Source organism: Labeo rohita, unplaced genomic scaffold (assembly GCF_022985175.1).
Source record: "Labeo rohita strain BAU-BD-2019 unplaced genomic scaffold, IGBB_LRoh.1.0 scaffold_242, whole genome shotgun sequence".
NCBI lineage: Eukaryota > Metazoa > Chordata > Actinopteri > Cypriniformes > Cyprinidae > Labeo > Labeo rohita.
Window position 1 is genome coordinate 1 of NW_026128682.1, and position 102,172 is coordinate 102,172.

At 34.8% G+C, this 102,172-nt stretch overlaps 5 protein-coding genes across 6 annotated transcripts; 1 reads left to right on the forward strand and 4 right to left on the reverse strand.

Annotated features, from left to right (window-relative positions):
- Positions 1–3,118: 3,118 nt before the first annotated feature.
- Positions 3,119–8,613, reverse strand: LOC127159666 (collagenase 3-like). Its single transcript, XM_051102454.1, has 10 exons — positions 8,503–8,613; positions 8,182–8,423; positions 7,944–8,092; positions 6,247–6,375; positions 5,994–6,155; positions 5,784–5,910; positions 5,557–5,690; positions 3,734–3,893; positions 3,552–3,655; positions 3,119–3,451 (listed from the first exon to the last, which is right to left on the reverse strand). Exons 1-10 carry the CDS (start codon positions 8,605–8,607, stop codon positions 3,351–3,353), a joined length of 1,413 nt encoding a protein of 470 aa, XP_050958411.1. The 5' UTR covers positions 8,608–8,613; the 3' UTR covers positions 3,119–3,350.
- Positions 8,614–11,701: 3,088 nt separating this feature from the next.
- On the reverse strand, positions 11,702–19,179 carry LOC127159667 (matrix metalloproteinase-18). The gene is made up of 10 exons (XM_051102455.1): positions 19,069–19,179; positions 15,363–15,598; positions 15,143–15,291; positions 14,603–14,731; positions 14,226–14,387; positions 13,663–13,780; positions 13,439–13,572; positions 13,208–13,367; positions 13,032–13,135; positions 11,702–11,820 (listed from the first exon to the last, which is right to left on the reverse strand). The coding sequence occupies exons 1-10, from the start codon at positions 19,177–19,179 to the stop codon at positions 11,702–11,704; spliced, it is 1,422 nt and encodes a 473-aa protein (XP_050958412.1).
- Positions 19,180–32,883: 13,704 nt separating this feature from the next.
- On the reverse strand, positions 32,884–42,462 carry acer3 (alkaline ceramidase 3). The gene is made up of 10 exons (XM_051102459.1): positions 42,187–42,462; positions 40,000–40,110; positions 39,817–39,869; positions 39,583–39,635; positions 38,213–38,294; positions 37,684–37,719; positions 36,941–36,999; positions 36,153–36,254; positions 34,990–35,094; positions 32,884–34,905 (listed from the first exon to the last, which is right to left on the reverse strand). The coding sequence occupies exons 1-10, from the start codon at positions 42,287–42,289 to the stop codon at positions 34,806–34,808; spliced, it is 804 nt and encodes a 267-aa protein (XP_050958416.1). The 5' UTR covers positions 42,290–42,462; the 3' UTR covers positions 32,884–34,805.
- Positions 42,463–46,979: 4,517 nt separating this feature from the next.
- serpinh1a (serpin peptidase inhibitor, clade H (heat shock protein 47), member 1a) lies at positions 46,980–51,921 on the reverse strand. Its single transcript, XM_051102460.1, has 5 exons — positions 51,787–51,921; positions 49,796–50,399; positions 49,620–49,718; positions 47,992–48,224; positions 46,980–47,907 (listed from the first exon to the last, which is right to left on the reverse strand). The coding sequence occupies exons 2-5, from the start codon at positions 50,370–50,372 to the stop codon at positions 47,605–47,607; spliced, it is 1,212 nt and encodes a 403-aa protein (XP_050958417.1). The 5' UTR covers positions 50,373–50,399; positions 51,787–51,921; the 3' UTR covers positions 46,980–47,604.
- A 7,432-nt stretch (positions 51,922–59,353) lies between these two features.
- Positions 59,354–100,367, forward strand: gdpd5a (glycerophosphodiester phosphodiesterase domain containing 5a). Of its 2 annotated transcripts, XM_051102457.1 has the most exons (17): positions 59,354–59,674; positions 73,378–73,542; positions 79,590–79,693; positions 79,957–80,050; positions 83,121–83,180; positions 83,266–83,364; positions 83,450–83,543; positions 85,737–85,882; positions 86,163–86,245; positions 87,757–87,907; positions 87,987–88,208; positions 89,338–89,418; positions 94,145–94,302; positions 94,693–94,840; positions 96,346–96,428; positions 97,011–97,123; positions 99,519–100,367. In XM_051102457.1, exons 2-17 carry the CDS (start codon positions 73,426–73,428, stop codon positions 99,632–99,634), a joined length of 1,869 nt encoding a protein of 622 aa, XP_050958414.1. In that variant the 5' UTR covers positions 59,354–59,674; positions 73,378–73,425; the 3' UTR covers positions 99,635–100,367. The 2 variants fall into 2 exon arrangements, with proteins under 2 accessions (XP_050958414.1, XP_050958415.1); XM_051102458.1 differs by lacking the exon at positions 89,338–89,418 and having other exon boundaries at positions 99,519–100,364.
- The last annotated feature ends 1,805 nt before the right edge of the window (positions 100,368–102,172 follow it).

Consider the following 102,172-nt stretch of genomic DNA (forward strand, 5'->3'; position numbering starts at 1 on the left):
GTATACTATTTGAACAGAACTGAACTGGATGATGACATCATTGAATTCAATGATGAACTGCCTTTAACTAAAAATTGAGTGTTTACTGTTGCCCTTTTGCATTATTGATGCACTATTTCCTATTTAATACTGTACAGCCGCTTTGTCACAATTCTCTATTGTTAAAAGTGGTATATAAATTAAGGTGACTTGACTTGACTTGTCATAATTCTATTTTTTTAAACAAAATTTAACCTTAAATGTAAACATTTGTTAGAAAAATGCATATCTTTATTCACATTTAAAATTGTACATGTTGCATTTGTTTAGCGTTAGGATTTCGGTTAGCGTTTGTTTGTACTTTTTGCTAAATCAAAGGGAAAGCCCCAGTTTAAAAAACAAAAGCTGTGCATGTTTGTGCAAAGAGTATGAGGTGTGCTTGAGGTGTTATGTAAGATCAGTACAGGTAATGCCAAGTGTTGTCACTTTTTATTGTCAGAGGAATGAGTAATTTGTAATGAATGCAACAATGACAGACTTTCAAGCTTTAAAAAATGCATAAGCACCATAAAACGATCATGAAAATGTTCCATATGATTTTTCAGTTCTTCGGAAGCCGTATGATAGTTTTATGTGAGAAACAGACAAACATTCACGCCAGTAATTCAACATCAAGTGGGACGCCCACTGTGTACAGAACTGCAGAAACGTGCCTCTAGAACATGGGGTGTCAGATGGATATAAGCCAGCTCAGTCATTTCCGCTCAACTGTCAAATTAAATGCACCTGATTGAGCTAATCAAGTCCTTCAGGCTTATTTGAATGAGGTATGGCACCTATGTGTATCAGAGCAGGGTTGGAACTAAACTCTGCAGGGCTTTGGCCTTCCAGGATCTGTTCCTAGAGGGCCGCAGCCCTGCACAGTTTAGTTTCAACCCTGCTCCAACACACAAACAATGCAGTTTTCAAATAAGCATGAAGGACTTGATTAGCTGGATTAGGTGTGTTTAATTAGGGTTGAATCTAAACTCTGCAGGGCTGGCCCTCTAGGACCTGAGTTTGACACCTGTGAAGTTACTTAAACAGGTTTTCACTGCTTCACTTTACACACATTTAAAAAAAAAAAGACAGATGATGGAATTAAAGAATGTGGGTTAGGCAGTGATTTAGATGAGTCAGGAGGACAGCAAAAATTAGATTCCGGATTTGGGTGACAGATATACAGAGAATGTTGCAGGAAATATCTTGAACTGTCCTTAACGTTAAACTGGCATCACCCTTAAAAAACAGATGATGCGTCCTTTGTTTTTGATGCCTTTTCCCATGCACAGGATTTATACTACATAAAATTATTGCCTACATTTATTATTTTACCCATACACATGATTATATCTATCACTATATATATTCATATACTATGTTTGTTTGGGTTTTTTATGTTGAAGTAAGTGGTTTTGTGTTAGGGTTAGGAGATATGGTTAGCTATATCTATTTTACATAATCCTCTTCATTGCTATGTGCTTTTTTGCATTGTAGCTGATTTGTAGATTTTGTATGTTCAGTTTATGTCTTATGGTGGCCATAATTTTGCCTGCATGACCATCATGACTATTCTTTAAAGGGGTCATCGGATGCTAAGTTCACTTTTTCATGTTGTTTGAACATTAATGTGTGTTGGCAGTCTATGTACAAATCTACCCTATAATGATAAAAATCCATGCAGTGGTTTTTAATTAATCTGTAAAAATAATATCCCCTTTTTTCAAATCGAGCCGTTCTCAGATGCCTGTCGGTGTGGCTTCACGATAGTTGATTGACATGAGTCTTACCTCAGATCAGCTGTAACAGTCCGACCTCCATTGTTTCAATGCAGGATGCAAGTTAGACAAGAATATCTCCGATATAAATGTGGCTAAATGCGGCTAAAGTAAACAGGCTTGTCACTCCACAGAGAGAAGAGAGGGGCGGGGCGAGCTCATTTGCATTTAAAGGAACAATCCCCTCAGAATGGTAGAGGGTAAAAAAGGGTGTTGTTTTACACAACCACTGAGAATTTTTAACCAAAGTATATTATAGACTATTCATTAAGACCCTAAAGAATCATATCAACTTGTGGAAAATGGGCATCCGATGACCCCTCTGAGACCATTTAGTCTTTTCTAATTGTGCCCATGGTTTTTGTGTGTTCACCAGTGTTGGGAGTAACGCATTACAAAAGTAATAATATTACAGTAGTATATTACTTTTTGCTGTAACGCAATAATGTAACCAGCACAAACCAGCAAAGGACCAGCTTAAACCAGCATCAAAACATACCTACCAGCATATGCTGTTTTTTTCACCAGTGAGTAACTCAAAAGTAGTGTAACGCATTACAATTCAGAGACAGTATTATTGTAATGTAACTAATTACTTTTAAAGACAGTAAATAGTAATATATAACGTATTACATCGCAGACTTGGCAACATTATGTCGTACAATAGCAGTAGCTAGTAGTTACAAAAGCCTCAAGTGTGGACGTTCTAATTTGAAGGTGTGGTGTGTATATTTTATATCATCTAGCGGTGAGGTTGCAAATTGCACGCAGAGAAGCTAATGTGGCGAACACAGGACAAGACATTGTAGCGCAAAAGAGTAATTTCTATGTAAGAGGACCTGCAGCATATGTAGATAGAAATTGCTCATTCTAAGCTAATAAAACATAACGGTTTATTTTGTAAGGTCTTTATACACCTCTGAAAACGTAGTTGTGTATATTATATTGCATTTCTGTCAATAGGTCCTCCTTAATATTACACACTGCACCTTTAAGTAAGAACTTAAGAATGGCTGGTGCAACCCTACCTAGGAAAAATTATTAGTTAGGCAAGACAATAACAGGATTTTCAGCTTGACCTCTTTGCCCAGATACTTTCTTTTTACTAACTGCAATTTGCTTAATTTCAGAAAAAAAGAAATCAGTGGAAATCGCTGATTTAAAGAACAAAATCAAAATGTCTTAGCTTAGTGATTGCATCCCTGTACTGTATCTAATTTCTAATTGGTTCACCAATGCTCTGTCTCAGTCTCTCCTATTTAACACTCCCACACTGGTGTCAAGCTGGTTAATGAACAGGCAAAAAAACAGATATTTTATTAAACTCATCAAATCTTTATTTTGAAATTGCATCAATCATCAGACATGTTTTATTTTGTCCTTTTGTTGCACATACAACTTTAAAGCATACTAAACTATCTATTTTTTGTACAATAAGTTAGAAAGTTAATAAGTTACTTAATTTACTTTAAAATACGGACGTTTTAGACTTTCCTTCAGGCAGGCAGTGTATTGCTGAGCTATAAAGAAAAACTCAACATTAGATGACTAACACTAACAGGGCAGGAAATAATTGTTGTTGAGAACACGGAGCATCTTCTTGTTGTGGGCGCCGAACTCAAACATCTTTGATCCGCTGAAGAGGTAGTTGAAACCTAAAAAATGATCATGAAAGACCATGTTAGATAAGTCACTCGATTAAAAGCATCTGCTAAATGACTCAAGGTTTACTGTTACATTTCGCAAAGCCCATACCTTTATACTGGAAGGCCGCGGTCACCTGTCCTGTCATGCCAGAGAAAACTTCTTCCACTGGTTTAGGATAGCCTTTCTCTACTTTGCGTTGTTCCTCATCATAGCTGTACAAAATAAATTCATGTTACTAGAAGATTCTTGAAAAAGATGACTCAGATGATCACACTAAGTGACTTACTGACCTATAAATCTGGTTGTCAACGAAAAACAGGATTTTGTAGCTGGTCTCATCGTAGAGGACTGCGTTGACTTTCTTCACTTTTTTTGGCAAACGGAACATGTTGAGACTCTTGGGATATCCCTGTGCCATATCATAGCCATAGAGAGCCCAGACCTTCTCACCTAAAGTATGACAACATTTTCAAGTTATATTTCATGTCTCACATGACCTTAAAAATAAACATTCTTTATTGGCATCAATGGTTTCATAAGGAATCTTTAACATCCATGACATCCATGCATGGAAGCCCTTTTCCTCCACTGAATAAAAAACTTTAAAAAGGTAACTGTGACTTTTTATCTCACAATTGTGACTTGTTTTCTTAGAATTGCAGGATACAAACTCGTACAAAATTGTGAGCTATAAACTAGCATTTCTGACTTTTTTTCTCAGAATTGTGATGTGAACTTGCAATTCTGAGAAATGAAGTCAGAAATGTGTGACAAACTTGCAATAGCGAGTTCTAAAGTCAGAATTGTGAGATAAACTTGAAATTCTAAAAAACAGAAGAAAAATAGAGTCTGTGTCTCGCAATTCTGATTTTTTAATACACAATTGGGAATTATTAAGTTGGAATTGTGAGATATAAACTTGCAATTGCAAGGAAAAATGTCAGAATTATGAGTTTATATCTCGCAATTCTGGCTTTATTTCTCACAATTGTGAATTTATATCATGCAATTCTGAAAGATAAAGTCAGAATTGCACAATATAAACTAACAATTCAGACTTTTTTCTCAGGAATGCCAGTTTATATCTTGCAATTGTTTTTTTTTTTTAGAATTGCAAGTTTATTTCAATTCTGACTTTATAATATGCAATTGGGAGTTATTAAGTCAGAACTGTGAGATATAAACTCGCAATTCTGACTTTTTTCTCAGAATTGTGATATAAACTCAGTTCTGAGAAATAAAGTCAGAATTGCGTGATATAAACGTGCAATTGCAAGTTATAAAGTTAGAACTGTGTGACATAAACTCAATTCTGAAAAGTAAAGTCATAACTGTGCGATATAAACTAACAATTCAGACTTTGTTTCTGAATTACGAGTTTATATCTTGCAATTCTGACTTTATAATATGCAATTGTGAGTTATGAAGTCAGAATTGCAAGATATAAAGTTGCAAATCGGACTTTTTTCTCAGAATTGCATGATATAAACTCGCAACTGCGAGTTCTAAAGTCAGAATTGTGAGACATAAACTCACAATTCTAAAAAATAAAGTCAGAATTGCACAATATAAACTAACAATTCAAACTTTTTCTCCGAATTGCGAGTTTATGTCTTGCAATTGTGACTTTTTAATACACAGTTGGGAGTTATTAAGTCAGAATTGTGAGATATAAACTTGCAATTGCAAAGAAAAATATCAGAATTATGAGTTTACATCCCGCAATTCTGACTGTATTTTTCACAGTTGTGAGTTTATATCATGCAATTCTAAGAAAAAAGTCACAATTGTGAGATAAAAAGTCGCAATAAACTTTTTTATTTGTTTTTCAGTGGCGGAAACGGCCTTCAGTAGATTTCAGCCACAGCTTCAGTGTCTGTTTATAGTGTAGGGGGCGAGAAACTTCGGATTCTAGAGAGCATCTGATTGGACAAAGTTTGATAAGCAGCTGAAGCGCAGAGTGATGTCATCAAAATCGTTGATCTATACTGGCAGAAGTAAAACTAAAAGGTTCTTTGAGGAACCTAAAATGGCTTTTCTATGGCATCGCTATGAAACCCCTTTTTGGAACCTTATTTTTAAGTTCTGTCATCTATATTTCCATGGTTTTTACCTTTGATAATGAAGACTTTGTCCTCCAACAGACTCTCGAATGCTGCATCGATATGTTCTGGAATCTCAGGCCAGAAGCTTGTGATGAGATGTTGTTCGACGGATGCACTCAGAGGATAACTGCGCCAGAAGAAGCTGCAAATAAAGCCAGACATCGTGGGTCAGATACAACCTGTCAGAGCTCAGGAGGTCATGTTGACATCAGAAAGTATTTCTGTCTCTGTTTACCTGCTCTTGAAGAACATGATCTCTCCACGGAGCATGGTGACAGCGTCCAGGACCAGATTGGGATCGCATGTGTTTGGGGTTACTGGTGGTGTGGGTTTTGGATTAAGGTCGATATCTTTGTTTGGGCCTGTTTATTAACAAAAGGTCAAATCATTAGAAACGTCACTTTCAGCATCTTTTCGATCCATCACTGATATGTAGCGTCTTTACCATAAAGAGACTGGATTCCGTCAACATCGTCTTTAGGGAGGACAAAGGTATCCATGTCTCTGTAAACATAGGTTGGATACATCAGGGCACCAGGATCCCGGGAATGTTCGAGTCCTAGAGAGTGTCCGAACTCATGGGCAGCCACCAGGAACAAATTGTAGCCTGGGGAATAAGCAGGAATGTGAATACGGTATATACAATATTTTGTGCATTGGTACAAACTGGAGAAATTTCAAAATTAAGGTGCCCTCACCTTGGGTAGATCTGTAGAAGAACCTCTCATCATCATCAAAATGGGCATCACCACCGATGCCTTCAAATGGAGGGAAAGCGTGAGCCAGAAATCCATTTGGTCCGTCAAAGGGGTAACCATCCCGATGATCTGGAAAGAAGGTGAGATTTGTTTTTTAAAGTATTATATTTAATAATGCTATTTATGTACATATATTTAATTCTTTTGTTTATTATATGCTTTATGTATTAATTCACAGTACCTTCATGGAACCTAGATATTTATTATTTACACATTTTATACAAAGTATTTTCATTAATTCATTAATTTCATTAATTTCAAGAATTTGCCCAAAAATCTATTTTATTTTTTGACAATAGCCACCTAACTGAACTTGGCAAATTTATAGTAGAAATTTCATATATAATTATATATATATATTTATAATTAATATGTATAAGTTATAATTAATAATTACATTTATAATTAATATATATATATATATATATATATATATATTATAGAATTAATCATAATATTTATAATTATATATATATAATAATCCAATAATTATAATTTTTATATATATATAATACAATTATTATATATTTATTATATATTATTATTTATAATAATATACATTTTTTTTAAATATATTTATAGATAGAAATATATTGCAATATTCATTTTTGTCTACTAATATTTTTCTAATAAACACACATACAAATATTTTATAAAAATAAGATATATCAAATTTTTTTTCATTATTACCACATTTACCACATGAAATAACTTATTAAAATATATATATTAATTTTCTTGTTTTAATACTAAAAATACATACAATGTATTTTAAAAATCTATCTAAAAATCCTGAAAAAGCAAAAAATCCTGTTTTCTTTATTTTTTGTATAAATTTCGAATTTTTAAAAAATAAACTTTTTATGCAAGATATTAAAACTGTTTTAAAATATATTTATAGATACAAATATATTGCAATGTTTTTTTTTTAATCTCTACTGCTAATTTTCTACTAAATACACATGAAAAAATGAAATAACAATAAAACACATATCCTTATATTCAGTGTTAAAAATATATGAAATATCTTTTGGAAAAATCTATATTGCAAAAATCCTGTTTCTATTACAATGTTGTATACATTTCGATTTAAAATATCAATATCAAACAACCAAATAATAAAAAAAACCTTCTATGCAAGATATTAAAACTATTTTAAATATATTTAAAGGTACAAAGACTGAATATTCTACGAATATTTTCTACTAAACAAACACAAAAACACAAAAAATAAAAATAAAAATATATAAATATATCGTCTTTTAAAAATATATATATCGTCTTTTAAAAATCTGTCTATATAGCAAAAATCCTTTTTCTCATTATCATTATTATTTTTGAATTTCAATTTAAAACTCTAATTTAAAATCTTTCTATGCTATTAAAACTTGACTTCACAGAGTTTGTCTTTATACACTGGCAGACCTTTTCACTTGTTTATAACTCGTTTATACATAAAAGAATTAAAAAATCTGCCCGTGCAGTGAGACAAAATACACACTAAAAACATTTTCTGAGCACAATTTCTTATGTACTGTAAAACAGTAATTTAACTTGCTTTCAGGATTTTTAGATATTTTACCTGGACAACAAGACAGAAATACTCGTCGTATTAAGGGTTAGTTGAAAAAACTGACCTCCAACGACAAAGGAGATCATGATGTCAGCTGTGCCGCTGTAGATACGGGTGAATTTCAGAGGAGTGACGTCTGCCCACACTTGCAGGGCCCTTTTGATGGAATCATCCACCTCTGCTACGGACATGTCAGGGGTGTAGTTCTCAATCCTGGCAAAAAAAAAAAAAAAATACAGCAAAATAAATATTACGAGTTCTTTTTAAATCAGTTTGGTCTTAAACAGTTTTGTCTGTCTTACCTGTAGGTCAGATCTTGTTTTTTCCACTTGTAGTCTCCTTGAAAAGTGGAGTACGCCGCAACGTCTGGAACCCCGCAGCGTGGCTTCTGCATCACCTCCAGCGTATTGTCATCCAGCTTTCCTGTTATCTTGAGTCCAAAGAACTGCTGCATCTCTTTCAGCCTCAGACTCATGGCACTGGAGCTTCTTTCAACATCAGAAGAAGTGTGCTTTGGCAGGCCATAGAGCTTAGTCAGGTAATTCTGAAAAAAATGATCAAAGTTAGTTTGCATTCTGTATCTAATAGAGTTTGGCAAACTGGTTTTAAAGCATGGAAATTACCTCTGCAATGCTCTCTCGGTCTGTATCAGAAGGTGGCGGTATTGGGCTGGTGTAACCAGAAACCACCAAAGCGATAAGAACGCACAGCTGGTAGAAGCTCTTCATGTTGCTTCTCTTTCAAGAAACTAATGCGGTCTGTGTTTTGCGCCCCTCTTATATACACCAAATACAGACAGATTGTGCAACACGAGATTGAGTCACATATTGCACCTTTCGCCACAGGAAACAAAATCAGGGAATCACATGCTACCAAATACATATGTTTTTTTGATAAATATATAATCTAGTTGTAATGAAATCTCCTTGTGTTATTTATATATCATATTTATATAATATTTACACTAGGAGTGGTCAACTCGCAACCAACCAAGAAATTTCTTATACATATATATATATATATATATATATATATATATATATATATATATATATATATGCATTTAGTAGCTGACAATAATACGTTATACTATACAGTACACTGTATAACATGTGAGAAGATGATACATGTATATAAAATAATAAACATTATATCATTATAAACATTATATAATTTCCTTTTTTCTTTTTTAAGTATCACAAAAATACAACATGCCAAAATTTTTATTTGTTGACAATAACCACCTAATTGAACATGGCAAATTCATAGTAGAAATTTTGTATATTTTATTTATAATTAATTTATAGGACATAATTAATGGTGTGTGTGTGTATATATATATATAAAATCACAATATTTATACTATATATTATATAATGAATATATATTTTAATATACAGTATTTTTAGATATATTTATATATACAAATATATTGCAATGAAATGTAATCCATATTTTTCCCTTATATCTCTACTGTTTTTCTAATAAACACACACTTAGTAGAAAATGAAATAATAAAATGTATAATTTTTTTCATTATAGTCACATTTCCTAATGTTTCAATATTACAAATATATGAAATACTAAAATTAATTTTCAAATTAAAATTTATATATATTTTTTTTATAATTTCAATTTAAAATATCAAAAAATCCAAATCAATTAAACATGTTAGAAAAGCTATGTAGAAAATTATAATACTTGGTAATCATACAGAATTGTTATATTTTTTATAATTCTGTTGTTTATTAAATGTTTTATGTATCATTTCACAAACCCCTTGCAGTACCTTCTTGAACCCTGGATATGCATTATTTCCATTTTTTATACACACTATCATCATTCATTTCAAGGATAGTGCAAATAGTAGAGTAGTAGAAATGTCATATATAACTACATATATTTATAATTAATATATAGGAATATAATTAATAATAAAATGTATAATATATGTTATATAATTAATCATAATATATATGATAAATATATATTATATAATTAATGTATATTTTAATATACAGTATGTCTATATATATATATATATATATATATATATGTTGCAAAGAAATGTAATCCAAATAATTTCCCTTTTATCTCTATTAATAGTTTTCTGCTAAACACACAAAAAAAAAAAATAACAATATATACAATTCTTATATATATATATATATATATATATAAATACACACACACACACACACACACAGAGAGACCCCTGGACCCTAGATATACATTATTTACATATTTCATTTGTTGAAAATAACCACCTAATTGAACTTGACAAATTCATTGTAGAAATGTCATATAATTATATACATTAACATTTAGGATATAATTAATGACTACATTTATAATTAATGTATATTTTAATATACAGTATTTTTTTAAATATTTATATATACAAATATATTAAAATGAAATGTAATACAAATAATTTGCCTTACACACAGACAAAAAAAAAAAAAAACTCTAAAACTCTTTTTTTTTTTTTTTTTTTATTATCGTCACATTTCCTGTCTGAAACATCTTTAAAAAAGTTTCTCATTATTTTTGCATAAATTTCAATTTTAATATATAAAAAAATATATTTTTCTAATTCTGTTGTTTATTAAACGTTTTATGTATCAATCCACAGACCCTCTGCAGTACTATCGTGGACCCTGGATATATATTATTTACATATTTTATACAAAGTATTATCATTAATTTCAAGAACTGTGCAAAAAAAAAAAATTAAAGGAAAACTTTATAACTTTAAAAAAATTTAAATGTATTTTTGCATGACACTGGACGTGAGGACTTTTACAACAACTTACTGTAACTCTTGCATAGTGACTCCAGTTGCAGTAACTGTGGTATTCGTGGTAAGACCACAGTAACCAGACAACGAGACTACTCATGGTTAGATTAATATTACTATTTTCTGTAAACTAAAATGAAAATTGTTTTCTGATATCATTTAGAAACAACAGCTGCCATATATGTTTTACATTATTTAGGATGACTAATTGTTCATAGTCCCAAAAAAACAAGATTTTTTTTCAACATTTATTACCCCGTTTACAGTACATGCATATTTAGTCCATTATTTTAGGCGTGTTTGCTACAAAATCCCACTATTTCTCATACATTATTTTGAGTAGGGGAAGCCCAATGCATTCAAAACATCCTCTTTGTCCTTTAGTGTTGTAATGAGATGCGTGACATGAACAGATGGGTTATGACAGCTCTGCCTTAGTCATTTGCGAAATGGACCAGAATAGACTGGTTTGAAGGTGTCTTTCAACACTGAATGTCTTCTGAGCTTTCTTTTGAAGATTTTTATTGGTGATCTAAGTAGCTTCTTCAGTTAATTACAGTGAAATCCAATAGTCCGTAAGAAGCAAAAATGTCCTGAACAGCCTAAAATGTAGCTTGCTTTTGTTTTATTACACAATGAATTTGCAAAAAGAGCACAATGATGAACTGCAAAAGGTAAAAAACATGATATTTTCACAGATTCATCATGTACTAAAACTAGAAGCTAAAATACTAAATTAGCTGCATAAACAAAACTGTTTTCAGGAAGTTATAGTTAGACACTTTGTCCCAAAAAGGCTACATTAGACCAAATGTGTACATACACGCTTTCATCATCACTCACTCAGTGAGGTCCACAGCTGTGTGGTTAATTTGCTGCTGAGGCAATTTATTTCAAAACCATTTAATGAGAACTTTACATAAATTGGAATTATGCAACAGGAAACCACCAAGCTATACACAGTGGATGCAACAAAATAATTTGCAATTTGGTTCCCATCACTACAGATGGTGTGGTGCTGATCAACTGCCTGTTATTTCTGGGCACTGAAGCCACATGTTTGCAGCCATTGTCTTAGTTACTTGTCTAATTCTGGGGTTGAATTCCAGTTGTTGAGGTCCTACGAAGAAATAAATATGTCCTAGACAACAATAAAGAAAATGAATTTAGTACAAAGTGTGAAAAATATGGCCTCAATTTGATTTAATGATGCAGTGTTTGATCATTTTTATATTCTCATGGTTTTCTCCTGGTAAAAAAAAAGATACAGAATCATTATTTACAGTTTTGGGTCAGATTTTTTAAAATTTTTAAATAATGGAATGTCTACTGTATATTGCAAAACAAAACCCTTTTTATTTTTAAATCAGGATTTTTGTATAATTTAAAAAAAAAAACAAGATCAAGGGAAAAAAGGGAAATGCTGGATAAAAGACAATATCTTTCACAATGTATTACTAGCAGATTTGGGTCACTGGAAAAAAAAAACAAATATAATAAATAATTATAACAAAAATATAGATAATAATTACATTTTATTTCTCGTAATAACGAGATGTTATGTCATTAAAAGACATCTTTACTCATAAAACGAGATATGTCGTATTTATATACTATTTAATCTAGAATTTATATACTTTTAATGTCAAACGCTCATCTCATCTTACTCTCCCTGGACTTTTTTTCCGGTTCATGACAGTTAGGGTATGTCGAAAAACTCCCATCTTATGTTCTCCCTCAACTTCAAAATCGTCCTATATCACTGTTTTACGTTTTTTTGTTAAGGGTGTTTGATCTTCTTTGCATGTTCACTTTGCAAAGACTGGGTCGGTACTTCTGCAGCGATGTAGGATGTTTTTGAAATGATTTTAGAAGTTGAGGGAGAAAATACGATTGGAGTTTTTTGACATGCCCTACCTGTCTTGAGTCAGAATACACAGAGTTCAGGCAGAGCAAGACAAGACGAGCATTTGAGATTAAAGAGTATTTAAATTGTATTATTTTTATGAAAATAACTGATCGTTTCGCTAGATAAGACCCTTCTTCCTCCGCTGGGATAGTTTACAACCGCATTTGGGATCGGGGAAGTTCAAACTCGGGGCACCATATCAGTCCATTATATGAAGAAAAATGTAAAGTGTTTTCCTTAAAAAACATAATTTCTTTACGACTGAAGAAAGAAAGACATGAACATCTTGGATGACAAGGGGGTGAGTACATTATCTGTAAATTGTTGTTCTCAGTTTTTTAAATGGATAATTACATCTACATATTAATTTTAATAAGCGAGCTTTAAAAAAGTGAGCAATTGATATTAAAAACTGAGGAAGTGTTTCCACAGGTAATACCAACCATCATGAACCACAGCAGCATCCACTGGAGAGTCAATCCCTGGCCATTCATGCGCGATCGGTTTGGGAAAACCTTCCATCATCCATCCTGCATCTTCATCAAACCTTCACACAGCAGAACACATCCTTCAGAGAAAGATGTTAACACTTGGCGAGATTTTATTCAGCTTCTCATACCTCCAGCATTCTCCACCAATGAAGAAATCTGTGAGACGCCTTTCCCGTAAATACAAAGCTGCATCGATGCTCCTAACAGTGGATGGGAATCCAAATTCTGAGATGTTTCTTGGATATCCATGCTTTACTTTGAGAGAGCTCACCTCCCAGTATTGAGACCCTGAGTGAGAAACATAACATTTAAACTATTACTTAAAGTCTGTTATTTTTATTGAGCTATGAAAGCCTCACCTTTGAAAACTAGCATGGTGTTTTTGTTTGTGTTCTCATAGGCAGCATCTATGTGAGCTGGGAGCTCAGGCCACAGACTTGTTATTAGTGTGATTCCTATTTGCTCAAAACTGGGATGTACCCGCCACATAAACCTGCAACAGGTGTATCAGTCAAGTTAGACACTGTAGTGCAACCATTAGTGAGCAGTAAAGTCAATGTACACACATGGAGCCAGACTATACCTGTCTTTAAAGAAAATGAGCTCCTGTTGCAAGCCAGTCACCGCGTCGAATGACAGCGTAGTATCACATTTATCTGGTGTTTTCGGAGGAAGTCTGTCTAGACTTATTGCCCTCTTACCTTTGTCAGAAAAACAAGACAGACAGTGCTGGTTCCCACATAATGCGTTTCAATTTACAGCGCTACATTTCCATTGTTTTTCTATATAAACACCTGCAAGACGGAAGCTAGCAATGTAAGGCATGTTATCCCTTTATTGAACGTATGAGGGAATAATCTCAAGCTCTCATAAACAGTAGTGTTCGTTCCTTTTGAATGAATCTTTTAAAGTGAACGAATCGTCGTAGTTCACTTCAATGCACTGATTCATGTTTCGTTAACTGAAGTCGCTCGGTTAGTGCAAGGTACACGTTCACAGAAAACGGCTTACTTTTGCATTAAATAAATAAGTTGGATAGTGTCACTAAATACATTTAATTTAGTAGCTTGTCTTTAATATTGAAACTAGAAAAATTAGAGATGTTCTTGCTCAACTGTGTGCAGAAAATTCATGGACATACCATACCATACATTTCCTGTATATCTTTGACGTCCTGGAAAGACAGTTGCAAAACGGTATGCAAGCCAAAATTATAGGCTGGGAACATGATGGCTCCAGGATCTGATGAATGTGGAAGGCCGAGAGCGTGTCCGAACTCATGCACCGCCACAGCGAGGACGTTACAGCCTTTAGGAGATGCACAGGTATCATCACCCAGCATGTGTTATGTCACTTCAGCACAGAAAACATTTTAAGTATGTGTTCATAGAGCAGAAACCCTTCATTGCAGAGTCTTTAAGGTATAGCTCACATGTGATTGTGTCAGTCATGTAAAAGAGCATTAAACTGTTACTGCTAACAGTAAACAAAAACATGTTGCCGATGTCTGTTTCCTTTTTTACCCTTGGCATTTGTTGTTGACCAGGCCTCCTCATCATCGAAATGCACATCTCCTCCAATGCCCGGTCCGGGGAAGAAGGCATGTGCCAGGATGCCTCCCTCACCATCAAACGGTGACCCATCTTCATGATCTACCATAAGCACCACACATTAGTGCTAACAAATAATGCAAGTAGTGTATACACACTTGACACAAACAAGGAAAACATTTATTTAAAAATTTTATTTTTAATTTTCTTAAATATTAGTATTAATATTACCATACCATATTAATGTTACACATATTCTTTAAAATGTCACTTATTATATCAGTCATTATTTATTTATCAGTCACCATTGTAACTAAATGACACAAATATTCTAAAATCTTAATACAAGTTTTACAGGCAATCCCATATTGATGATTCATTATGATTTTACAGTCGTACTATTACCTGTGCTAACTACTCTATTTTTAAATTACGGTTACACTCCCTGAAAACACACACCGTATGACTATTACTCAGTTCCATAATTTCAAAGGTCAGCTTTTCTTCCCACACCTTTACTATTGAAGGAAATGACGATGTCAGCATCACTCTTCCTCTGTCTGCGGAATTTCAAGGGCACTGCTTGAGCCCAAAGTTTCCACGCCTGTCTGAATGCTGTCCTGACCTGGGCAGCTGTCAACTTTGAGCTGAATCTGGATATTCTGAGCACAGAGATATGAGAATGTGAGCTGTTACACTGTGGATTGCCCTTGTGAGAGTATGTGAACCTCACCTGTATGTTAGAGTTCTGTTTGTCCATCGCATTGTCTTTCTAAACTTCTCAACATCAGAGAGACCACAGCGAGCACTTCTCATAGCTGCTATGGTCTGTGGATCGACATTTCCACTCTCTTCCAAGCCAAAGAAGTGTTGCATCTCCCTCAGTTTGGCCTGGAACAGGTTGGGCTCTGCTGCACGCCTCCGTCGGCCAGTTACAGGCTTATAGTTGTAGAATTTTTCCAGGTAAACCTGTTTCATCCAAACCCATTTCAGTGAACAGACACAAAACACTGTGACCATTTCATATCAAATCCAAGACAACAAATTCCAAGTGAACAAATGAATCATTCTCGTTCACATCGTGCACGTAACAATGGATGACAAAATTGTAGATCTGTTTTTTTGCCATTTATAGAAAAAATGCATATGATGCAGTCACTCGCTTGTCACCACCTACTGGTGTAATGCTGTAATATGCATAAAGAACTGAACAAATCAGTGAAAAAATTGAATTAACTTCAAAAGATATGAGTCACTCCCCACTACAAATGTAGAGTTGATTTTAATGAATCGTTTCAATTGGCGGCACATGAAAATATACCAATAATGACAATTCACTGATTCGCACTCTAGTCTGTAAGTCTGTAAGTGTAGAGGGTTTGCACTTACATCACAATTTGGTCAGTTACCCAGATGCACGGCCATATTGGTGATACTCAGATGTAAACAACAGCATGGATTGCTCGGTTAATGTACTAATGAGAAGTTGTTTTGCTAATTTATGCTGCCTAAACCACAGAAAAACTGTGTGAAACCTGCTAAATCATACAGAGAAGGACTTAGATGGCAGGAAGGGGTGCAGTATTTTGACAAACTAAAGTTAATAGGTGAAAAAGGTATTAGCCTAATATTTCACCTACCTGACCAGAAATGATAAGCACAAACACAAATGTTGTGAAAATTCTTGCCCTGGAAATCCTGGTTCAGTTTGGCCAACCACAAACGCCTTTTGTTCCTCAATTTTTTTTAACTCTACTCCTTGATTTGTTATGACTTTTGACAGTCTATAGTACTCTGAATGTTTTTCCTGGTCTGACCGATTAGTACAGCCCAAAATATGACAATAATTGACCATTTTCAGCAGCAATAATCAGCAAAATATGCAAGTTTCATTTGGAATATAAAATACTATGGTAATTCTTGATAAAAACAACATATTTGAACTAGTCTGACTATATTATGGTAAATTCACTATGGAAAAAACGGACTGGACTAGTCTGGTCATGATGTTTATGCGTACATCACTGTCAAAGGTTCATTGATTTGGCCAAGATACATTTGGCTCTCGTGGATTCCCGAAATTAAAGCTCAAATGATTTAAAGCTGTCTAAAAGATGTAATATCACTGATAATAGACACCAGTCTCTTGCCCTGAGGGCTGTTTACTATAATTGTTTTAGGAATTCCACCACATAGGAAAGGAAAACACCACATACACAGCTGTTGCTTTTATGTTATGCTGAGAAAACATAACCTTCAGCCAAACTAAATGTATAGACTCGAAACTAATTTTAAGACAAGCACAGAAAACATTGGTAGTCTGCTCATGCTAACCTGTACACTGTATTACAACATCAGTGTATTTTGAATCATGCTCTTTGTGCAATTACACACACTCATAAAAAGTCACCATCATCGCCAGCCCAATGCGTTTACGCAAATCACCACCTCAGAATTTTCACACACAGTGAAACAGCTGTTGTAGCTATTCACATATACATGAATAGTGGAAGTTCCCAGTGACTACACACTAGTGACTTCCCTAAGTGTGTGAGGATGCTGTGGTAAAGCATGTCACAAATAACTTGTTTTGAAACATTAGGTGACATCACATGCAGTTTCCTGCATATATGTAGGCTATTGTATACAGTGCCTTGCAAAAGTATTCATACCCCTTAATTTTTTTAATGTTTTACATTGCAGCCTTATGTTAAGCTGCCTAAAATGACTTTTTACCACATCAGTCTACACTCCATACACCATAATGATGAAGCAAAATAGAATTATTACAACTTCGTAAATTTATTAAAAATAAAACAATGAAATAAGTACATTGCATAAGTATTCATACCATTAACTCAGGACTTAGCTGAAGCACCTTTACAGCCTCAAGTCTTTTGGGGTATGATGCAACAAGCTTTGCATAAGGATTTGGCAATTATCTGCCATTCTTTTCCTCACCTGTTCACCTCTCAAGCTCTGTCAGCTTGGATGGGGGCAGACGCACATTTTCAGGTTTCTCTAGAAATGTTTGATTGGGTTCCACTCTTTTTGTGTGCTTAGGGTTATTGTCGTGTCAGAAGGTGAACCTTCTGTCTAGTCTGAGGTTCTGGAAGCTCTGGACTGGGTTTTTATTAAGGCTATCTCTATGTTTTGATGCACTGAGCTTTTCTTCTACTCTGACAAGTTCCTTGGTCCCTGCTGCTGAAAAACAACCCCACAGCATAAGGCTGCTACCACCACAATTTACTGTTGAAATAGAACTGTGCAAGTGATGAGCAGTGCCTGTTTTCCCTCAAATATGATGCTTGGAATTGAGGTTCATCAGACCAGAGAACCTTGTTTCTCACAATCTAAGAGTACTTTAGGTGCTTTGTTACACCTAAGGAGAGGACTGAGTTTGGCCACACCACCATAAAGACTGGATTGGTGGAATGTTGCAGTGATGTTTGTCCTTCTGTAGGTTTCTCCTAACTCCGCATATGATCATGGAGCTAAACTAGAGTGACCATCAGGTTCTTGGTCTCCAGTCAAACCAAATCCCTTCTCCAACTATGCTCAGTTTGGCCAGGAGGCCAACTCTAGGAAGAATCCTGGTTGTTTCAGACTTCTTCCAGTAAGGCTAACGAAGACTACAAGCTTCTGTAAACCATCAGTGCAGGAGAATTTTTTTATGAACTGTTTCCCAGATGTGTGGCTTGATGCAATCCTGTTTCTGAGCTCTAAAGGCAGTTTTTTTTTTTTTTACTTCAGGGCTTGGTTTTGGCTCTGACATGAATTTTCAGCTGTTAGAACTTTTATTGAGAGGTGTGTGCCTTTCCAAATCATACCCATTCAACTGAATTTGCCACAGGTTAACTTCACAAGCAATATGAGTGCTCCTCAGCTAAAATTCAACTGTCCCAGATGTAAATACTGTATCCAATACTTATGCAATGGATCCAAATTTGCAAATATGTTAAAAACCTGTTTTTTGGAGTGTATGGAGTGTATGGAGTGTGGACTGGTGTGGAAAAAAGTAATTTAAAGTAGTTTAACATAAGTCAGCAACATAAAGCCTGAAAAAAATGAAGGGGTATGAATACTTTCGCTAGGCACTGTGTATGTGTAGTACACACACACACACATACACACACACACATTTGTCTGACGAAAGCAACGCATATTAAATATATAACAACATTTGCAATTCCTGACTTCATATATGCATAAAAATGAAAGAAAACGTTAATAATCCAAAAGTGACAAGTCATTAAAATGGTTTTATCCAAAGCTATCTTGAAGGAGAGACCTGCAATCACCCAAAACACGCTAGTATCCGCATAAGAATGCTGGCAACCGCTCACAAGACTAGCATTGTTTTGGTGAGTTTTGCACACATGCATCATTCAGATTCTTGTATATTTGAAAATCTTGATCTATTGTCGGTTTATAATTACCTCTGCAAACTCTAGGTCGCCATCAGCGGAAACTCCTAGCAGCGGCAGCGGGCAGGCGTACAGAACAGCTGGCTGCAGCAATGTGAAGAGGCCCAGCCAGAGATTCCCCATGTCTGCTGTGAACTCAACTCTCTCACAGAAAAGGTTTATATATATCTGTCCTGACATCCACACATCAAACAGACTACCTGATTTAAATTCATGCTCAAGTCAAAACAAGTAGCACACTGTGGTTTTCCAACACTGATTATATATTACAGTACAGTAAAGTTTAAGCCAAAACGTGCATGTAAAGATTCGGCCCTGTGGTGTTGTGGGGTACAGGGGGATTTTTTTTTTTTTTTTTAAATAGCACACAGTGAGGGATCTCTCAACACACTCTCTGCAAGAACATGACTGTGTCATCGTAAAAACCTTACAGGCATTTGGCTTTTTCACTATAATTAGTGAACCTGTTTAATTAAGCACATTATCAGAATGAAATATGAAAACACTGAAGTTTATGATACCATAAATCAGTGCCGTAAAAGTATATTATGTCTGTAAATAGGGCAGGCGTGTAAGGTTCATGATAAATTGCATTTCCTTACTATACTTAATTATCATTTTGGAGAATTTGTACTTAACTGAATAGTTTATATTATGCTCAATTACATTTTTAGTCAAAAAAACATACTTTTACTCCTAACAGTTTTTAATAATGAGATCTGATTAAACAAAAAACAAGTTACCTTTTCACAGTTAAATACTTGCATTAAATTTGAAAATATTTTAGTCATTAAATCTATATTGAAAATCTATTTTTTAAAGAAGTTTCTTTTGCTCACCAGGCCTGCATTTATTTGATCCGAAGTACAGCAAAAACAGTAAAATCTTGAAATATGTTTACTATTTAAAATAATTGTTTTATATTTAAAATATAATTTATGATTGATTTCAAAGCTGAATGTTTAGCATCATTACTCCAGTCACATGATCCTTCAGAAATCATGTGTAATGATGCTGAAAATGTAGCTTTGATCACAGGAATAAATTACATTTTAAAATATATTAAAATAGAAAACAGCTATTTTAAATAGTAAAAATATTTCACAATATTACTGTTTTTGCTGTACTTTGAATCAAATAAATGCAGGCTTGGTGAGCAGAAAAAACTTCTTTTTTTAAAAAAAAAAACATTAAAAATCTTACTGTTCAAAAACTTTTGGCTGGTAGTATGTATTTAATCAGATCAATGGTCAAAAAACAAACAAAAAAACACACAGAAGTTGTACTTTTAAGCAAAATTGGCAGAAATACCTGTTAAAACATTTAAAAAATATTTGAAAAAACAGTTGAATCATATGAATAAGCATTCAAAACCCAACATATTGTTTTATAGATCTTTGATTAATTTCAGTCCTCATCTACTTCCCAGTGGTTTCTATACTTTTGACTGACAAGCCTGTCTCAGACTCTAGACACTCAACATGGTTTTCTATTATGATTCAACAGTGATTCCTGTTTAAAGGGGTCATCGGATGCTAAGTTCACTTTTCATGTTGTTTGAACATTAATGTGTGTTGGCAGTGTATGTACAAATCTACCCTATAATGATTAAAATCCATGCAGTGGTTTTTAATTAATCTGTAAAAATAATATTTCCTTTTTCAAATCGAGCCGTTCTCAGATGCCTGTCGTTGTGGCGTCACACCCACAGAGGCCGCTCCCATGATAGTTGAACGACATGAGTGTTTTACCTCAGATCAGCTGTAACAGCTTCACTTACAGCAGAAGTAAGTATAAGGGGTTTTTATTTACGAATCTTTGCAATCGCCTTTCATAATAATGTGCTAGTTAGCAAATTTAGCGGCTAAACACGGCTAAATGCGGCTAAAGTAAACAGGCTTGTCACTCCACAGAGAGAAGAGAGGGGCGGGGCGAGCAGAGCTCGTTTGCATTTAAAGCAGCCTCGACCAGAATGAGATGATTTTTGCATAGCTGATTTTGGCAAGGTAAAAAGGGTGTTGTTTTACACAACCATTGAGAATTTTTATCCAAAGTATATTATAGACTTTTCATTAAGACCCTAATGAATCATATCAACTTGTGGAAAATGGGCATCTGATGACCCCTTTAAATACATATCAATATAAATAACGCCACCTCAGTGCCCCTTCAAAGAAATATTTATAAAACCAAATAAAAAAACGCATTTACATTTGCTTAATTGCCAAATTTCCATTGTAAGTAGATATTTGAATGCATTTTTTGTTTGTATACTTTAGCCTGTGTGTATTCTGTGCTTTTGCAGTATAAAGTTGACGCTTGACGCTGTTGACTTTGGCCTGTAAATCTGATTTTGAAATAGGAAATTGGTTATTTAGATGACTCATGTTATATCTCACCAAATAATCTAGCTATCTCTGTCATAAAAACCTGGTGGTGCGGACGGAGTAATATAGCCAAGCCCGCAAAGTTCCGCATGTCACCATTGCATGCTTATTATCACGTACTCTCAGCTCTAATTAAGACATTTTACCATAATGTGCAGAATTCTGCAGTTTCCCCCCACACATCAGCACAGTCATGGCGAGCTGATGGTCATGGTTGTTTTTCAGAAGTGTTTCGGATGACTCAGGGATTCTAGAGAATAAATCAAACACAGATGCTCTCAGCCATCGCTGATTGTCTAATCTTAGCAAAACTATTTAAAACATTAGTTAATGAGGCCGTCATCACTTCCTTTGTCCACAGAATCTGGCACCACCTCTACATCTGCTATTGTCAGTATCATCAATATAGTTAATGACACATAAAGCTGGCGGTTCAGGATGTAGTCAGGGAATTTTTGTATTTACATCATGGCTTTTTCCCAACAGGGATTGTTCCAGTTAAAGTAAACACAAATGAGGGCAGATGAAGATGTATTGTATAGTGTGTGCATGTTTTTACATCTCAATTTAGAGTTTTTTACTCTGTTTATTAGAATTCACATATATAGGTTATTTTGAAATGTAATTATTTGTAATTATTTAGTTACACTTTAAGCAATGCTGTGACGTTTTTAACATGAAAGTGGAAAACTTTAATCCCATTGACGAGACTGGGAATAAGAATTCTTTTTTAATTATTTTAATTATGTTTTTATTATTTATGGTTGATAAGGCGTTCGGAGTGGTTTTCTAATATTTAACTTAGTAACTGAGTAATAATATCAAACATTCTCTATAGCCCATATTATTCACACTTTAAAGAAAAAAATGAACAAATAAATCCATCTTGTACTCTTACTCCTACTCTCTCAGCAGGTTTTTCACCACAGTTTGTGAAAACAACGTAAAACAATGACTCACTGAGGCTGTGACTGTGAGTGTTATTAATTTTGGTTATAGTAAAAAGCACTTGATGGCCAAAATGCAAACACAGCAGTTTCTCTTACATTCATCCTTTAATTTACCACATTTACAAATACAATCTTTGATAGAGTTAATAGTTCATTATATTTAATAGCGTTACGTCATTTAGTCGTCTGATTGAACAAGCTTTAAGACCATATAAGGTTATGATGAGTGTTCATTCAGCCTGAATGATTCATTGAGCCAATTAAACTCATATGGATCCAGTTTATCCTGTTCTGATGTGGATAATCGACAAATAACGTGACAAACAACACAATTTTAACTTGGCATTAATGGAGTTTTCACTACTTTTAATCACCTTTTAATCATTTTTTGCACTTAAACAGTTGGTGTGGCAAGTCACTACCAGTCAAAAGTTTTTGAACACTAAGATTTTTAATGTTTTTTTAAAGAAGTGTCTTTTGCTCACTAAGTCTGAATTTATTTGATCCAAAGTACAGCAAAAATAGTACAATTCTGAAATATTTTTACTATTTAAAATAACTGCTTTGTTTAAATGTATTTTAAAATATAATTTATTCCTGTGATTTCAAAGCTGAATTTTTAGCATCATTACTCCAGTCACATGATCCTTCAGAAACCATTCTAATATTCTGATTTGCTGTTAAAAAACATTATTATAATTATTATGTTAAAAAAAGCTAATTATATTTTTTTTCAGATTTCTTTGCTGAATAGAAAGTTCAGAAGAACAGCATTTATCTGAAATAGAAATCTTTTATAACATTATACATTTCTCAAGCATCACTTTTGATCATCCTTGCTAAATAAAACTATTCGTTTCTATAATTTCTAATTTTACAAAAACATTTTATTTCAGATAAATGCAGATCTTTGGATCTTTCTATTCATCAAATAATCTTTAAATTAGCTTTGATCACAGAAATAAATTACATGTTAAAATATATTTAAATAGAAAGCAGTTATTTTAAATAGTACAGATATTTCACAATATTACTGTTTTTGCTGTATTTTGAATCAAATAAACGCAGGCTTGACTGCAGAAGAAATAAATTTTATTGTATTTTATTGTGATGAACTTCCCAAAACTCTTTGTCACTGTTAAAGACGATTATTATGTATTATATACCTACACCAGTTATTTTGTGTTATAGCGTGTAGGGACTTTAATTATGGCGTTTTATTTAAATGGGACTCTTATCCGTGTTGCGCGCTATACCTTTGGGGAGTTACGTCAGCCTCAGACCGCGATTGGACGCAGGCGAGGCAACATGCTAAAAAGTTTTCTCCTCATCTCTGTTAAATCTGGTATGTTTAACTGTGTTTAGTTAACTAAGGTTTATTAAATTCTAACTGGTATGTGTTCTAAATGTGATTATGCATATGTACTTTTGTTTGTCGTGAGATGTGTTTTGTGCCTGACGCACATGGAGCTAATTAATCGTGGTTTGTGCACAGTGTGAAACGTGGAGAGAGGATAGCGTGATGAACGCAATATTCTAATTAAGTGTCCCATGTGTTACAGGTATGTTCTGTTCCTTATTTCAAACTGAGAAAAGTGTTTTAAATGTTAATATATGTGAACTTGAATATTGTTTTTTTTATTATTTTCTCATTCCCCTTATTCTAAAAAAACAATCTACTGCTTGCATTTGGATTATGCACCAATTTCATGTTTCTATCGTTTTTGTTGTGAACTTGTATGCTATTTTGGGGAATGTTTGTGTGAATATTAATTTCATAAATCATCTATTGATGATACATGTGAAAGGAACAATGCACACCAGTCAATTTATTTTAATTTCTTTATTTGTTTGTAATATATTGTACAATGTTAACATACTGTTATTGTCGTCAGCCTCAGACCGCGATTGGACGCAGGCGAGGCAACATGCTAAAAAGTTTTCTCCTCATCTCTGTTAAATCTGTGTGAAACGTGGAGAGAGGATAGCGTGATGAACGCAATATTCTAATTAAGTGTCCCATGTGTTACAGTGTCCCGTGTGTTACGGACCAATAAAACAGTGGTGATTTGAAGCCATTCCTGACGTCTCCGGAGTGATATTCTTATGTACAGATTGGGATCTGCTACATAAAACTGGTGCCGTGACCTTCTAGGATACAACCGATCAGCCGCAGCCGATCACCGGGGGTTGACCGCCTATGTGAGACTATTTCTGTGACTTCCCTGGATTCAGCAAGACGGTCGTAGTCGCCTGCCAGGTGTCAAGCCGAGGATCGCGTCCTGTCTTCAAGTGTCAGATATTGAACATTTTTCATTTCAGTTACATTCACTCTTTTCTACACTTTAAAGACATTTACATCACAAGACTTTTGAATTGGACATTGAATCAAATTACTGAGCTTATACGAGTGACCAATACGGACAGTGAAATGTACAGCATGTCTACACCAGTCTTAGGGAGAGGTAGAGGGTTAACTAGTACGGATGATGTTGTGAGACATAAAGAAACTGACCAATCTTGTAATGTTAATCTGCGCTATTCACAAGAGGGGGAAAACATTAATTCTGGTGCTGCTTTTACACCTGCTCCTATGAGTGATGATTCTCGGCTGCAGATAACAGAGCTCATTGAAGAGCTGGGTAGCCAAATTGGTGATAGCATTTTGGACAGGCTTTTAGCTGATCGTAGTCCCTCTCTAGAGCATCAGACTAACCCCTCAACAGTTAAAAGTGAGCTCGCTACCACTACTCTTGACTTATCCAGGTTGAACCTGATTGTACGATCCGACAGTAGAGAACCTCCCATTTTCCGAGGTGATGGTACAGATAAACACTCTGTTCATGAATGGATAGAATTAATGGAGGTATATTTACAAAAGTGTGACTGTCCGAAAGCGGAGCATTCCAGTGAGATTCTCAATCACCTTTTGGGTAGAGCTAAAAACATAGTCAAAGTAGGGCTAAAAAGTAACCCCTCACCAGACAAGGTTGTTACTCCTGAAGTAATTTACAAAATACTTCTACGCTATTTCAGTGAGAGTCCAGAGTCTTGTCTCCCATTAGCAGACTTCTATTCTACACTGCCTCATGCCAGAGAAAGCCCTGTTGACTACTGGGTCCGTCTCAATAACGCAGCTGAAATCGCTGATAAACACCTTCAGAAACAGGGTAGTCAAATGAAGAACATTTCTCAGGAAGTTGCAATGATGTTCATTCGGAACTGCCCTGATGATGGACTTTCTAATGTGTTCAGATACAAGCCTGTTACCAAGTGGTCATCAGCAGAGGTGCAAGAAGCTATTGATGAGCATCAAAGGGAGTCTAGAACAAAGAAACTGCACTCTCGCTCTCTTCCTGACCGCTCATTTCAGGTAGCGACTGCTGCTGTCAGCCACACAGAAACGACTACTGTGGAAAACACTGCGGTGAATGCAGCAGCGTACTTCCCCAATACACAGACCACGAAGCCTGAGACCACCACAGCACCCACACCCACAGCCTTGACTGACACGGGTACGTTAGAGCGGGTGCTCAGCATGCTGGAGAGGGTGCTTGAGCGCACTAATGTACAGGCTGCACCTGATAGATCTCAGTCGCCCTCTTGGTCTCGTCCATCCAGATGTCGTGTCTGTGGTGAGAGAACCCATTCTACACGGTCACATTGCATGTCTGAGAGAAGATGCCTAATTTGTTTAGAAGTTGGTCACCAGCGCAGGTCCTGTCCTAGGAGGAGTGCGGAGACTGGGAGCCACTCCCAGATTCAGGGAAACTGACACGCCCGCACTTGGGAGGGGATAGTGCGGGTGAAGAAAATCAGACCCTCCAAGATGATGCATCAAGCATATATGAGTCAATTTGCAGGTCAGTGACTAGTGATAATGTGGTTCTGTTTCAGAATGTGACCCAGCTGGCACGAGCAGACAGCCTTTTCTACACCGACGTTTTAGTCAATGATGCCGTTCCTCTAAGAGCCTTGTTAGACAGTGGCTCTATGGCTTGCACCATCAATGAAGTTGCAGAGTCCCGTCTACTTGATGCAGGGCTGTCTCTGGATCCATGCGAGATGCAGGCCAATGTTATGCTAGTTGGATGTGGTGGAGTTCAAGTTGCGCCGAAGTGTATGTACCAGCTGACGATGAGAGTGTACGAGTATGAAGTCCGTGTGCCTACGCTGGTTGTTACGGGACAACGAGATGAGTTAATACTGGGCACCAATGTTCTTAAATTTATCGTGAGTCAGTTTAAGCAGAACCCCACATACTGGCGTGTTGTAAATAGGCCTGAATCTACGGAAGAGACAGAAGTTGAGCAATTCCTTAACATACTTTCTGGCCTTAACAGATGGAGAGGTGATGAGATGCCTGATGTCATTGGAACCGCCAAACTGGTCCAGTCTGTCACATTGCTGCCTAAGCAGGAGCACCTCGTATGGGCCAAGCTGCCTCCTATGGTGCCTATTTCGGAAGGCAGCGCAGTGTTGATTGAGCCTACTAATTCGCCAACCCATAAGAAGGATATTATAGTAGGACGAGTGGTGGCTTCTATGACTGCTGACAGGTGGGTGCCAGTTCGAATGCTGAATCCATATGACAAGCCCATCACTTTGAAGAAAAATTCTAAGGTAGCCAATGTTTCTCCCTGTGTGGCAATGGAGGACTTGGAAATGGATGTGGAGCGACCTTTCGAGACTGTCAAAGCCCAGAGCCAAGCTGTGCATGATGGAATACTCGACCCTGATTTCCATAACACCTTGCTGAGGATGGGATTGAGTGACTTGGACATTGACTCTTGTGAAGTTTCATCTCAGTGGAAAAGCCAGCTATTGCGCTTGGTCCAGAAGTACGAGCATGTGTTCTCAAAGCACAAGCTAGACTGCGGGAGAGCAAAAGACTTTGTGCATCACATCCATCTGTCCGACAACCGACCTTTCCGTTTGCCTTATCGGCGTGTGCCGCCAGGGCACTACCAGAAGCTACGGCAGGTGTTATCAGAGATGGAAGAGCGGGACATCATTCGCAAATCCAGCAGCGAGTGGGCATCTCCCTTAGTCCTTGTGTGGAAGAAGAGTGGAGATCTCAGAGTATGTGTTGATTACCGATGGTTAAATTCACGCACCACAAAGGACGCACACCCTCTTCCTCACCAAGCCGATTGTCTCGCCGCTCTAGGAGGAAATGCATTGTTCAGCGCAATGGACCTCACGTCCGGCTTCTACAACATCCCCATGAGTGAGGAAGACAAAAAACTGACAGCTTTCACCACTCCTCTAGGGCTTTATGAATTCAATCGTCTTCCGCAGGGACTGTGCAACAGCCCAGCGAGTTTTATGCGGCTTATGATGGGTATATTTGGAGACCAAAACTTTCTCACCCTGCTATGTTATTTGGATGATCTCCTAGTGATGGCTCCCTGTGAGGAAAAGGCCTTGAAGAGGTTGGAGATGGTTTTTGAGAGATTGAGTGCTCACGGGCTGAAGTTAGCACCCAAAAAATGCTACTTCCTTAGACGGAGTGTAAAGTTTCTCGGCCATGTTGTGAATGAGCATGGCATTGCAACTGATCCCGACAAAATTGCAGCTATTACCGCCATCACTGAAAAGGACCTCATGATGGATGACGGAGTTTCACCTTCCCCAAGGAAGATCAAATCCTTTTTGGGTATGGTTATGTATTACCAACGGTTTATCCCCAATTGTTCTAGCATTGCCAAACCGCTCTTCACATTGACTGCTGCAACCAAAGGAAAAAAAGGTTACTCAAGAGGTGGTGCTGTTTTCAGGAAACTCAGCTCATCAGACTGGACTAAAGAATGTGCCCTGTCTTTTGAACAACTTAAGTCGGCCCTTTTGAGCTCTGTTGTGTTGGCGCACCCGGACTTCACCCAGCCATTTATCCTCTCTACAGATGCCTCACTGGACGGTATAGGGGCAGTCTTATCACAAGTGCCTGTAGGGGAATCCAAGGCGCGGCCAATCGCCTTTGCAAGTAAGGCGCTTACTCGAGCTCAGTCCAACTACCCTGCGCACCGTCTTGAATTTCTTGCATTAAAATGGTCTGTCTGTGACAAATTTAGCCATTGGCTAAAGGGACACCCTTTCACAGTCTGGACAGACAATAATCCATTGACTTATATTTTAACGAAACCGAAACTAGACGCATGCGAACAGAGGTGGGTGGCTAAGTTGGCCCCGTACACATTCGACATCCAGTATATACCTGGCACCAAGAATGTGGTTGCTGACGCACTGAGCCGTCAACCATTTGTCCCTGCTAACGTGAGTCATAGACTCGTGGCTGAGTCTTACGATCGCCTGCTGGGACAGTCTGAACTGATAAAAGAAGAAACGGTACAGGATTCGTTTAGGCTCAGTGCGAACAACCAGTATGCTGAGCACCCATTAGAGCAATGTTCCTTGTCTTCTGATCAAGTTTCCGCTGTCTTCGAAGCTCATACAAAGTGGGAAATGGGAGCAGAAGGTAGAGCACTTTCCTGGCTTGCTCAAGAAACCCGACAAATGATTCCTCCTGGTCAGAACCCCTTACCTGTTTACTCTCTGAAGGAGCTTCGTGAGACACAAGAAGGTGACAATGTGCTCTCAAGAGTTCTTCTCTATGTGAGTCGAGGCAGAAGGCCATCTCGGAGAGAAAGAGCCAAGGAACCTTACAAGGCCGTGAAACTGTTAAAGCAATGGGACAGATTGAAGCTGTTGGATGGCATACTATACCGTGTCCGCAAAGATCCAGTGACTAAGTTTACACGTTACCAGTTCATAGTTCCTGATTCTCTGGTCAGCGAAGTCTTGCGTGGCATCCATGACGAGGCAGGCCATCAAGGCCAAGGAAGAACATTGTCTTTGGCTAGACAGAGATTTTCATGGGTTGGACAAGAGAACGACACCCGAAACTACGTGAGATGCTGTCAACGCTGTGTGGTCAGCAAAACTCCTGAACCAGAAGGGAGAGCCCCTTTAGAAAGCATCCGTACTGTCTGTCCATTGGAACTGGTCTGTATAGACTTCTGGTCTGCCGAGGACTCTTCTGGCAAGAGTGTAGACGTTCTTGTGGTAACAGACCACTTTACGAAAATGGCAAATGCATTCCTATGCAAGAACCAATCAGCATCTCAAGTCGCTCGTCACTTATGGGATAAGTTCTTCTGTGTTTATGGATTTCCACAAAGAATCCATTCAGACCAAGGAGCAAACTTCGAGAGCAGGTTGATTAAGGAACTGTTGCAGATTGCTGGCATACAGAAGTCACGAACCACGGCATACCACCCAATGGGTAACGGCCAAGTCGAGAGGTTTAATCGCACCTTGGGTAATATGATCAGGGCATTACCCCCGAGAGCCAAACAGGACTGGCCGCAAATGCTGCAAACCCTGACGTTCGCTTACAACAGTACTGTCCACGAATCAACCGGCTTTGCTCCGTTTTTCCTTATGTTTGGACGTATTCCCAGATTGCCCGTCGATTTGATGTTTCAGAATGTGGATCGTGATAACAACTTTGCAGACTATGATCAGTATGTGAGGAAACTGAAGGACGATCTCACAGAAGCTATGTTAGTTGCTCAGGCCAACAACACCGCAAGTCAACAACGGCAAACTGACTATTATAACAAAGACATCAAAGGCCGAGACATTGAGGAAGGCGATTATGTGCTCCTCGCCAACAAAGGAGAGCGTGGACGACGCAAGTTGGCCGACAGGTGGGACTCAACATTGCATGTTGTGGTGTCTGCGGACACAAGATGTCATACCTACCGTGTCAAGAATACTCGGACCAATCAGGAGAAGGTGGTTCACAGGAACTTACTCTTACGAGCCAACTTCTTGCCCATTGAAGAGAGGGAAGAACCAATCTCCGATGAATCAAAATCAGATTATGAGACTGACGAGTCTGTGATTGATACTACTTTTAATGGATCAGAGGATGCTGGTAATGAAACTGATGGAACAGTTCATCCCCCAGCATGTCCATTAAGTTCATCAGGGGAAGACGGAACCAGAGATCCAAGTTCTATTTCAAGACTAGAGGATGTCCTTGATGGATCGGTTCTTGAAAGTGAGAATCTGGAAACCGTTCAGAGTTCTGAGCCTAACCTTTCCGATATAGAAGTGGAGGAAATTGAACGTGACATGACAGAGTCAATACCAGCTGACCAAGTCCCTGGAGAGACCATTCCATTGCCTTCTGATACCGCTCAACCAGTCAGAACAAGGGCTGGCAGATTGGTAAAACCAGTTAATAGACTTATTCAAATTATGACCCAGAAAACTCTACTGCGTAGCCCCTCACTTAGCCTTCTCAGGTCAAAAGCTCCTTAAGTCAGGGTTAAATATTCCCTGTTGGTGTTATTCATCTGGGGTATTGTTCAAGCAGTGATCATTTTAAGTATCTGTGAAGTAGTGTCTATGGCACTTTTTTTTTTTGCGGGCAGACACTAGAGAGTCTGGCCAACTTTCTTTTGTCGCTCTCCCAGTAAGTTGGGTAACACATATGTTGCATGAAGATACCGTGTTTTGATAGAGTGTGATCACATTCCCCAGTGGTGTCCATAAGTCACTAGTATTGGACTAGTTTTGTAAAGTTCAGCGGGGTGAATGTAGCAAGTTGGGAAGACAAATATAAATTTTATTGTATTTTATTGTGATGAACTTCCCAAAACTCTTTGTCACTGTTAAAGACGATTATTATGTATTATATACCTACACCAGTTATTTTGTGTTATAGCGTGTAGGGACTTTAATTATGGCGTTTTATTTAAATGGGACTCTTATCCGTGTTGCGCGCTATACCTTTGGGGAGTTACGTCAGCCTCAGACCGCGATTGGACGCAGGCGAGGCAACATGCTAAAAAGTTTTCTCCTCATCTCTGTTAAATCTGGTATGTTTAACTGTGTTTAGTTAACTAAGGTTTATTAAATTCTAACTGGTATGTGTTCTAAATGTGATTATGCATATGACTTTTTTTGTTTGTCGTGAGATGTGTTTTGTGCCTGACGCACATGGAGCTAATTAATCGTGGTTTGTGCACAGTGTGAAACGTGGAGAGAGGATAGCGTGATGAACGCAATATTCTAATTAAGTGTCCCATGTGTTACAGGTATGTTCTGTTCCTTATTTCAAACTGAGAAAAGTGTTTTAAATGTTAATATATGTGAACTTGAATATTGTTTTTTTTATTATTTTCTCATTCCCCTTATTCTAAAAAAACAATCTACTGCTTGCATTTGGATTATGCACCAATTTCATGTTTCTATCGTTTTTGTTGTGAACTTGTATGCTATTTTGGGGAATGTTTGTGTGAATATTAATTTCATAAATCATCTATTGATGATACATGTGAAAGGAACAATGCACACCAGTCAATTTATTTTAATTTCTTTATTTGTTTGTAATATATTGTACAATGTTAACATACTGTTATTGTCGTCAGCCTCAGACCGCGATTGGACGCAGGCGAGGCAACATGCTAAAAAGTTTTCTCCTCATCTCTGTTAAATCTGTGTGAAACGTGGAGAGAGGATAGCGTGATGAACGCAATATTCTAATTAAGTGTCCCATGTGTTACAGTGTCCCGTGTGTTACGGACCAATAAAACAGTGGTGATTTGAAGCCATTCCTGACGTCTCCGGAGTGATATTCTTATGTACAGATTGGGATCTAATATTTTGAACAGAATAAAGATGTGTACATTTTTCTTATTTTGCCTAAATATCACATTTTTTTCATTTAATACTGCCCTTTAGAAGCTACAGAAGATAGTTACATGTTTCCTAGAAGACATAATAAGTTAAATTTACCCTGATCTTCAAATTCAAAAAGTTTTCACCCCCTGGCTCTTAATGCATCGTTTTTCCTTCTGGAGCATCAGTGAGTGTTTGAACCTTCTGTAATAGTTGCATATGAGTCCCTCATTTGTTCTCATTGTGAAAAGATGGATCTCAAAATCATACAGTCATTGTTGGAAAGGGTTCAAATACACAAAATACTGAAAAACCAAAGAATTTGTGGGACCTGAAGATTTTTTCTGAAGAACAGCAGGCAGTTTAACTGTTCAGGACAAACAAGGGACTCATGAACAACTAGCACTAAACAGCTCTCGATCATTCAGTTTACAAGACATTATTAAGAATCAAGTGTATGTAAACTTTTGAATGGGTTCATTTTTTATAAATTCAACTATTATTTTCTTTCGTGGACTATATGTAAACATCTTATGTGAAATATCTTATTCAGGTCAGTACTAAATAAAAAACATAAAATGCATTTTGTATGATCCTTCTTATTAAGGTAAAATAATTTACATTTTGCAGATTCTGCAAGGTGTATGTAAACCTTTGACCTCAACTGTAAACACTGTCAACATGTCCGTACGTTGCAACATACCTTCAAAAACTGGAATGTTACGTGTGAATAAAAATGGGTTTTTTTACAACATGCAAGCACAAACAAGTTAAAATAAAGAGAAACAATGTTTAATGTTTTGGCAACATAGATTTTAATGAGACAAAAAAATTACAAAACACACACACACATAGCCTAACATACATAAATCATTACACGGCCTTTACAGGACAATGATGGGAAGGTTAGCTACAAAATGATTATAACTCATAATTTCAGTCATAAGCAAGATTACAAGTCCAAAAAAAAGTAGTGCCTAATATCTAAACAGAGGCACACAAATGCGGTGATAGTGGCAGTAATTTTGCTGTTTTTTCTTGGTTTGTACTCTTAGCGAAAATGACCTCTTATATTTGAATCATTAGATATGTGATGGAATATGTAATTCGTAGTTGTTTAATATAATGGACGTCAAGGCAACAAGGAATAAACTACAGTTTAATCTAAGGCACCCTCAGTGGTACAAACTCGACTGCAACCAACGTTTTATCTAGAGCACTGTGCCTCACGCCTCGCGGATTATGTAAGATTTCCTTTTTATCAACTGTGCTTCACATAAACATGATTGTATTATTGTTGAACCATTAACTTGGCACAATACATAAAACAAATGACGAACCAATATCAATAGCCTACACGTCTTCACACTTGTTTTTCTGACCGCAAACACGGACAGTGGCAGTTCAAGTAGTTAATATTAGAGAGGAGAATATAAGGATAGGCCTATCTAGCTTATGAGACATTCATTTACTAATGATAGTAAGGTTTTAATTGATTTTAATTAATTTACCCGCGACTGAGTAACAGCATATGAGTATCTTAGCTCAGATCAGTGTTAACCTAATTAGCATTCATAATAATTCCTTCATAAAATCATCATATTAACACTATATTTATAATTAGTTTATCTAAAATAAGAATAAATTAAATCAATTACATATTGGCGACATGAGGGGCTCTAAAATGTTTGAAGGGCAAAATCATGCATAACTATTTTTATACAACTGTTAGTTCCGGTCTGCACTTGAATCAGTTGTGTTTTGATTCATTAATTCACTGAATCATAAACTGAACGATTCATTCAAAAGCGCTGATTCATTATGGAATGAGACAAGTGAGTCACTTAATTTTGCAAAGCGATTCATGACTTTTGTTAATCTCTCCTACTGTAATTAATAATGTTATGTAATATGTGTAACATGGAAACGATTATGTAACATGCTACTGTATCTCTGAAACACACTGAGTACAATGACCATCATTACAGTAAAATTATTACAGTAATATCTCATCCTCATCTTTAAGATGAAGATCTTACTTTACTCCAAACTTATTAACACTCATTCATTTGATCTGCACTCTCAGAGAAAAAGGTACAAAAGCTGTCACTGGGGTGGAACCTCTTGAGAAAATACACATTTGTACTTAAAAAGTCCATACTGGTACCTTAAAAGTACATATTGGTACCTAAAGTGTACATATTAGTATCTATTAGTACCTTTTTTTCTGAGAGTGGGTTTAATTTGACCTTTATAATCTCTAAAAATGTAGAGACAAGTCACTTTTGCAGGCTAACTTACATCAAGTTCAAGTACAAAATATGAGATGCCAAACTGACTAGATATGTTCCTTCAAAGCTATATTAGTTTCCCTCATGAAGGCAACAAAGAAATACCAGCCTGAACCAAATTCTAGTTTTGGCTGCTTCTTTCTTGCTAATAAGACCCTCGGATTTAAAGGACAATTTTTATACGTAATATAGTGTGCAAAATCACAAAACCACAAACCGCTCACCTAACCTATAATAATGAAGCTTTCCTTCGTTTGGCAGCTTTCTCTGTAATGCACTTGGCAAACGGAGAGGGAAGAGGGAACAAGGGAACAGGGGAACCAAACTGACAGCCTCTGGTCACTTCCTGCTGCCGTTGAAGCTCATTGGCTGGACCTCTGTCTGTCTGAGGTCAGTGGTTGGTCCATCTTCCTCTTCTCAAGTGCCTTTCAACTCGCCTTCTGGGATTCAATGTGCAGCATCGGCCAAACGCCACATAAAAACTTCACTTTTGGTCTGTGCTTGAGGTAGGTCGACCGAATCTGAAGGCTATAGCAAAAATAGAAAATAAAAAATTGAGCATGTTTACATGCATCATCATTCCAAGCGACTTCATTTATCATATTTACGTACCTGAGAAGTATGTGTAAATATGACCCCAGGCCTGTTAGGATATGCCACCAGGCATGAAGCTGTGTAACCGCTCCGACCACAGGGGGCAGCTGCTGCCGTGTGGCTCTGAACAAACACAGTGACAAATTATGACCTTTTCAGTTTTTCAACTGCTCTTATTTTGGGGAATAAAATTGTATATATAAGCAGTAATATTGTGAAATATTTTTACTATTTAAAATAACTGCTTTCTATTTGAATTTATTTTAAAATGTAATTTATTCCAGTGATCAAAGCTAAATTTTCAGAATCATTACTCCAGTCTTCAGTGTCACATGAACCTTCAGAAATCATTCTAATATGCAGATTTGGGAATATTTATTATTATCATTATTATTATCAATATTTAAAACAGTTGATAACATTTTTTTCAGGATCCAAAGATCAGCATTTATCTGAGATAAAAAGCTTTTGCAACATTTTAAAATATACGATTTAAAAGCTTGGAGTCAGTATAGTTTTTATGGGACAGAAATTATAGAAATTAATACTTTAATTTAGCAAGGATGCTTTAAATTGATAATAAAGTAATAATAAAGTTATCTTAAAGTGATGATAAAGACATTTATAATGTTACAAAAGATTTCTATTTCAGATAAATGCTGTTCTTCTGAACTTTCTATTCATCAAAAAAAAAAACTGAAAAAAATCTACTTGCCTGCTTTCAACACAATAATAATAATAATAATAATAATAATAATAAATGTTTTTGAGCAGCAAACAAAAGAATATTAGAATGATTTTTGAAGGATCATGTGACTGGAGTAATGATGCTAAAAATGTAGCTTTGAAATCAGGAATAAATTACATTTTAAAATTATTCAAATAGAAATAGTTATTTAAAAAAATCATTTTAAAACAGTTATTTTAAATAGTAAAAATATTTTTACATTTTACTGTTTTTGCTGTACTTTGGATCAAATAAATGTAAAAATATCAGCATTTAACAACATTAAATGCTGATTTTTAAAAATATTAAGAAAAATAATATCTCAAATATTTGAATATTTAATTAAATGTCTTTTATTTTTGCTCTTTCCTGGAAACTAAAATGTTACTTCCACTGACAAAAAGTAAAATGATGGCAGATGCATAAATGTAACGTAATGTAAGTGTAGATCTACCGTAGAGAGTCACAAAAGATATTATCGATGTTCCATAATACGAATCCCAACAGGAAGACGCTTAATGATGTAAAGCAGAGGGCTTTGAGCCACGGGTACACCCTGCAAAGCACATACAAGATGTTAAAGCACTTATTTAGCTTCATAATATGCATTGACACAGATTAATACATTAATCGTAATATACACTAATACAGACAATGTATTAGCAAACTCACATTCAGATTCGGCTACATTCTGGTACAGAATGCTCACTTTCTCACAATCCAATTTATAGAGAGTAAAACTCCCAGTAAAAATCTCTTACTGTCAGATATGAGCTTGTTAATCAATATTATTTGCTTTTGTTAAAACCATCAGTCTGTGTTTTTATTTTTTAAATAATCATGTTTAACAGCAAATGTCCTGGAGAAATTACACATTACACATAATACTGCAAACAAATCGCCACCAATTATTTTCAGTGTTTAATGGGATTGAATTTCTTTTTCTCATTAAAGCTGTTAGGTATACAATCTTGTACTTTTTTTTTATCCAATTTTTGTAATTTGTGATTCACCTCATAGTTGGTTGGTTTGGTTCATAGCTAATAACTCTTTAACAAAGACTTTTTCTGAATTCCAATGGGAAAATGAATAGGAACAGTACTTTTGCAATCAGGGCTATTGTTGCAGTGTTCTCCCGAAGGATAAAATGAAGTGATGGAAATATGCCATGTTATAGAAAGTAAAACAAGCTTCAAATGCAGTGAATACAGATTTGGAAGTGATAAGGATTCATTCACTCACCATGTGACTATGAAAACAGAGCGGATCACCAAGAACGCCACTAGTACGGCGTACATGACCTGGGGGAAATTACAAAATGGTTGTTAACTGGTGTATTTAGCACCATCTGCTATATAAACAATATGATTGTTTGAATGGTGATTTTTTTTTCACTGAGCTTTACATGACAGTGTTCTGCTGGCTGTATTAAACAAAGAGATCACAGCAGTGTGTTTACAGACGCTTGTGTACCATTCAATACCCTGAGCCTGAATAGTCACACCCTACTGTCATGGCTTTATACAATAGAAATGCACAACAAATACTGACTGCAGAAGGTGTTTTGACACAACATTGCCATGCTCTCAAAAACACCTGACAACGGAGGATAAACCAAACGGGATTCTTATTCTTACTAGGTTTTTAAAGGGATAGTTGACCCAAAAATGATTACGTTACAAACTAATAATTCATCTTCGAAACACAAATTAGGATATTTCTGATGAAATCTGAGAGCTTTCTGACCCCGAATAAACAGCAATGCAAATACCACGTTTCTGGGCCTTGAATGTGGTGGTTGCATCACTGTCTATTCAGAGTCAGAAAGTTCTCGGATTTCATTAAAAATATCTTAATTTGTGTTCCGAAGATGAATGAAGATTACAGTTTTGGAACGACATGAGGGTGAATAATAAATGACAAAGTGTTCATTTTTGGGTGAACTGTCCCTTTAATGCAGCATGAAATGTTCAGTCAGGCCTCACCTGATGAAACACAGGCTCCTTCCATATTAGGTAAACCTACAAAAGGCAAATAAAATGCACTTCATGAGCATGGAGAAAAAATTGCTAAAAATACCAATAATATATATACAGTACATAAACAGTGGGTCTGAGACTGCATTAAAAATCTGGGATTTTATTCATTTAAAACATAGAATTAAGAAATGTTTAAGGTTTTTAAAAAATTAAAACAATTAAAGTTGAATATGAAACAGAAGGACAAAAGATTATTTAATAAGATAAGGTCACTGTTTTACCATTGTTATTATTATTTTGAGCAATTTTAATAAAAATACAATTTTTAAAACATGATGGACAATATTGATCATATAGACACAATATTAAGAAATTTTAAGTTTATATTTTAACAATATGATATTATATTATATTTCAGTTGAAATGAAAAGATTTGTACTAAATTAGAAAAATAAAAAAAAAATAGTAGAAATTTTCACCCAACTGCATATTTGTTTATTTTAGAAAATTTAGAACACCAAAGAAAAAAACTTACCACACTAACAATAATACTGAAGGTCAGCAGAAGCATAATTGACAAATAGTTAACAGCACGCTCTTGCTTGAAGCACTCATATCTGTAAAATGTGAGATATGCATTCAGATCAATAAAAAAAAAGAAAAACATTCATAGTAAATGAACTACAATCATGCTCTGACATTCAAAAGTTAGGGGTCAGTAAGCTTTTTCTTTCTTTTTTTAATAATATTAAAAAAAATTATATTTTAATCAACAAAGATCCATTAAAATTGACAATAAAATGACAATACAGACATTTATAATTTGTAAGATAATTTATAAGAATATATAATTTATAAGAATACAAAATAAACTAGTAATTGTAACTAACACATTTCAAAATATTATTATTTTCACTGTATTTATAATCAAATAAATGCAGCCTTGGTCAGTATAAAAGACTTGTTTCAAAAACATATTAAAACATTTTACAGACCCAAAAGAAATCCAAAATCTTAATGATAAAAAAGCATTTTCTATCAGATACAGTGTCTGATCCTCATTAAAGGATTACTCACCCCCATGTCATCCAAGATGTTCATGTCTTTCTTTATTCAGTCGCAATGAAATTAAGTTTTTTGAGGAAAACATTTCAGGATTTTTCTCCATATAGTGGACTTCAATGGGGCTCAATGGATTGAAGGTTAAAAATGCAGTTTCAATGCAGCTATAAAGGGCTCTAAACAATCCTAACAATTATCTTGCAAAACGATCCAGCATTTTCTAATAAAAAAAATTACAATTTATATACTTTTTAACCTCAGATGCTCATCTAGCTCTGCGATGTGCATGTGTACTCTGTATAATCCGGGTCAATACAGTAAGGGTAATCATCCTGCATCGCTGCAGAAGTACTGAACCAGTGTTTACAAAGTGAATGTGCAAAGAAGGTATAATGCCCTTTACAAAAAAAAGTAAAACAGCGATGTAGGGCGGTTTTGAAGTTGGAGGAGAAAATGAGATGGGAGTTTTTCGAAATACCCTAACTGTCTTGAACCGGAGTGCACAGAGTACGCATGTGCATCGCAGAGCTAAACACGACAAGCATTTGAGGTTAAACTGTGTATAAATATTTATTTAAGAAAACTGAATTGCATTTTTAACCTTTAATCTGTTGAGCCCCATTGAAGTCCACTATATGGAGAAAAATCCTGGAATGTTTTCCTCAAACTTAATTTCTTGGCGACTGAATAAAGAAAGACATGAATATCTTGGATGACACGGGGGTGAGTAAATTAACAGGAATTTTTTTATTCTGGAAGTGGTGAGCGCTTATGATGAGTGTTCAGAAGTCAAAGTTGAATGCAGAAGGTGTGACTTTGCAGGTGTATGGAATGTCAACTTACAGACAGTAGACAAAGACGCAGCAGCTGTAGATCATCGGCAGCTCATCCAGCAACTAAAAGCAAAAGACAATCCAGAGATTGACAGCATTTGTGTGTCACTTGTGAACTACTGCTATTGCTTTGGGCGTGTACCGTTAGAGAAGTAGCTTTGTGGTTATGAAAGTGAAAATAAGCTTTTTATGTGCTTGAGAACAAGAATCACACTTCGAAAGGCTGAAGAAAAGTCAAACTTACCTGCATTTCATACTGTAGTGTCATGTGGAAGCTCCATGAACCGATGCCTACGGCTGTACCGAAGAGAATCAACATACAAAACAATACATTTTATCTGTTTGTTTAGGAAATACAGTCTTGAATAACTGGGGGAAAGGTTACTTCCTAAAAATTGAGGTTTGTGTGTATATAAATGACACGTACCAGCAAGGCCTAAAAATGACCACACATAGCGTACTTCCAAGCCATCTTTACACGTCTGAATAGCTCCATAAATGGGAGGTAGAATCATTATCAGGTTACTGACAGTATTCCCTAGGGAAAGCAAAAAAACAAACAATGTTTTCATGTTAATGAATGTAAACATTAAGAGAACAGTTCACCCAAAAATTAAATTAAAATTTACCATTTCAAGAGATGAGTTTGTTTCTTTACTAGAGCAGATTTGGAAAAATTTGCTCTACCAGTCATAAGTTTTTGAACAGTAAGATTTTTAATGTTTTTTTAAAGAAGTCTCTTCTGCTCACCAAGCCTGCATTTATTTGATCCAAAATACAGCAAAAGCAGTAACATTTTGAAATATTTTTACTATTTAAAATAACTGAATATATTTTAAAATGTAATTTATTCCTGTGATTTCAAAGCTGAATTTTTAGCATCATTACTCCAGTCACATGATCCCTTAGATATTGTTCTAATATTCTGATATGCGGCTCAAAAAACATTTATTATTATTGTTATGTTGAAAAAAGCTGAGTAGAATTTTTTTCAGGTTTCTTTGATGAATAGAAAGTTCAAAAGAACAGCATTTATCTGAAATTGGTGATAAAGTAATGTAATGCTAAATTTCTCCAAATCTGAAGAAACAAACTCATCTTCATCTTAGATGACCTAAGGCTGAATACATTTTCAGCAAACCTTAATTTTTGGGTTGTATTTGAGTTATTCTATGAATGATAACAGTAAAAATGGCACTGAACTTCCACTTGAATGGATATAAACAATAGACAAGTGAACTTCATCCAAACTGGCCTCTTAGCTCCACCAGCAGCTGTCAGAATGCTATTGTACCTCTTTGCTGAGTCCAAGAAAACTAAACCTATATTAGAAAGACCTAACACAGTGTGTACAGGCCTATTGTTTCACTGTTTGGATATATGGCTCGTCATACCGAACATGGCACAATCCTTCACAAGGCAACAGGTTCCCGCTAGACACCAAAGGCCCCTCTGATCTCAATGACACTGAAATTCCTGTTGGTTCTAGCAGTGATTATAATCACGTATGAAATATGACTGTGTGTAATTTATGTTGTAAAATGAAACTCAGATAATCAGACTATTTCATTCTTAAATCAAGCACAGCTATCTTAAACCTTACAAGAAAATACAGAGGGAATTCAAGCTCTAGTAGTATTAATGGAATTTGTTTATCACTGTGCTCTTTGACCAACTTATCAGAGTGACCTAAAACCTACTTCAACAAACATATAGCTGTTTTTGAATACTGGGATTGTACTTGAACTATTCAGCAGTTCTCTCGTGAATTTTAGACAATTGTTGCATTTTTTAGTTTTTACCTAGAATCTAGCATACTTGTACTTCTCAGTTCTTTCACATTCCATGCAGTTATTCATAAGTTATTCAAGTTTAAAACTAAAATAATGCATCTGGCATGCATGTTTACAGTTCAAGTTATGTTTTTGGTTACACTGTTCTTTATAACAACGTTCAACTGACCGAGCTTCATTCTGGCAGCTCTGATTCCAGTAACTGCTCACATTTTTACACCATATTCTGCAAAATTAAAGCAAATTAAAATACGCTTAGCATAAAACATCTACGCGGTGGGAAATAACGAATGTTTTCTATTCACACTCTGATTTCACAGAAAAACAGTATAGTCGGAAGTAGCTCCTCCCCAAATGTTAGCACACACTGGGTTTCATTCATTCTCTTTCCGGTCATTCGTGTGATTTTCGTATTTGTTATTGAGCGTTCTGATACAAGTTCAACGCGGACAGAGGGTCGCTGGCCTCAGCTGCCAATTTCCGAATCCTACTATGGCAAATGCTTATGAATTTTAATTAGGTTACGCTGACGTTGCTCGTAAATTTGCTAAGAACAAGGCTTGGCTTTTTAATATTAATGACGTAAATCTGACGTTGCTCCGAATCCTTCCAATGGAGAAGAAATGGCTTATCAATATTAATTAGGCTGTGTTGACGATATCCAATAGCGAAGGGCTGCCTCATTAATATTAAGTAGCTTCGTCTTTTCATAGTAGGATTTGACAACGCTCTTCTCTCCCGTTTTAACATCCGTGTTTACCGTCCTACACGACCATGAAGCGCGAGTACCGAACACAAGCCCACCGTTTAAATGTACTTACAGAATTCGGCGATGTAATACGAGACCACATAATTCTCCTCGCACCAGTCGAGAGTTGAGGTCGGTGTTCCCCAGTAGCCCGGCCTGTCCGCCGCCGGAGCCATGATGAGAGAGAGATCAGATAGATCGGACAGGCGGAGGGAGGAGTTGCTGTACGGTAACGGATTCAGTGCTTCATCCAATCTGAACGGGCCTACGTGCGATAACAGTTCAACTGCAAACAATAGGCTTCTGTAACTCAATATAACGAAGTAATCGTTGCTGTAGTGTAGTGCACATTAAAAGGACAGTGTGCTATTATATAAACATACATTTTTTCATTGAAGAATAGTTCATAAACATCGAAAGTAAAAGTATAATGTACGTGAACTATCACACAACATCCAAAAATTTGCATTTTACCATTGGTAAACTGAGAAAATATATATTAGGCATTACATTTCATTTCGTTTTTTTTTCTCTCAATAATTTATTGAGGTGTAAGGAATGTCATTTTATCAGTTCCTTGAATTCCTTAATGTTATGATAGGGTTGTTTTCTTTGAATATTAGACGATTACTGTGTTTGTAAAGCTTTTGCCCCATAATGCAGGTTTTTATCAGGACATCTGTCATTTTTTTGTAGGTTGAAGTTAACACTGGTGTGCATTTGTACACACTCAGATAACAGAGTTCACGTTTGAGAATACAGACAAACCTGTTTCTTTTAAATAGAAAGTCTCGCCAAAGATTTGATGAAGGAACGATAAATAACTCAGTGTTTTCTGTGTACGGAAAGAGATTCACTTTCCTAACAGATCAATCCAGATCAAAGTAATTATTGCTGCTTCAAATGCCGTTATCAGTGAGTATTAATGTAGTTGTAGCGAATCACGATAGATGTCGCCAGAGCCTTATATTTTTTAAAGGATGTGTCAAAAATGAGCCAATGTGGCATAATTCATATAAATAATAAAGACTTCCTTTGGAAGATGTTTTTAAAAATGATCTGGAATAGACCAGTCAGTCTAGCGCCGTATTTATTTTTAAACAGGAATGAAAACGAGGCTGTGAGCAACTGAAGTACAGTGCGTTCAATGGACTGTAGTACTGTTGTTTAACAACATATGGATTGTTCAGCTGACGAAACCTCTTTATGAGGAAAAACAAACATTTGGAAGTTGTTAGCTTAAAAAAAAAAAAAAAAACGGGACCTTTATACAGCGTGACATTGTAAAGACTGTAAATCAGTCCCTCACAGCCTCGTTTTCAATCGCGTTAAATTCAGAATGGCGTCTTAACCTACAACGCCGTTTGAGTGCCACGTTAAAAAATAAAACAAAATAAAATAAAAAATGTCGAGATTACAGTCGTAATATTTTGAGAATAAATCAAAATTACAGGAATAAAGACAAAATATTTCGAGAATGAAGTCGAAATTACGAGAATAAAAGCGAAATATTTCGGGAATAGTCGAAATTTTGAGAAGTCAAAATATTTTGACTTCATTCTCGTAATATTTAGACTATTCTAGTAATTAAGTTGGCTTGAGAAAGCCAACTTACTGATCTATTTAAGAATAGTATTATTATTATTCTTCTTCTGAGCCAAATTTCGGTATCTACCACCTCCTAGAGCTTTCAAGCTAGAACCACCAAACTTGGCCCAGACCTTCAGACTGGTCTGACTCGGTGTGCTATATCTTTTCAGACTGATCCGGCTTACAGTTTTCGTAAACCAGACTATCAAATCCACCAAAAATCCCATGGACTTACATTGACAGAATGTTCAAATGAGCCAACACTCTTCAAACTCCAACTGACAAAATTCAAATCTAAACTCCCAGAATCCCTTGAGGCTCAATCAAGCTTCCCTTCTATGTACTATTTCTAATCCATTTAGACTCATTTAAGCTTCCACTCTAATATTTCTAATATTTCTAATCTGTCTAGCTATCTAAATCATGCTAGCAACATGCTAGTAACATGCTAATCATGTTAGCAACATGCTAATCATGTTAGAAACATATTAGTAACATGCTAATTGTGTTAGCAACATGCTAGTAACATGCTAATCATGTTAGAAACATGCTAACAACATGCTAATCATGTTAGCAACATGCTAGTAACTTGTTAATCATGCTACCAACATGCTAGTAACTTGGTAATAATGCTAGCAACATGCTAGTTACATGCTAATCATACTGGAAGCATGCTAACAACATGTTAATCATGCTAGAAACATGCTAGTAACTTGCTAATCATGCTAGAAACATGCTAGCAACGTGCTAGTAACATGCTAATCATGCTAACAGCATGCTAGTAACTTGGTAATCATGCAAGCAACGTGCTAGTTACATGCTAGTCATACTAGAAACATGCTAACAAAATGCTAGTAACATGCTAATCATGCTAGCAACATGCTAGTAACTTGCTAATCATGCTAGCAGCATGCTAACCATGTTAGAAACTTGTTAACAACATGCTAGTATAATGCTAATTGTGCTAGCAACATGCTGGTAACATGCTAACCATGTTAAAAACATGTTAGCAACATGCTAGTAACTTGCTAATCATGTTAGCACCATGCTAATCATGCTAGCAACATGCTAGTAATATGTTAATCATGCTAGAAACATGTTAACAACAAGCTAGTAACATGTTATCCATGTTAGAAACATGCTAGTAACATGCTAATCATGCGTGAAACATGCTAGTTACATGCTAATCATACTGGAAGCATGTTAACAACATGCTAATCATGCTAGAAACATGCTAGCAACGTGCTAGTAACATGCTAATCATGCTAACAACATGCTAGTAACTTGGTAATCATGCAAGCAACGTGCTAGTTACACGCTAGTCATACTAGAAACATGCTAACAAAATGCTAGTAACATGCTAATCATGCTAGCAACATGCTAGTAACTTGCTAATCATGCTAACAACATGCTAGTAACTTGCTAATCATGCTAGCAGCATGCTAACCATGTTAGAAACTTAACAACATGCTAGTATAATACTAATTGTGCTAGCAACATGCTAGTAACATGCTAACCATGTTAGAAAAATGTTAGCAACATGCTAGTAACTTGCTAATCATGTTAGCAACATGCTAATCATGCTAGCAACATGTTAACAACATGTTAAATCATGTAAGCAATGTGTTAAATCATGCTAGCTGCTTTCATACTTTTACAACTGCTTCAAACTTTCAGGCTAGGCTTTCTCAAGCCAACTTAAAGTTTGTTCTCAAACTTTATTCATCTAGTTACGACTATTATCAAAATATTTGACTTTACTCTCAAAATATTTCGGCTTTATTCTCGTAATATTTTGACTTTTATTTTTGTAAATTTGACTTTATTCTCAAAATAGTACAACTTTAATCTCATAATTTCAACTGGAAATATTATGACTTTAATCTCATAATTTTAACTTTATTCTCATAATTTTAACTTTGTTCTTGAAATATTTCGACTTTATTCTTGTAATATTACCACTTAATCTCGTAATTTAGACTTCATTCTCAAAATATTTAGACTTTATTTTCATAGTGTTATGACTTTAATCTCATAATTTCGACTTTATTCTCATAATATTACGACTTTAATCTCGTAATTTAGACTTTATTCTCGAAATATTTCGACTTTATTCTCATAGTATTTCGATTTTATTCTCGTAATTTCGACTTTATTCTCGAAATATGACGACTTTAATCTTGTAATTTCGACTTTATTCTCGTGATTTCGACTTCATTCTCATAGTATTTCGACTTTATTCTCGTAATTTTGACTTTATTCTCGAAATATGATGACTTTAATCTCGGAATTTCGACTTTATTCTTGTAATATTTTAACTTTATTCTCATAATTTAAAATAATTCTCGAAATATTTCGACTTTATTCTCATAATATTTCGACTTTATTGTCGTATTTTTCGACTTTATTCTCGAAATATGACTTTAATCTCATAATTTAAATTTTATTTTCAGAATATTTCAACTTTATTCTCATAATTTTGACTTTGTTCCCAAAATATTATGACTTTAATCTCGTAATTTCGACTTTATTCTCTATATATTTCGATTCTCGCAATATTACGACTTTAATATCTTAATTTCAGCTTTATTTTCATAATATTTCGACTCTATTCTCGTAATTTTGACTTTGTTCTCTTAATATTTCGACTTTATTCACATAATATGTAGACTTTATTTTCCTAATTTCAACTTTATTCTCGTCATTTCAACTTTATTCTCGAAGTATTAAGATTTTAATCTCATAATTTTGACTGTTCTCAAAATCTTTTGACTTTATTTTTGTAATTTCTATTTTATTCTTGAAATATTACGACTTTAATCTCATAATTTTGACTTTATTCTCGTAATATTTTGACTTCATTCTCGTAATTTCGATTTTAATCTTAAAATGTTATGACTTCTCGTAATATCATATTTTTGACTTTATTCTCGTAATATTTCAACTTTATTCTCATAATTTCTACTTTATTCTCGAAATATGTCAACTTTATTCTTGCAATATTTAGAATTTCTTTTCGAAATTAAATTTTTTTCTCGTAATTTCGACTTTATTCTTGAAATAGTACAACTTTAATCTCATAATCCTATTTTTTTTTTTTCTAACATGGCACTAAAACACTGTTGTGACTAAAGCCTATTGTATTATGATTATTTTGGCAAATCCCATTGGTAGAAGTATTAAAATCTGCATTTATAGGCAACTTCAGAAGTGTGGATGTGTGCAATTCCAAACACAACTACAAACTTTCCTTTTACAAACTTAAACCCACGCACATTCTCAGTGATGCTGATTTTATTGTAAAAACGAAACAAACCAACAATTTTAGACAACCGTGTTTTGGTACAATGTGATGCAAGCTTTAAAATGGTACAGACATGGGCTCATATCACATGCTAGTGCAGACACAGTATTCAGTATTCAGTATTCAGTGCAGACACAAGTGTGCACTTCTGAGAGGAAAGTTTCAGCATGGCATGGTGAACGTGTAACAAAATCCACAGACGTTTTCACAAATCAAACACTCGGCATAGTGAGTTATGCACTCCAGCAACCGAAACGCAAATAAGAAAGATAAACCCCTGAGCAAAAATGCTGTTCGTGTGGATTTCAAGCAAATTTCATGGAGATCATACTTAATATAAGCATGCTGCACTTCTCAGAAACCGATTCAGGTGTGAATTTACGATACTTTGTCAAGTACACTTGCATTGTTATAATGTAAAACATTATGAGGCACCTAAATGTCCATTTTCAAAGTAAACGTAATGGATAGCACATGGTGGTCCACAGATCTAATTGAACGAACTCAGGTGTACCATTTACACACATCCATAAATCTCCACACACACACATACACGCACACTCATTAACCACATACAATCACATTTAAATTAACAAATTACAATTCATCTCTCATTTTATCACCCTTTGGTCGGACCAGCCTGCCCATGAAAAGGATTGAGTTTGTCTTCTTGTCCTTCACCAGGAAGATGAAGGGATGATCAGCGTAGAAGAGTTTGGGGTCCTTCAGCTTGTCGGTACCAAAGACGCTAGTATCGGGTGGATTTCCCTCCGTGTCCCATTCCATGGCAGAGGCATGGAAAACATTGGACAGATAGAGGTCTTTCTTCCCTGAGATGTTGGACAGATCAGCTTTGGTCTTGTCCACAGCTTCGGTCAGACCCAGCTCGGCGAGATGTTTCTGCAAGAAAGGGAGGCGTTACGTAAGCAATTGAATTCACTTGTGAGTTAATATTATAATAATATAATAGCACACTGTTCATACCTGCAGGTTGTGGCTGACCTCCATGCTGACCTTTGGCAGTGACACCGCAACTGCCCTCTGTTCCATTTTACTGATCCAGGTGTTGAGTTGTTGACGTGTCAACAGTTTCTCCACTCTCTCCAGGGATTCTACGTGGTACGGCATGATAAAGACCACAGACGACATCTTATGGGCCAGCGGCATGTCCAGAACCAGAAGGTTGTTGGTTGTATCGTCAAAGAAGCCATAAATGCCTAAAAGACAACCATGAACATATGACACAAACATGTGAGGGCAAATGATGCCTGAAATTTCCTACCAAAAATCAAACGGTAGTTGTGGATATAAATTTGTATTTATACAAATTTGTAGGTAGGTAAGTGAGTTTTGAACACAGATTTTTTTATGTACTAGATCATCTTAATTTGAATTATCTTAAAATTAAAAAAAAAAAAAAAAAAAAAAAAAAAACATTTTTAACAAAATCTAGCTAAATATTTAATATATGAATCGTATGTATATTTTATATGTAAACATATATCTGTAATAAATATATATCTAACAAAATATTGGTACTTAAAAAAAATGCATTACATATTCTATAAGATAACCATAAACATATTCTTAAAAATGAAAGAATATGAAATAATAATAAAAATATTTATAGGATATTTTTGGCACAAAACTATATATATTGTGAATCTACATATTTTATTATTATTATTATTATTTAAATATATAAAACATTTATAAAATTGTAATAAATAAAACTATATATATATATTTAGATTTTTTTTAAATATATAAAATATTTATAAAATTCTAAAAATAAAAATACTTGAATTGTTAGTATAATTTTGTTTAATTTTATTTTCTTGTGAACTAAAATGTTATTTTCATTGAATACAGTTAAAAATTAAATTGACTTAATATAATAATGAAAAAAATAAAAAATTATAATTAAATCATTTAAGGGATATTTTTGTCAAAATTGTCAAAAAAAACAGCAAAAATATTTTAAATATATATAAAAACATTAAATTATGTATATATTTTATTGTAAAGAAATATTTAAAACAATGTATTTTATTTGTATATTTAGTTTAATGCAGTTTTGCACTTTCTTGTTTAATTTTAAAATCGTATTTTTGTTAAGTAAAATTACATGCCATTTCATTTGAGATAAAATTAAGTAAAATTAAATATGATGAAATAATGGATAAATTTAAGGGATATTTTATCAAAACTGTCAAAATACAAAAAACTACTATATATATATATATATATATTTATTTTAAACAATATTTAAAACTTAATGTATTTTATTTGAATATATAGTTTAATTTTTACATTATATATATATATATATATATCTGTATATATGCTATTTAGAGATAAATTTACTAAAATTAAATATGATGATATTTTTATTTAATAATTCAAGGGATATTTAAATTCAAATGTTATTTTTCTTGACTACACTTGCATGCTAGTAAAACTGACTAAACTGAAAGAACACAACATTAATGAATACATAAAAATTAAAAAAAAAAAAAAACACATTAACACTACTACTACCACAAAACAAACCACTAAGTTACACCTCATTTTGTGTTTCAGGATCACTTCTGCTTTAACCACGTCCTCACCTGTGCGATGCATCATGGCTACTGAGACAGTAAAGGAGCGATGCACTAAGAAACCACGATTATCCACCATCTTATGATGGAACTGCTCATCCCAGTGCGCTATGGAGAAAACAGAGTCACACATTAGTTCAACAATCTACAAACTGCTTCTAATTCTAACGGTGACCAAGACTTACGTTTATAAAACATGGCATTGATGATCATGGCTCCATCTGTCTTCTCCACATCTTTGGTCACCTCGGGCAGCTTACCATCGGTGGACTTCGATGCCCATTCGTTAATGGCTTTCACCGCACTACGCTTGTCACGGAAGTTTATTTTGGAGTGCTCGTAATTATAATGCTTCTTGCTGCTCTTCAAAAAGTCGTCGACGAAGCTCACAGAGCTTGGCCCATATAAACGGTTGCTGATCTTCCAGGTGACATTACGTGCTGTTGAGTTACTAACCTCGGTGAGAAGCTCCGACAGCCCAGAGTGTAGCTGCTCATCCTTCACCGTAGTGGCACTCAAGACGGTTTTGACCTGTGAAGCAGTGTTGGATTTCCCTCCAAGAGCCACCAAACCCAACGAGGAAGCCACAACCACGGGGGAAATCAGGATGTTCTCGATGTCCTTCTCTTTTGCCAGATTCTGGTACAGGTTGAAGGCCAAATTGGCGCTGTTGTCTGCCAGGGTGGATGCGTGGCTGCTGAGGGTCTTGTCAGCGCTTACAGTAGCCAGCAAGCACAGGAGAACCACGTTTGATGCCAACATGATTTTTCGAGGTGATAAGTTTACAGCCTATAAAGATAGAAGAGATTGAAGTTATTTTTCATAAATATGAGATGGTTTTCTTTGTGTAGAGATGTAGATTGCATTTCAGTTCCTGACCACAGAACTGAGAGCAGCGCCAACATAGCTGTAATTTGAAATTCCCATAGCCTTTAATGACAGGCCTGCTATGCTAACGGACGTCCAGCAGACATTTAAGGCAGCACTGTTACATAACTGCCACGTGCACAGCTGTAACCTCACTAAGCTCCCAGAAGACTGGAGAACATTTATCATAGCATGTTTTGCTTATTCCTTAATGTACATAAAAAAAACATTTTTAAAGAATGTTTTTACTGTTTACACTACTGTTCAAAAAATTGAGGTTGGTAAGATTTGTAATGCTTTTGAAAGAAGTCTCTTAAGCTCACCAAGTCTGTATTTATTTAATCAAAAATACAGTAAAAACAGTAGTGTTGTGAAATAATGTTACTGTTTTTATACATTTTAAAATGTTGTTTATTCCTATGATGGCAAAGCTGAGTTTTCAGCATCACTACTCCAGTCTTAAGTGTCACATGATCCTTCAGAAATCCCTAATATGCTGATTTGACAGTATTATAATCAATGTTGAAAACAGTTCTACTGCTTAATATTATTGTGGAAACTGAAACTTTTTTTAGGATTTTTTTTTTTTAAAGAACAGTGTTCTTTTGTTCTGATCTTTTGAAACATTATAAAGGTCTTTACCCTCACTTTTGATCAATTTAATGCATCCTTTCTGAAAAAAAAAAAAATCTTGCTGGCCCTTAAACTTTAAAACAGTAGCATATAATGTCACATTAACCGAGATGCATGTAACTCTTCATGGAAAAAAAATCTGTGCAGCACACGTAGTACAGATTTCACGGCTCCCGGAGTCATCTTACGCTGGATGACTGTTATCCAATCAGCACTGCCAGGATGGCAGGAAGTTCTAACACTAGTGTGGGAACATCACATCTCATACAGTTGTGTAGCTTTTCCCCACCCCTCTAGCAGTGAGAACAGCCCAAAATGTTGCCTTCGGCAATGCAAAATGCCCCAAACCACGCACCGTCTTAATGAATGACCTTTTATTACGCCTACATAGTAGAGCTTGAAAGAGCAATAGAGAACATTTGGAACTGTGGCGTATGCAAAAACCTTTCGAATCATCACATAAACTTGGTTAATCAAAGCACTTAGTTGTTACGAACATCTTTTCATCTAACAGAAGTTAACTATGAAAGTCTCATGCGCGCATTTATTTAAATTTCGAAATTTTAAAGGAAAGATTCTGTTATGGAATGCCACACATACTTTGCATTTTTCATGCTGCTGTTGAAACCTGAATGCAAAGTTTGTTTTCACAGCTGTAATGGTATCTGTTATTTACCTTTCAGAGCTCCCGAAAACTTCTGCAGCCTCTCGGATCTGTCAGCTCCTCCGACACCAAATCCTTCATGCAGTCTTTGGAAAAGAAACTTCTGGAAGTTAGGAAAGGAGTATTATAATGGACCCGTTTTTCTGTGAGACCTCCCCCAGATCCAGTTACTTTGGGAACTGGATTTTCTCCTCAAGGTCCTAAAGGCAGCAGGAACTGACCACTTTCCTGCTCACGTACTCACACAATGGCTAAAATAAAGTGCTTTTTTGTGCAAGGAAAATGGTGAGTATGATTAAAAAAAGGTGGATGTATTTCAGGAATGTGGATACCAGGTTTATTGATTAACATCAAATCAAAGTTTATTACAAACATCCTAGCAAGAAGTAAACTGTTGTTTAATCTAAAACCTGGTCTTAATACTTTATTTTATTACATTTTATTTATTATGTTTTATATTATTTTCGTAATTTGTTTTGAAAATGTATATTATAAAAGTAACAGTAAAAATAAGAGGTTAAGAGGTTGTTCTACTTCCACCCCCCACCCCATCTGGCTCTCCTCCCTCTCTCCTCTGTATGCCACGTTTTAGTTGGTCGTGTCTGGGCCTGCAGCTGGACAGCAGACAAAACAAAGGTTTTATCTGTCTAGTTGGGTGTAAAATATGCTTTATCGATTCTATATGTCCTCATAAAAACAAAAAAAACATTTGACATTCTTTATGCTCTAAACTAAGATGCTATGTATATTCCTTTACTTTATATAACACCAGGAATCCTGTTATACAAACATGAAGCACTGGAATGCAAAAAGAATCCCATGGGAACATTTTATTGCTTAGACGTTGTTCTTTTAATGCTCGGGAGAGATCTCAATATTAAAAAAAAATAAATAAAATACTCACCCTCAGGCCATCCAATATGTAGATGACTTTGTTTCTTAATGGGACAGATTTGGAGAAATTTAGCATTACATCACTTGCTCACCAATGGATCCTCTGCAGTAAATGGGTGCCGTCATAATAAGAGTCCGAACAGCTGATAAAAACATCACAATGATCCACCCCGGTCTATGTTTCTAACCTCAACTCATTGCTTCCAGCTAAAATACAGGGGAGTTTCTTGACTCCCTAGCTTTTTTGTTGTTTGTTTGTTTTAAAGTGATAGTTCACCCAAAAATGAAAATTCTGTCATTAATTACTCATCCTCATGTCGTTCCAAACCTGTTGAGAATTTGACTCATAGTTTTTTTTTCCCTTATTTTTTTTTCTTTTGTACTACATATCCCACAATTCCTAGTCAACTTCATTTAGGGTGAACGCCATATATGGTGCACTACATTTCCTATTTTCCCCTGGTTAAGGTCTATAAATAGACCTCACTTCTTTCTTCCTTCCTTTTGTTTTCTTTGCACACAAAAAGTATTCTTGTAGATTTATAACACTGCGGTTGAACCACTAATGTCACATACATTTTCAGTAACGTCCTTACTACCTTCCTGTGCCTTTAAAGGAACACTCAACTTTTTTTTGAAAATAGGCTAATTTTCCAACTCCCCTGGAGTTAAACAGTTGAGTTTTACTGTTTTCTAATCCATTCAGCTAATCTCCGGGTCTGGCGGTAGCACTTTTAGCATAGCTTAGCACAGATCATTGAATCTGATTAGACCGTTAGCATCTCACTCAAAAATGACCAAAGAGTTTTGCTATTTTTCCTATTTAAAACTTGACTCTTCTGTAGTTACACTGTGTACAAAGATGGACGAAAAATGAAAAGTGGCGATTTTTTAGGTCGATATGGCTAGGAACTATACTCTCATTTTGGCGTAATAATCAAGGAACTTTGCTGCTCTACCATGGGTGCAGCAGGCGAAATGATATTACGCAGCCGTCAACTCTGCCGGCTGCAACTCTGCATCTACACAAACTTAGTGCCGGTCACTTTCAGGTGCTGCGTAGTATCAGTGTGCCTGCTGCACCCATGGTACGGCAGCAAAATTCCTTGATTATTACGCTGGAATGACAGTATAGTTCCCAGCCATATCAGCCTAGAAAATTGCAACTTTTAATTTTCCATCAGTCTTAGTACACAATGTAACTACAGAAGAGTCTAAATAGGAAAGAAGTTTTAAATAGGAAAACTATTATTATATATAATAACCATTATATTTGGTCATTTTTGAGCGAGTTGCTATCGGTCTAATCTGATTCAATGATCTATGCTAAGCTATGCTAAAAGTCCTACCGCCAGACCTAGAGATCGGCTGAAGGATTTGAAAATGGAAAAATGTAACTGTTTAACTCTAGGGGGAGTTGGACAATGAGCTTATTTTCAAAAAAAAAGTGGAGTGTTCCTTTAACACGCACTTGCATGGGTTTGCACTCACGATTTGGTAAGATACCCGGGTGCGTGGCCATATTGGCGATACTCGAATGTAAACAACAGCATGGATTGCACGGTTAATGTACTTCTGAATACGTTGTTCTGCTAATTTATGCTGTCTAAACGGAAAAAGCCATGTGGAAGCTGCTAAATCAGAAGTACTTAGTAAGCAGGAAAGGGCTGCTTACAGGTGGTAAAGATACGTACGAGCAGTTAATAAAGATATTAGCCTAATATTTCACCAACCTGACTAAAAACAGAAGAACGAACACAAATGTTGTCAAGATTCTTACCCTGGAAAACCTGGTTCAGTTTGGCCAACCATAAACACCTTTTGTTCCTCCGTTTTTTTGAACTCTTCTCCTTGATTTATAACTTCTATATAGTACTCCATATGTTTTTTCTGGTTTAGTACAGCCCAAAATATGACAACCGACAATTTTCAGCAGCAATAATCAGCAAAATATGCGAGTTTCGTTCGGTTCACTGGCATTGTTTACATTCAGTGGCGCCATATAGACGATTGATGACCTGTCGTAAAAACACTCTATGCAGAGTCAGAAAGCTCTCAGGTTTCATCAAAAATTTCTTAATTTGTTCCGAAGATGAACGAAGGTCTTACGGGTTTGGAACGACATCAGGGTGATTAATTAATGACAGAATTTTCATTTTCGGGTGAACCATCTCTTTAAGACGTTCGTATAACGAAACAGCTTTCATCAGTTGCATGTTGGCTAAACGGCCGTTCCTCATTAACATCTAACATGATACCATTCAAAGATACAAACCATTAACAGTACAGATTTCAAAGTATACACCTCCAGGCCACTTTGTAAAGATCAGTGAAAACGCAGCTAATGGCACTGACATTCCTCAGGCATCAGAATGTTGAAAGAATGCGGCTCGCTTCAGTTGTCAGTGTTTCTTTACTGATTTGCTGCTTAACGTGTTTCGTCATGTTGTTAGAGCCACATAGCTTGAGGTTTAACCCAGACTGACAGTCACTGATTAACTGCCGTGAACAAAAGGGAAAGCAAGACAGTTATTTTATAACTACACTACAGCTCCTGAAACATTTCTGCACTCTTATATGCTTATCTTCTTATTGGTCAAACGTAGAGTCTTCTAAATGTATATTTACTGAACTTGTATAATTATAAATGCTGAAAACGTCTGTGCTGCTTAAAGTTGTGGAAACTTCTTTTATAAATGTATAATTATTATTATTATTAATTTCTTTACAAATCAAAAAGATTCCAAACGTTTGAACGGTAGTGTATGTCTATATATAACAATAATGTAGAATTCATATGTATATACACAATGAGCACTGGGGAAATGACAGGATGTTCTTCGTGTCGTCCTGTTTACATCCATGTACATAAAAAAAACGCAGTGGCCAGCCTGCAAAAGTCCCATATTTTAATCAAAACCAGATATTATTTTGAATAAATTTTAACCTGATCTCATTTTGCAATTGTTGGATGTAACTTTAATATCTCTGTTGGGTGGGATACTTAACGTTGTGAATGAATGTCTATTGAACTGCATGACTAATATATCAGAGGTTCAGATCAGTGGAGACCTGCCCAGCTATTGTTAAATCTTCCGTGACACAGAAGGGAAAGGAATTTCGCTCTCGACATGTTTTAATGTTGTCTGCTCTTTGTGTTCTGCTGGCAGAGCAGATATAATCGCTATGCTGTGATGGTGGTGTCTGGTCTGTGTCTTAACTGTAAACTTAATGTCCTGTAGCTTCTTCTACTAGGCCTACCTTAATGTTGTCAGCAGTTGTACAGTATAGCCTACTCCAAATATTTTAAATGATTGTAAGCAGTCATTGGAAGCTTAGGCAGTTTAAACTAAAATAAACTAATTTTCTATATCACATTAATCTTTGTTCTAAAGATTAGAAGTTCTAAAGATCTCTGTTCTAAAAATTCCAATTTTGTAAACAAGCCACAATCTTAATATTACATGCGAGAGAGATATAAAAAAAATATATAGCATGTGGTAGTTTTAAAAACAACTGAAATTTAGAGCGTCTTCTTGTGGATAAGTATTAAAATTGCAGCTCAGTTTTTTTTTTTTTTTTTTTTTTTTTTTGCATGAGTGTTCCGCAACTACAAATGTGTCCACTGGGTGCTGCTAGTATCACACATCTAAATATCCTCAAAATGTTTGCACATTCCAATTACGGTCTTCTAAAGAGATACACTACCAGTCAAAAGTTTTTAAACAGTAAGATTTTTAATGTGATCATAAAGCTGTTTATAATGTTACAAAAGATTTCTATTTTAGATAAATGCTGTTCTTCTGGACTTTCTATTCATCAAAGAAACCTGGAAAATTCTACTCAGTTGTTTTCAACACAATAAGAATAATAAATCAAAATAAAATCAGAATATTAAAATGATTTCTAAAGGATCATGTGACTGAAGTAATGATGCAAAAAATTCAGCTTTGAAATCACAGGAATAAATTACATTTTAACATATATTCAAATGGAAAAAATATTTTAAATAGTAAAAATATTTCAAAATTTTACTGTTTTGCTGGTTTGATGAACAGAAGAGACTCCTTTAAAAAAATCATTAAAAATCATACTGTTCAAAAAATTTTGACTGGTAGTGTATTTCATAATGAAAAGGTTGGAATTCACAAATTATAATATATTATATCTTCTTGATAAATAAATGTCATTACAATAATACAATTATTATATATAACACTGTTTTTAAAAATTAACGTTTTTGTCTATTTAAAAGTGAAATTGCATATATTCTAGGAGACTGGAGCTGATATGAGCAGAACAATCATCCTGACATTATCAGAAAACACCACATCGAATGCACATGTGACTCATACAGCTGTGCCTGGCTAGTGTGTCTAACTCAAATTCATGCTTGCTGAAGGACAGCTTCAGTCCACCAGTAGGTTGTTAAAGATTAGGATGTGATGCAAGGTTGGCTCAGGCCAGAGGTTAATCTCTCACTGGCATCCTGGAATAGAAGCAGTGGATGCTCTGCTCTGGCTCTCTGCCTGCAGTCTGAATAAGCAGCCGCTGTGTCTGACAGAGGTGGCCTCGCCAAACACTGCTTCACCAAACTTCACAAAAGATACAGTAAATACAACAGTTTTTTAGAAGTTAGCATACCCAAATAGTATTATTATTACAACCAACCAATACTGAAAAGAAACCGTGATAATTAGTAAAATAAAATAGCCTAGTGGTGGTTTGCTCCTGAATGAACCTTTGAATCTTGAAGTGAACAAATCTTCCTGGAATTGATTCATATACCAATGAATGAGCAGGATGTGACAGAGCATTTCATTGGTTGGACCTGCTGACTGACCACGCCCAAACAAACAAAATAAAGAATGCGGAATCTCTTTCAACAACTTCTTATAATACCTATAGAACATTTCGTCAGATGTAAACATACTGGTCCCGATACACTTCCTGTTTCTTTTTTTTTTTAACTTTACACAAACATCACAAAAAAATACAACCAACATAACATTTGACTGGATGAAAATGTTACATTAGCACCTTTAAGATGTATTTGTATATGTGAAATAAAAAAATCAATAAAAAACAAAAAAACAGGAAGTGCTTCTGGACCAGTGTTGTTTACATCTAGCGAAATGGTCTATAATAAGTTATTATATTCGGACTATTTCAGACTCGTTCTTGTAGGAATCGCTGCGGAGTAGTCTAGTACCTGCGTGATACATCATAGACATAACAGAGAGAAGTAGTTCCAGCTACAATGTTCTTCCGCAAGAAGCATTCAGAACAACAATTTACAAATATTTTACTCACCCCCTTGTCATCCAAGATGTCCGTGTCTTTCTTTCTTCAGTCGTAAAGAAATTATGTTTTTCGAGGAAAGCACTTAAGCATTTTTCTCCATATAATGGTCTGACATGGTGCCCCGATTTTGAACTTCCAAAATGCAGTTTAAATGCGGCTTCAAATGATCCCAAAAATGGTTGTAAACGATCTCAACCGAGACAGAAGGGACTTATCTAGCGTAACGATTGGTTATTTTAATAAAAAATAATACAATTTATATACTTTTTAATGCCAAATGCTCGTCCTGTCTTTAGCTGCTTGGACTGTTTTTATTCCGGTTCGCATAGGTAAGGGTATGTCGAAAAACTCCCATTTTATGTTCTCCCTCAACTTCGAAATCGTCCTATATCGCTGTTTAACCATTTTGTTAAGGGTGTTTGATCTTCTTTGCACGTTTAATTTGCAAAGACTGGGTCGGAACTTCTGCAGCGATGCAGGATGATTTTGAAATGATTTTTGAAGTTGAGGGAGAAAATACGATTGGAGTTTTTCGACATACCCTAACTGTCCTTAGTCAGAATACACAGAGTTCATGGAGAGAAAGGCAAGGCGAGCGTCTGAGATTAAAAAGTATTTAAATTGTATTTTTTAAATTAAAATAACCAATCGTTTGGCTAGATAAGACCCTTCTTCCTCGGCTGGGATCCTTTACAATCGCATTTGGGATCGTTTGAAGCCGCATTTAAATTTAATTTTGTACGTTCAAAATTGGGGCATCATACCAGTCCATTATATGGAGAAAATGCTGAAATGTTTTCCTCAAAAAAACATAATTTCTTTACGACTGAAGAAAAAAGACATGAACATCGTGGATGACAAGGGGGTGAGTACATTATATGTGAATCTTTGTTTTGGAAGTGGACTTCTCCTTTAACCGCCAGAGCGCCAAAAGTGACGGACCGCAGCTTTAAATATTAATACTGGTTTTGGTTAATACTGGTCAAACGAATCGGCTGGTTAAATGAGTCAATGACTCGTTGATGAACCTTATCACCACCTATTGAAGCAATGTTGACATAACCTGGAGAAAGCTAGGACCTAAAAAAGAATCGGTTAATGAATCATTTTAGTGAACAGATTCAAAAGATTCGAGTCACTCAGGTGAATCAAACACCTCAGGTTGTTTCCTGGCTGAGAGGTTGGAGCTGAAATACTTCTTTTTCTATTTTGAACTTACTTAACAGTTTAAAATGAATTTATATCACGTTTATGAATCTAATCACGAATACTGTGGGTTGTTAATTAACGTTACTGGGAGCGCGCTGATGACGCTTGATCAAGAGGAGGAGGAAGAGGAGGAGATGGAGAGACGCGCAGCTCCTCCCACGGGCTTTCAGATCGGATGGATTTACTCACTGAATGTCTTCGGTGAATCACAATCCTCCAAACACAACGTGAAAACACGTTATCTTGAAATAATTAATATAAACCGTCTCGCTGGTGATCGTGCCAGGCACACTGAATTTGAAACGCCGCGCACTAACGGAACTTGAATGTAGTTTAATATCATTAATATCACATACCTTGACAAGTCAAGAGTGCTGAATGTCTGTTTAACATCTAGAGAAAAAGAAAGACAAACTACAAGAAGTTTTAAGAGGAAAATACTGGAGAAAAAAAGAACTGAAGTACCTGCGCTGATCACCTTGCCGACGAGAAGGTGAGTCTGGATAAGTAGCCTGTACTTAAGCATGTTTACTATCACATGCATATGTAGTACGTTTACAGTTAGTCATTTGCATTTATATATTATGGTTTTATTGCAACATATATACAGAAAGTAAACCCGTTTCGTTTATCTAAAAGTTCACTTAAGTACTATGACTGTACAATATTAGATGGAAGTACCATATATTTCTTGATTTTGAATTATATATTAATGTATAAATGTACAATATATATTTTTTTATTACCTATGTCTGTTCTAACAATAGTTCTTGAGTTTAAGTTATAAATACTCAATGTATATGATCTGTTTACAGTATAAATATCAGAGATAGGGGTAGGTTCAGGTTGTCACAGCTTTTACTCTGAAGTGGGGCATGTTGTCACAATATGGGATTGTCACAATGGAATATTATAATTTTTTTTTTCAGCAAAATTTAAGCAGTAATACTTGTTTTAAAGCTTAAAACTAAACACAAATATTATAATTTACACATTAATACATTTTAACTTGTTAATATACACTACCAGTCAAAAGGTTTTGAACAGTAAGATTTTTAATGTTTTTTAAAAAGTATCTTCTCACCACCAAGCCTGCTTTTATTTTATCCAAAATGCAACAAAAGCACTAATATTGTGATTTTTTTTACTATTTTAATCAAAGCTTGTTCTTTGAGTATATTTTAAAATGTAAGTTATTCCTGTGATCAAAGCTATATTTTTAGCTTCATTACTGCAGTGTCACATGATCCTTCAGAAATTATTCTGATATGCTGATTTGCTGTTTAAGAAACATTTTTATTATTGGTAAAGAAATTATAGAAAATACTTTTATTTATCAAGGATGCTTTAAATTGATCAAAAGTGATTATAAAACCATTTATAAAGTTACAAAAGATTTCTGTTTCAGATAAATGCTGTTCTTCTGAACTTTCTATTTATCAAAGAAACATGAAAAAATTATACTCGGCTGTTTTTAACATGATGTTTTTTTGATGAGCAAATCAGAATATTAGAATGATTTCTGAAGGATCATGTGACTGGAGTAATGATGCTAAAAATTCAGCTTTGAAATCACAGGAATAAATTACATCTTAAAATATCTTCAAATAAGAAGCAGTTATTTTAAATAGTAAAAAAATATTTAAAAAATTGTACTGTTTTTGCTGTACTTTGGACTATATAAATGCAGGCTTGATGAGCAGAAGAGACTTCTTTAAAAAAAACATTAAAATTCTTAATTCAAAAACTTTTGACTGGTAGTGTATTTCAAGTTTTTTATATATTATATACAAAGCAATGAATTTGAACAAAACAAAATGGCAAAATTAATAAAAAACAAAATAAAACAAATGAAAGAAATGAAAGAAAACACATTTCTGATTTGTAAACCCATGTGACATATTTTCTTAAGTGCGTCGACCTGGCATTTCTAAAAAAAAATACTTGTCCTTCTCAGGTTCTACCTTGACTATACAGTCAACTAGTTAACTCTTGTTTGGATGTATGCTAGTGTGGTTTTATTCCGTTAAATTTTTGCCCAACAGCTATAGAAAACAATTTAATATTGAAATTTTAATAGGACAGAATTCACCAAAATTGTTCTAATTTATAGGCATTTTGAATTAACAGTTTAACACTATCATAGAAAATCACCACTAGAGAAAACCGTTTTTTGACTTCATAGATTACTAAAATATAGTCCTTGTGACAACTAGCCATCAGCACCTGTATCTGCACATATAAGTGTTTCTTTGTGTTAAAGAAAGATTCATTTTGGGCTTTCATTTTGGGTCTTATACCTCTCTAATTTTTAGTGGCTTATGAACTGCCAGTTGTTTATGGAGAGTGAAGCATTTCTCTTAAAGGAGAAGTCCACTTCCAGAACAACAATTCACAAATAATTTACTCACCCCCTTGTCATCCAAGATGTTCATGTCTTCCTGTCTTCAGTCGTAAAGAAATTATGGTTTTTTGAGGAAAACATTTCAGCATTTTTCTCCATATAATGGACTTCATTGGTGCCCCGTACTTCCAAAGTGTAGTTTAAATGCAGCTTCAAATGCATCTAAACGATCCCATCCGAGGAAGAAGGGTCTTATCTAGCGAAACGATCTGTCGTTTTTTTCGGAAAATAACATTTTCTATACTTTATATATAGCACAGGCTCTGGGATGCGCGTTTATGATGCTACGTACTATTGAATCAAGTCGAAAGGTCACACAGAACGTAGGTGGAACTACAGACCCAGTGTTTACAGAGCGAACATGCAAGGACTAAGAAAGTGCAACTAAATCAAACGCTGTTTACAAACAAAAAGGTACAACGATGTCCTGCTGTCAAGTTGTAGAAGAAAATAAGATGGAGTTTTTGCCATACTCAGTACACAGACAATGAACTTACACATGGTTCGTAGTAGTGATGGGAAGTTCGGATCATTTTACCGACTCGGACCTTTAAGTCTCATTCAGCAAAAGGAGTCATTTCATTCATTTTAGCAAAATATAATTAAAATATTACGTGTTACTTCCCTAACATATCTACTGCTTACAGAAACATTGATCACTCTAAAAACAAGACAAAACTGTAATGCTATAAGAAACAGAAAAGATAAATTAATTGTTTACCTGGATCTTTAGTCTATGATTAGCTCACCTCAACTTTTATCTGACAAGTTTTGGCTTTTGAGTCATTCTGTCATCACGTGACAGCCCCATAAGATGAGCAAACGACTCGAAAAACCCGAAGACTCAAAACAGGTGAACTAATTCCAGTACAGAACCTAATAGGATGTTGTGCATGCGCGACTGAACAAATCACTCCCCGAGACGACTCGTTCTTCCTGTCACATTGAAGATTTGTTCAAAATAAAAGAATCGTTCAAGAACGACCCATTACTAATTCGTAGCATCGTGGACGCGCATCCCAGAGCCTGTGCTACACGAGCTTTTGTGCTTAAAAAGAATACAAATTTATATTTTTCGGAAAAAATGACAGATTGTTTCGCTAGATAAGACCCTTCTTCCTCGGCTGGGATGTTTAGAACCCTTTGAAGCTGCATTTAAACTACTTTTTGGAAGTTCAAAATCGGGGCACCAATGAAGTCCATTATATGGAGAAAAATCCTGAAATGTTTTCCTCAAAAAACATAATTTCTTTACGACTGAAGACAGAAAGACATGAACATCTTGGATGACAAGGGGGTGAGTAAATTGTTTGGAAATTGTTGTTCTGGAAGTGGATTTCCCCTTCAAGCTTCAAAAGTTTTGGGCTGAATATTGAGGGAAGTGGTGCAGACCGCTCCTCAGGAAATGTTTGAGAGAGAAAGACTAATAACAGCAGGGCAAAATGGAAGTGTTTTGCAAAAGACGGGAACTACCAGACAGAGGGTGTTGGATGTTAATGTCTTTCATCTTCTCCAGACCAAAGCTTTGGCTGTAGACTTGTTCATAACAAGCCATTTCAGGTCTCCCGAGAGAATATTGCCTGAATTCACTCTTTTCCTGGTGTCAGCAGTAATGCTGAGGCACAAATACGGTCTACGTATCATATTTCGCTCGTGCTATGACATCTACGTCAGTTACCGTCATTATGAGCTCTCCACAACAACCAATGTTTAACATCCAAACTATAAGGTTGTTGTTTCTCAGGGCAGGTGAGAAGGTGCCAAAACAAAAGCAGCGTACGGAGAGAGATAAACGAGGTTGTCTTTGCTCACATTATCTCAGAAAAATCCACAGAGGGCCCACCAGAGGAGTGGGAATACAAAGAGCTTGTTTCATCCCTGGGAAAGTAAACCTTCCTCTCTGTGGTGGATCCATCAGACCTGTTGGATGGTTTCCCACAGAAACTTCCCAAAGTCGTTTTACTCATTCTTCAATATGTCACAGCTGTTCTGCGCTCTCTAATCAGAAGCTGTACAATGACTAAATGTCTCTCTATTTTCAGACTTTTGAATCATTCATGAGTCCTTGAATAGAAACAGCATTCATTTTTTTTGTTAATGCCATGCTGGAGTTAATGAGAGTTTCTGGACTCGAAATCTGAGGTGAGGAACGTCGGAGAAAACGTTGCATTTTATGTCAAATGCAAAGGAGATATTTTGTAGAATGTTCCTGTTGCTCTAATTTTTTTTTTTTTTTCATGATTCGTAAGTGTTTTTGCTTCAAAATATTTACAGTTAATTTTATTAGGTCATATTTAGAAAATACTATTTTTTTCAATTAATTTATAAGTTGTTTTTGGTGATTGTGTACAGCATACAGTAGTTCCTCATGGCTCTGCTGTATAAATCCAGTTAATCTTTGTGTTCTGAAGTGATCACTAGTAGAGACATCGGTGATAATTTGCTTTCCCGGTAGACGCTGACCCTCTGTTCCCCTACCCGGTTGGCAAGGCTTCTGAACTGGACACTAGCCATTAGTTCTCTGAAGAATCCCATCAGGAGCGAACAATGAGTATGTTTGTGCGCATGCTACTTTGAAGTGTCTGAAAGTAGCGTTTTATCAAGGTTGGACGTCTCAGTCAGATGTTTGCTGAATAGAAAGTGTTGCAGTTTTGCACACTGTTGTTTAAAAGTTTGGGGTCAGTAAGATTTTTTGAATTGCTTTGAAGAAAGTCTCTTATGCTCATTAAGGCTTAATATATTTAATCAAAAACACAGTAAACACAGGAATATTGTGAAATATTATTACAATTTAAAATAACTGTTTTATACTTTAATACTTTTTAAGATGTAATTTATTTCGGTGATGCAAAGCTGAATTTTCAGCATCATTACTCCAGTCTTCAGTGTCACATGATCCTTCAGAAATCATTCTGATATGCTGATTTGCTGTTTAAAGAGCATTTATTTTTATGCAAACCATAAATTAAACCATCATTATTTTTTGATGAATAGAAAGTTTGATAGAACAGCATTTATTTAAAATAAAAATGTGTTTACTGACACTTTTGATCATTTTAAAATGAATAAAACCTTTTCTTAAAAAAATATAAATCTTGACCCCAAAGTTTTGAATAGTGGTGAACAATTGATGAATAAACATTTTTTTTAGGTCTTTTAGATCTGTGGTGTCATTTGAAGTCTTGGCTTTGAAGTACAATGGTAGGGTTTCTGAATTACAAATCCATTTCATTTTTTTCAATAGAGAAATAATTTTAATGATAATCAAACCCTTTGAAGTCAAACTTTCCATGAGCTCAGAGAGTGAATTTGTTTTTAGAAGTAACATCTTGATTTCTTCTTTTGAAGTTGTTTAATATTCCCATTGGGAAAACTACATTACTCATAATCTTGAGGAGTGATTCCTTTAGGGTCCACTAATTAGAGAATTCGCTGTTACCATGGAAATAAGAACTGCGCCAAAAGAGCTCCGCAGCTTCCTCCCACTTGCATGGAGCAATGCAAATGTCATAAACAAGTCAGCCTCTGTACACAAAACATTTAAAGGATTAGTTCATTCCTGAATTAAAATTTCCTAATAATTTACTCGCCTCCATGTCATCCAAGATGTTTATGTCTTTCTTTCTTCAATCAAAAAGAAATGAGGAAAACATTCCAGGATTTTTCTCCATATAGTGGAGCCAATGGTTTGAAGGTCCAAATTGCAGTTTCAGTGCAGCTTCAAAGAGCTCCACACAATCCTAGCTGAGGAATAAGGGTTTTATCTGGTAAAACCTTTTCAGATAAGTAACACCAGTTACTTTGTTTTCCCATTTATTTACTGACTCTCCTGTTCCCATGTTGAGAAAAATCAGTAATAAGTGCAAAGCCAATTCAACTATACTACTTATAGACTAACCTTTGTGCTTAATTTTTTTTTTTGTTGCTGAAAAGTGTTGAACTCCTGCGTTCTACCATACATGGGAATTTACTTTTCCTTCAGCCTGAGGTGTATTCATTTCACTTTCGGTGTGAAAGGGCTTTTACATTTGCCAAAAGCAAAACTTTTTATATTAAAAACAAACAAGCCAGTCCTGCACAGTTTTAAAAAGTAATGCCAAAGTAATGCAAAAGTAACCATAGAAGAACCTTTTTTGTTTAAATGGTTCCATAAAGAACCTTTAACATCTAAAGAACATTTCTGTTTCACAAAAGGTTCTTTGTGGCAAAAGTAGGTTCTTCAGATTATAAAATGGTAAGAAAGAGATTCTTTTTTAAAGAACCTTTGACTGAATTGGTCCTTGTGAAACCAAGCGTGGTTCTTCTATGGCATCGCTGTGAATAACCTTTTAAAGCACCTTTATTTTTAAGAGTGTACTTTGCATAAAAAGTAACTAAGTAACATAGTTAATTTTTCAAGGATTAACGCAATATTGAAATACACTAATGTTCTCCAACACTGCTTTTTAACCACGGATGCTCATCTTGCACTAGCTCTGCGATGCACATCCGCGGCTTTACGCGTTATGTAATCACGTTTGAAAGGTCACGTGTGGTTAGTTCTTTGTATTTACTTAGGTTTAAAAAGATAGGGTAGGGCAAAAAACTCCATCTCATTTTTCCTCCAACTTCAAAATCATCCAACATCGTTGTTTTACCTTTTTATGCAAAGGCGTTTGACTAGGCCTTTACTTTGTAAACACTGGGTTGGTACTTCCGTCTACGTCAGGCGTGACCTTTTCAACGTGACTATGTAATGCGTGAAGTTGAGCTAGTGCAAGATGAGCATTTGTGGTTAAAAGTATATATATAATTTTTTTTTTGTTAAAGAAAATGACCAATCATTTCGCTAGATCCTCGGTTAGGATCATGTAGAGCCCTTTGAAGCTGCATTGAAACTGTAATTTGGACCTTCAAGCCATTAGCCACCATTGAAGTCCACTATATGGAGAAAAAACCTGGAATGTTTCTCCAAAAACCTTAATTTCTTAAAAGACATGAACATCTTGGATAAAATGGAGGTGAGTAGCCTAAATGATCTCAAAATTTTAATTCAGTAGTGAACTAATCCTTTAAAAAATGTTGAATTTTACATTTAAAATGTTTTTTATATATACTCATAGATCATAGTTCAGATTTCTCATGCACTTTTGTTTTAAATCAAAGTTATTAATTTTAAATAATTTTATTATTGAAGTTAGTAATTTTATGATTAATCTCTGAGCAAGCTGGTTTGATTCATAGCCTATAAGTCTGGCTTAAAAATACATGTAGAAAATGAATGGGAGAAAAGCACTTCTAGACCCAAGGCTGCTGAAAAAGTCCATTGCGTTTGGCCCCCTGGTCACTTGAGGAGATGGTCTGGAGTGAGGCAGGAAATTAAGCAGACCAAAAGTAGCTTCCTGTTTCTGGCAGTCGTACCTGTTGGGAAAGTCCAACAGCTGTGGAAGGGCAAGAGGGTCTGGAGCTGGCGGGAGTAGGGGTCAAAGCAGCAGACTCATTTTACTGTCCTGATGTCAGAGAATTCAAGCTTTTGTAAGTCTTTAAAGCTCGTGGTAAGCTCAGTGTCATGGAAACAGGCTGGAGCATGAAGCCCCACACCAACACAGCTGCGTACACACACACACGTACACTATACACTGCCTCTCTTCTACCCAAGTATGTGTCTGCCGCTGTAAACACTGAGAGATGTGGTTTAAATGAATTTATGGAAAATGTGTGTTAATATGGCAGAGTTCACTCAAAAATGAAAATTCTGTTATTAATTACTCACCCTCATGTCGTTCCAAACTCGTAAGACCTTCGTTCATCTTCAGAACACAAATGAAGATATTTTTGATGTTTTCTTGGTATTCTCATGAATGGTGGCGGAGATTTGACACGGAGAAGAAGAAATTGTTGAATAAAAATTTTAAAAATTCTCATAGATTTATAAACTTAAGGCTGAGCTTCTGATGTCACATGGACTATTTTAACAATGTCCTTACGACCTTTCTGGGCCTTAAACATGGTAGTTGTGTTGCTGTCTATGTAGGGTCAGAAAGCTTTTGGATTTCATCCAAAATATCTTAATTTGTGTCCCGAAGATGAACGAAGGTCTTACGGGTTTTCTGTATTTGAAATTAACCTCCCACTAAAGCTTCCTCACCCTCTCAATACCCCATTGAAGTTGGGAATGAACTTTAGCACAGTTACTTTCCGGCTGGGAATAACATCTGAATTTATCTGAAGTTCATGCAGATACACTTTAAGAGAGAAATTATGACAAATGCCATATTTTTTTTACAATGCCCATACATTGTAAGTCAGTGGGATCCAACAAAATTCATTAAAACATCTTATTTTGTCTTCCACAGAATAAAGATTTACAGGTTTGGAACAACATGAGAGTAAATAAAGACAGAATTTTCATTTTTGGCTCAACTGTCACTTCACTAATAGGGCAACAGATGTGATGTTAACATCTGGCCCATGATTTGTGTGTGTGTGTGTGTGTTCTACCCCAATCAGACGGTCACACCAGAGTGTTAAGTCACTCAGACAGGATCGTTTTCAACAGGAAGACATGTTTGAAGGAGATAATGACTTCTTTTGTTTGAAGCAATATTGTCTTTTTGTAGGTGAACACAGGATGCATGTGAATGATTTAACCGGTGCATTGCAGACCTGCGGGGCGCTGTTGACATTGTCTAAGTGCTGTACGCAAAACCCAACAAAGGACGGTACATCAAATCTAATCACCGATACTAAAGGGGTTAGACCTGTCTTGATCACGCAGCAGGAAGTTTGGAACAGAGAAACACAGATGCATTCATATTCTCACACATTCATTTTAGCATTTTCATACTGATTTGTTACACATCCATCGTGACTTGAACTGTGGTTGTGAGGGATCATATGTTAAAGGATTAGTTCACTTCCAGAACAAAAATGTACAGATAATTTACTCACCCACTTGTCATCCAAGATGTTTGTCTTTTTCTCTTCAGTCACAAAGAAATTATGTTTTTTGAGGAAAACATTTCAGGAATTTTCTCCATTTAATGGACTTCTATGGTGCCAGCGAGTTTGAACTTTCAAAATGCAGTTTAAATGCAGCTTCAAAAGGCTCTAAATGATCCCAGCTGAGGAAAAAGGGTCTAGCGAAACCATTGGTTATTTTCTAAAAAGATTTACAATTTATAACCTTTTTTTTTTTTTTTTTAAACTAACAATTACTCGTCTTGTCTAGGTCTGCGATGCACGTGCACTTTGTGCGTTCCGGTTCAATACAGTTAGGGTATGTCAAAAAACTCCCATCTTATTTTCTCCTCCAACTTCAAAATCGTCCTACATCGCTATTTTACCTTTTTTGTAAAGGGCGTTTAACCATCTTTGCACGTTCACTTTGTAAACACTGGGTTGGTGCTTCTGCAGAGATGTAGGTTGATTTTGAAGTTGGAAAAGAAAATGAGATGGGAGTTTTTCAGCATACCCTAACTGTGTTAAACCGGACTGCACAGAGTACGCATGTGCATCACAGAGCTAGACAAGATGAGCAATTGAGGTTAAAAAGTACATAAATTAGGGCTGCACGATAAATCGCATGCGATTTTCCAGGCGCGTTTAGTCAGTAAAGCGAGTACTTTGATTAGTAGTAAATCTCTGTCACGTCAATACACAGAGGCGTAAATCACTGACAAGCTACACAAAATCGCACTTATAATCGAATGCGATTAATCTGCGATTATTTGCAAAATTTTAATTTTTTTTAGAAAATAACTGATCGTTTCGCTAGATAAGACTCTTCTTCCTCGATTGGGATCGTTTAGAGCCCTTTGAAGCTGCATTGAAACTGCATTTTGGAAGTTCAAACTTGTGGGCACCATAGAAATCCACTATCTGGAGAGAAATCCTGAAATGTTTTCCATAAAAAAAAATTCTATATGACTGAATAAAAGAAAGACATGAACATCTTGGATGATGAGTGGGTAAGTACATTATCTGTACATTTTTGTTTTGAAAGTTCTAAAATTCTTGAATGAGTCAAAGGAATCCGATTATTGTGGAATATGAAGCAGGATTTTTGAGGAAATGACTAATGAAGACTCGAAGTGGCTTGTTTGTGTATGTGAGTTTTTGAAGATGCTAATGATATGCTAATCTGTCTGAGTGGGTGCTTCTGGTGGACAAAGATCAAATCTGTGCTGGCTGTGTCTTGATAGCCCTCTTTAATTACTGTCATTGAAATCTGTTGTTTTTCATTGGAGCATCTGGTGTGGTAACACTGGGTCAGTGGTTGACTTATGGGTTTGTGGTTTTATGTATCATGCGCTTGAGGGAAATCCGTTATGCCTTTATATCATTCCAGCAGAATTTCAGATGCTCAAATTAAGTTGGAATTCTCTGGTTTTACCACTAATGGTCTTTTTAGTAATTAATTACATAATTAAAGGATTTAAAGGGATTTAAGGGAATAAAGAAAAAGAAAGAAGAACAATAAAATAATTATAATTCATTGCAAAGTAATCACTTTGAACTTAATTGCAAATTAGTCGTAATGTACACATTCACTCTTAATACATGCTTAAGAGCCATGAATTAGTGTTAATGTTTCTTTTCTCAACAAATTTGTTTATTAATTAATGAATCCTGTAAATGACAGCATATGCTTTTGAATTAATGCATGACATTCGACTACAAAGTTGAGTAGTTTTTATCACTGGGTATTATTGTTGGTCGTTTAACATGTCTATTGTAAAACAGTTGCCAAATTTAAATATTTATCTTCATCTGTTAAAAGGATAGTTCACCCAAAAATGAAAATTTCCCATGATTTACTCACCCTCAAGCCATCGCAGATGTTTATTACTTTCTTCTTTCTGACAAATACAATTGGAGTTATATTATGAAAAATGTCCTGGCTCTTCCAAGCTTTATAATGGCAGTGAATGGGTGTTGGGATTTTGAAGTCCAATAAAGTGCATCCATCTATCATAAAAAGTACTCCACACGGCTCCAGAGGGTTAATAAAGGCCTTCTTGAGTGAATCTATGTGTTTGTGTAAAAAAAAATCTATATTTAAAACTTTATAGACTGCAGTCTCTAGTTTCTGCAAACTGTCGTATGTGCATTCACAAGAGAGTGGCGTTCCAACGGATGGTGTAGGATGTAGGCATAGTGAGAATATGCTAGTCTTGCAGGAACCAAGTTTATTTTTACAGCAAAGGAAAACCAGTCTCCTTGTGCTTTATATTGAAATCCTCAGACATTTTACTTTACAAATCTTCGTTTTGTACTTTTAATTTGTGACCGGTGCTTTGTTTTGTTCTCTTTTTTTTGCGCTTCTGCATTAGAGGCTAAATATTTTGGTTTGTAAAGTTTTAAATATGGACATTTTTCTTTCACAAACACATCGATTCACTTCAGAAGACCTTTATTAACCCCTTGGAGCCATGTGGAGTATGTTTTATGATGGATGGATGCACTTTATTGGACTTCAAAATCTCAACACCCATTCACTGCTATTATAAAGCTTGAAAGAGCCAGGGCATTTTTTTAATATAACTCAGATTGCATTTATCTGAAAGAAGAAAGTCATATGCACCCAGGATAGCTTGAAGGTGAGTAAATCATGGGGTAATTTTTATTTTTTGGGTGAACTATCCCTTTAAAGCTAAAGCGTACTAATTGAGTTTATGTAAACCGTATCATCCAGAATTCAAAATGTGAATCATTTTGACATTGAAAAGCACTTTTAGACCACTGGGATCATATGTTAAAGTGGCATCATTAGTTAAAGAAATTTCAAACTGCCTATACGTTGTCTCCAAATTGTTCCTCAGGCAGCAAATGTTTATGATTGGCATTCTGCTGAATTGAACTTTGGGAATATGGTGACTGCAGACTGACAGAGAGGGCTGCTTTGCCTCCATCGGGTCATATTTGAATATCAGTTTCTGTAAAATCTAGAATTCTGTATGTGTCTCACAGCTCCTAATCAAAGAGCTGCTGTCACCCAGAGTCCTGTAGGACCTGCTCTCAACCTCAGACGGGCCTTTCGCTGACCGTCAGATGCAAATTACACCCAAAACTGGCAAGAACTGTCAGTTATCCAGCTAAATCTTATGTGAATCTTATTCAAATTTTGCTAGATACCAGTAAGATTATTTTAATGTTATGGCCAATAACATGAGAATGAATAATGAAATATCCAATATATCCAATATAAGCGTTAAAAATTAAATATCCAGTATCAAAGATACAGATACAGTTGGGGTCAAAAGTTTACCCCCCCCCCTTTTCAGAATCTATAAAATAAGAGGGATCATACAAAATGCATGTTATTATTTAGTACTAAATAAGGTTCAAATTAAAGTTGAATTTATAAAAAAAAATAAATAAAAATAACCCCTGTTCAAAAGTTTACACCCCCTTGATTCTTAATACTGTGTTGTTACCTGAATGATCCACAGCTGTAATTGTTTGTTAAGTGATAGTTGTTCATGAGTTCCTCGTTACGTACGAACAACTAACAGTTAAATTGCCTGAGGTTCTTCAGAAAAATCCTTTAGGTCACACAAATTCTTTAGTATTTCAGCATTTTTGTGTATTTGAACCCTTTCCAACAATGATTGTATGATTTTGAAATCCATCTTTTCACACTGAGGACAACTGAGGGACTCATATGCAACTATTACAGAAGGTTCAAACACTCACTGATGCTCCAGAAGGAAACGCAATGCATTAGGAGCCAGGGGTGTAAACTTTTGAACAGAATAAAGACATGTAAATTCTTTGTATTTTGCCTAAATCTTATATATTTTTTTAACTTACTACTGCCCTTCAGAGGCTACAGAACATACTTACATGTTCCCCAGAAGACAAAATAAGTTGAATTTACCCTGATCTTCAAATTCAAAAGTTTTCACCCCCCCAGCACTTAATGCATGTTTTTTTCCTTCTGGAGCATCAGTGAGCATTTGAACCTTCTTTAATAGTTGCATGAGTCCCTCAGTGTGAAAAGATGGATCTTAAAATCATACAGTCATTGTTGAAAAGGGTTCAAATACACAGAAATGATGGTAACCAAAGAATTTGTGGGACCTGAAGGATTTTTCTGAAGAACAACAGGTAGTTTAACTGCTCAGTACAAACAAGGGACTCATGAACAACTATCACTAAACAAACAAGCAAGCAAGCAAACAAACAAACAAACAAAAAACCAACAACACAGCTGTGGATCATTCCGGTAACAACACAGTATTAAGAATCAAGGGGATGTCAACTTTTGAACCAGGTAGTTTTTATAAATTCAACTATTATTTTATCTTGTGGACTATATGTAAACATCTTTTATGTGAAATATCGTATTTAGCTCAGTAACATGCATTTTGTATGATCCCTCTTATTTTAGTAAAATAATTAACATTTTGCTGATTCTGAAAGGGGATGTAAACTTTTGACCTCAACTGTAAATGTGTTTCATGGACATAATTAATTGTATTTTAGTATGCTGTCAGTGGTGTTGCCATTGTTTTCAACTGCCGTTTGATGTCATTTCCTGTATTACACATGTGTATTTCTCATGGCATGGTTAACTCCACATTATTGTCAACCCACAGATTCCTACAATTATTACTGACGTATTGTTTATTCCCCTGCGCTGTAGGATTTTCTCTGGTATGTTTTCCTAAGGCAAAATTCCCAGACTCAAAGCTAAACGGCTAAATCCTCCACACAGGTTTTCATGGCAATATCCATACGGACTGTATAATTTAGTTGAAGACAGAGTGTTTGGTTCCGGATAATGTCAATGTGTCTTGTTCCTGCAGGTCTGCGGTGTGTGAGTGGGATGTCTGCAGATCGGCTGTGGCCTGACTATGGTGAAACACCAACCGCTACAGGTGTATGAGAGACAACTGTGTTTGTCCTGTCTGACCGGGATCTACGGCTGCCGCTGGAAACGGTACCAACGCTCCCATGACGACAGCTCCAAGGTAACCACAGCATCATCCTTTGTGGGAGAAGCCATTGTCTTCTAACCGCATAAAGACCAAATAAAAATGATAGAGGAAAAAATGACACTTTGTTGAGTCACTGACCTTTCGCTAAGCTCCGCCTTAATGTTACAGACCAATCATGTAGAAATGTTCACTTGTCAAATTATCACTTGCAGTTACTATCAAATGAGGCTTTTCTCTGTTCAGGCTGACTTGACAAGCATTTGACCAAGTTATGGTGCTTTCTCTGGTGATTTTGTGTCATTGACTGCTCATGAATATCTTGTTCGATATTGTTTTGAGGCAGACAGCAGAAGGACGACTTGGCTGTCTGTAAAGAAGCAAAACCTCTTTCTCCTCTGCTGTCTGAATGTCTCTCTATCAGACAGAGAGAAACTCAAGCCAGCGTTTCAGATTCCCTGGAGGACGTGTTGTAGGTCAATTCCAATCTGTATACAACAGAGCGAGAGGCTTAGTCAGGTCTCTCTGTCTCTCTTTGACTTGTCCGGTGACAACAAACTGGATACTGACATTATTTAGTGAAGTTATTCAAGCAGAAATGCCTGTTATTTTAACCGAGCATCCATTCCAGCCCAGCGATCAAATGTTCTGACCTGAACTGAGCCGCAGTCAGATTGAAAATCAACCCTTATCTAATCTTTACCTAAAGTCCTTTAATATTCATAGGGTATCAAGCTTAAATGTAGCAATATCCTCAGAAGTTTAGAATAGCACTGATATAAATAGAACACTAGCAGATTTAATGATAGAAATCAAGCTCAGTTTCACACAAGGGTTCTGAAGTTGAATTGAATATATATATGAAATATATATATTCTATATATATGAATATATGTATATATATATATGAATATATATATATATATATATATATATATATATATATATATATATATATATGAATATATATATATATATATATATATATATATATATATATATATATATGAATATATATATAAAATATGTATTTTAGAATTATATAATTGTTATATAAATGTTACGTAATTAAATATTATATATAATTGTATATACTGTGTACACATTTTTAAATTGTATTTTTTTATTTTTGTTAATTTGAATTCGATATGTATTTTAAATTATCCAATAAAAAAATAATATATATACTTGTGTCAAATTATTTCATTGCATTATATAAATATTATATAGTTAAGGTACATATGTATATATTATATAAATAAAATAATTTAAAAAAAAAAATATATATATATATATATAATATTTTAGAATATATATATATACATTCTCTAGATGGCATAATTATATATTAATATGAATATATATATAAAATATTGTATATACATAAATACATACATGTACATGTACATGTACATTTTTTATTTGTATATTTTTTTTTTTTATATAAAAATTATATATTAATATGCCATCTAGAGAATGTGTATATATATATATATATATATATATTCTAAAATTAATTTATATATATATATATATATATATATATATATATATATACATTCTCTAGATGGCATATTAATATATAATTTTTATATAAATAAATATATATACACTGAATTAAAATTATATTTAAAAAATTATACAGTTTTATAAAATTATATATTATTAATATATAATTTTTATATAAATAAATATATATACACTGAATTAAAATTATATTTAAAAAATGTGTATATATATATATATATATATATATATATATACATTTTTACATTGTTTTTTAGTTAATTGTATTTTTAGTTCATTTTAATATACATTTTTTAAATTCAATATATATTTAATTATATAGCTATTATATTAATATTTGTAATTTTAGTGGCATCTGTCTGTTTATGTATATCATTTTAATTAAAATATAGTTTTAAATTTATAATTGTATAAAATTGTATAATATTTTAAATATAATTCATAAGTGTATATGTATTTATTTATAGAAAAATTATATATTAATATGCCATCTAGAGAATGCCATCTAGAAATAGGAAAAAAACTCAGCATACCATACCATCCTTTTTTTACTCATTATTTGCCTGCGAGGGATGAAGTTGACATATTTTAATATGAAATTCAATTAAAAAAGGCAAAATATGAGTATTAATAGCTGAGATGATAACTCACTCTGATTTGAACAAACATGAAACATTCAAGGTTAAAAATGTGTCATACTATTGTATGACTTTATTTATGTATTTATTTATTGATTTTAATTGTAGACCATAGTTTTTACTGTGCAGTGAACAGTATCCTAGTATTCCTTTCTGATCTGTGTTTGTTCTTTTCCATGTTCTGTCTGGTCTGAAGCTTGCTATGATTCAGTTTGTAGGTTTTCACCTCCCCACAAGTAGCCATAAATGCTCCTTCAGGAGTGAACGCACACGCACACGCACACCCACGGCCATTAGTTCATCTTTCCGTTTGAACAAGTAACACCTCGGCATTGAGAGCGAACTCAACGGAAGCTGCGCGATTGGCTGGCTTACTCTGTGTCATTACTGCTGGCCCCGCCCACTCTATAATTAGAGCAGGGTGACGATGTGTCCTAACCGATGTGCTCATGAGCGGGTCTGGAGGAGCTGATGGGATTGAGGGATTAGCAGCTGTCAGCTGTGCAGAATGAATGAACAGAACAGAGAAATGTGTCCTCCGCTGTAGAGAGACTCCGCCACAATCCACAGACCAATAAAACATGCGTCAGTGCATTATTCAGTTCTCTGTCGGCGTGTGTGGAATCACCAGAAAACTAAACCTGAGCTGTTATTGTTGGGAATTGTATTTAAGGCATGTTAGATGACTTTTGTTGTGGTCTTTTGAAAAAGTTGGTGAAGAGATGCAGAAAATTGGTTTATTTGTGCAAAAGTTGAGTTGAAATATTATACATTGATCTTCACATAATGCAAATATAATAGGGTGAATTGGGGTCATCTGTATGTTTGTTTCACGCAATTACAAAATTTCAAATGGTTTTTTTTTTGTTTGTTTGTTTGTTTTGAAGAAATTAATACTTTTGCTCAGCAAAGACACAAAAAAACAATCAAAAATGCCAATAAGTGCATTTATTATCTTGCAGAATATTTCTGTTTAAAACAAATACTGTTCTTTTAAACTTTCTAGTGATCCTGAAAAAATGTGTCATGGTTTCCACAAAAAAATCAGTAGATAGACTGATTTCTGAAGGCTCATGTAACACTGAAGAAAAGAGTTATTTTAAATTACATTAATATTTCACAATAGTACTGTTTTTACAGTGTTTTTGGTCAAATAAATGCAGCCTTGGTGAGCATAAGGGGCTTCTTTCTGTGAAAACAATAAAAAATCATTAAACAAATCAAAACATTAGGATATCAAGACTCTGTGATTTCTGTGAAACATGGACGGAATCACAGGATCCAAAAAAATTTAAAATTTGATTTGTTTGATTTGATTTGATTTTAAAATTACTAAAGCTTAACTAATAAAATTGTGTGTATATATATATATATATAACATAATTGGTAAATTAATTGTTTTATGCAAGAAAAATATATATATATATAACATAATTGGTAAATTAATTGTTTTATGCAAGAAAAAAATAAAATACACAACACAAATTTTGAAAAAAAAAAGTTGTTTTTATGCATTAAAAAAATTAGACATGCTTGAACACAGAATTTGGTAACAATAAAACAAAACCTGAACAAAAAGTAAAACATATTTCATAGGGCCCTAAAAATGCAATTTCTGTTAAACTTTTAATAAATGGATTTTAAATGGTATAAGTTGCATGATTTTAATTAATTAGGCCTGCTTTTTGATTAATGACATTTAATTTTTAAAACCATTAAAAAGGAATCCAGAAAAATTTAAACAATAACAATGGGGTTTGGAAAAAAATAAAATAGAATTTGGGAAAAAATAAAATGGATTTCACAGGGCCTTAGGATATTCAGCAGGGTTGTAATGTGAGGTGATGGGGTGAGAATCACGGTAAATCAAATTAAGAAATCAAAAGTTATCCTAATTCACCCTGAATCTTAATGAAACACGGAATCTCAGACCGTGGTCATTAGACCATTAGATCCATTTCACACCTCCAGGAACGAAAGGTCTTTTTGGGTTGTGAAAGGGTGAGTGCCAGTAGGATGCGAGGCATCTGATCTGCTAACTGAACTTAGATGTCTCTTTGTACTTTGCCCTACCAAATGGATTCGTACTCCAAAATAAGTGCGTATTTCAGAGTCATATACATACTGTATTTCTAGTGTTAGTACTTGAGGGTTATTAGAACCAGCCATTTTCTTGGGCCAAAAAAAAATATTTTATTTTATTTTATTTTGTTTGATTTTGTTTGATTTTTTTATACTTAGTTCCATCCTAGCCAAAAATAAAATTTAATATCTGATAAAATCAGTACTGAAACTCTACTACTAACAAGCCTGTGAGCTTACAGTGCAGTTCAAAAGTTTGTGATCAGTAAGATTTTTAAAGGTTTTAAAGAATTCTCTTATGCTCATCAAAGTTCCATTTATTTTATGAAAAATACAGAAAAAAAAAAAAAAAAAATAATATTATGAAATATAATTGCAATTTAAAATAATATTTTGATTTATTATCTGTGTTGGAAAAAGTTGTGTTTTTTTTTTTTTTTTTTTTTTTTTGTTAACCTGTGATACTTTTTTCACGATTCGATGAAGTGAAAAAGAACAGCATTTATTTAAAATAAACAATAACAATATAAGTCTTTACTATCATTTTTAGCAATTTAACATCCCTGCTGAATAAAAGTATTAATTTCTTTCAAAGAAAGCAAGAAAAAAAATATCTGACCCCAAACTTTGAACAGTCATGTACATTGTTACAAAAGATTTGTATTGTAAATAAATGCTGTTCTTTATAACATTTTATTCTTCAAAGCATCCTGAAAAAAAGAATCACAGGTTCAAAAAAAAAATAAATAAATACTATTAATTAGCACAACTCTTTCAACACTGATAATATTCAGCATATCAAAATGATTTTTGAAGGATCATGTGACACTGAATACGGTAGTAATGATGCTGAAAATTCAGCTTTGCATCACAGGAATAAATTCTATTAAAAGTACATTAAAAAAGTACATTAAAATAGAAAACCACTATTTTAAATTGCAATATTATTTCAGAATATTAATCAATATTACTACATTTATTTTGATCAAATAAATGCAGTCTTGATGAGCAGAAAAGACTTTAAAAAAAACAATACAAATCTTACTGATCCCAAACTTTTAACAGCAGTGTTTGTCATTTAACATATACATCTGGTAAAATATTATTATTATCATTATTGTTTATTTATGTGTAAGTAGCTCATTCTTTTGAAATCTTTTCTCTATCAGCATCAGGTGAACCGAAACAAGTTTGATTATTACATCACCCTTTAACTCCCGTTAACAGAACAATAAAGCTCCGCCCTCTCGATCTCCAACAGCGGCCTTGTTTGGTCTCCCAGGAAACGTGCTTTAGTGCCAGGCGATGTCTCTCTCTCTCCCTCTCTCTCTCTCTCTCTCTTTCTGAAAGATCTCACTGTGCTGAAAATGTTCCACTGCTGCTGTAATGCGCTGTGGAACGCTGTGTGGTTTCTATGGCGAAGGAATTTAATTAAACTCTCGTCATTTTGTTCTTAAACTTATTAGTTACTTAAGCTCGCTTTTTATCATGCTCTTTAAAACTTTAAGGCATCTTAAAAGCTATGTGTTTGATCTCAGTGGCTTTTTAAATCGCCTGCCGCACTTGAAGTGATAAATGAATCCCGATTGTAAAGTCCTAGGCTTTTAGATGTGAACATGTTGCGAAGGATATAAAGAGAGATAATAAAAGTACAAATTTGGAACGTGTAAATAAAAAATAAAGTCTGTCAGGACTGTCTCTGACAGGCCGAATAATTGGTTACCGTCTGGCTGTTGGTCTGACACATCTGTCTCGTTTGGATGAAAGTGTCTGCTAAGTGAATCAAGGTCTGTCTGGAGGACATGTGTGTTTACACATCCTGTTTTTGTTTTTCAGTGGGAATGTTCATGGTTCTTCCTCCTCTGCTGTTCGTTTCTCCTTCTCCTCGTCTGGTCCTACTTCTGGTTGGAGGCTCGTAATGACTACAACGAGTTCAACTGGTGAGTTCAGCCTGATATTTGGAGGAACCTGCTGTTTTAGCAGGTCATTAACTCTGAACCCTGCTGTGTGTCCACACCATGAAGCTGACAGCAACCCATGATTGCACATTTCATTGCTAGAGCATGTTTTATGAGTTGACTAGTTTGATTGCAAGGTTTACCCTTAACAGGTATCTGATACGATTTGATACACTAAGTGCTGGAAAACATCATGTGTGCAAAGCACATTTTCTCTGCTCTTGATGGTTTTGTTTCTCTGGCAGGTTGTTATATAATCGTTCAGCCGTTTGGAAGGATGGCACAGTCCCTATTCTCGCCACAACACTCACAGGATTCACTTACACTGCATTTTTAATGGTGAGCGCTCTTCACACGCACATGTGACAGAGAAAGTGAGCAGTGCCTTTAAACATTTTATGGCCTTTTAATTGTCGCATTTACACTGTGCGTGTTGGTTCAAAACATCACCATTGTAGCCCTAAAGGGATAGTTTAGCCAAAAATAAAAATTTTGTCATTAATTATCACCCTCATGTTGTTCCAAACCCGTAAGACCTTCGTTCGTCTTCAGAACACAAATTAAGATATTTTTGATGCATAGACAGCAACTAACACATTCAAGGCCAAGAAAGGTAGTAAGGACATTATTAAAATAGTCCATGTGACAAACGTAATTTTAAGCTATGAGAATGCCAAAATAACAACTTTTAGTCTCTTCTGTGTCAGTCTTTGTGGAAAAGGTGCCGAAAAGGTACATGTGATGAGGAAGCTTTAGTAGAACAACAGACTCATCTGCAGTCAGATGAGATGTTGTCAAGCTGTATGTCAGTAAAAACAAATTTTCCTGTCCTTTCAGCCTGTATACTGTGCTCATAGCGTTCACACTTCAATTGCAAGCACAAATCCGCTGGTATGTGCTGTAACCTGTAGGGGTGTAAGAAAATATAGATACACGTGTGTATCGCGATATTTTGTTTGGCGATACTGTATTGATTCTCAAAAACGGAATATCGATATACTGACCGCTAGATTGCAGTCTTCTTATCTCTGAAGTTAAACAGTGACAGGAAATACTAACATAAGTGCACGCTGCTAATGTTAGCGTTAATGGAGGATGAAAGAATAGTTCCTGCTCCCGCCTTGGTGTAAAGTGTGGCGTCATTTCAGCTTTTGAGGTAACGTTCGCTCTAGGACGTGGCGAGCAGCGGAACCGTTGTGTGGCCGCCACCCGTCTGTCCAGCCGAGGCGGCGCCCGCGTGCGGTTATTTTATTGTTTTTTATACAATTCTTTTGTTTTCTTTAGGAATCCTGTAAGCACTTTATTTTTTATTGATATTCAGCAGATGTAATTCTTATGTTCAGATCAAAATGATCTGACATGGTTACAACTGTAAACTTAAATTGTAAAGCAGGGTCTAAAAATATATATGGTCTGTTTATAAAAGCTTACATTTTATTCATTTAATAACTAAAGAATCTTGCAAGCACTTTATTTTCCCCCTTTACTCGTACTGGTTTGAATATGGTGGTGTGCTCTTAATTACAGCTTTCCTAAAATTATGTACTATTCATATAATAAGAAATATCCCAATATATCGCCTTGTTTACAATATCGCAGTGTATCGTGTCGCAACCCCTGTATCGTGATGCGTATCATATCGCCAGATTCCTGGCAGTACACAGCCGTAGTAACCTGCATCATTTTTTATTAAAGCGCGAATGAAACTACGACCATGCATGCCAGATCCGCCGCACGTTCAGCAGCAGCAGCTCTTAAAGTGATAGCAGCCAAATAAGCTAATAAGCCAGTTGCTGTTATGTCTGTTCATCAAAGAACAAAAGAAAAAAGTGGAAACTTTTGTAGCTTTAAGGATTCATGAAATTATAATAAATGTTAAAATTGATAGCTTTCAATTATACTGTAATGTTAAATGAGTATAGTCAGTGGTTAAATATTAGGAAAAAAAGAACAAATTCCTAGAGACATCAGTGATATTGGTATCACTTGCCTTCAGTCATAAAAAGATGGCATTAAACAAATACTAAAAATATGCTGTCTTTATGCTGTTTCTACATAAATGTAAAGATTGAATGTAAAATTATTGTAATATAAAAGTATATTTAAAAACCTTAATCTTAGGTGGGATTAATTGCGATAAACGTGCGATTAAGTAGTTTTTTCATCATTCAGCACTAATAATTATTGATGTTGTTGTTATTATTATTATTATTATTATATACAAAATACAACATAATATTTCTTCAAAAGTACATAAGAGCATCAGATACTTTTTAAATTATTATTACTTTAATTTATTACGTATTATTTGTGGGTTTTAGTGCTGGGCAGCGATTAATCACAGTTAATCACATCCAAAATAAAGGTTTTTGTGTACATAATATATGTGTGTGTACCGTGTATATTTATTATGTATATACAGTGGCATGCGAAAGTTTGTGAACCCCTTGTAGAATCTGTTAAAATGTGAATAATTTTAACAAAATAAGAGAGATACAAAAATGCATGTTATTTTTTAATTTAGTGCTGTCCTGAGTAAGATATTTTACATAAAAGATGTTTACATATAGTCCACAAGACAAAAAAATAGCTGTAATTATTAAAATTACCCCTTTCAAAAGTTTGGGAACCCTTGGTTCTTAATACTGTGTGTTAACCTGGATGATCTATGGTTGTTTTTTTGTTTTGTGATAGTTGTTCATGAGTCCCGTGTTTGTTCTAAACAGTTAAACTGAGCACTGTACTTCAGAAAAATCCTCCATGTCCTGCAGATTCTTTGGTTTTCCTGCATCTTTTGCATATTTGAACCCTTTTCAGCAGTGACTCTATGGTTTTGAGATCCAAACACAACTATTAAAAAAGGTTCAAACATTCACTGATGCTCCAGAAGGAAACACAGTGCATTAAAAGACGAGGGTGAAAACTTTTTGAATTTGAAGGTCAAGGTGAATTGTACTTAATTTGTCTTTCTGGAAACATGCAAGTAACTTTTGTTGCTGCTGAAGGGCAGTACTAATTGGAAAAAAATGATATTTCAACAAAATAAGGAAAATTTAGACATCCTGTGCAAAAGTTTTCACCCCCGGCTCTTAATGCACCGTGTGCTCTTCTGGATCATCAGTAGAAATTTAAATATATTTTATATTTAGTTTATATAGTTTATATTTTTATATATATATATATATATATATTTAATGTATAAGCATAACATATTTCTCAAATATATACATGCATGTGTGTGTATTTATATATACATAATAAATATACACAGTACGCACGCATATATTATGTACACAAAAAGTTTTAGTTAGGATGCGATTAATCATTGCCCAGCACTATTTTTTTTTAATTATTATTTTATTTGTAATTTTCTGTTGTATTTTATTCTTTTTAATATTACTTTTTTCAGATTCTTGCACTTTGTCACATTGCACTGGGACAGCAGCTTAATTTGTACTGGATTCATAAGGTGAGACGAGTTTGTAAACTTGTTTCAGCCTAGAACTAGACTAGAGGTTCTTTATGTATATTAAAACAAGTTTTATTTTCTACAGATTGTAGTTTTGGCTATTCTGCTCACCACCATAACAGGAGTGGTGTCCATTGATGATTTTTGGCAGGACGAATGGGACATTGTCATCATTTCTCTCCAGGTTGGAGCAACCTCATCAGCATATTACTGTCTAAAGTCTTGCGATCTTTCTTGACAGTTAATTCAAAACTGTGTTGCTTTTGTAGTTCACAGGGCCGTTTCTACACATCGGGGCTTTAGCTGTGGTCACAGCACTAGGGTGGGTCATCGCTGGTCAGGTGGTTCGCTTGGAAAGATCCAGTGAGTTGAAGGTCATGTAAGGGGAAACGGCAGACTGGCTCAAAGCTGAGATGACCCTGATACTTCAATAACATTTAATTGTGAAATATACAGGTCAAAAGTTTACATACATTGCAGAATCTGCAAAATGTTAATTATTTTACCCGAAAGAGGGATCATGCAAAATGCATGTTATTTTTTATGCAGTAATGACCTGAATAATATATTTCACATAAAAGACGTTTACAAGTCCACAAGAGAAAATAATAGTTAAATTTATAAAAATTACCCCGTTCAAAAGTTTACACACTCTTGATTCTTAATACTGTGTTGGTACCTGAATGATCCACAGCCTGGATTTTTGTTTACTGATAGTTGTTTGTCCTGAACATAAAAATCCTTCAGGTCCCACAAATGCTTTGGTTTTCCAACATTTTTGTGTCCTTGAACCCTTTCCAACAATAACTGTATGATTTTGAGGTCAGTCTTTTCACACTGAGGACAACTGAGGGACTCATATGCAACTATTACAGAAGGCTCAAATGATTACTGATGCTCCAGAAGGAAACACAATGCATTAAAGTGTTACTCCACCCCAAAATGAAAATTTTGTCAGTTATCACTTACCCCCATGTCATTCCAAACCCGTAAAAACTTTATTTGTCTTCTGATCACAATTTAAGATATTTTGGATGAAAACCCAGAGGTTTGTGACCGTCCTATTGACTGCCGGTTAAATACCACTGTCAAGACCCAGAAAAGTATGAAAGACATCGTCAAAATAGTCCATCTGCCATCAGTGGTTCAGTCTGAATTGTATGAAGCAACGAGAATGCGTTTTGTACGCAAAGAAAATAAAAATACAATTCGTCTCATCTGCGTCACCGTAGCGCCATTTTGGAGAATATCCACAATGTATGCAAACTGTGTACGCTGTTCTGTGTCAGCCCCACCACACGGATACACTGTTTTCATTCCAATCGAAGCGTAAAGAACGTAAAAGATGATCCGTGTAGTGCGGCTGACAGGGAACAGCGTATGCAGTTTGGGTCCAGCAGATACCCCCCAAAATGGCACTACGGTGACACAGATGAGACGAATTGTTAAAATTGTTAAAGTCGTTTTTTTTTTCTTTGCATACAAAAAGTATTCTCGTTGCAATCAATGGGTCTCAAGCCTCGCGGTTTTCATCCAAAATATCTTAAATTGTGTTCCGAAGACGAACGAAACTTTCACGGGTTTGGAACAACATGAGGGTAAGTGATTAATGGCTACATTTTAATTTTGGGGTGGAGTAACCCTTTAAAGGTGAAGTCCACTTCCAGAACAACAATTTACAAATAATTTACTCACCCCCTTGTCATCCAAGATGTTTGTGTCTTTCTTTCTTCAGTCGTAAAGATATTATGGTTTTTGAGAAAAACATTTCAGCATTTTTCTTCATATAATGGACTGCTGCGGTGCCCCGATTTTGAACTTTCAAAATGCAGTTTAATTGCAGCTTCAAACAATCCCAAATGCGGTTGTAAACGATCCCAGCCAAGAAAGAAGGGTTTTATCTAGCAAAATGATTGGTTATTTTCATTAAAAAAATACAATTTAAACACTTTTTAATCTCGCTCGTCTTGTCTTGCTCTCCCTGAACTCTGTGTATTCTGGTTCAAGACAGTTAGGGTATGTCGAAAAAACTCTGACCGTATTTTCTCCCTCAACTTCAAAAATCATTTCAAAATCATCCTACATCACTGCAGAAGTACTGACCCAGTCTTTGCAAAGTGAACAAAGAAGCAAAGAAGATCAAACACCCTTAACAAAAAAGGTAAAACAGCGATATAGGACGATTTTGAAGATCGTTTGAAGCCACATTTAAACTGCATTTTGGAAGTTCAAACTCAGGGGACCGTATCAGTCCATTATATGGAGAAAAATGCTGAAATGTTTTCCTCAAAAATAATAATTTCTTTACGACTGAAGAAAGAAAGACATGAACATCTTGTATGACAAGGGTGTGAGTACATTATTTGTAAATTGTTGTTCTGGAAGTGGACTTCTCCTTTAATGCATCGTGTTTCCCTCTGAAGCATCAGTGAGCGTTTGAACCTTCTGTACTAGTTGCATTTGAGTTTTTGCAGATTCTGCAAGGTGTATGTAAACTTTTGACCTCAACTGTATGTATTCTTCCATTCAAAATCACACTTTCATGTGTTTATCCAGGGCTTCAAGTTGTAATGCTGGTAATTTATGTGAGTGTCCTCGTGGTTCTCTATCTGGTTCCTCTCTTCATCTCTTCTCCGTGCATCATGGACCGGTCCAAGCTCGGTCCTCGTCCTGCTGTCATTGGCCGTCGTGGAGCTCCAATGGTGAGTTTCATAATCCTGGTTTTCCAGGCCAGAAAATCACCCTTATTTGAACCCAGTGGCTGTGACATTGTTTGTTTGTGGCATCCATCCATTTTAGCAACCAGTTTAGCAACAGGTAGAAAGCACTGGAAGGATTGTGTGTCCCTGCTGTAGAGAGCAACACTTACACTTTGTCTAAACATTAAGCTGATTGTACAATAAAGCTTAAACCTGTTTGTTTGACTTCCTCTAAAGGATGTTAAGATAGTAACTCCCATTACACACTGCCCTTGTCTCTCAGCTCGCTCCAGAACACACCATTATGTCCTTCAGTAAAGCACTGCAACAGAAGGTCACTGCCCTGGAAGCAGATGTTACCATCAGGTATGCATTTTGTCTTCTATATGAAACACACTGCTCATACCTCTTTTATTTTATTTTATTTTATTTTATTATCTTTTATTTTATTTATTAATTTTTTGTATTTATCTGTTTTTTGTTTTTTATCATAACTTTTTGAAGTAGGAGCAATCTGTCTTAGTTTATTTTATTTTGCTTTAATCATACCTTTTTGTCTGTTTTTTATCATCTTTTTGAATTAATGGCAATTTATTTAGTATTTTCACATTTTTGTTTTATTTTATTTTAGTTTAGTTTGTGTTATTTTATTTTATTTTGTTATTTTATTTTTAATTTATGTATTAATATGGTTTATTTTTTATAACTTTTAGAAGAGTAATCTGTCTAAGTTTATTTTGTTTTGAATTAATCACCTTTTTTAATTAATCCCAAACTGTTTTTATCATGCCTTTTTGAATTAATGACAATTTATTTACTATTTTCACATTTATTATTTTATTTATTGTATTTATCTGGTTTATTTCATTTTTTATCATACATTTTTAAATTAATAGTAATCTGTCTGTCTGTTTTTATCATACCTTTTTTAATTAATGACAATTTATTTAGTATTTTAATATTTATTATTTAATTTAATTTAATTTATTTGTTTTTTTTATCATACATTTTTAAATGAATAGTAATCGTAGCACATTTTATCATTTTCAATTAATCACACCTTTTTGAATTAATCCATTTTATATCATACCTTTTTTAATTAATTGTAATTAATTTAATATTTTCACATTTTATTTTATTTTTTATTTTATTTTTTATTTATTGTATTTTTTATGGTTTATTTTATTTTTTATTATACATTTTAAAATTAATAGTAATGTGTCTTAATTCATTTTATCATTTTGAATTAATCACAGTTTTTTAAAAATTAATCTGTTTTCTCATCATACCTTTTTCAGTTAGTGATATTTTATTTTATTTATTTTTAATTTATTGTATTTATCTGCTTCATTTTATTTTTTATCGTACCTTTTAGAAGTAATAGTCTTAGGTTATTTTATCATTATGAATTAATTAATTTCCAATCCCAATCCCAAGCTGTTTTTATTATACCTTTCTGAATTAATCGTAATTTATTTTGTATTTTCATTTATTTGATATTTTATTAATTTATAATTTAGATTGTTTAATTTTATTTACATTTTTAATTTATTGTATTTATCTGGCTTATTTATTTTTAATCATACCTTTTTGAAGTAATGGTCTTAGGTTATTTTATTTTTTATTTTATTTTATTTTTAATTTATTGTATTTAAATGGTTTATTTTTATCATACCTTTTTTAATTAATAGTAATCTGTTTTTATTTATCATACATTTTTAAATGAAAGCTAATTAATTTTGTATGTTGTTTTTTTTTTTTTTTATTTATTTCATTTTATTTTATCTATTTATCATACGTAAGAAAAGAATGGCAGCAGCTCTAATTGGCTCTTAATAACCTGACTCTAATGTGATTGGATGCTGTTTTCACTTCAGTCTGGATGGAGTGCCTTTTTTGATGAGGGACCGCACACTACGCAGAACCACCAATGTGGACAAACTGTTTCCGTCCCGTCAGGACCACGACGCCTCGTTCTTTAACTGGACAGAGATTCGCAGTCTCAATGCTGGACTTTGGTTCCTCAGGGTATTAAAATTGATTATTTTCTCATTTCTATTGTACACCTTCACAGTTGCTAACAATTTTGAGGTTGTTTGTCCCTCAGGATGACCCGTACTGGACAGTGCAGTACATGTCCGAAAAAGACCGCAACCGCACGGCCAATCAGACGGTGTGTAGCCTCGCGGAGCTGCTGCGTCTGGCTGCTAGAACGAACCGCTCCGTGATCTTCAGCCTGCGGCGACCTCCGCCCCAACACCCCCGGCATCAGCTCTGGGTCAGTGATGCACTGAAGGTGATTCAGAGATCCAGCATCCAACCAGAACAGGTGAGAGCCTCCCGGTCTCCCTCTTGAAGCCAACACGAAAGTGACTAAAACTGCAATTCATCGATTGGCCGCTAGAAACTGGCTGCAAAAGTCAATCCCATAGACTCCCAATGTTAAAACTTTACAGCAGAAAAAAAAAGTGTTTTTGGTCTGTATAGCTAATTTTGCCCTTCATGTCAACTGTGAGGGGGGTGAATTTTTTTTTTTTTTATAACTCATCTGTTTAAATTATATTAAGCCTTAAAGTTCTGCATAATTTAGGGCGTGGCCACTTGAGTGACAGGTGGATTGCCGCTGCTGTCACCACCGCCGTGCTAGGTGGGCGTGGTTTCAGCAACCAGTTCCACCCACGTCCCGCCTCTTTGCCCATTTTCGATTATCCGGGAGTGACGTGCAGTGATGCGATTTCAAGATGGCAACGGCCGACTCCTCCCTACTAAGAGCTTCAAAAATGCTCTTCAAAAACCTACGGGTGGCATCACGGACACTACGTCCATATTTTTTACAGTCTATGGTGAGAGCGCAAAAAAGTTAAAACTCTTAATAAGCTTCTAACAATTAAAAAAAGCCTTTATCAGCTGCTTTATGTGCCAAACAATTTCTAAGAAATTCTAAATTCATTTAAAAATATCTTACATTTATAATGAACGTATGTGTTTTTATACAAATTGTCTGATGTCTTATTTCATCTATATCTTAAATATTGAGAAAAATATTCTTAGTAAAGTTTTAAGAACTACTTCATGTACTTCATATTTAATATTTTAAATTGTTGTTATATATTTTGATTAAATATGTTATTATTTCATGTACATTATATATATATATATATATAGTAAAATATTTAAAAAGGTCTTTCTAAGCTAGTTTATGAGTTAAACAATAAATTCAGAATTCATCTAAAAATGTTTAAATATTGAAAGATTATGTGTGATTTTAGTCAGATGCATTTACATTGTGACTCTGCCTCAGATGCAATTGACAGGAAATTGTTGTCTGTAAAGGTGTGAACCAAATGGTCCATACATTTAGAATAACAAAAGAACAGTACTCCTTGGGAACTTCTTGTAGATAGCAGGAAGTCCTGACAGTGTCTGTTGTTTCTAGCCATTTGTCTTTGGGTATAAAGTTCTGTCTTACAGACAGAACATGGGGAGAAGCTATGCAGAAGCTATGGAGAACTTGGGAAGAAGCTAGGACCCTTACACAGGTTAAGATTCTTGAAGACCGACAAACTAACATCACTGTTGAAGACCTGCTACACTGCTACCTACAATAAATTCTTCTCCCCACAAGAACTCTAGTTAAGCTTGCTTATCTTATGTATTAGAGAAATATAATACATTGGCGAGCCCCCCCCCAAACCACTGCTCAGCCAAATACAGCAAAATCTAACAATATGTATGTATTTATTTTTTTGAAATAACTTGTTGAAATTAGAAATCTTGTCTAATGTGTCTTATTATTTATTCTACATTTTGAATATTGAGCAAAATATTCTTATAATACCTTTAGCAGCTACTGTATGACACAAATAATTTCTAATAAATTATAAAGTTAGGAAAAAAATATTATTTAACAATTTTATATAATTTGTTGAAATGTTGATTAATGTCTAATTCTGAATAAATCTTAAATAGTCCGAAAAATATTCTTAAGGTTTAACTAGTTCAGGTGCCAAAATTCAGAATCTTTAAAAAAAAAAAAAAAATGTGTTTTTATTCTTATACATTTTGTTGAAATGTGTGCTATTATTTAATGTAAACCTTAAATATTAATAAAATATACATAATAAATGTGTAATATTAGAAAAGGTCTTTCTAAGCTAGTTCATGAGATTCAGAATTCAGAATTAATCTAAAAATATGTTGTATTTAAAATTTATGTACTTATTTTTATTTAACTTGTAGAAATTAGAAATCTTGTCATGTGTCTTATTATACATTCTAAATTTTACATTTTACCTTTATCAGCTACTTTATGAGGCAAATAATTTTTAATAAAATACTAGTGTTGGGTTCGAGTCCACCTAAGTCGAGTCCGAGTCGAGTCCGAGTCTTTTACCAATCGAGTCCGAGACAAGTCCGAGTCCAAAATGGGCCGAGTCGGACTCAAGTCCGAGTCCCAAAGGGCCGAGTCGAGTCCGTCCAAGTCCAAGGAAACACTACTGTTTGTCAGTATCTTAACATTGTTTTAATCCAGGGGTGCCCAAACTCGGTCCTGGAGGGAGGTGTCCTACAGATTTTAGCTCCAGCCCCAATTAAACACACCTGAACCAGCTAATCAAGCTTATACTAGGCATACTAACCCCTGGCAGGTGTGTTGAGGCAAGTTGGAGCTAAACCAAGGACCAGGACCGAGTTTGGGCACCTCTGTTTTTAACCTTTACAACTAGAAAAATGCAATGTCAGTTGAAATGTAAGAAAAGCAAACCTCTAGTGAATCTTGCCATTTTGATTTTTGATTTCACAACATCTCATAAGTGTCCATGCTCTGCTTAAAGTCATGCAACAGAAGTTATGGCTGATCTATGTAATGTGACATATTTTAGAGTGAAACAGGTTTTAGAATGTGAAAAATTATAGGGCGGGACTTGACTTTATTCATCGATGTATAAATTCAAGGGTGGGGGTAAAGGAGTAGGTATCTTGGTGAATGGGACCTTAAGAGAAAACATGTAGCCTCTTGCAGCACCTCTTTTATTTCGGATTGTGGCTGTGTGTGTTTTGGGTTGTATATGACTTTTTTTTTTTTTTTTTTTGGAATGAAAATGAGGTTGTGAGGGATAAACCTAGTCTTTACAATGGCACACACTGTGTATAAAGCCCTACCTATACTTTCCATAAGTCACAGCAAACTCACATCCGTTTTATTTTTGAATGCATTTATAGTTACATTAATTACAATAAATTACATTATATAAGGAACAGTTGATGATGGGCCATTTAATTATTAGAAAATCATGCACACCCAAGATGGTTTTGGACCCATAAAAACTGTTGCTGCAAAGATGTTAGAAAAATTATTTTTCTTTCAAGCTAGAAACTGCCACCATGTTTAAATAATAATAATTTCAATACAGAAAAAATAATCAAGCTCAAGGCAAGTAAACACTCCAATATTAATCAAAAATACAAATGAAATAATATTTTTTAAAATAGAATCTTTTTTTAAAATAGAATTGTAGGGTTTTTTTTTTTTTGTAAGTTTTTTTTTTTTTTAGGTCTATATTTAACAGATATATGCTGCTAAATTACAGTTGTATACTGTAGATGACAAAAGGGCATTTTGCTGTTAATTTCAAAAACAGTAGCACACTGTATTTTTACAGTATAATGCTGGCAACCACAGCTGCCAGTAGATTACCGTTTTTTTACAGGGAAATTTTTTACAGTGTACAGACATTTCATGAAGTAATAAATGTTAAAATAAAACACTGCAAAATCTTCACTGTATACATTAAAGATAATTCTTAATACAGTTAATAAGTGATTCAGTCAAGAACAGTGAGTGATTCTCTTTTTCTTTTGTTGTTTGATTATTGTTTGACGTGGTCGGCTGCTGCAGGTTTACGCTGCTGTCGCTTTAAGATCTGACGCACAGATCAAATATTTTGACGCATCAGTATTTCTCCCAGCTGTTCGGGTTTACTTAAGACAAAACCGACTTTATTTACATGAATAGTCTCCAATACGAGCATGTGTGTAGCAATAACAGAACCTATTAAAAGCGAAAGAGAACTCGGCATTCGCACACTGACTGAGAGGCGCGTTCTGTGAGCGCGCTTTGAGTGTGCGCGCAATAGTGATGCGCGGATGGCGGTTATATCCGCGGGTCGGGTAATAAAAAAATGCATTCTGATTATTTGCGGATGGGTCGCGGGTGGATGAGATGAATCAATAATGAGGCAAATATTAACTACATTTTCTAAAATATGAACCTGTTCTAAATTTTTTTTAGGAAAACGATTTCATTTTTTTGTGTGTGTCTGTGTGTTCACCTGTTAGCCAAAATCATGACAGGCCACCATTTCTAACTCAATCGTATGTGAATAAATGCAAAAATTCGCTCAAACACACATAGTAAGGACGATAGGGAATGTGGCGCCGGCTTCCTTTGAAATATGTTTGATGATTGCGCCTGACATGCGCCCGCGCCCGCTCCGTCCGCCCCAGCACCAGCACCAGTAGTAAAATTAACAATTATTATTGATTACTAATTTGAATCAGTACATTATAACGAAAACAATACCTTAAAAATGAAAAGAATTAGATTTTTATGATCTGAAATTTCTTAAACTGGGTGAACCCCTGTAATCTTTTGTCCAGGGATCCAGTAGACGTTCAAACACCTAATTGATTTCATCAGAGATTGCGGAGAGTCACGTCCAGATGTCAGTTAACGTTATTCTTTTTAGCGTGGCTTTGGCTTAAAAGCACAAACGATTAAACTTATATAAGTGTGCAGCGATGTGCAGATCAGCTGAATCAATCTGTTGTTAAAAATGAACCATCCATTCATCATATCATCATGCAAAACTAACAATTAGAATAGTCGTAAACGACGATCGGGTGCGAGTCGGGTGCGGTTATATAAATAAGAGAAAAATACAGGTGCGGGTGGCTGGCGGGCGGATAATTTATTTGAAGCTGCGGATTCGGGTGACGTTTGAGCTCATTCGCGCATCTCTAGTGCGCACATAAACCCGTCGGCTTTCAAGTAGCCTACTGGACAAGACTTTCGTGATAATGCATCGAGTCAGTGACATTTCCGTCAACTGTCTCTGGACTCGGGATATTTTCCGAGTCCGAAAGGCTTGAGTCCGAGTCAAGTCCGAGTAAAATTGCATCCGAGTCCGTGACAAGTCCGAGTCGCCTAAAAATTGTACTCGAGACCGGACTCGAGTACGAGTCCGAGTACCCCAACTCTATAAAATACACAATTATTAAATATATTTATTTATTTAACAGTTTTATACAATTTGTTAAAATGTTATTTTAAAATGTATTTATTTTTATATTTTTATAAAAAGAATATCAATATTCTTGTAATACCTTTATCAGCTACTTTATGAGCCAAATAATTTTTAATAAATTACAAATTTGTTTAAAAAATATTTATTTAACAATTTTGTATAATTTGTTGAAATGTTATTTGATGTCTTATTCCGACTAAATCGTAAATATTAGCAAAGAAATATTCTTAATAAAGCTTTGACCTTTATTAAGTACTTGATGTGCCAAAATTCTGAATCTTTTAAAAATATTTCATATTTAAAATTGTGCTTGTTTATTCATGATTTTTTTTTTTTTTTAGAAATATGTGCTAATCTTAAATTTTAGTAAAATATACATTACAAGTGTATAATATTAGAAAAGGTCTTTCTAAGCTAGTTCATGAGATAATAAATGTAGAATTTATCTAAAAATATATAATGTCTGAATATATTATTATGTTTCTTGTAAAATGTCTTATTGTTCACTTTAAATTTTAAATATTGAGCAAAATATTCTTAATACCTTTATAAGCTACTTTATGAGCCAAATAATGTCTAATAAAATACACATTTATCAAAGAAATATATGTATTTATTTAACAATTGTATACAATTTGTTGAAATGTTATTTAAAAAATGTATTTATTTTTATGACTTGTAGAAATTAGAAATCTCATCTTATTATTCATTCAAAATTTTAAATATTGAGCAAAATATTCTCTTATTAGCATCTAACATTAGAAAAATACCTTTATCAGCTACTTTATTGGCCAAATAATTTCTAATAAATGACTAATATATATTCATTTATATAACAATTTTATGTAATTCGTTGAAATGATGTCTAATAGTATTAATATTCAGGACAATATTCTTAATAATCTTCTAAAATACGAAAAGACTGTAATCAGCTACTTTCTCTGTGTGTGTGTGTGTGTAGGTGATGTGGACGCCTGACTGGTACAGGAAGAAGGTGCGTGCAGCGGTTCCTCTCCTTAAGCAGACGTCAGATGAGAAACTTCCTGTGGCTGAGCTGAAAGAAAGAGGGATCAGTACTCTGACCCTGCACTACAGCCAGGCCAGAGCTCAGGATATCAGGTACACACACACACACACACACACACACATATTGAGAACATCAGCAGACATCTGCTTTTTTCAATCTGTATTAAATATCAGACTAAAAGCATTTTGCCTATGAAGTATAACATCATAACCACACAGCTATTGCTATTACAGTAAAATCATAGTATATAAAATGTTAATATGGAGTTGTTGTATAGGATACAGTTACTATGAGATATTAAAATGCATTTTGAGTTTTAATAGTTTAAATTTTGGTACATAATTTTTGCTCTGTGCATATCTGCTTACATACATTTGTATCAATTTTATTGTTTAATTTATATGAGACTAGGAATGAGGTTTTGTTCTGCAGTACTTTTACTAAGCAAATTCCTTCTCTGCATATGTGTGTGTTGTGAGCAGGCAGTTTTCTGGCAGTAACGTGAGTGTGAACGTGTATCCGGTGAACGAGCCGTGGCTGTATTCGCTCATGTGGTGCAGCGGGGTTCAGTCCGTCTCTTCTGATGCTCCACACATCTTGAAGAAAGTGCCTAATCCTATCTGGATCATGGTACTGATCTCTCTCTGGCTCAATCCCAGTTCGTACACTCCTGTTACATGCGAGAAGTACATACTCTGCTGGCCACATTCCAATAGACAGGCCAGTTTTCCACCGATTTGGAACGCCTGTCATTCACGAAGTCTTACACGTTGGACGAATGTTCATTGAATGGCTAATCTGATTATGCTGTCAGCTTCCAAGAAGGATGTAGAGAATCTTGGCCCACTTTTACAGATTTTACCACCCATTCCACAGAATACTGTAGATTTTAAATTGGCATGCTTTATATATGATGCAAGATCACTAACTAATTTTGCAAATAGTTGCATACATTTGCATCAGAAAAATCTGTAGTGGGGATTGTGGGCTCCAAAAGCCTCGAAATACTTCAAAAATTCCCTGGAAATAGTACTTTTAGACTGAATATTTAGACACATTTAGACATTTGAAATGTACACTACCAGTCAAAAGATTTGTAATGTTTTTAAAGAAGTCTCTTCTGCTTACAAAGCCTGCATTTATTTTATCCAAATTACAGCAAAACCGTTACATTTTGAAATATTTTTAATATTTGAAATAACTCTTTTTGATTTGTATATATTTTAAAATGTCATTTGTGACCCTGGACCACAAAACCAGTCTTAAGTTGCTGGGGTTCATTTGTAGCAATAGCCAAAAATACATTGTATGGGTCAAAATTATTGATTTTTCTTTTATGGCAAAAATCATTAGGCATTAGGCAAATTTTCAGCATCATTACTCCAGTCTTCAGTGTCACATGATCCTTTAGAAATCATTCTAATATGCTGATTTGCTGTTCAAGAAACATTTATTATTATTATCAATATTTAAAACAGTTCAGTATATTTTTTTCTAGGATTCTTTGATGAATAGAAAGATCCAAAGATCAGCATTTATCTGAAATAAAAAGCTTTTGTAACCTTTTTTTTTTTTTAGAGGAAGAAATAATGGAAATTAATTATTTTATTAAGCAAGGATGCTTTAAATTAATCAAAAGTGGTGATAAAGACATTTATAATGTTACAAAAGATTTATATTTCAGATAAATGCTGTTCTTCTGAACTTTCTGTTCATCAAAGAAACCTGAAAAAATTCTACTTAGCTGTATTATGTTAACATAATAATAATAATAATAATAATAATAACAAATGTTTTTTGAGCAGCAAATCAGATATTAGAATGATTTCTAAAGAATCATGTGACTGGAGTAATGATGCTAAAAATGTAGCTTTGAAATCACAAGAATGAATTACATTTTAAAATATATTTCAATAGAAAACAGTTATTTTAAATAGTAAAAAGACACTTCTGTAAAAAACATTTCAAAATCTTATTGACTAGTAAAACTGACTAGTATTGTACAGTTTTATATATATTGCGATTTTATTCTATTAGGATTCTGCTTGTTTTTTCTCCTAATTACTTTTTTTATATATATATATATATATATATTGATATCTAATGGCTAAATGCTGCTTTAACATGTTTTGTAGAGTGCGGAAGAATATGGCCTGATATGGATCACCTCAGATTTAATATCTGTGGCACTTGTCATCGGCATCTTCATTTTTCAAAAGTAAGTGCATCTCTTTTATGTCCTTCAGGTTGTTTCTTAATGCTTTTAAATACTGGAAGCTATTTTGCTGTGTCAGTAGTGGCTTAATCTTCAATATGACGAATTCTGTGCTCGCACACATTTGCACGAAAGCAGTCCTTGGCGTTAATGTTAGGTTGTTTTGTAGTTAGCACGCTTGCTATATCTCTGCTGGGCGGCCGGGCGCTTTTCAACTGATGGCTCTGCTCTTTTCTTCTTGGCAATCTCTACTTTCCATTTTCTCTCTGTCCTCTGCTCTTTGCATGCACCTGTCCTCCGCTGCTCGCTGAAATTGCTCAGCTATCACCTGATCAGGTAATGAGGATGAGTATTTTAGGGTCTTGATTTGTTCTGTTTCTTATGTCTGTTTGTATTTTTCGTTCCAGTAATTATCATTCTTAGTGCTTTTACTTTAGTGTTGCTTCTTCAATCCTTTTAAGTGTTCTCAGTCACTTTATCTCCTCAAATATTTCAACATTCAGTACTTAATGAGCAGAACTTTGTGTCACTTTCAAAGCCTCAGAAGTGTTTTGTTGACTGAGTGTTGTCATGTTTTTAACTCAGGTGGAAGATGAGTGGTATGCGCAGCTACAACCCTGAGCAGATCATGCTAAGCGCTGTAGTACGTCGGCCGAGTCGTGACGTCAACCTCATGAAGGAGAAACTGATCTTCTCAGGTGAGACTCATGAGCACACAGCTGTGTGGAGACAAAGCCTGGTTAATACAGCCAGGAACAAATTATCTCTCGGTGACCTCTGCAAATGGCTGTTGCACATCGCCACCTGGTGGCAGCCATAATGCACCCTCAAAATCTGTATTCATACCTGTATATGGTAATACTTTACAATGAGGTTAAACATTAGTTAATGCATCAGGTATCATGAACACATTTTTGTGATTTTTATATAAATATTATACACTACCAGTCTAACAGTACACACTAACAGTAAGATTTTTAATGTTTTTTAAAGTCTTAGTTGCTCACCAAGCCTGCATTTATTTGATCCGAGGTACAGCAAAAACAGTACAATTTTGAAATATTTTTACTATTTAAAATAACTGTTTTCTATTTGAATATTTTAAAATGTCATTTATTCTTGTGATTTCAAATCTGTATTTTTAGCATCACATGATCCTTCAGAAATCATTCTAATATTTTGATTTGCTGCTCAAAAACATCTGTTATTATTAATATTATTATTATTATGTTGAAAACAGCTGATTTTTTTCAGGTTTTTTTTTTTTTAATAGAAAGTTAAGAAGAACAGCATTTATCTGAAATAGAAATCTTTTGTAACATTAAAAATGCCTTTATCTTTCCTTTTGATCAATTTAAAGCATCCTTGCAAATTGGATCTTTCTATTCATCAAAGAATCCTAAAAAAATGTACTCAGCTGTTTTAAATATCATAATAATAATAATCATAATAATAAAAATAATAATAAATGTTTCTTGAACAGCAAATCAGCATATTAGAATAATTTCTGAAGAGTCATGTGACACTGAAGACTGGAGTAATGTTGCTAAAAATTCAGCTTTGAAATCAAAGGAACAAACTACATTTTAAAATATATTCAAATAGAAAACAGTTATTTTAAATAGTAAAAATATTACCACTTCTGCTGTATTTTGGATCAAATAAACGCAGGCTTGATGAGCAGAAGACAATTTTTAAAAAACATTACAAATTACAAACATAAGAATAATTTTCAAGTGCAGAAATATAAAAAAAAACAACAACCAGATAACAGAATATAAATGTATACATGACTTAAATATGAAATTTTGTCTAATAAAATAATATATTACTTAAATGTATGTGTGTGTGTGTGTGTGTGTGTATATATATATATATATATTAGGGATGGCGAAAACTAAAAAATTTCTTGACCGACCACCGAGCCTCATTAGCCGGTTGAAACCGGTTAACCGATTAGTTTAAAATATGGTACGCTATTTGAAATAACAGCCATTTCGAGCCGCGCCTGCAATTTCGCAACTCTGTCGCATCTCTCTGCCGCTCTGCCTCCCACACACACACACACACACACCACTCACGTCACTTTTTAAAATCCCCCCTACAGCGCGAAACATGAGTCCCGCAAACGCGGCGCCGAAGAGCTTGTTGTATGTAATCGTAGGACAAATGGCTCCTTAGTTTCAAATGGTTTGGGTACAAGGTGATCGCTTTGAAAATAAAGGCGTTTGTCTAGGTTAGAAGCTCATTTGAAACATTGCCACGGCTCATTTAAGAAAATGACAGCTCCGAAGAGACGCCGCTCTAACCTCGAGTGTTTTAGCCTGTTGCCTTTACTTTTCGCAAACCTTGTGAGCGCGCGAACCCAAACGCTGTGACCTCGAGCCAAATGTTTTTATTGGTTTATTAAGTACAAACAGGCGAGTTATGAAAAATTGAGTGTGAGGGATAATTTGTTCACTTAACACAAAAAGATGAGGAATGAGATGGCTAACTGTAGTAGCGTATAGTCCACTGTCTATAATAGCCTAATTTAGATATCACTTTTTTTTTTTAACCGACTACCGACAACTTTGACCGGTTAACGTTGATACGGTCAACCACCGGTCAAACGGTCATCGGTTAACATCCCTAATATATATATATATATATATATATATGTGTGTGTGTGTGTGTGTGTGTGTGTGTGTGTGTATGTATGTATGTATAATTATATATAATATATATTATTTGTTTTTATTACTTTACTGGAGTTATTACAGCTCCAGTTAAACATTATATGATTGAAATCAAACAAAATGTTCAAAAACAATGTTAAGATGGTTCACATAGCCAGTGATTCAGAAACAAGTGATTGCAGTTGTATAAACAGTCACATGACACTCTGTCTCTCAGTCTGTATACTTACACAATCAGTGGTCAACAGTCCAGTCTTATTACCAGCACTCACATCACTCAATATGCAGGGGAAGATGTGGCACAAAAGTGTTGTTGTAGGTTCTGTGAAAAAAGACCTCCAATATTGCCCACTATTGGACAAATTTGCCCTGTGAAACTCTGGCTAATAAGTTTTATGTTCGTTTCATCCCTCAGAGATCAACAACGGTGTTGGGAGCACAGATGAGCTCTCCGCATACACAGGAAACGGACTGGGCGTGTATGCACGCGATGACATCATGACACCCGTACGTCACGCAACGAAACTTTAGTGACGACGTGAATCCATTTTATGGAGCTCAAAATAATTAATTTAGGCCGAGTTGCTTTTTGAACATTCATCTCCAATGGGTCTTTATTTTGGACGGTTTTCGTTGGTTCTCGGACACTCTGGCACTGTATTCCACTGATTCAGTGTTCTGCTTTGATGCCTTACATACTGATGTATTTTTTTCTGTGTCGAACCATATTTAAAATGGAGCTATTGTAAAGTTTAGGTAATAAAAGTGTCCTGTTATTAATGTTTCTGAAGATGAATGGATTTAATGTTAAAGCATGCAGAAATCAGATTCAGAGATTCAGAGCCCTTGACTGTAGGCTGATATGATTATTTATTTTTTATTTATTTTATTTTTGTAAAATATTATTTGCTTGCTGATGATTCATATATAATTGCACTAGCCTAAGATCAGTTTTCTTCTACCTTGCTATGTCGATGTCTTTTTAAGTAATTTGTTTTGTAATTAAATCTCTGAATTGCATTCAGTGAGTGTATTTCATGAGGTGTTCAAATGGGTTTTAAAGGTAATTATTGCTGGAAATTAATCAGTATCCACCTTATTTTTCCTGTAAGAGCGGGCATGGCCATTTTGTAAATTTTATGAGTCTAGCTTCCGCTTTTATCCGCATTCAGCTATTTGTAGCTGTACAAAACAGCTTGCAATATTGCAAATTGGTGTGTTGTACCATGCTATTTTAATGTATTATCTTAAAGGGGTCATTGGATGCTAAGTTCACTTTTACATGTTGTTAATTTAGAAAAACGTTTACAGTTTTTTTTTTTTTTTTTTTTTTTTTTTTGTTCGTTAAATGCAAGTTTTTGTTTTTTGAAGTAACGACCAAGCGGCCAGCGGAGGACTGAACATAGTCTGTTTGATCAATTTTGCCTTCTCAAATCATCACGACTTGCCTAAAATAAAATCAATGGATTTAAAACAGATAAAGTATAAAACAATGTTATAATCCCATAAATGTGTGCTATTAGGCGCATCTCCAATCATTTGTGCGGAGAGCGGAAGCTGAGGCGCACTTTGCAGGACGTGGAGGCGCCAGTGCAATCACTGGCATTTTTTCAGTGGAAACCATTGAAAATATTCCGTCTTTTTGCTCATACAGGTAAGAGTAATACATCATTCGGAACTATAAATGGTCTTTATCTCAACAAAACGTTAGCGGTGCTTTAATTTATAAAATAAAGAAAACAAATATGATGTCATCTCAACAAGCGCTTCAGCGAATACATACCTCACAGATATGACAAATATATCAAATATTCTTAAAAAACACATATACTTATTATTTAAAGGTTCTTTCTTATTTTTATTGTATTTCATGTATTATACTTTAAATAAAACTTTTGCAGTGAGTAAAAGCTGTTTTAATGCATGTTTTAGCCTAAGTTCTTGTGACCATCAGGCGTCACAAGCGTGTGTTGTTTCGAGCGCTTCGAAACAGTGAATCATTTTGCGCAGCAACTGGTTCAATTGATGCGAAGCTTCGAAAAGACTCGTTTCTCCCAAGGGGTACAACCCCGACCGGAAACTAACAATGAAATTAATTGTTCTAGACACTGTTTTTTTTTTTAACGTCTACACCTACCCCAACCCTAAACCGAGCCCTTACTATAATAAAAAAAAACAGTATTGTTATACAGTGAGACAAAAATAACGTTAGATTTATGTGGGCATGCTCAGTAGCAAGAGCTGTTTTTTTTTCGAGGTCACGCGGTGACGTATCGATCTGCTATTGGTCACACGGTTTCACGTGATACGAATTGGCAGAGTTCAGGAAGCTTTAAATGTGCAATGCAGGGAAACGCCAAACTTTTGCACGCGTTTGCTTTTCTGAATGGAAGTCAGTGGGACGAAAAGTGGTATCGACTGGGAGAATCTCCTCTCCACCGCACGATGATTATAGAGAAGAGAAGAAATACGGCCGAATCAACACTGCAAACGAGTGATTAAGCGATGCGGCTACTACCATGAGTAACAAAGCCATGTGCGATGAGTGTCTACTAGAGGCCACGGGTCACGGATTCGCGGATTTGATGAAAGAAGAAGAGTCCGCCGCTCCTGTCTTGTGGTGAGTGAGAAAATGTAACGTTAAACAACAACCGCAACAAAAGTAGTAACGTTAATAGTGTTAACCTCTATTAAATTGCTGCATGACCAAATACTGACGTGACCTGAAGGCTTAAATTAGGTTTAAAACACCGTAAATAATGCTGTTCGACAATTTTCAAATATAAAACTAGTATAATGCAAAATAAAAATAATTTTGAATAACACCCTTTATGGGATAATGAGCGCCGCTACTGGCGGCATTTTCTGTTGTTTAAAATGCCGTAAATAACCTCGTTTGACAATTTTTAAATAAAACTAGTAAAATGCAAAATAAAAAAATGAATGTAAGTTACGCCATTTAGGGGATAGTGAGTGCCGCAACTGACGTCACTTTCTGTCGTTTAAAATGACGTAAATAACGCCGTTTGACAGTTTTTAAATAAACTAGTAAAATGCATAATAAAAAAA

What these genes read in the sequence shown, in the direction of transcription:
- gdpd5a (XM_051102457.1), top strand. Translation starts at nt 73,426, where the DNA reads ATGGTGAAACACCAACCGCTACAGGTGTATGAGAGACAACTGTGTTTG. An exon ending in TTGTCATCATTTCTCTCCAG is followed by an intron (nt 83,365 to 83,449) that starts GTTGGAGCAACC and finishes TTGCTTTTGTAG; the next exon opens with TTCACAGGGCCGTTTCTACA. An exon ending in CCAGCATCCAACCAGAACAG is followed by an intron (nt 88,209 to 89,337) that starts GTGAGAGCCTCC and finishes TTGGGTATAAAG; the next exon opens with TTCTGTCTTACAGACAGAAC.
- serpinh1a (XM_051102460.1), bottom strand. Translation starts at nt 50,372, where the DNA reads ATGTTGGCATCAAACGTGGTTCTCCTGTGCTTGCTGGCTACTGTAAGC. An exon ending in AGCCATGATGCATCGCACAG is followed by an intron (nt 48,225 to 49,619) that starts GTGAGGACGTGG and finishes GTTGTCTTTTAG; the next exon opens with GCATTTATGGCTTCTTTGAC. An exon ending in AGGTCAGCCACAACCTGCAG is followed by an intron (nt 47,908 to 47,991) that starts GTATGAACAGTG and finishes CCTTTCTTGCAG; the next exon opens with AAACATCTCGCCGAGCTGGG.
- acer3 (XM_051102459.1), bottom strand. Translation starts at nt 42,289, where the DNA reads ATGGCTCCGGCGGCGGACAGGCCGGGCTACTGGGGAACACCGACCTCA. An exon ending in CACTACAGTATGAAATGCAG is followed by an intron (nt 39,636 to 39,816) that starts GTAAGTTTGACT and finishes TTTTGCTTTTAG; the next exon opens with TTGCTGGATGAGCTGCCGAT. An exon ending in TCTGTTTTCATAGTCACATG is followed by an intron (nt 36,255 to 36,940) that starts GTGAGTGAATGA and finishes TGTGCTTTGCAG; the next exon opens with GGTGTACCCGTGGCTCAAAG.
- LOC127159667 (XM_051102455.1), bottom strand. Translation starts at nt 19,179, where the DNA reads ATGGGGAATCTCTGGCTGGGCCTCTTCACATTGCTGCAGCCAGCTGTT. An exon ending in AACAGAACTCTAACATACAG is followed by an intron (nt 15,292 to 15,362) that starts GTGAGGTTCACA and finishes CTCTGTGCTCAG; the next exon opens with AATATCCAGATTCAGCTCAA. An exon ending in CACCATGCTAGTTTTCAAAG is followed by an intron (nt 13,368 to 13,438) that starts GTGAGGCTTTCA and finishes TTTCTCACTCAG; the next exon opens with GGTCTCAATACTGGGAGGTG.
- LOC127159666 (XM_051102454.1), bottom strand. Translation starts at nt 8,607, where the DNA reads ATGAAGAGCTTCTACCAGCTGTGCGTTCTTATCGCTTTGGTGGTTTCT. An exon ending in ACCGAGAGAGCATTGCAGAG is followed by an intron (nt 8,424 to 8,502) that starts GTAATTTCCATG and finishes CATTTTTTTCAG; the next exon opens with AATTACCTGACTAAGCTCTA. An exon ending in CAAAGTCTTCATTATCAAAG is followed by an intron (nt 3,894 to 5,556) that starts GTAAAAACCATG and finishes GTCATACTTTAG; the next exon opens with GTGAGAAGGTCTGGGCTCTC.